This window comes from Psittacula echo, assembly GCF_963264785.1.
Source record: "Psittacula echo genome assembly, chromosome: 6".
Taxonomy (NCBI): Eukaryota; Metazoa; Chordata; class Aves; order Psittaciformes; family Psittacidae; genus Psittacula; species Psittacula echo.
Window position 1 is genome coordinate 77,877,478 of NC_137743.1, and position 144,179 is coordinate 78,021,656.

Genomic DNA, 144,179 nt, shown 5'->3' on the forward strand with positions numbered 1-144,179 from the left:
AAACCATAGGGGCTGTCCAAGTGAAGAGGATTCTGATGCTACTGGTACTTTAACTGGGGAAGTAAACATGGCTTATTTCCAGAGCTAGTACTGGCAGCAGCCTGTCCCAGCAGGATGCCTTCTTGTGCCAAGGCTACTACCTCTAGAAAATGGTATCTGTTTTGGTCCTTTTCATTGTCAAGTCCTCTGTGCTGAGCACTACAGGGAAAAGCCATTATTAATACTCTACTAAGTCCCCTGTGTGTCAACAATTTTCATAATGCTGTTAATGTCCTGATAAACTGTGCTTACTGCTTGTGAGGCTTTTCAGTGCTAAAGACGAAGAAAAAGTTAACACAGCTGAATGAGGTTGGTTTGCTCTTCTGGCCAGGCTTACTGCACATTAGCTTCATTTTGCCTCTCCACATTTGTTTTAAACTCCCCTAACTCTTCAGAACCCTGCCTGACTTTTCACCCTCCGCTTGTGTTGTTCTGTTCTTGGTCTCTGCTCTACTCACATTGTACCTTCCATGTCTTTGCTTCTTCACTCCTGTTTCTCCATCTGACAACTGCAAGTGACTTAGGAGAGGGTTTCCATCCCCAGATGTATTTTTACTGTTGCCTTACCTCGCGCGGGTGCTGATGTCCATTCCAGACCTCTCAGTGGCACAGAAAAGACAAAGGCTGAAGCTGTTTTCAGCTGCTTGAAAGAACTGCTGTCAGCACAGCTGGAGCGATGGTGTAACCATGTAACTAGGAATACAGATAACCCCCATAGAGCTCCACTGTCCTTGGAATACACAGCCATTTACTCATCCAGTAAAAAGCAGAAAGTAATTCCTGGCAAAACAAGGAGGGAGGGATACCTGGCTTCTACGTCCCCTTCTTGAGCCTTCAGTTTGGGACTTAACACACGGGGTGTGTGGGGAGGGAAAGTAAAGAACAGGCAGAAAAATTCAGACTGTCAAGTATCTTTCAACTTACGTATTACACAATCCCAGGCTAGGGAGTAGGTCATGTCCCCCCAGTTCACCCACCTGCAGAGGTCATTTCCTTCTTTTGTTCTTTAAACTATCTCTGTATTCGTCTGTCCTCACCTTACTGTTTTACTTTACTGTCTTCCAAACTGCGGAAAACAAAAGACCATTGATCTGTCACCATCTGATCTTCCAAACCCAAAAGGAGTTGCCAGTGGTGGGAAAGCAGTCAGCTCTCCAGAAGAGCATGCCTGACCAGGATGTATTTGCTTTAAAAGGGACCTCTTTTCTTTGTAACATGCCTGATGATGTAGCATGACTTCAGCGGTGCATGCGTGACCATGGTTTCTCATTGTCCACTGCTGGGCAAGGGAGAAAATCCATTACCTCTAACAGTGCTGAGAGGTGCTGCTGTACCACATTCCAGGAGCTTCTTTGTCTAAAACAGGAGTCAAAGTAGGTGCTTGGAAGCCTTTTGTGTCTCTTCCTACTTTATAATGTTTCAACTTCGCTTCATTTTAAAAGGAAGAGACACTTAGCAGCCTTTTGTGCCATAAATTTATAAATGCATATGCAGAATCTATAGCATGTTTAGCAGAGAGAAGCCCTCTCTAGCGGGTGATCCAAAATACACTTACTGTGAAGTCCACAACAATCAGAACAGCAAGAGAGTTCTGATGAGGAAGGCCTCTAGCAGTAAGATTCACTTCTGAAAACCAAATTCACAGCTAATACCACCATGCTCTGGAAGTGGGGCTTGGCTTTGGGGGGTTCTGGCACTAGCAGAAGGCTGGAAGGATTAGCTGTTGTGAAAATGGAGGAAAGCCTCATTAGCTTTGATGGTTTGGGAGAGCGATGGAAACTCCCCCCAAACAATGATTTTTGTAGACTAAAGATGTATTTTACCTTTGCCTGTGTTGCCACCATGAACATGAAGTACTTAGAATTATTACAGATTAGTCAAAAAAGGCTACTGGAAGAGATGCCTGGTGGGTTTTGCATGTTGTAAAGTACACAGGTTTATTTCAGTGTACTTGGTAGTGAGCTAAGAACTCCCATCCATGTGATCTGAGGCCGGGGGAAGAATCGGATTTGCCCTGGCTCAAACCCAGAGTTTTTCTGGGTTTCCACTTTACTAACAATGATTATCCCTCCATGAGGACATAACACGTATTTATATGCCCAGAGAATACCTCAAGATAATATTTTACCTAAGCAATATGTTAAACATAAAAGCCCCCCAAACCAGGCAGTTACATTTTTCACACACTGTTCCTTTCACTGAGTTATTTAGGGCAATACCAGCTACACCAACACAGAAGAAAAACACCACCAAAAACCCCTCCAACCAACCAAGCAAACCCCAACCCACGTTCCCTGTGGCTGTGAGGTCCATCATTTGCCAGGGATGCGTAAATACTATTCAAAGCAGAGCAGGAAACAACCAGGTACATCCAAGGTAGGTGCAGCAACATGAGAAAGACGATGACTAGTTTAGTGGCTAGCTGATACTGACATTAACAATGCTGTTGCAACATTGGAAGCACTTCCTAAACAAAACCCAACAAAACCAAGTGCTCTTCTTTGACCCCTTTGCCAACAGTGAGTTTCCTTGCGCAGTGCTCCTGTGATACATGGAGATACTACACAGGTTTCCTGAAACACAACTGTTAAGTACTGTCCAGTGTTCAGCCACAAAATCTGGGAACAGAATCTCAATGTCGCTCTATTTCCTTAACTGTTACAAAAGCCTTTCTTCTTTAAGAAAGGATGAGTCACATGTATCTTCTGTTTCATGATGTTTTAAAGTTAGAATTTGGTATTTATTTTGTATGCATGGGGCAGCACACTTGATATCCTGTCTGTACTTCAAAGATTTTTTTAAATTAAAGTATTTTTCAACTTTATCCTTCTCCTCCCTGACGCATTGACTGTCTTCAGAGCAGCAGGACGGACATATGACAGAGAGGAGCCAAGCAAATTGGGTGTGTTTATGTCCTGAGGTTTCTCCCTTGTTGCAGATTCGTTGCATTAGCTGTGGCTGCTCCAAAACAGTGTCCCCTCTACCTCAGACGCATCCCCTGCCATTCCCATTCTCCCATCCTGACACATCCAAACCACCAACAAAGCCAAATTCATCAGGTGACATGGTCTGGCACATATACACTATACATGTGCAAACAAGGAAGCGATCTCTCTCTGCCGGCACTTTTGTACTCGTGCAAGCTGAGCAGTTGAAAGTAAAAGTTTAACTGTCCTACACCCAGGGTAAGAATAAGTTCCACACAAATGTGCCCTTGTTAGGGCAGGTGCAAATGTGTATCATTAATCAGAAACAGAAACTGGAAGTATCTCCATACAAGCTGACACGACCTGTGCTCAGAGCAGCCTCTATCTCAAAACTGCTAGGTAACAAACAAGAATCCATTTCTGACTTTCACTCACCATGTAAAGGTTGTACTTGATGATCTTAAAGGTTGTTTCCAACCTCATTGATTCTACGATTCTGTGTCCTGCATGCTCCATATTAACCTGTTCGTGAAGCACATCACTGCGCATCCCTTACATTCCCCTCACCCCACAGAAGGGAATTTGTGCCTGCAGTCAGATTTTTATCATGAAACACATTTTAACACCGTGGAAGAGCAGGTCCCAGGCTCTAGGTTCACCACGCTCGGGGCACTGCCCTTCACTGAGCCTAGGAAAAAAGGTCATTATCAGTGAATTCTTCCCAGTTCTGGTGATTATGTTCAGTGCTGGCACCATAACGTAAGCAAATGTAAAGAAGGTTCAGATCAATACATTCAAATACATTATGGGTATTTTATATTTCTTACCACGGTTTTTACAGTTTCACAATTATAAAAACCCAGGTGTACATGTCCATTTTGCAACATAGAATGACTATACGATTCCAAAAAGAGCAGGCATTTCAAATACACGATTCTGAAGTGTAAACACAGTGTACAAGCTCTTCAACTCACAACCCGGTGCTATGCAGTAGCAGCTGAGGTAACACCGTACAGCATGAACTCCACAAATGGTTGGTTTGCCTCAAGATGGTTTTCAGCATCCTTCTGTCACCTGTTCAGTCTTGAGCTCTCCTCCGAGTTATACAAACATACAATAAATACATTTCTGATTTTAAAGGACACTTAGACAAGTCATGAGGATTTACGTGAGTACAGTACATTTAAGTTCAAGTGCAAAAAAAGTAACTAGTGGTTAGTCATCAATATTTCTTTTTATTGTCTATGGTGTTGGTCCCAGGCACCACCAGAACATGGGTTACTCCAAAAGCACAGCTAAAGCACAGCTACGGGACGCCCCTTCAGTAAAAGCAGGTAAAACTGCACATCTCCTTTGCTGCTTAGCTGCTGCCATCTTCCTCTCCCCTAACCCTGTGACCCTGTTGGTCTGCCTCAGGATCACTGCACAGTCCCACAGCAAACGTCTTCCCCACAGAAGGCCTGACACATCACAGACAACTGGTCTCAAGGAGGGCTGACCAATACTCACTCGGTCCCCTAGAAGCCGAGTGCTCAGAATCTCCCAGGAACAAGCTGTTAATACAAGCAAATGGGCCAAACTACTGTCCTGACCAAACCCCCAGGCTCCTCCCTCCCTAAGCCCAAGGATTCCCCTCCAGCAGCAATTTTCACTATGCACTAAGTGAGCCTGCTGCAGTTAATATTGAAAAGCGTAATAAAACATAATCCAAAGTCATCCAGTGTCTTCACAATGGGCAAAGTCATTTCCTAAACGTACTGCAATTTAAGTACGTTTGCGCCCTCCTGAGAATCTCTCACTCTATTTGATTTCTGCATCAACAACTTTGCCCCATAATCCTAACTGTTAAGATTTGCAAGTAATTCCTCCTTATCCCCCACCTTCCCTAGGCACTTAAAGCTTACTCTTTTCTTAATAAATAACCACAGTAACTACACTGCATTAAATAAACCGTTGTATAGGTGATGAAATAAAAAACCCAAGAAGAAAGCGTGTCCATTGAAACCCTTGATCAATCTCAGGTTGTGCAATCTTGACCAAAGATTTTTGTCTTGACACAACATCAAACAAAGAATCACCCAAACACACACAGCCAATGCCCAACTGAAGGGCTGCAAGCGCAGAGGTTAACTTCTTCAGAAGCCTTCCTCCAGCTCTTTTGTTTCACTAAAAACCCAGTTCAAAAATCTTTGCTTTGCAGAACTAAACCTTTATCTCAAACAAGATAACATTAGATTCAAAAACATTCTTTGAGTATGTGTGTGTTTTACTTAATCCACCACAGTAACAAGAAGATACACTTCCTAAAGCTACTCTGTTTCTGAGAAATCTTTACAGAGACAGTTTCATGCTGTTCCTATATTTATTGGGTATCTTTTAATAGACTATGCAGGGAAACTCAAGTTTCAATCCTAAAACGTCTTCTCTCATTTTATCTTGGGAACAAACTCAAAGAAGAAAATTATCCAATCACGTCAGACACTCTGTGCCTCAACAAGTGAGGAGTGAACTCCCTTTTTTTACGTAGCACTTGACTCAGCTTTAGCAAAGCAGCCAAGAATTCTTCCTACTGTTAGATCCGGCCACATCACTTCCCTCAAGAATTCCGAACTTTGGCTTCCCTGCCCGTGTTGCTCTGTGTAGTCATATGAATATTCTTTATATAGTTAAAAGCTTGCACTGCGTCACATTATGATCATTAGGATGAAAGAAGTCCTACTTTTGAGCTCCTACTCCAGCATTTCCCAGGTGAGAAGCAGAATTCCATGCACTGGATTTGATAAGATGAGCGCATCTCAGGGACCTGCAGCAGCAGGCTGAGCATCATGATCTGACACAATGCGGTTGCCATCTACTTGGGAATCTGATGTTGCTGTAGGTGTTGGTGCTGAACAATTGCTGGACTGCCCAGAATCTGTCGGATTTTGGGGTTGTCTTGCTGAGCTGGCTGATGAACCACTGCAATTCTCATTGATTTTCTACAGAGAGGGGAAAGGATTGCATGCAAAAAGTTAAGTATAAACACTCACAACACTATCCCCAGTGGTACACCCCAGATGCATTCAGGCACTTCTCGAAATTTACAAAGCACTTACTTTCAATGCCAGCAACAGAACAAATCAAACTTAAAGCAGCAAAGCAAAAGCAGTACATTTAAATCCAGATGAATGACACTAATAGCAAGCAGACAGTAGCTTACCTTCCATCTCTTTTCCTAACTGCACTTTCCCAAGAAGCATGCAAAAAACAAACTTGTTGTGTTTCAAGGGAAAAAGTACACAATTAACTGGACTTCAAAGTGTTCAGACAAGATCATTCTTTTGACCAAGCAATTCTATAAATTGTTTTTCATGCTCCTTACATATATAAATGCTCTTACTACTCAATAGTTTGTTCCCTAATCCTTCCCCTTGCCCCAAGATATTCCTCAGACTTTCTGAATGGCAGAACTTCTGCAATACTGTCGCACGATTCCAGCCAGCCTACTCAACTGGCCTTGCTAAGGAACATGAAAGCACATTTAAATACTGGCTACATTTCCTAGGGCTGAAATAGCAAACCTTAACACCAATACATTCCACTTTGAAGATACCACACTATGACTGCTTCGCATTGAAGAATAGAGAATATGGCAAGTATGTCTCTTTGCTTGAAGGAGTATAAGCAAGCAGTAGCAAAATCAAACCAAAGTCTTACTAAGAAGGAATACTTTTTGTCACCAATTCCATTTTCTGTGTACTGACCCTCCTTCCAAATGATCTGTTTTAGTTTTAAGGAGGCTATTTAAAAACTTCTCTCAGAGAGCCGGGCAGTGATTTTCTAGTTTCAGTCTTTTACCACCAGCTTAAAATAAATGGCTGAGCAAAAAAAGCTTGAAGTGTTTTGGGGCACGTTTGTCCTTTGGGAGCACTGAAACAGGGATGAGAGATTTTGGAAAATAGAGACGATGAAGGAAATAATACAGTGGTGTGCACGGAATTTTGGCACATCAACAAGAACTACTTTTTTATCAGCACTGTATTTTTACAGGAAGGAAAGAATAATGAAGAGATTACATTCCACAGGGAACAGGCACAAAAGCCTTTCTTGCCTCTCCACAATTCTCAATGAAGCAGCTGGGTGGTGAACAGCAGTGCTGGACTAGTCCCTCTCAGACACCACACAACTGCAAAACCAGTCTTTTCTTGCCCTGTCCATGGCATAAGGTCTGTGTGACTGATCTTTTCTGATTTAAAAGGGGACAGCTTATACTAAGCAAGACCTTGAGGGTATTTACCAATGAGAAACAGAGCGGTTTGTCTGGACAAATTACTTTGATGTCAGAGATCCTGTGATATCTTCAGTGTCACTATAAAAAGAGATGCTCTTGGACTCAGTGAAGATCAAAAAAACCCCAAACAAACCCCCATCAACCTAAAGCAGACGTGCCTGCAGTATATTTTCAGGAATAAAGACAAGTAAGAAAGGCAGGAGATCGCTGACCGCATGACATTCCTACACACTCTGCTCTGCTGATTCACACTCATCTCCCAAATTACCCATTTCTAAAGACAGCAGTTGTGGAAAAAGCATTTCTGTGTTTACGCCTACCGGGTGCATAAGAAGGAATCTCACCCACTCCTTCCAGACAGGTAAACAGTGGTTTTAATGTTAACCATGCTGTTCTAAAACCTGCATTGACACCGCTGCATAAGCGGCTCCCTTCTGAAAGGCATGTCCAAAGCATTAGAAGATAGCTCAAGATTCAAGCCCATCCAACCATTGATGAAGCTATTAAAAGGTATCTTGGAGAGAGACCGGACAGAAGGGAAATGATGTAAAGTAAGCAGCAGCAATGGCTCTTATCTGGTGTAACTCTAGATAAGACGAGAGACGATTTTTATTTGAACAGAAGGTTTGTATCCCATCAGTAGTTGTCTGTAACACCTATTGCTGCAACCATGTAGATGTTTGACAGCATCACCCAAGGAAGCGAAAGGAAATAAAAACTCCTTTTACACTGTTAAGCAGCTGTGTATCTTCATGTTCAGTTACCACCTGGTACATTTTGAAACATGTATGACCTGCACATTCCAACTAATACCAAACCAGATATAAACTTAAAGGGAATTCAAGTATATCCAAGCCTGTAAACCAGAGTCTCTTCCTACGTCTCTCCCTCTCCTTCCAATTTTAGGAAAACAATACTTGCAAAAATAGTTACTCCTGCTGTACTAGACATGGAGAACAGCTCCATTTCATGCAATATTTCAACTACCATGTCAGAACACCAAAGTTATCACAAGCTGACAGGGAACACCTGCCAGGTCCTAACAGATTTACACAGCTGTAAAGGTTTCAAGCATCTAACAAATGCATAAGAACTTCTTGTACATTAGAAGATTACCTGCAAAGGCTGATTCTCGGGAGTTGGATGGGTTTTGGATAGTTTAACCATCTCTTTGATCTGGTAGACAGCATAAGCTAAGGTGACCCAAGGAGAAGAGCTGATGCCCCAGGCAGGCTTGTTCACATCCTCTTGATCTTCTTGGTGTTTAGTTTTCTTTACAGGAAGTCTGGGCTCAGTCCGAGGCATGATATCTTCTGACTGCTGCTGTACAAGGTCAATAGTTGCTATGGGAACAGGACTGGAAGGCACTGGGATCCTTTCCGCCAGCATTGTCTTTTCTGAAGTTTAAACCAAAATAATCACTGGAAAAGCCAACGAGCTTAAAAAAAAACCCACCCCAGAACAGTGAAGCAGACAAAGAACATTAAGTATTTCTGGCTTTCACAGACCAGTCATCACTGCGCTGAAAGCAGAACACTGGCACAAACAGCCAGGAGCCAGACACACCACAGTCTAGTTAGGGAAATAAGCCATGGATGGTGCCTTACAAGCAAGGCTGTTCTGCAACTGCAACAAGGTATTTTAGGTGTCTGTGCAGACAGGAAGGGCTAATGGGTATGAAGCAGTCCATCTGCTTCCAGGCAGTAGAAATCTGTGTTTTCACGTTACATGGAAGAAGTCATTTTCATGTTACATGCAAACTGGAAATAAGCCTTTTAAACTTGTTTCAAACTCCTTTCTCTGTGTAAAGTCTGCATCTCACAACTCACTCGCCCTCTAGGCAACTAAATACCGGCCTCAAACAGGAACCATTTAGAGAAGGCACATGGCCTGCATCATCAGAACAGCCCTTTCGGATTTCAACACTTCTAAACCTGCTCATTTGACTTAAGTTGTTGTACATCTTCACCACTTCTTTTTTTACTTGAGAAACAAACCATCCCTCCATAGTCACTGTGGAGTTAAGCAGTTAGTGAGAAAAAAATAAGGTTAGTGACACACGGGAGGAGATGAAATATCTGTAGCAGAGTTTCAGGCAAAGGCAGAAATCTTCCCAGCAGATCTTTACATCTAAAGTCTTCTGATAATCTGAAACAGTTTTCACAACTGTCTTGAAATGGCATCCACAAAAAACTGTCATGGCCCAACACAATGTGCCTTACAACCTTGAAAAGCCAGAGGATTTATATATGAAAAGTAATCAAACGTTGTTAGAAACTGTTAAGATATTTGAAGTAAAAGCTCTATGTTCTCTGTGAGTCTGTAAATAACACTGCAAATTTTGAGAAAATATTTTTTCCTGAGTAGAAGTATTTTTGCAATTAAAAAGAACTTTTTTTTTTTTTTCAAAAGTATAAAATTGTATTTTGTTTACAGACTTTTAGCACTGGATATTTTAAGCAATGACTGGATGCTTTCTAGTACTGAAGAAATGAAGAGGCTAATCCTGCACACACTTGAGCACATGCTTAGTCTTACTCATCCAACTGGTCTGGTTGAAAGCAATCTGATTAGTGCCATGCTTAAAATGAAGATACACACTGTTAAGATGGGTAGTGCATATTAAATGAAAATCAAAGACTGAAACAAACTAAATACAATAAGGCCACTAAGAATATGTGTAATTAACCAAAAGTTGATGGGAAACTGAAGCAGCAAATATCCTTTATACCCTTCCATTTTTTGGTGTTATCATTTGAACAGAGGAGAAGAAAATTCTAGCAAAATAGGTATTTGAACACCTTATTACAGACAACTTGACAACTAGTCAAGGACAATTCATTTAATAGTCCAGCTAAAGAAAACTCACTTTCATTTTCATTTCATATTCAAAGCTCATATTACAAAGTAACATTTGGGTAAAAAGCTCAAAAATTCATGACTTTGCAGAATTTGCTACAGTTTTACTGTAATTATTAGATTCATGCTAAATTCTTAACTTTGCATCAACTATTTCATTTTCTGGTTAGCCTTTATATCAATAAAGATGGAGATGAAAAAGTTCAAGTTCCACCTGAGGGCAGATTTCTCGGATGCTGTAACAGAACTCAGGAAGCTATAAAAGTGTGTGTCCTCCGAAGCCATCTCTACAGTTTCCGGCAGAGGCTGTGGCTTGGACTGGTAGAATATGACAGCATGCAGTGGCAAGGGTGACCATAAAGAACTGATGCAACTGACATGACTCGCTGTATGTTCAGACTAACCCAAGGGATTCCCAGAACTAAGAGGACATACGGGTGGTAAAATATGTTATACTTTCCTCCTACTGACATCCAAAAACTCAGTGCTGCCCTTCTTACAGCAGCAGCACACCCCTTCAATTTCTGTCATTGCTCAGGAAAAGCCTTCCCACTTGAAAACAAACTGTTCTGTCAAAATCTGAGTAAAGACATCAAACATACAGAACTAAAACTGCAGGGAGAAGCTTCAGAGATACCCTTCTGCACTCGTTCTAATTTTGCAGGGTCTCAGAGACATTAATATTTACCTTCTTCTTCATCAGGAACCAACAGCCACTGGATCAGGGCAAATAGGAGAAGAATCACTAAACAAGCCATCCCTATTCCTCTGAATGTGGCAGCAGGACCTGGAATGAGATTTTTTTTTTAATTTATTTTTTTTCTAAATTGAGAATGTACTTAAGATGAGTCAGTATTATGCACTCCTTGGGTACATACTGTCCCATGTAGGCTCTTATTAGCCTGTTTCATTACATTTTCCTTCCTCCAGCTCTTGAGCAGGCTTTGCAAAGGATTTTTAACCAAGTAATTAGATTCTCATTTGCTCATGGAAAGGCTGCACAGTATCAACCTCTTCTCTCACAAAGGATTCATTAATCTCACTTACGGATCAGGTTGGAGATTTGCTCACACAGTACTAAAAATATCTAGGCATAACATATTTAATCACCCTTTAATGCTCACACGACAAAGCCATAAGCAATCTGGTCTGCATTCAGTGCTGACCTTGCTTTGATCAGGGGCCTGGAGTGGACATCTGAGGTCCCTCCTAGCCTGAGCAGTTCTATGATTCCACAATTTATATGAAATGCATCATTATTCTTTAAAGCACAACAAGACCTTGAGCATAAATAAGTTTAAAGCTGGTAGTTCAGTAAAACTGTAACTTCAATAAATAAAATGAAAGTTTTCAAAGCGATTTTTGCTTACCAAAGTAATTGACCAAAACCCCTCCAACCATAGCCCCGCATCCTCTGCCTAGACCCAAGTGGAGACCTTGCAGGATTCCTTGGGCTGATGTTCTCAGCTCCGGAGGCACTGCCGCACTAAGGTACGAAATACAGGCTGCCCATATAGCTGCATGAGTGACACCTAGAGAGATGAAACATTGTGAGTAAAGGCTCTACAGCGTTCCAACACATCAGAGCAACTGCACTCATCAGCTGGAGCACACGTTGGAGAACAACAAAATCCCTTTACTGACAGCTCTCTGTGAAATACAGATCAGCTCTTGGTAACGTGATACTGGCAACCAAACCACAGTGAGACATGACGACTCCTTCTGCAGAGCCTGTCACAATAGCTCTTTCTCCCTCTAAGATGACCTCACTTCTCTTCTTGAGACACAGTCCCTCGGAAGATTAAGTAAAGTGCCTTAGATGTCTCTCTACCAGATTCCCTGTCCCTTTGAGAGCTACCCTGGGTGTTTGAAATACAGTTCTAATTTCATCAACTGCAAACAATTAAGCACTGGTGCCTCTCAACAGATTCCTTACTGCCACCATGAAGGCAGTGCAAGGTCACAAAATCCAAACAGTATCAAAGATATCCATGTCATTCCAGAGGCAAGAATTAATCCCCTCCCGCCCTTCTCACTCCCCCCTAAACCAACCACCCCCAATCAAACTCTTCCTGAACTCAACACCAACACACTCTGCATTTAGCACTGAATGGTCTGGACAAAAAAAGCTCTCCAGCTCCTCAGGGTAGGCCAAAGATGCAGATTTTCACGCCTGCTGTTGAGAGGCAGAGTCAGCATGCCCTTCCTCCCGCGATGACAGCATCCTGCGTAGGAGCTGCCGCACGCTGCTGCCGCCTCCCACTTCACCCACTCCCGCTCTGGGGACCGGCGCAGCCAAGGGCCTTGCTGCTATAAACAACAGCCACAGTTCCAAGACAGCCCCAGCGCTACAGCAGAGGTTTTGGAAGTCTCCTTCTGGCACACATCTTGTAGATTGAGGGTTATAATATTTCTTCCTACTGCAGCAGAAGGATGGCTGATGCCTCATGCCTGGCAGTGGTCAAGGCCAGGCTGGACAGGGCTTGGAGCAACCTGCTCTAGTGGAAGGTGTCCCTGCCCATGGCAGGGTGTTGGAACTGGATGAGCTTTTAGGTCCTTTGCAACCCAAACCATTCTATGATTCCATGATTCTAGGGGGAAATGACCTGTGCACAAATGACCTGCGAATGATCATCATCAGCACACAGAAACAGGCTGCAGATGGAGCCCTCATCTTTGAGCCCCGGCTTGGTGAGGGTTTGTGGAGTGTGGAGGACAGGACAGGAAAAGGCAGGGCTCTGGAGAAGTTGGAAAAGCAAAACAGTTTATTAGCTCATCACACACTGAATAAGCCTGAACTATTTTGCCACCCTCGGATTGAGTGGGAATACTTTTTTCTTATTTGAGGGGTATTAAAAATAGTCATCACAGCTTACCAATGCCTCAGCTCTGCTGCCTCGGTTTAAAGAACATTGGCACCAGTGATGATTCAGTCAACATGTTTCTGTCCTCTACACTTGACTTATTAATGAATAGTTGGACACTCAGTAATTACTTAGCCATTTAGGCTGAAGACTGGTAAGAGCAAGAAAATACAGGATTTTGTAACATACAGACTAGCCTGGATTTTGCTTAGGTGTAAAATGGTAAATAGCACTGACTGGAATGGGTACAGTTCAGATACAGCGATGTTACATGTCCATAAGGCTGTACAGCCCAATTTCATTCCAAAGCTAAATGAGAATTTCTCCAGCTTTCGGTTTGTAAAGGCCACCTTTCACCTTTATACATTGCAGAGGTGGTTTTGGTAATAGTACATCACCTGGGTGAAAAATTAATAGCTTTCATCAGGATCAGAGCATTTTACCTTACCATTTACAGTTTACGGCTTTAAAACTCAGATTTTCCAAGCAAAAAGCTCAGAGTTTTAAAACTCACTGAATATCTACTTTTGTAAAATGCAGACCCATGTATGCACTGAAAATAGCAACCGAGAACTGTCCCAATAACAAAGCAAAGCTAACCTCGTCTAATGTGTTTTTGTTTTAGAAAAGCTATCAATTAATGTAAAACATTCAGCTTTATCAGCTATTAAAGAGTAAGTCCCGTTTTAAAGCCCTGCAAATCAAAAACACATCAGAAATTATTTGAACCATGAAGCACAATACCACTGTATTTGTTTGAAAACAAAAGGCCATAACTTAACCAACAGGTTCTCTGATGTTTTCACCTTTACGAGGCAATGCAGACAGAACATAGTGTTCCCAGTTCTTCTGAAAGCAAATCCATGCCAATTTTTACAACAACTTCTGTAAGAAGTCTGGTCTGGATTACTGCTAACCATGATTCTTTTAAGAAGAAGTTGTGTACAACGTATATATTGTGACATTATTTGCAAAACCACTAACCATCATTTCAACATCTGGACTATCATTCCAACAAATGGAACAACCCCAGTGTTATGCTTAGAATAACAATGTTTAGGAAAGTTAGGATAATTTACATATAAACCAAGAGCTGAAGATTTAGGGAGCTAAATTTATTTCAGCAGAGATATATATCCTCATTACTGCCAGTTAAAGACCCAAGCATTTTGCTCTCTAGATATAACTGTGCTGCTGGAGCATCAATAGGAGTCACTTCGTAGAACAATACTTGTTTTGGAGTTTGCTGGATAACTGCCAAGTGAAACCAGCTAATTTTCACGTTATCAATATAGTTTCGTGATTTACAAAATCCCTGTTATGTAAATTGGTGAGCTAGCATAGCTGTTATGAGAGAATTAGGACCATGCTTTGTAAGCTAACTAGTTGCAAGCTAACTAATGGATCAAAATGTAATCTGTTAATTGCAAAATGAACAAGATTGCCTGTGTGTTTGCAGGCAGATATATAAACATTTTACCATTTCCCTATGAGGATATCTTGACATTTTCAGTTATTAAAGATTCAGCCTAAGCTCTTCTTTTCATACGCTGCACGTGCGAGTCGATGCAGCATACCTATTCAAAACTCTAAATTAAGAAGGAAGGTTAAATCTCCTCATTTACTCCTCTGACAGTGCAATGCATTCCATCTACATGCCAGTTACAGACAGCAATTGTAACACAGCATAGCTCTTATTACAATCAACAGATGCAGTCTGAGGAGTCATCTCCCAGAAATCTCTCCATGCCCTTTAGCACAGCACATGGGGATAGTCCTCATATTGCAGAAATATAATTAAAGGAAAATAAATTCTTTACAAAATTCAGCTGAAACTTAAAACCCCTCCAGCTCACAGAACTGGAATTTACTTGGAATTTGACAGCTTCCTGGGAAAAAGTTGCCTAAAAGAATAACAAGGACTTCACTAAGGGATTTAAAGGTCCTACCAACTTGGTGCAGTCATGTGTCCCACATGGTACCCATGTGTTCTGCACAATCTACTCTTTCATTGCTTTTAAATACTTCTAATCTCTACATATGCAAAGGAGCTACAACTCCTACCTCCCTCTGTCAACAAACTCATTTAACAAAAACAAGAGCTTCCACCTCACCAAATTTCATAAAGGTTATACCTGTTATCCCTACTGACAGGTTCAATGGATATGTGGAGAGAAAAAAGCAGAGCCCAAAGAAATAGGATTTTGGTAACCACTGCAAAACAAATAATGAATTGAGATTAAAATCAGTAAGAGTGAGGAGAAGAAAAGAATAAAGTGGGGAGGGGGAGTCAGCAGTACTTCTAGAAAGATAAAATTCAATCTCCCATTCAGGAAGAAATGAGTGAGATTACTGGAATGTAACAAATCTAGTGGCAGTAATTAGACACACAGTGTACTTACAGACTTCATGGACAAGTAACAAAAGATGATAGAGGAAGGCTGAAAAGTGCACACAACACAACACTTGGGGCTGGGGGGGAGTTCTATGTGTTTGTTTTGGTTTTAACTTTCTCATTTGCTGACTATAAACAACTGCAAATAGCACCAATAACTGAAGCACACATGATTCAGCAGTGGCTAGATACAGTCTGGCAGATAAATCCATGATGAAGTATTATTTTGAAGGTCCTTAGCTTTTTCTTTAAATTACTCAAGATTATACCACGCAAGAAACCCAACCAAAACAGATCCCTCACAGCCTTGCTGTAAAGGCAAACTTACATATTATGCAATTCATATTAAAATTTCAGGAGAACAAAAGCAAGATTGAAAGTGAAACACTTATTTCTCAGTCATGACTATAGGATGCTTCCAGGCACAAACTTCTGTCTGTGTTGTCATGACAGTTTTTTTTCCTGTGATTTGAGCCGGGGTATCTTTAAAACAGAATTCCCTAGAAGGCAATATCCAAAGCTTTGTATTAGTAATTTGTTCCCCCAGATGTTTGAGCAGGCAAGAGTGTAACACATCCACTGAACTCCTTCAGGTTCTTTGCAACATTTTCCTATTTTAACACTTGGTATGAATGATGAAGTATCCATTCACCAGCTTTGGCTTGGGTTTTTTTTAATAACAAAATTCAGAAGCTTGCTGCTGTGGCAGTTTTAATACAATACATTGTTTTTGTTAGCACGGAGGTAAGGAACCAGGACACAAACAGATCTTCTTCTATGCTTAGAGATTTACACAGTGCTCTCCAATGGCATTTTATAGCTCAAGTTAAACTCTACTTTAAAAAGATTTCTGTAAATAGAGTAGAAAATGTTAATGCAAATTCAAATTATGCATACAGAGGAATAAAAATTCTAAGTATAATCTATGGAAAACAGTCTAGGTGGCATTGCAGAAACCCAAACCCCTGGCTTTAACAAAGACAGTGCAATTATTTTTAAAGGCATTGAAAAAATTTTCTGCACTTAAATTAACTATTCTCTTGCAAGCTTACAACGCTAAATACTTCCGTATTCTTCAAATACTGAAGAAACAAAAAGTAAGAGTTTAGATCTTTCCTGGTTTTGAGAAGCGATACCTACTACAAACACACAAAAAATGCTGTAAAATCTAAGTTAGAACAATTTATATTTTAACATCACAAAGAAGGTCTTACAGACTTCTGGGACAACATGACTTGAAAACAGGGCTCAACCTACTTTTCATAGACCACACCTCGGTCCTTTTAATTAAATTAAAGGGTATCTTAAAGAAGCTCTATTAGCACAAAGCTATTGAAGGAAATTCCTCTCTAGCTACTGAAAACAAATAATTCTGGAGTCTAAAGGTATTGATCGAACAATACCGATGAAAAACTACAAAGTATTTTAACGAAGACAGAATGACCCAGAGTCCTTTCAAGAGCCGCGACCTTTTGCGTTTAATGAAGTTCACATTTTCCACCAAACAGGATTCTGCAGTAGGTGTGTACCTGGCTCCTGCTTCTGCCTCTTTGTTTAGTTAAAGGGTGTGCTGGTCTCGCGCAGTTCTGTTTGAATAAACAGAGAACTGTGCACAATCAGATGCAAAGCCACCCTTTTGACGTCAAGTATTTCCCAAGACAAACAGTGATGTTTTATGAACCTGGGTCTTCTGGAGTATTTGTGGTCAACAAAAACAGAGAAATACATGATTTTTACTTTATCACAGTTCACCTGAAAACAAGCTAAATGTAAGAACCTGATCTTATGTTGGAACGGCATTACTGCACTGCCTTACCTTGAAGTACCTCCATTGGGAGAACAGTCCAAGCATTTTCCAGATACGAGATGTAAATGTATCGAGCTGTATTACAGGCAAGACCAATGTAAAGCACTCTGAAGGAAGTAAGAAAAAGAGAAGTCAGGATAGTTTGCACTTTCTTTTTTGTTTTTTTGTTATGTTATAGTTTACTGCTTCAGAAGCTATTTGTCCATGTACAAAACAGTTTGCCAGTCTAAAGCATATGATCAACGCAAAATACAGTCTTTAAATCTTACAACCAAACATAAACTCTCCTCTTGCCCACTCCAAATGTATTCAAACTGAGGCTAAAGTTAAAGAGTCTCTTCAAAATCCTAATGGGGAAAAAAAAAAAGATTAGAAAGAAAAAAATTCAAAGGGACAGCAAATCCACTGAGCCATTAACTACACTGTGTAGTTCTATGCCATGCTCTACACTGGATTATATCTGAGAGAGACCATTTCTAAGCACATTCAACATCCCTTCCAAACAATCTTCTAATCATTCAGGGATTTTCATTCTACCACTTTAATGTAAGCCCGGTGCAGGTTTGTATTAGATGAATTAATTTTACCTCAATTAATATAAGTTTATAGTCCCAGTATCTGCAAACTGCTCAGAACTACTCTAAAAACACATCCCACAGAAGCAATATGGTTTATAACAACATGCCTCAGGATGATCCTGTTGAAAAGCAGCAGATGCTGCATCTCAGAATGAAGAGGAAAAAGAAGCTCTTGTAACAGTTCTTAAACAATGAAGCACAAAGACTATTTGTGCAGTGCATTTCCCACTGCATGTTTAACCTGATTACTTTTCCCTTCTGTTCTCAGATTCAGCTTAGCTTACCTCTAGGATGCTTACTCATCCAGCTATCTTTCTCTTATTTTTAGATGGATCTTAGGAAAGAGAGACAATTCAAAACATGTTTTTGGCTTCAGAAAAGATGCTATTGCTAACTTTAAAGATTCTTTTTTGTTTTTTACAGGGACAAGGATAACTTATTATCCAAACATGGCTTCTTGGTTGACCCCTGGCTTGGCACAAGTGAAAGAAATGTAATTAAGGTGTAAGCATAGACACTGTGAAAGGGCAAGCTTTGTGCTGCCTTTTTATTACTCTGCAAAAGCAGAGCGAGATTTCATTAAGGGGTACATAGCCACTGAAAAATCTAGAGGGAGATGCAATCAAAAAGATGCAGCATCTTGTCAGCATCTGAGGCCTCCAAACATACATGTTGACAGCTACAAAACCAGTACCATAGTTTTCATCATGTCAGTGACACCAAAATCATTCACGGCTATGCATTTCGCAACAACATGGATTTATAGTAGACAATTTGTTTTACTTTCAGCAAGTTGGGTAAGCTTGCAGGAAGCTTCCCCCACCCGAAAACATGCACCAGACCAAGCTGTGTTGCTTCCAGATACATGTGAGGGACATGAATAGCTGGTTTAAGCTGCCTTTAGGCAATGCAAGCTCAAGCATTCACTGAAGAAAACATGGGAAGCCATGAAAAAGTTCATTATACAGTAAAGAGAAAAAACTTGTTCTTCGAGCCACACATCATAAATTTCATCTTTCCCTTTAATTAATGCCTTCTGCTAGTTCCTTTCATAGCCACAACTTGATGTAATTATTTACAGTCACATTTCTGAAGTATATTAGGACGCATTTGCCTCAAAAAGGTAAGCAAACATCCAAGGTCTGCAGGCTCTTTTCTTCATTCCCTTCCTCATATAGATCAGGGTGTTGCACACTCTTGGGGATACAAAAGAACTGCCATACCATATATTTGGTTTTCCCCATCAGCAGCACAGATGTGCCCAGGACTGTTTAGAACCACTTCTTGCCAGCTTAATTTCACTTTTGCCTAGCAAAATCTTCGCCTGCGCCTCAATAAATTTCTTCCCACCTCAGCTATCCCCTGTCACAGCCAGGCCAGAGATGCAAAGAGGACTCCTGCTCCATAGCATCACCACTAACACACTCGGCTACCTGGGCTCTTCTGTTATGTTAAACTTGCAGAATGATTTGGATTCAGTTACAGACGAGCAACTTAGCCAGGTTCTACCTGTAATTTGTTAGAATATATACAGAGTTTTAGGTAATGGCAGTTTGTGAAGATTTCTACAATTACGGTTTTGGAGTGGCACATCACACGAGAGCTTATGTGTAGTTAGAGTTGTTCCAAAAATGTATTTATAATGATCACTTGGCCTCTTTATCAGAACTAAATGGAAAATGCAAACAGACGTTCCTTATGAACCCCATATGCAATATCCACAGAGACACCATATTCAATTTACAGGTTAAACGCTTAAAGCACTGAATCTATGTTAAGGAGAGTAAGCTGTTTACAGGCATTGCTACCAGTCTCTGCTTCCTATAAAAACTCACACGCTGGAATTGTGGTCAGACAAACACGTTCAAGCTTAACCTCAAGCAGGAGGTTATTTTCAGAGAGTAACATCATCTTCCTAAACTCGGTAGCAGTTTTAGGTGTTTCTACAGAGGATACCATTCAACAATGGTGTCTAAATATTAGACAGCTGGTTTTGTACACTTTTCCATTGCAATATCCTCTCAAAGAACTTGTGGCCTTCACCACGCTTTCTGAGGATGTATTTAACTATTTTCTAACGAAACTCTACTCTGTCATCTCTCAGAAGGTGTCTGGAGAAGAGAAGGCAAAAATACCCTTCTAACATCTGCAATACTCCTCCCTTGTACTATGACAGAACAGCTTTAGAGGTGAACCCATCGCTGTCATTACTTCAGATTAATCTAGTGACCTGCTAATATACACTATTAGAAACACTAGCAGCATGTATAACATATACACACATGCCGTGCACATGTGGATGAACAGTAAAGCTAATGAAGCCAGAAATCAGGCATTTTAATCACCTCCTGTTTAGCACGGTCATGTTTAAAATGCTTGGACAATAATTTGAGTATTAGTTAAAAAAAAAAACCTCAGTGAAAATAGAATAGGTTTCAAAACACCGTAAGGGTCTTATATGCCACCCCATACAAAGGTAGAAACAAAGTTTCACAAGGCAAGAAAAGGAAAACTGAACTTCTATCTGACAACAGTGTAAGGCCTTTTTCTTGTAGTTGTACAAAGGACAGTCAATAGCATTTTTTCCTGCTACTGTGACAGCACCTGCAATTCTGGTGCTTATGCCTTTCTGCGGAGAATTGGGACAGGAAGAGAAGATTGAATGATAACATTCAAATAAATAGTACAGAAAGATTGTCTATACCTAGGAGTCTTAACAACCCAGAAAAATGAAATTTTGAGCTATTATAGCTCAAGAAATTATATAAATATAGGAAAAAATATATATGAAGTGCCATTCCCGAATCCTTCTGGCTAAGACGGTCCCAAAGAGGATATATAGTTGGTTCTTATTAATGGAGGAATTAACATCTGTACTAAAAGGCAGCAGACACATATACGGAACTATCAAAGAATATGAGCTATGAACTCCTATACTTTCCTCTTTAAGAAAAGGTTGCCTGCTCTTGAACAAACTATACATTGAACACAGCTCAAAGAGTACAGGAAGGCAGGCAACCAGGAGACACCTCATAAACTGTGATGACTAAATACAAGCAAGCATTAGATAACATTAAAGTATGACTAATGCGCATTTCCCAGGTGTAGGTATAAAGAATCTTGTTTCACTGCAAATAGGAGTTAAGTGTTTAAACAACTTAATCTTGATCCAGTCTTCTCTTCACAGGCTTAACAGTGCAAAGAAGAAGCAAAAAGAATAGGATTTAATCCTGCACATTATCTTTTCTTTTCACTGGCCAATGCTCCTATCTCCTTCTATTTCATCTTGTTCACAAGCCTTTTGGTTTTTCAACAATTCTTTTGGTTTTTGTTCTTTCTCTAGTTGAAGCCTAAGCCTGAATTCTGTACTATAACAATATACACAGAAAAAGCATACCCAAGCTATTTTTAGGTATCGAGATTGTGATCTGTTCTCACCACTCCTCCATCACCATATCCTTCCTCCAGTCTTTGCATGCACGGTGTCACATATACTGATTATTGTCAAATTCAGAGATTAAAAGAGTGACTCAAAGTCAAGGGATACTCCTCAGTTCAGAGGAAGAAAAAAAGCATCTTTTAAGTAAACTCTCAAATTACCATGCTAAGCATCTCAAACATTTTTAGTAGAGGTCAAATGAATCAAAAAATTCATCCCAGTAAAACAAAAAAAGCAAACCTACAGAACAGAAAATGCACAAAAAGAAGAGTGCAGAGAGCTTAAAAATACATCTCAATGACTGTATGATTATAAACAGGGCCTTTGGAAAGGACATGATGCTAACAACACACAGCTCTGTGCTCAGTTGCACAGAGTACCTGAGTAAATATAAAACCACTCCTTTATGACTTCATTAACTCAGATTCCCCCCTGAGCTTTTCTTAAAGAGCAGTGAAGGGGTTTAGAATATGCAAAATTAAGTCATTATGAGTTTAGCAGAAAACAACATACATTAAATAACATGTTGGAAGAAGTCAGTTTCACTTACACAGGGCAAAAACTATGGGAGAAGCCCTGCGCAGCCATCCCCCTTCAGTAGCTGACACAAGCAGCTGCAAGGAACTGAACTGGTAAGCGACACCACCAGGCTGCAACCTCATTCTGCCAACACGCAGAGTCTGATCAACAGGACATGTGCACAGGAGGTGCTCCCCTCACTTCTCCATCTCATCCTCCTCCTCTCAGCATGCAAGCGACACCCTTCCAGGCTACTGTGGGGCAAAGAACTGCCCTACAAGGAGAATCAAAGAATCACAGAATGTTTGGGGTTGGAAAGGACCTTAACGTCATCCAGTTCCAACTGCCCTGCCATGGGCATGGACACCTCACACTAGACTATGTTACGCAAGGCTCTGCCCACCCTGGCCTTGAACACTACCAGGCATGGAGCATGATAAAGCTGGCTAAAGCAGGAGTCTTCCAAAATGCTGCTACTCACAGGTAAAAAACAAAAAGTAAAATTAACAGTATTTGTATGTCAAAACAGACAATCTTTGAGTGGGTGGCAATTCGCAAAGAACTCTAACAGAGCTTTGCATCACTGAACTAGGATGTCTTCTGAACTGTCTGCAAAAGGTTATGGTGCCAGGCACAATGCACGTACTAACGTGAAACTCAAACATAAAGGAAGCTTTTCAGAGCATTTTCAGCTCCTAAACTAACAATAAAAAACTCCATCAGGCAAGCTACGTGGCTGAGCAGGACTTGGAATTTTAAAATAAAAATCAGCTTGAATTTCACTTTGTAACATAACTGAAATTCAGCATCTTTTTATATAGCTCTTTAATGACTGATAGCATCTTACCTGATATGACCAACCAATTCAATCAATTTGTGGCTGAAGAAGTAGGCAGTCAGCTCAGACACATGACTGAGCACAGAACAAACTCCAAAGAGTGTGGTGGTACCATTCAGGTCTTCCAAGTGCCAGTACAGAAAGGTGAACACAAAGCCATATCCAAACCCCATGAACCATGCCACGAAGAGCACTGAGCCGTACTGGATACTACACAGCAGTTTTATTAGGTCCCAAAAACTGAATGACTGTGACTGGGTCATACTGGTAGGAGTGTTATCAGAGGACTCGTTGGAGGCATTTCTGTCCACCTGTGAGATTTCTACCTCTTTTCTCTTACTTTCATCTTGCTTGAAATGCGCATAATGGAATCGAAACTGAGTGGCTACGATCAACGCCATTGTCATCAGAACACCAAAAACGATGAACACTATCCTGTAGTTCTTGTACTCAGGAGCTTTGCATCCTTGACCTTCAATGCTAACTTCTGTATGAGTATAGTCAATGCCAATTCCCACAGAGAGCATGGCTAGCCCCCAGCCCAGAGAACCCCACATACGCTGCAATCCATACCGGTCCCTGTGTTTGCCAAGGTACTGCAGAGTTACAGTGTCCACAATAGTAACAGAGGAAGCACTGAAAAATTCTCCTATGATGACAACCAGCAGAATGAGTAGAAAGATGGCTTCCACTTCTTGTTGATCATAAACGAGCACAGCTTGGTCAGAAGGCATTGGCTTTGTGGTGACAGCAGCTGGCAGGGTACTCAGAGTCATGTTCCCTGGTGAGACCTGGCTAGTGGTGGTGTTTTTCAAAGTCAGATGGGTACTGTTTTCCAAGACAAACTCCACATCATTGCTCTGTGTAGGTAACAAGAATGTTACTTCAGGATTAGCTGTTCCTGTTGTTTCCAAAGTGACTGGGCTGGAAGTGAGCAGATCTCTCTTCCTACGAGCTTTCGGGGATGCAGTACTGGCTGTGGTTAGCGGAGAAGACATCGAGATGTTTTGCGAAGCTGTTGTGAAAAGGCTGCTTGCATTGGTGGGGTGTGCTGGGGGGAGGCCCCTTGGTATGCATCTTAAGGTGGCTGGTCTAACAAATCCAATCCCTAGGTTAAATAAAACCCAGCACAAAAGCGAAAACAGGAGGACAATCTTCCCTTTCTTGAAGCGATCTGCCACCACTCCCCAGAAGGGAGCACTGCAAAACTCAATAAAGTACCTGATGCCCACCAGAAGTCCACTCTGGCTGGGTGACATACCCAGCTGCTTATAATACACAGGCAGCAAGGGGTAGAGGGAGCCATATGCAGAATAGAAGAAAAAATAGAAGACCTTTGAGATGAGGAGATCATTGTTTATTTTGACACAGTGCTTTTCTAACCAATCTAGCTCCTCATCCGGGACAGTGGTTGTCTCCGTTGAAGGGGACTCGTTATGGGGTGGCAAATCTTGATCCTTGGAAATGCCATTGAAAGGATCAGCAAGCACATACTTTCTCTTCTGTTCCTCTTCATCGTCGGTCAAAATGGCAACCTTATCATCAGCTGCCATGGTTTACCACAAGCATCCAGTATCTGTATATTCTCTCAAGGAAGTAAGGCTACCCTGTGAACAAATGAAACATAACATGGTTAAGGTACCACACAGGAACTGACCTGCAATGGTAGTCATCAAGGACAAAGCCAGCTTCTATTTTATAAGTGACATTCCTGAGCAATAAATGCACCATCAGGGTGTGGAAGGCCATTTGTCTAGACTAGTGGTACGTGATAGCATCAATAAAAATGTGGTTTATGACCAATTCTGTGAAGTTCTCCCAACAGCAGCTTTAATATTGTGCAGTAACACATATTTCACGTTTAGGACAGGGAATGATTTATATATTCAAAGTTACTGTGGCAATTACGTGCTAGAATTTGCAAGACTTTTCTTTCAAGCTGTCTTTTCTCCCCCAAGGCTAACTACTTTATTCCCAGTATTCCCTACTATACCAAAGGATAGCCAAGATTTTGTAATTAAGTAATGCAGCCACATATATATCTGTGTTTTTTAATTATCAAAACAAATTATTATCCAAAGCCTCACGACAGCTTTCAAAAGGTTCATCAACCTCCTCTTGAAACACAATTTCCTAAACACTCCACAACTACAGCAGAAACTGGTAGAAGGCTTAAGCTTCTCGGCTGAATGGGAAGAGAGACAGGAATCAGGATAGGGCTTTAAGGTTAAAACAAGGAACTCTCAAAATTAGGGTAACAACCTCAAAGGCATTGAAGACTTAGGAGCAATGAAACTAAAGGACAAAGTACAGATCCTATAATGACCTCTTCAAGCCCAAATCTAAAATTGAAGAAAGGTGGATTGGGAGGTAACTGCACTGTAGCTGCCCACATTTCTCCTTTGCAGAAAACTGTAAGACTGGACAAGCAACAATTAAAAATACATTCACCACTACATAGCCTTTGATTTGTCCAACCAGCTCTCTCATTTAAAAACAACAAACTAATAAGGTAAGCTCGCTAACAGCAGCTTTCCTTTCAAGGAATAAAAAAAGAAAAGCTCTGCCAGCAGACTACCAGCTTAACATCATTCTATTAGGCAACTACTTCTGCTATATTAGTATGTGTAAATTTTAACCTAGGATTAGCTCATGTTCATTATGAGAAAGTTGAACATCTCGTCTATTTTTGGTATTGTTATCCCTTTGTGGTTTGGATTAGTGTTCGTATCACACAGGAACTTTTCCAAGGATCAAGGAGAAGAGCATTTTATTCCAAAAGAACCTGAAATTTCTCCAAGAGCATTCGAGTTATGATCAGGAATACCTCCTCCAGGAATTTCAAGTATATTTTTGCTGGTCTGCACTTTAGTTTCATGAGAAACACTCCAATGAAATTGCAGTCTTTCAAAACTCAACCATAAGCACAGTATCATCCCCTTAAAATTAGTCATGCATTGATACAGTCAGTGCTTTTAAATTAATTAACTATTATTCAGAATTAATTTAAATACTGACAATGGATTTGCAAACCAATGCAAGGCTATTAAAAGAAAAGAGACCCTAATGTTGGCAAGCATGTCAATTTAACTGTTTCTTACTGATCCAACACATACCAGCTGATATAACCAACCACGGATACTTCTGAAAGCAACAGTCCATTAAAATAATCAAAACCTTACAAGGTTCAGCGATAGGCAAGTCTAAAAATACCGCCATTAAAATCCCAAACACTCATGAGGTTTGTGTTCTTCACTTCTAAATGTAATTTCAATGGGATACTACCTACGAGGATCTCTGGTTTCACTTAGGGAGAAAAGGTTGCATAAAAATCTTAGAACCTTATTCATGTATTCAAGGTCAGAAGTTAAAACAATGCCAGCACACACAGAAAATGCTTTTTTCTCCAGTTCCTTCAGAGACAATCCAATTAAAAAAAGTATTTCAAGTATCAAAAGATTAGTCCTAATGAAGTTGTTAGCACAGTTCAATGTGAAACCACATTTTCTTGCTCTTACCTGCTACCATCAAAAGCCACATGAACCAAAACCCAGCAGCCGTCTAGTTAGCTCTAGCAATTTTTGATTCAGGCAGCCATTTCCACCTGACAGCTGGAAGGACTCTGGGGTTTTTTGCTCATATATTTGCTCATTTTCCGCTTCTATATCCATAAAACAAGTCCTTCTAACGAGTAAATTAGATCAGTTATCATCTGTGCTTTTATTTTCTTTATGCCTTGCCTGCTTTCACAACAGATTCCAGAACTTGTGCAGGGCCCCACTTATGTCAAGAGGATGTAACTGTGGTTTCGGTGCTGTTCTGTGTCCTACCAAAACCAGTATATGCTCATCTGTTTGCAGAACTTGCTTAGTAGCTGTATCGGAGCTTTACAGCATTTAATCATGAATAATAAATTTCCTCTCCTGTCCCCACGATGTGACAAGACAGAACTCATATTTTAACCACCTGCTTATTAGGCCAACTTCTTTGTAACTTAACTTACCCTGATTTAAACAACACAGCCGTGTTCTTTATCCCTGTATATGAGCTCCAAATCATCTGATTCCATATAAATTATACTGAACACTTTTAGAAGCAAATAGTACTCAATCTTTTTAAATTCTATTGCTTTTTTTTCATTGTAATGGGGCTTCAATTTTGCACATTGTATGAATAAGGGGTGTGTTAAAAACTGTTATATTGCCCATAACTGTTATATTGCCCATTTAAACACTTCAGCTGCTGCATCTTCTTCCTCCCTCTCCCCCAACGTATATCTGCCCCAGCATCTGTCTTCTTCTAATCTGTTGTGTGCAAGGTTTAATCCAAAAGATCTATCCTAGTATTTTGACTAGAACATCTTGGGTTAGAATACTATGAAAAGTCTATTTCACAAGAATTTCAGTAAATATTTTCCTACTCTGAGAGTGTTTCATTGAATATTATTAATAACACAGAATATACTCTTCAGAAATGTAACAGCATCAAGACTAGTAGAAGCCATATGGCATTCTTTAATGTTTTGATCACTAGTTTCTTTAGGAGTCAGGCTTTTGAAAGTGATTTTATTTAGCAACTTTTTAAAGACTAAAAATAAATGACTGAAAATGAGAAAAGCAAACTACTGGTATTGTTACTGAAAAATCCACAGAAAAGTAATCTACAGGGCTTTCCTTATACTGACAAAAACCCCTATGCCATTCAGGGACTGAACATTTAGCAAATCAAACCAGAAGGAAAACCAATGTCCTTTTAAATGAGACTAGTTATCTACTGGTTATTTTAACCACAGCCTTCCAATACTGTATCTTCACTTTGCAAAACCCTTCTCCAATCCACAAGACAACAGGAGGATAGAAAACAGCACTACCAGCAAGTTTAAAATGAACAAGAGAGTATAAGCAAGGAAGAAAGGTTTAGACAGTAAACAGAATGAATTTCAGTGTGAAGATAGATTTTAACTCATTGAGGCAGAATGAAGCATGAAGTTTTGGAGAGGCCTGTTGATTGTCATCAGTTCAGCCAGGACAAGTGAGACCAGAGAGGCTGCAGAGTGGTCACATCACTCTGAAAAATAGGAGTAACAGTTTTGAAGCTATCATGCCTAAACTAGACAAGTGCACACATACAACAAAGCCCTAAGAAGGAACTTCTGCAAAGATGCTGAGAAAGCCCCTCAAAGGGCAAGAGAAGAGGCGTAGCAAGCGGACAGCGCAGCAGTTACACATCACAGGAAAGCACCTTGCTTCTCCAGCAGACAAGCAAGCTTTTGTCCTCCCACAGGTTTACGTTTCCAAACCAGTAACAGAACTCACAACACAGAACCGAGTCCTTGTTCCCACACCATCGCATCACCCCTGACATGGCTACAGTGGAAAAAGTCTTCATTACAACCTGAACTGCTCACTTTCCCCAAGCCTACGACTCTACCGGCCCAGGAGCACAAGCCCCTTTGCTCAGAGCTGCCCAGGAAGCTTGTGGCCAACCTGGCTTTTTCAGGTCGAGGATTAATTTTGCAACATCACTCATCCTCTGAGCAGCTCATGCACAAGTGCATGCACTTCTCACATATAGAGAATATACTCTTCAACCACGAGACTATTTATCCTTCAGGCTGTGCACAGATATGCAAATATTAGAATCCATTATTTTTCCTGATACCAATTGCTGCCACTTGGTTTACATCTTACCTCCAGCAAGTCAAAATACACTTTCAAACCCTTACATCAACACATCTTTTGTCCAACCATCTTCTGCTAACAGTTACAGCAACTTTCCTGCAGACTTGTACCTTTGAGCAACTATTTGACAAACAGAGGAAAAATCATTTGTCCCAAGGAATTCAATGATGACAATGCAATGGTTATTTTAACAAGGCTCTTACACAGGTAGGTGAAAGAGGCAAGTACAGGTACTGCTACATATAGTTAAAGATCTTCTTGGCATTCTTGGCTTTTTAATTTCTTAAACTGATCCTCATTTACTCTGGCTCTCCTAGGAATTAAGAGGATTTCAAGCTCAGAAAGGATAAAAGGCTAATCTGTTCAAGACAAGCTGATGTTATGAGAAGTTAACTATAAAACGGAAGAAAATTATAATAAGGAAAATATAGGAACTAAACCTCAGCTCTCCCCTTGGAGCCACTCTTCCCAAAACCTGGGGAAAAAACCAAAACATCTCAGAACACCTGCTTTGCACCACATCTCAGGAGAGAAAATAAAGCTAATCAACAGATCAGAGTGTGTTAGCAAATCCCTAAACCTCTCAGGGAAAACATTACAGCATTAAAACTTCACTTGCAGACAAGCAGAAAGCTAGATTTGTGGGGAAGGAACACTGCTGTTTTTAAACAAAGTTTAACTCGGCATAAATGTTCCATTCATGAGGCTTTGAGAACTGAAGTACAATTAAGAGTCACAAAGCAGAGCCTCAAAATCAGGCGTTGGATATATAATGAATGTAAAAAAACCCAAACCAACCAACCAAACAAAAAACCCCCACAAAAACCAAAACCCAGGACAGTTAATCAGAAGACAGTGCGACTGATCAAAAGTAGCTAAACACATCAAATCCCTAGCAAAATCTCTGTAGATTTGTATTTATACAGTCTCAGAAAACATACTCTAAGAATAGAATTTCAAACCAGGAATCATTAATTAATCTCTGAAACATGCACCTGTAAAAACAGAGCAGACTCAGCTTGCTGTTTGCACTGTGTGCGTAAACCAATGCCACCCAACATGGCATCACAACTTATTTTTCCCTCTCAGACCTTCACAGACTAGCAAAGCTGATGTTGTAGCCAACACAAGAGGTTTTCATGCGAAGAGTTTTAAATCTGCTCATAGGAAACATGTTTCTTGAACAACCCTTTCTTCTAAAGGCGCTAATTATTGTTTGATTCAGAATAGGTCTGTGCTAGAGAAGCAGAATTAAAAACTCTCCATCTTCTAAAGCAAGCTCACTTCATTCATCCCCCAGCTGGTGCAACTGCCACATATTGCTCATGCACAGTATCTCCTCCTCAGCCCCCCTTGTCTCATTGATCCAAACTACAAAACCTTTGGATCAAAGACTTTCTGCTACAGGATCTGTGCAGCATCTCTCAGAATTAAGCCCTGCATCCAGCAAGTCTGCAAGGCATCGCTGTAACAAACATGAATAATAGACCATGTTTTCCTTTTCCAAGGAAGTTTCACCCCTAAGGAGCAGCCCAGCGCTGTCACCTGCATCCATGCCAAAAAGGAGGAGAATTTTATGCAAACAACTTGCTTCATGACAGAGGAGTACATAGGCTTAATTTACTCTTGCATAACGTTCCCAAACCTCTCCCATGTAGGTCAACCTCCAGGCAGAGCCCTTAGAACAGCTCTTCCCTGCCAAGCCATATGACCAATTCACACAGGCTGACCCACCTGCACCCACATCACAGTCCCCTGCTCTCTAAAGGCAAGCAGTCCTCCTGTGAGGCCCCTGCACTGACACCTTGCTCTGAATTTATAAAATCAGGAATAAATCACACTTAGTGAACTAACTCAGTGCTGGGAAATATATTTCTTTCAAGTCTGAAGTGAAATACTAGTGCTGTAACATTAAACACCACAATTAGGGCTTCCATGAAGTGAAACCACCTCGTTCTAAACCACTTAACTCTTAAAATGGCTTTATTTTGTGTTGCTGACGTGCACTCACTTAATGTGTTGGTCGATAGGCTTTTCTACTTAATTCTATTTGCATATAAAACCCCACATACTTTGACACATTTAGTCAACTAGATTGAGAAACGACAGTATGTCTGAGGAATGTCAAGATCAAGTTTATAATAGGTTTAATGCACTTTATGATAGGCCTGAAGCTGCTAAGTTGATACAACAGCGCTTAGCATTAACATTAAAGATGACAAGAACACTATCGGATCCTCATCTGTTAGAGAAAAACCATTAAACTCACATCTTAGGACTCCTGCTTTCCAATTAGGTTTTCTATTAAATATGTGCAAGTTAAGGTGTCCTAGCAGACTCTATTCCTTATTCAGCTTGGTTTTAGTCAGCACTACACTCTAATTTTTTAGCCCGTTTTTAATTTACCAAAGACATACCTACACCACCAAGGTTTACACTTCATTAGTGACAGCAAACAAGTGTGCCTTCAACTACAGGCCAGAAAAACACCCCGGGGTCAGGCCCGCAGGGCTCCAGAAGCAAAGCTGCTGCCAGCGCTGAGGAGGGAGGCAGGCACCGGCAGCACCACAGCCGGAGCCCGGCTGCAGCAGGAGCAGCGGGGCTGTGCCAGCACTGAGCAAACCCAGCCGTGGGGCAAACCCATGGTGCTGGGGCCGGGCTGCGTCACCCGTCACACTCTCCCGCACTGCTGTATACACTTGGGCCCATGGTGCTGTAACTAAGACTACGATGAACCTTAGGTTGTATTTAAGTTGTGCCCTAGCACCAGCTACCATTAGTGATCAGCCACAGCTTCCTCACTTCATCAGCCCCTCACTTCATCAACTTTTGCTCTCATAGTCTCACTTCACCTGTTTGAACACTTTTGTTGAAATCTGCTTAGGATTTTTACCACATTTATGACTGCTATCATGAGCACTGTCCTTAAAAAGGCAATTGTTTCCTCTTCCTCTATTTCCTAGTGGGTCTCCAGAGAATACAAACAATAAATTTCGGGTTTGTCCACTATTTATAACCAGGGAAACAAATATAAAAAAATAACCAAGCTGGAAAACTAGCATTTTACAATCTTTGTTCTTGCGTATTACTAAATCCAGTGGACAACTAGACCCTGTGTATCTCAGTAATGTAATAAATGTTTGGGCAAGTTTTTACTGAGATACTTCAGTATTATGTTTGTACAGCCACTCTCCCCTAAACTACAAGTTTATCACTCTTCAATGCTGTACTTCTCATTAACACAGCATTTTAAAAGAGCCTGTTGTTAAAACTTTAGAGCTGCTGACCAAACATGGGCTTTAAACTCCATTTAACTTAGGCTCTAACAGGCATCCATAACACCTATAGTACCTCCAGCATCAGTTCCTTAAACAAGCATCTATTCCTATGCTTATTTTAGTAAACAGAGGAGCAACTGACAACCTGCTTACTAAAAAACATCGTACTTTAAGGATTTAAGGGTTCAGAAACAGAGTGACAGCCACACGTAACACTACAGCTGGACATTAGCAGCATGGACAAGCACAGCGACGCCAGCCCACGAGTTCCCATGGGACACAGCCCAGCCCGCGGCCACCTCCGGGGATGGAGGTCGCACAGGAGGGCACGGGACATTCAGCTTCGGATGGCTCAGACACAGGTACGGTGTTAACGCCTCAACCACACCGCTGAGCTCCGATGATGAGGGCCGGCACCCTAACGAGGTCACTGCTTAGCCACAGCTAACGCGGAGGACCTCAACAAGGGCGAAGCAGCGCACACCGACCATCCGGCTCAGCTGAGGAGCAGCTGATCGGCCTCGGCGCGGCGCAGGCAACGAACACCTCGGGAAGGAAGCGCTGAACGCAGCAGCCGTTACGGTGGGAAGGAAAAGGCTGAAGCAAGGGCCCAACGGCAGCATCCTGGGCGGCTGCGGGACAAGGCCCGTCACTCCAGTGGGGAGGAAGCCGAAGCCGGGTCACGGATTAGGAGAGGAACGGCCTCACCGGCCCGGTGGCGGCCCGGCTCCCACCGGCAGCGCTGAGATGCGCCACAGCCGGCCCGCCAGCCGCCTCGCCCGCCGGCAGCCCCGTGGCGCGGCGCAGCGCGGCCCGCAGCGACCCCCGGGTCGGTACCCGCCGGCCCGCGGCCAGGCCCGCCCGCTGCCAGCGCCCCGAGGAGCGCGGCCAGGGAAAGCGGCGGCCGCCGGGCTACTGCGGGCCTGGCTGCCGGCCCAGCCCCCTGCGCACCGCCGAGCCCCGCTGACTCACCTCGCCCGGGGGCGGCTCCGGGGGGGCGCGCAGCCGAGAGCATCGCAGCCCCCTCCCGCCGCCGCCTCCTGCCGCCGCGGCTGCTGGGGGCGGTGCTTCCGCGCACCCTCCACCGCCCGCCCCCCCCCCGGCCGGGCCCCGCCGCGCCGCCGCTGAGGGGAGGAATGAAGCGGACGCCGGCCCGCCCGGTGATGCCGCCGCCGCGGGGCCCGGCCAGCGCCCCAAGGGCGGACAGGGCTCCGAGCAGGACGGGATGGCTGTCGGTTTACTTACGTGCTCTGCTGAGGCTGCCAATGGAAGGTCTGCACCTCCGCTGGGCCATGGGCTGGGCGTCGGGCTTAAGAATAGCGTCTGGGCAGCGTTCGTGGACCCTAAACAACCAAATAACTCAACAGTCATAGTGCTTCCTGCTCCTCTTAAGTTCCAAACACGTATTGCAGCACAAGGAATTAAATTATTACCTGTAGTGCCTGCCACAGCCACTCGCATCATCCCTTCAGTATCACCATTTCTGGCATTATATAGGAATTAAATTGCGTAAATGCTTAACAACATAAACTTACCCACCTTCCCCCCCAAAACCCCCGCAGTAATTATTGAGGCAGAAAAACGAAGGCAGGGAGAATAACTTCCTGAGCAACAACTGAGCCGTGTTGCACTATCTAAAGGTCAGCCGTGTTAAGCTAAGAGAGGGTAGTAATCAAGGAAGAAAGTGAAAGGCCGGCCTAGGATGTGGGGTGTTTATCAGCCCTGAACTGACCCGGAGGCACTGGAGTTGTCTGAGGACTAAGCTCAAGCGCTGGGGTGAGGGTGCTCTGTACACAGGAGCTCACACTGAGCTGCAGTCCAAGCGGAGTCAGTAACACAAGCAGCCTCCATGGGCTGTCCCTCTCTGCAGCACACATGGGCTATTTCTGCCCAGGACACTGACATTAACTGGGCATCACAGGACAAACACATTCTTGCTTACATGTTCTGCCATGTACCTCCCTTTTCTGAGGGAGGATCCTTCATTCTTCAAGGGGAAAAAAAAAAAAAAAAAGGCATTATTTTGCCCTAGGGAAGAAATTAAGAATAAACTACAAGTTTGCATAATTGAGGACAGAGAAGAATGGAGGCACCATGGGTGTTTGACCCATTTAATTTGAGTCCTCACAGAAATGGAAGAGACACCAGTGCATGTGGAAGGCAGTGCTCTCTTAAGGTCATTCCCCTGCCATGCTAAGGTACTAATGCAGTGTGATCTGTATATCTGGATATGAAGGCCATTGAGGTCACTGTCATTCCCTACAGTAAAGGCTGCTCCTGGAGGCGGTAGGAGACAAAAGAGATGGGGGATGACCTGGGGTGGGAGAAGGCTTGTTTATCATCTGTCTCTGGAAGGATTTTCAACACTCTTCATCTTTGAGAATCTCCCCTGTGAGTAGTTAACCACAGAGAGAAACCATGTCTGAGGAGACCAGGAGTGCAAGCCTCTGGTCATCTTGCTGAATTCAGAGATGGAAAACTACCAGCTCATATAGTGGGGGGTTAATTACAAAATATCACTGTAATAAACCAGATGTCAGCTCCACATGAAATGATTTAATCTGGATGGAGACTTTCTGGCAAATGACTACAAATGCTTTTAGAGAGAACATCTATTTCAAATCATTTCCAGTCACTGTTTGTGAACTGAAAAGAGAAAGCTGATCTTTGTAGTCACAGACTACATTTACTGGAGCCATAAAAGCAGTCTTTCTCTGAACTCTGGTAACTCAACATTGCCCACCACACGCACACACTAAGAATGTGACCATGTTCTGCAGCTTTGCTTGTATTTCCTTTTCTTGGAGCTGTGTTTTTGAGAAGCTACACTCTGATCATCCACCTTCCTTCTACTTGGTTTCATTGGCACCAGGGATATCCCCTAAACAAACAAACAAATAAATGCTTTCTGAATAGAGGAATCAAGGCAAAATGTGTAAAAAAAAATTTCTTTGCAGGCTGTTACATAAGCTGGTATGTGAACAAAGGGGTTGCAGCTGAGGACCAAAATACAGAATATGACTAATACAGAGTAATTTCCAACGTTTTCTTTGCCCAAGGTAAGAAATTGAGAGAAAACTGCAAGTTTGCATAATTGAGGCAGACAGAGAGGAATGGGGGTACAATGGCATGTATAAATATGTATATGTATCTCTTTATCTATATACATAAATGTTTTCTTAGTGAGTTTAAAAGCCAAATCCAGTACCGAGCGAGTTTGCTGACATGGCTCAGCCTGGGGTCCATGGCTTGCAATCAGTGTGAGGTAACCTTTGCAAAAAGCCTCTTTCAGTGAGGCTCTGTGTGAAGACATGGATTACAGCCTGTTCGACTTGCTCAGAGACTTCTTTCCATGTTCTTTTAGCTATGAAAATGAGGATTAGCAAAAATGGAGAAACTGTTGCACTGCACACAAACTGTCCAAATGTATCCTTATCACAAAGGGTTACACATTTGTAGCCAAAGCAGCGTTCAGAGAAAGGAAATGTACCCTACTTAAAGTACAAAGTTTTCTAGTAAAGCAGTTGCTAGTGTAAAACATTACAGAAAATAAAAATCTCAGTCAGGTGTAAAATCAATTTAAATTTAATTAAAAGATCTCTTCTTTTCAAAAGGCCTCTGAATCACAGTTAATGTGATACATCAATGTGATATACTGAACAACAATCTCAATTACAGTGACACTAATAAATATGTACCCAACCACTGCATATTAGAATATTCAGAAATAATACTTTATAAAATAACTAGAATTCACACATATACACTCCAAATAATGAACTCTGTACTACAAACCCACACTGGGTTAAACTTGCCCATGAAATGGAAAGAATGCCTGTGGATTTCTGTGGGCTTTTGGTTCAATGCATATGTCACTTTATAAAGATTTCAATTTATGTGTCCTACATCACTTCACCATCTATCATGGTGAGAATACTTGTAAAAAGGAGTTACAAATGTCTCACTACTTAAAAAAGAAACAAACAAAATTAATTACTAAAAGAAAGCCCCAAATAAACTGAAAAATTAAAGCAAAGCAATTATCTTTGAAAAGCACATAAAATTACACATTAATAAAATTAAAATAAACAAACCTGCACATTTCTAACCATGGTAGATTTTGCTTGAAAAGACTCAGTGGAAAATAAATACAGCATAACACACAAACTTCCATGGAAAAACATCTGGTATGTTATATGCATGAGATATGCATCTTGTGCTTCTGGTATTTTCCAGTAATGATAGAGATGAAGTATCTGAGCCCCATCTTATGGCAATGGTTTCTAGAGGCTTAAATTTTAGTGTACAGAAAACCTAACTGGTTTCTTTCATAAGCTAGAACTGTACTTTGAAATCAAGAATTTCTGGTTGGCACAAAATATTCTGCTGTCCTTCAGCAGCTTTTAACTCTGAGCTCTAAAAAAACCCACTTACATCAGCCAGATTAGAAAGATAAGTTGAAGGTGAGATTTGTGCTGGTAGGACTTGCACTAGAGTACAATGAAAACATCAGAAAAGCTTTCATTACCTTCAGACCTTTAATATATTTTGCATAGCATGAACTAAACTACTTTTTTAGTCAATCCTTTGCTAGGAGAGGTACTGCATTAAGGCAACTACAGTATTTGTTTCTTTCTTTAAGAAGTTCTGCATAACACAGTTCGTACTTATCCCATTGTAAATCTGGGAAGAAGTCAAGTCTTCTTCTTGTTCCTCAAGCCATGAAGAATAACGTGGCTTTTCCCTGCTGTTTCAGACACTAAACTATATTACCAGTAAGAGAAAAACTCCAACAGAGGAACTGAGAAATAGTCACCCAGTGAATCAGCAAATCATACCCAGCTGCAAGCAATGTTAATGGTAACCAAGGACAAAATATTCACAACCAGTAAGACAACAAGCTACCATTGCAGTGGTCTGTCTGGTTTGGCAGGGAAGCAGAGGATTCTCTTCCTCTGATTTTTAATCTAATACTTTCAGAAGGATTACATTCATTAGCAAAGAGAAGGCAAAGCAATGCTCAAACCCAAATACTAGTTACAGAAACTGCATTTACTTTGATTGTGTTTACTGTATGTATGCATACATTTTCCTACAGGTTAGGTCCTTCCCCGCCGCCCAAGTTAGATTTATGTTTGCATAGTATCTGCTTATACAACCTTTCCTCACCCCAAGAACCTTTGAACCTACTAGCAGGTATCAAATTTGGTGTGTGGTGACAGTCTCACAAATATTAAATTCCTACAAGGTTGTGTGAACATCAGAGACTGCAAAGAAAAGGAATGCAAGACAGTGCCCTCCACAGGAGGAAAGCGCAAGGCATGAGCTCCACAGCGGGCTTCCATTTGTCCAGTGAATCACTGGCCGTGATTCACTGAACTGTGTGAGCCGCAGTTCAGTTTCCCTGAGGTGTCCCTGCCCAGGGCAGGGGGGTTGGAACTAGGTGGTCTTAAGGTTCTTTCCAACCCTAACTATTCTGTGGTTCAATGAAGAACTGGGGGTCAGGTGAGGGAACTGAAGGGAAAAGAGACAGCCAATGCTTTTAAAGTGGTGGAGACAAGGAAACAGATCCTAGAAGTGTAATACCCATAGGATATCAAACTTCAATAGTTTTGCTGTCCACACAGCCAATTGTTTCCATTGGGCTGCTGCTAACATTGGTGCCATCAAATATATGCAAAATCAAGATGACTTTGATCCTGTCATAAGCTTCACTGCTACAGAAAGTGCAGAGCTCCACTGACTCTGTAGTCCAGGGAGGAGCTAGAGACAATTTATGCAACGTAGCTACTGAACCTGCAATGAATTCTGCTTTGGCCTGTCTTCATGGAGGAAGAGAAGCTTAAACTGGCCACAGCTTTGAAATAGATCTGCTTAGACCTTCTGTTATAGTGGGGTCCCAGAAAAGACCAAACTTAAACAATGAACACAGACTTTATTCTAAATAAACACTAGAAAACTTAAGTTTAAAAAATGCAAAATTACTAGGACAAGTAGAATAGTTAAAAACATGACATACATCTACCTCCTCTGCCCATGATGTCTTGGCAGGATGGGTCCTTACTTCCACACTTGGCCTCAATAACACAAGTACATGCCTTCTCCATTGCATTGAGTGTACTAGCTATTGAGCCTAACATGTTTTTAGTAACTGCGGGTATATGACCGAGGGATGGCAAACTGACCAGTTTTCTCTGATCCCTAGGAAGTTCCTTCTATTCCTTCTGAAAGCAAGGGGTTGAGCAAATACTGGCAGTGAAGCAAGAAATTATTTTCTATTATTGTCATTTACATCCACACATACACACACACACACACACACACAAAAAACCCAAACAAAACCAAACAACAAACCAACATGGATATAGGGAGAGATATCTCTGTTTTCCTAATTATTAGTCAGTGACTTGAGGTCAATGGGAATTTGAGTTCTCAACTTTTGACTAAATTAAGTTTAATGAGAATAGCTTTTAAAGGAAATACAATACCACTGCACAGCAAAATATTCCCTGACCAAAGCAAATTTCAGTTGAGGGTCAGTAGTCTACATAGTGAAAGATTATTCAAGAAAATGACTGCTAATTTTACAGAGCATTATAGATTCTTCTACTTGAATGCAAGGACTAGCTCTCACTATTTATATGGCTAAAGTGATAGCTCAAAGCAGTTTTTAACTGAACTGGTTTTTCTGAATCAGATACAAGTCTAGCCATATCATCTTGTCTTCCTGATTAAATTCAGGTCTTCTACAAAGCAGCTTTGCAAACCTAAACCAAAACTAAACTCGGTATTTTTATTTAGTACATGCAAATGTGATTTTTGATGAAAACAATGAGCAACTTACTTATGCCCTTCTCAAATTCTCAAGATAATATTCCTCCCTGCAAAGAACAAAGGATCTTAGTACTTAAGTGTCAGTAGGAGGATTGCCATAGACTTCAGTTGCACTGAGATTCTGATAAAAACTGAGAGTGAAATAAATAGAAACTTTTTAGACAAACAGAAGCACTCATCTGTTTAAAATGTGTTTAGGACAGGCAAACTATGTTGTCAGTCATGCCACAGAATAGTAACAGCAGCTTAACGTTCTCTGGTAATATTAGTGAACAAAGTGATGTTTCTATTTTTGTATTCAGATTTCTGGCAGGAAATAAAAATTATTAGTAACACATAAGAAATGTTTTAGATGTTTTCTTTTTAGGACTATCAGTGCAATGTGAGATACAGACTTCATGTAATGGTACAAATTGTTTCAGAAATATTGTACACAGCTCTTCACCTGTTTCTTACAATATCCCAATCATCACAGTGTATTTAATTTAGGACTTAGCGTACTGTAGAATTCTCAGTGGAAAGCTTCAGAACATCTGTTTATTTCAGAGTTTGAAGTTGAGGATAAAAAAAAGACAAACAAAATCTCATATTTTGAGTAGATATTAATAGTTCCACACTTACCGCGCTCACTAATAAATTCATTGGATTCCTCCCCAGCAGTGTTTCTTTTCCAAACCTGGAAACTAAATTGTTGACAGTGAAAAAAACCAACAACATATGTTTAGTTTTCAACAGAATGTTAATTTAGGTTTTAAGAACCTGATTCTGCAGTGTGTATTGGCCTGAACTTGTATTAAAGCCAGTGACAGTCAGAGACATACTTCAAGCAAAGATCAAGTTTTGCACTAGTGGCATGACATTGTATCTGGCAAAGTTTGAGCAAGGATATCTTATGTCAAGCAAGTTGCCATGATATAGCTACTGTGAAACCCAGCCTCGTTTCAGGAAGCAGCTTCTCTTCGAAACAGAAACATCCTAGAGAAACGCTGTCCCTTCCATTTAATGTCTTATTTTACCCACAGTCACCAAATCATCTTTCTCAACAGTCACTCCAACAGAATTAGATAGTGGGAAGATAATCAACCTCAGCTATACATATATGGCTGCAGAAATACTCCTAGGAATCAGGTTTCAGTGCAGGATAACTACTTGTTCTTCCAAAGTCTGTCTGGAAGTGTCAGTGGGATCTAAATGACCTCAAACAGAAACAAAGGGGTATTAGACTGTTCCCCAGTTTTGATTTTTTCACTGCCCTGTTGGACAAGGTTTCAACCAAATGCTAAGGTGTGTGGCTAAAGTTAAGACATTTTGAGGCAAAGTGGAAAAATGGAGCAAACTTGAATGCTACCAATTCAGAGTACTTGAGTACTGGCAGAAAAATTCCAGTGTACAAGTTATACATTCTGATTTAGTGGCTCTACAGATTATGAAAGAGTAATTGCCTCTTGTGTTTTAGCTTCACATAAGGAACTGTGAAGAAACTGCAAGGTGTTGCCTTCTCATGCCATTGAACTTTTAAATTCCCAGAGATGGGACTGGACATCATTCTTTGCTTGGCACTGTGACCAGAAGTGCCACCAGATTCCACCTGGCTTCACAAGGAGCCTTCACAAGTTCCTCTGCTGAGGTTAATAAAGCATTTCAAACGGAGTCCTTCCACTCTTGGAGACACCTGAAATCTCAATCCACAGCTAAATTTTTCAGCTAACCTTTTACAATATTTCCATTCTCTTTGTCTCTTGCAGAATGTGATCTATTTATAACCGCTCAGCTATTTCTGAACCTCAAGCAGACAGAAAATTGATGCGTCATTATAAGGATATGCCTTTGAAATGGTTGAGTGGGAAAAGAAAAATACAGGAAGGTGACAAAAGCAGAAAAATTAGTCTTTGTCTATGTAACAGGATTAACATTTCTTACCTTTTTTCTATGGCATTCCTCATAACTTCCTAAATCAGCACATCAACTATGAATTCTCAGTACCTCTGCTTTTTAAAGTCATTTACTAATTCCTTTTCTTCTTTCCCCTCTCTTCCTTCTGTTCTATTAATAGTTGAGAAAAGGTCTGTTGCCTGCAGGGCTGGACAATTTTATCTGCTTTTAGGAGGTACAACTCAGCTCTCTGAGGATTTCTTACATCGCTGCAGTGTGCTGTTAACTGTTTATTACCAGAAGGTTCAAAACTGTCAAAGTACTTATGTGTAGGGGGAAGAAAGATTGTAAGTGCAAAACCAATTGCAAAGAAAGAAAGAATTCTATTTTAGCATAATATATGCATTTTTTTCACACAGAGAGAAATTCAGTCATGGATCCCATCTGAATTACAGGAACAAATCAGTATGGTCTCATTTCATTTCAAAAAGACTATATTAGAGCTGGAAAAGGTTCAAAGAAGAATGCTCAAAAGTTTGGAATGACCTGGAACAGCTGAGTAGTTTAACATTCACCAGTCAGGAAAAGAGGCAACTTAGCAGGAATATAGCAGATTTACAAAGTTATGAATTGGAGAAAGCGGATTCATTTGCTGTTTATTCTCATACATGGATTAAGAAACATCAAATGAGGTTAGTAGGAAACATGTCCAAAGCTCGCAAGGATACTGTAAATGATAAAAATTCATCAAGTTCCAGGGGAGGCTGGACAAACACATGGAAAAGAAAGCCCCAGATTACAGAACGTAAGCCATGTTCACCCTGGTCTTACTCTTGCCCATACAGCCCCTCAGGGCCATTTCTGGGAGACTGTGTCCTGGGCTAGACAGTCATTCAGTCTGACTCAGCATGGTTATTTTTATGTCTTTTTTCCAAAGAGCTGTAATCTTCTGGGGAACAACTAAAAGAGATTAGAATAACAATAATTCAATAGTTCTCAAACATCTTGTACCACAGTTTATTTTCCCTTCATTTTTCAAAATGTTGTGCATTCTTTTACTTGTTTCAAGTAAACACTATATTTGGTTTTGCAGATCACCTGTGGACCACTGGTGGTTCCATGAACTCTCGAGTTCCTTTGGCCACCATGTAATAAGTACTGCTAACCCTCATGCTTTGCCTCAAAGAAGAGCTTATAGATCTTCTGAGTTAGGAAAGCATTTCTCCCATTCATATAGAGCCATTCTAATGTACTTAAAACAGTAGCATTTCCTACCAGTGCAGGTCCATCAGTATATGAGTAACAAAAGGAGAAGCCAGAGCAAGTGCAGCTGGCTCCTTCTTGACATTAGTCACATCTAAGTTAGAAAAGCTGTAGTCAGATGTTCCTTGTGTCTTCCATAGCCTTAGCCACTGATATCAGTAGCAGCAGGAAGTGTTATGGGAAGCCTGAGGTCTCAGTTTCTTTTTTCTCTGTAGCTTACATGCTGAATAACATTGGTACAAAGAGAGCAAATGCCATCAGCTCTGAACTGTAGATGTTTTGTTATCCAGGTTGTAGTAGAACAAAAAAGCTGAACTGTTACCCTAAACACTGGAGGACAATTGTGAATCAGCCCTCCTGATGCCTAAAACCCCTTCAGACAGCACTCTCCTAGGTAAGACTTGTAGTGTTGAACCTGCTCCAGGAAACTGAGTTATTTATAATTTCCACTGACAAAGATGAAAATGTGTAAGGACATAAAGGTACAAGACACATAGGTTGCCTGTCTACCTTGTATGTCTCCCTTACATTCTAAATTAAGAATTTAAGCATCAAATACCAATCCAAATGTAATACTGGGGAAGAATTTTAAAGACCTTAAATGGCAATATATTTTTAATTTTGATCCAACTGCACCAAATAGTAAGTCAATGCAGTATCACTAAAATAGAATGCAGTAACTGGTTTACAAAACCTGTCTTATCTTACCTACCGTTAGATGTATTATCTAATCAAAACTGGTAAACCTTTGGACTCTGAGCTGGGTGCAGGTGATCTCCTTCCAACAACGGTGGCTGAACAAATATAAATGGTTTATACACAAAAGGCTTAAAAGGAGGAAACGGGTATTGGAAGGTTGGCTGCTAATTAACTTGGGCCTATCTGGGAAATGGAGACAGAAAGTGAACTACACCACAGTTATAACACCAGAGCCGAACTTTCGTTTAGCTATTGACTGAGCTGAAGCACTTTAAAACATGGCTGAGCTATAGCGTTTTTATGAGATAGGTAAATACTGCCCTCATTCTACATGCTAGATAGGTGTGAAAGATTAACAGGGACCTGCAAACAGTTCCCCTTCCTGGATAGGAGAGGTAAAGGTTATACAGCATGACTCACCAAAACCTTTGGCAAAAAAGTTTCCAGGTATTTAAGACAGAGTGCCATCTTCTAGGGAGGATGTTTTCCTTCACCTTCTAGAAATAACTCCACATATGCCTGAGAGATCTGTTTCTGGTCATTACTATGCAGTGACAAATTCACAATCCGTTGGTGCAGTCATTTTGTAGTGAGTAATTATGTTACCTACAAGCATTACAACTGCTTATTGTGGATAACTAAGAAAAGCAAATGAATTACTGTGAAAGAGAGTGCCAACTGCTTGTGCAAATACCCTACAATTTCCTGAAATTGCACACTGGAGGACATGACAGAATTTTGGGCTTTTTTCTTCTGTAAATACTAGGCTTTGTCTTTTTTCTTTTTTTTTTTTTTTTTATAAAAATGATATTTTAAATAAAAAAAAAAAAAAAGAAAAGTGAAGGTGAGAAATTCTCAGATAGGTGGGAATTTCCTCAGAAGAAAAGATAAGTTAAATTCTCCTGAGGAGAGTGACTGAGTGAGTGCATTTTAATACAGGTTTGTTTGTCCCGTGCTAAAAAAATGTCCTCATTGCCTTCTGCAGAGCTGGGTAACAGCTGATAGATGGCAACATTACAGGCTTGCATGTGAAGCAGTGGTCAGATTATTTGTTTAGGAAGAAGAAGCATGCATCCCTTATAACATACATAGAAGACCTTATTTAGAAATCTATTTATAACAGTTTACAGAACAGCTTTTCTTTCTTAAAGAAGCAAAATATATATATTCCATGTATTGATTTGTAAAGCAACACGGAAATTTAAACACGTGGTATCTGAATCTTCTTTCTCGGGATCCCATAATCCTGGATCATTGTGCTATATGGCATTTTCTGGTAGATGCAGTGCAAACATATAGATAAGCTATATTTATGCTTTAGCTCAATAATAGGAGCTATCTTTAGTGCAATGACAAGATGCCATTTGTTATCACTAGTGTATAGCATCTGATACTTTCAACTATGAAGCTAATATTGATACCACAATGAGATGGTAAAGGTTACTTTACAGAAGTGAAAACTAAAGCAAAACAGTAAAAAACCTACTTCTTTCTTAATTCTGCTTCTTCTGACTAGTTAAAATATGTTGAAAATGGTATGTTGCTATTGTAATTAGGATGACAGAGCAAAATGCAGCTGGTCCCTTACTAGGAAGTAACTGATTGATGGTGAACGTTCCAAAAGGCTCACAAAAGCTACAGTGATATTAGCGATGGCACAGGAGGAAGAATGCACAGATCAGATGTGTTGCATGATTCTCCTGTTCAGCCAGGGTGGGATGGGAGGGGACAATTGTCATAAACATTTCAGATGGAAAATGAATTTTTCTTTTTTGTTTGTTTTTCTTTCTTATTTTTTTTAACAAAGTCTCTTCTTTCTCACAAAATTGTTTAATTTTAGCATAAAGCAAAAGACGTTGCTTCTTGTTGCTGACCAGAGCTTTCTCTTCTTTAATTTTGGGGGTTTTTTAGGCTACAAATGTCAATAAAATCACTTTTCATAGTATCTTAAATTTATGAAATAATGTCCCAGGCTAATTCTGCATGATGCTACATCTCCTAGGCAGAAGCAGAGCTTTCAATTCAAGCAACAGATTTGTGTGCTTTAATATCTTGGCAGGTCCCAGATTGAAACCCTGCTGTTAACTCCTGCAGTTAACCATACAATAAAGCACCTTCTCACTCCCAGAGCCTGAAGAAGTGCTCTTAGCAACAGTTTTATAAGGTAGTGCCTGCATTTTTCTTGGCAGACAGAGGTGTGTCAAAGTATGACTAAATCACACTGAGTTGCATGTTATTTCTGAAATAATTATATATTCCCATATACTGCTCTTGGCAGCGTGAACTTCCATTCCAGCCTGCTATGGCAGAGACAGAGGGAGAGCAAGAGAGAAGGAGGGACTGTCGACGTCTGGACAGGAGAACCAGTGGCATCATGAGATCCACAGGGCAGATGAAGATTGAACGTACAGAGAGGAACCAATGATACTACAGACCATGCATTTCCTTGTGAGCAACTTAGATATATATTGTGCCTTGCCGTGGCTGGCACTGCTTTTCTTCACCAAGCAGTGTATATATATCCCTGGGGCAGTATATCCACTGAATGAGGGTTCCAGGTACCAAGTACTCCATCCCTGTCACTTCCATTGTTTGTTTATGATCCAGGATGACCATATTTCTTAAAAAAAAACAACCCAACCACCCAAAAAACCCCAAACACTTTCCCTTCTAGCTTGCTGTACATCCTTTCCACCAGGTTAATCCTTGTACACAGAGCTTGTCAATTGACTTTCATTGAAGCATTTGCCTTACAATTACCTCATATTGGAGAGTGGCAATTTATACTTACAAGCAGAGTATATCTGCAACAATGAATGACATATACTTATTTTTTAATAGCTTGAAGGCCTCTATTTATTCTGCTGACCTTTCCCCCCCTCTCCCATTTTTAAGTTTTCTAATCTGCTATTCTGTCCTATGCATCATTCATGGCATTAAATATCTTTGCCTAGGCAATGTTCTTTAAAGGCATTATTTTATGAACAATTTTAGCTGTACTCTAGAATTAAATAAAATAGAAAGAAATTTGGAAAAATATTCTTAATATTGACTTTTAAAATCAAAGGTACATCTTTTCAAGTGAAAATGAATACCTGTGTGAATTGTCAGATGAGTAATGTGGAAAGGCTTGAATACACACACATCCATTTAATAAGATACTGTCACGCTGTCAGCCAAACTGCCCTGCTGCAGAGACTCGTTTGAATTTAGAGCAACAAACTCTTAAAATAAACATCTGAGGTGTTCTCTCTAGTTATCACATCCCTGAACTGTCAGAAATCTACTAATTAGCATCAAATGCTTTTGTGCTTAATTCACTATGATTCTGACTGAAACAAGATGAGGTAACTAAGCATTCACTACAACCCCTGAGAAGGAATGGCTCGGTACCAGATGGTTCAACACCAAACCGCGTGACATTGCAGCTGAACAACAGATAAAACAGGGAGGCCATAGGAATCTTACATACAGGACTGAGCTCCTAAAATAGATTTGTAATGATTCTAAATGTTTGGGGGTTTGTTTGGTTTTGTTTTGTTTTTTACTGCCTCTTCAATAATATCATTCCACCACAATAGATCATACGAGGAAAATTTCAGGTTAACAGTAGTTGGCAAGATAAGCATATAATCTGCATTTAAAATATAATGTACATTCATTGATACAAAAGATATGAAAAGCACTACCTTTAAAGTTAACTGAACCAATGCTAAATGTGAGATAGAATTACAAGTGGGCCAATAGTGTATCAGAATGCTACTGACAAAGGAGTTACTGCAACATCTCAAAGTAAATCAGTCAAGTGACAGGAACTTCCTATTTAGAATATTGTTCCTTGCCAGGGTGGGTATGCGATTCCAGTAGATTATAATAACAAGTACCATAAGATTCAGTGGAGGGTCATATGCATATATATGTAAAATATTAATCACCATTCAGAAATAAGACACTTAAAACATCAGGATAGTTCCATTAAGGGTACATCTCCATTGAAACTGCTCTAGCTCTTGCTAGCATAAGTCCATCAGCTAATCTTTCTGTTGTGTCACATGCAAATGTGTTAATTAGGCTTATTTATAACTTCCTTTGTTTCTGAGCTGATCATAAGGAATTATGGCTACATTTTTATTCCAACTCTAGGGTAAAATCTCCAGAGCTTCAGGAGATAGGCTGGCAGGGGGGAGGCACTGAAGGCAGTGAGCCCAGTTCCCTACTGCATTGTACCTGTGCAGTCTCGGTCTGTGAAATGGGTCTGGCAAACTGCTATGTCCTAACTGGAAAGTAAATTGCCTTGTGCCAGGACTTCACACCCAGTGTGTAACTCATTTTCCATGAAAAAAGTTGCTTCACAGGGCTAAAATCATTCAAGTATCAGGTTTGAGGTTTCTGCTCACTAGGAGAAAGTTACATGTCCTATGCAGTACTTTTTAAAAGATCTCCTGTACTTTTAAGAGTCAAATTTCATTAATTGGCTATTATTGCATCTCTTTGAATCATTCACATCCTGATACACGATTCTGCATCAGTAATATATATAAAGTCTGATGGATGGTGATAAATAGTGACATGTATGGGTAGAGCTGTTCTGTACCCTTGGTTCTTGGAGTCTATCAGAGATTTCTTAAGAAATAGGAGTATCACTTTGCACTCTATACCACTTGTCTTACAAGTTCTGTTTTCCTGTACTAGTTTCACTGCTATTTTCATGTAATACAAGCAAAGCACCTCAAATAACATCCTGTTAACATAAATAAGCTTGAATTTAATTTCTTATAGAAGCACAAATTTAGAATAAATCTCGAATTAACTGATATTCTGGGATAGTGCTATTTCAAGAAGTCCAACAGGGATGGTATTTTGAAATAGAGAGCCACACTGTGTGAAAACCACATGCCTTTTTCTCTTCCTACATAGAGGCAGCTCTGACTCTCACAAAATCAAGCTCATACATCATGACACAACAGGATGCAATACAAATACCATTTGCTAAGCAGACTCCTAAAGTCTTGTAGGCAAGTATCCCTGAGCAAAGAGTGCTGGCTGCACTGTAGCATCACTTGCACTGCCAGGGAAAAAGGAACTCAGTTTCATTCCTTCCAGACCTGGGAAACTCAGCCTCAAGAACTAATTTATATACCCAAAGAGACCTTCAGCAGTAACATATCATTGGGGATCTTTTTTTTTTTAGTCCTCTAAAGGTTAACTGTCCTATGAACAGAAAATGCACTTTCCTCTGGCCCCATTCCCCCTCCACACACACACTCCCTACTGCTATTTCCACCCACGCTACAGCTCTTTTTAACTGTGTTTAAAAAGCTGAGAGAAAAATGTGCTGCTGCTGCTGCTGCCGCCGCTCCTCCTCCTCCTCAGGTGGGCGGGTTGGTAGCTGGTCAGTTTTCCGCAGCATTTCTCATTGCTAGATGTGTGGGAGGCCGGGAGCAGGAAGGGAAGGAAGCAGTCCTCTTAGGAAGGGAGGCATATCAAAGCAAGTGGGAAGCAAACAGCCCCTTCCCACCTGCACATGTGCAATTATATGCAAATGAAAAACATAACAGATCTGGAAGCAGAGCTTTCCAAGATGTGGTCCTAAAAGGTATCAAACAACTTGGGTCTCAACGCCAAGCTCAGGGGTGACCAGATCTCTTGGCAGACAGCATTTTTCACCCACGAAGAAGCACAGACCCGTGGGGAGGGAAGGGGGAAGGGAGGAGGGCGTTCCTTACAGTTCTGGCTTTGTACGTAGGTGGAGGGTGGTTCGAGGAGAGGAGTGACAGATTGCTCGTGGCAGCAGGGAAGAAAGATGTAGGAGGGTGTCTGCCCAGGGTCCCGTCTAGCCCAGGGGATACTGGCAGGGTGTATGCAGCATGAGTGCTATGTCTAAGCTGGGAGGGGAGGAACCCGCTGGTGGATGGACCTTGCCTGGGGGCTCTCTCCCGGCCCCATCAACACGACAGAGTCTGCTGGTGCCCTGCGAGGCCAAGAGAAAATGGAAGCTACTTCACCCACAATTTCATGATGAATTTGCTTTCATATTTTTCCAAACACTTCCAGTTCCTCACTGATAAGATGCAAATTAAGTGGTTAGGGGGGTGAAGGCGAGGGGGCGGAAAGATGTTTGTTTGGATTATTTTTACCCTCTCACACACTTTTTTGTGCCAGGAGGAATTCACTACTGCATGCCATTAGCTGTGCCCTCATCCCAAATCTATGACTTCAGAGGTTATATGGATGCATTATCTGAAAAGTCTCTGACTAAAAGCCCTGGGAAAGGCACTCTGTTCCCATGAGATTACTCACATAACAGCCAAAAGCAGATATTTGCTTCTCCATATTACATATGTGTGTTACAGGCCTTCCCTGGGCTGGGCTGGTTTTAGAGGGCGGAGAAGCAGATTGTTTTTCACTTACGTCTAATTTACTATCAGTGACATCAAGGGAAGACTTCACTGCAGACCTGAGCCTTTAGTACTTAGGTGCCCATGCTGGCATAAAGATATTTGAACCTGTATCATGTGGAGATGTTTCAAAGTGTTGTCAACTGAAACTGGGCTGAGAAAAAACAATTTGAGGATTGCTTGTCAGCACAGCAATAACCAGTTAGCAAGGATGAACTGGAAATTTTCCTATTCTTTACTGTTCTTTACTGTGAGGGTAGTAAGCATGGGTAAAGCCCTTCCCAAATCTTCATTCGCGAAGTCAAGCCATGATGGTGAGGTACTGGAACACATTGCCTAAAGAAGTGGTAAATGCTCCATCCCTAGCAGTGTTCAAGGCCAGGTTGGACAGAGCTTGGGTTGACATGGTCTAGTGTGAGGCATCCCTGCACATGGCAGGGGGTTTGGAACTAGATGATCTTAAGGCCCTTTCCAACCCAAGCATTCTATGATTCTATTCTGTTCCTCAAGCCGTCACAGACTCATTTTTCCTTACCTTCATACACAGTAAGGATGGACTTAACTACCCACACATACAGAAATTAGATGCCAGCTGTTAAGCCAGCAGACAAAAAGATTAAATTTACAGCAAGCCTCAATGCAGAAGCACGGGACATGAGGAAGCACTTGTACTGTGTATTATCTGGTCTTCGTGAACTACACTGGTAGCTCTCAGAGGCAAGTAAGCGAGAGGTACAAATTAATGATTCATTAGGGGTTTATAGGTGGCATAGAGCTGAGCTGCTCTTGGAATCCTCCTTAGGAACAAGAACTCCTGCATCCTTAAGTTATACGTTTTTCTGGAAAAGAAATAAAAAACTCCCAGAAACAAAACCCCAAAACATCTGCTCAACTCTGAAGTCCTCCTACAGTCTGCAGTTTGTTTTCGCTTTCCAAACCTGCTGAACACAGTGCCAGGAAATTTCTCCACAGAGAGGAATTACAACCTGCCTATCCTTCTGGCTACTGCACTTACACTCCTTGAGTTACTGGTTTGATTATTAGGGGTGCTGCACACCCCAGTGTATGCAGCCTCCTGCATCCCTTTCTGCTAATAGTACTATCATCTATAAATTCACAGGTTAAAGGTCATCTCATTCCACTTATGTGACTCCACTGTTTTCACTCTTTTTACTAATTCTACTTATAGAAGTATTTTATTTACTTTTCAGAAAACATTTTCACTTTGATATTGCACTCTGAAAAAAAAAAAAAAAAAAAAAAAAAGGTGTTCAGGAGGACCATTAAAACCCAGGATGGTATTAGAGTTACTTTTTGGACTGGCTTGCAGTCACTAAATGGCTGCCTGTAAGAAAATTGCAACTTGGTAACACCTACCACCTCTCTACCTGAAAAAATCCTATAGATAAATTCAAGCCATCACCAGCATGTTTTAATATGCAGGACACTAGGCTCAAGGAAGATGGCTCTTCTGGCACCACCCCTTCTTCTTGAAAGCAATTTAAAGAAAGAAGAAGAAAAAGAATTTAAAGAAAATGTTAAGTTTAAACTCAGTGTCAGAACCATAGAAAGAAATCAGCAGCTGTCACAATGCCTGCTGATACTTCATTGTTTACAAATGAGTAGGCCCCACTCTTACTCTGAATCAGACATGCAGCTGGAAGACAAGAAAGAAAGGGTCTTTATATTTATACTGAAACCATGGGGGGAATAGATTTAAATCAGCATAAGTAAAAGATGAATCAGATCATTGACTTCTATTTTGGATTCTAGAAACAGACATAGTATGTAATCATGTCCTGATCACAGCCTTGCCCATGTGCAGGTGGAATTTATTAAGAGATTTACAGGGTTTCAAGCAGCCTCCACCTGCTCGTAACCAAGGTTAGCTTACACATGCTGATTTCTTCATTTCCACACCACCACCACCAAAAGATTAGCTGACAAAAAGGCTCTGTTCATATTTGTCTGTGAAATATACAGACTTTCAGACACAGGATACGAAGAAGTACAAAAATGTTATCTCTTTATCAAACTCCTCCTAATTTGCCTACACCTGGATAAGAGATGCAGTTATCCTCAAAAATAGTTTACAAAATAAAAATCTAAGTAAGGGTTCAGATTTTGCAGCTATGGCAATTTGGTGTCATTTAGAATGGTTTAGATTTAATTGCATGGTACTTGCTGTAAAACAGCATATAAGGCTGTATATACATGCTCAAGATGACAGTAGAAGGCTGCATCTTTGATGATCATATAATATGTAGGGAAAAGTTCGCATAGTCTGGATTGTCTAATGAATTCTGCGCTCAATTAATTTGCAGTAGGCAGTCTCCCAATGCCTGCAAAAGCACTCCATGTCCTGTTCTGTTATTCTTTGTTCAGTGAACACGGCTGAAGACTGAGACTGCATAATACAGACATGTTCTGTGCCTGTTTAGCTTAAGATTTTTACAACCAAATTTAATATAACCCAAGAGTTACTGCGGCGGAAATGCCAATACAGATGACGCTGCTATAAGCAGGGTCTGAATTAGTTCTTGAAATGAAGAGCAAGGTTGCCCTCTGGGGACTTCACTAGAAGTGCTTCCCAGAGCTGGGAGTTTTTTCATTCCAGCAAAATAATTTTACTGCAAGGGTTTTATTTTTAAAAAATACAAACTGGACAGCCAGTGCTAAAAGCTTGCTACATCGAGTGACGACGAAGCTACGGTTCGACTTAATGCACTGTATTGTCATTTACTCCATGGTTCACCATTTTTCAGTATCAATCTCGTGCTGGCCATGTGTCAGCCTAAAAAAGTAACCCATGGAATGGTCTTAGTTACTGAAATAAAAGTGAATTTAGTTACCCTGGCGTGATGGTCATATATTCTCAGGTGCCTTAATCTTCTATTAAAATGAAAAAGGCAAAAAAGCCATTTTCCTGGTTGCAATTTCTGAGTCTGTTTGGGCTGAACACATGTTGAGTTTGAACTCACAGCTGTCTGCGGCTACTGTTGGGGCAGTAAATCATGCCAGCTACCTAATTTACCTTCCAGGATAACCAGGTGTTGGTGGGATGTTACATCAGAGCAGCTCCTTAACCCCAGCTCACAAATCTGTGTGTCAGTCACTAAGAGGCAGCACAGGTGTGGCTGCAATTGTAAGGGGTAAAAGGAGAGAGCTGGAGATCAGACATTAAGAAATCAGTTTTGCTGTTCGAAACGACACATCTCCAAAATGCAAGGTTCAGTCTACAAAGCTCGGCTCTGAAGGTAATTTAGCAATGCCGGCTTTCTCCACTTTAGGCAGCTACCACCACGGTTTACGTTACGCTTGCTTCACCGACTGGAGAAACAGCCTCACCTCATGTCCTCATACCTCCTGGGTTAATCCAGGACACGGAGCAGCACCCCTTCAGCCCAGATCCTATCGAGGTAAGGGAAAACCTCTCACAGAACTACCGAGCAAGGGACCTGCTTACAAACTCCATGCCGCCGCCCGGCTGTCCTTTGCCAGGCGCTACATTGAGTGGAAGAGGGCTGTTGATGTACGGGGTTGGACAGAAGGGGCCCTGAAGTGGGCGGCCATCCTTCAGAACCACCCGCTTACCCGAAGCGGCGTGAGGAGAACGGAGACCGGCCCCGCGCATGCGTCCTACCTCGCTCCCGGCGGATCGCGTCGGTTACCTGATGACGACGATCGATCTCGCCGGTTGTGGCCATGGCGGCCCGGGTGCTGAGGCCTCTGACCAGGTAACGGGGAGGTGTTTGTGGCTGCACTGAGGAGCGATGAAGCGGCTCCCGCGCCCCCCTTTCTCCCCGCCGATGAGAGATGTAAATGGCGCCGGGCCGGCCGCGCCCGCAGCTTGCGGCGGGAGGCGGTGGCCTGGGAAGGCCTCTAATGCCGGGGGTTGAAACCCTCTGAACTAGGATAAAGGATAATTTAGACCCAAATTAACTTTCCCATTCTAAAATGAATATGTAGTTTAGGATGCCGGAACGTGAGAATGTAAAATGTTAATTGGCCGTGTTTTGCACTCTTAAGTAGCTGTAAGATAGTTTGTGAATGCTGATGCAAGCCAGGTGTCTGAAGCCCAGTGAATGATGCTGTTAACTGTCCTACTTAACAGGATACACTGACAATTAACACAGCCTCATCAGTTAAATTGAGAAACATGGTCACAAAATGTCCCAGCATTGGTATTTCCTGTCAGCAACAGAAGCATGAGTTCAAGCTGTTCATAAACCCTACTTATATGTATGTACACACAAGGACATGAGGGCAAGTTTCTTGGAATGGCCAAGTCTTTGACAAGACTATTAAAAAAAGAAAAATTAGTATTTAAACACCCAGGAAAAGGCCGTAAATCTTTAAAAACCACAGACTGCTAAGTAGCAATCATATCTCCTAAGCTCCTTGTCTTACTTTTTACAGGTTCCCCTAACTTGAAATTGAACACATCAAAAACAGTAGTTGACATTGGTATCTGCCATCTATTTGCTAGTAAGCAAAGAAGTTTCCAACTGTTTTTAATTTCAAAATTGTAGGCTAATTTACTTGATTTTCAAAAGGAGAATGTAAAACAACTTTGCATTCAGATATTTTTCTGACAAAGCCTTGCTTAAATCAGCAGTTATGTATTTGGGATTGAGTAGCTGGTTTATGGTTTTAGCTATCTTTTTAATATTTCTTTCAGGCCAAAACCATTCAACAGACTGCAAATAATACTACAACATTTGGTAAGAACAGCATCTTGTGTTACTGAGCTGGAGGTTTTTAAGACTTTTAATTCCCCGAAACAGACATGCAGCTTGTGTCTTTTCACAGTGGTTCTGAATGCCATCGGTTATTGCTAGACATAAGGCTGCTCACGTCTTTGAGCACTTTGTTACAAGTTTCTGTTACCCTGTAAATTAAAACTTAATTATTTTGGCCTTGCCTACTTTTATAGCTATTTTCTTTGTTAGCCTCTGTATACTCCTTAAATAGAATTCAACTGTGAGTTTGAAATCAATTGTGAAAATAGTTCAGTGATTTGTTCTCTACTGTTAAAAGTTACTTACAGACAAAGCAATGCGTACATTTGGGTTTCCAGTGTCAAAGTGTCAGTAGGGACACATAGAACTATCGTTGTTATAATTGTTGCAGGTATTTTCAGAATGCCAGTTGTAAGGAACCATGGTTTTGTGTTTTATTGTGGCAGTTTTGGTAGTGTGTTTTTGAACGAATTCAATTGTCAGTGTGTAGCTCAAAAACTTGTCTAAGGTTTATTATTCTCAAGGACTTAGGCATAAGGTGTTTTTGAAAAAACTGGTCAGGAATTGCAGATAAGACTTGAAGCACAGTGGGAAAGCCTTAGTGTACATTTCCAAAATGCATGCTTTATGATCTTAAATGTTACGAGAATATTTCCATAAACACTCTTTATGGATGTTACTCAAGGTATCTAACTGATGACATTTGGTTTATTTATTTGCATGTACAGAAGATTTCTAAGCAAACAGATTCAACAGCTGAAGTCTTGTTCGAAAAGAAAGGAGGTGCAGGAATAATAACTTTGAATAGACCCAAGGCTCTCAATGCAATAAATTTTTCAATGATCCGACAAATTTATCCACAAATAAAGGTTAGTAGCTGCATTTCTACCCATCCACTATACATATGTATCCAAAACCAATTTTAAAATTCAGTCTGACACTTCTTAGTGTACTAATTTAAAGAATGAAAGTCTGTGTGAATGCATTGGCCAATTAGCCATTTATAGTAGGGGAAAGAACAGACGGTTTTAAATAAGTTAGAAAGAGAAGACACGTCAAAGAAACAAGCTGTCAGACAAAGTTAAATTTAGCATCTGGATAGGTAGAGACACCCATATTAAAAGTAGAACTGAATTAAAAGCAAGAAGGGCTCATGGTTTATATATAGCTTTTGGCAACACTCAGCTGGTCAGTCAGCATGCATGAATTCCGGCATGTACAGTTGTGTTGCCTTTTGGTTGGGTGCATGTTTTGTGGGGAGGCTGCACCTCTGAAATAAAAGATACAAGCCATTTGAAAGCAAGGTGCTGTCAGTGTTATTCCTTTAGGAAGAACTTTACGGATTTACAGGCACTTTTTACAAGCTCGTGAAGGAATGTGAAATTTTAAGCATGCAAATAGTCCTTTTTAATTTAATGATACTATTTATGATACACACAAAGTCAGACTTACTAGATGCCAGTACTTGTTGGATAGTTACCTGCCTTTTGGGATTTTGGTAGACAGATATATTGCAAGTTTATGTATTCTTTGAAGAACACTTACAGACATACTTAATCTGTAGTGCTGAGTACTGGGTTTTATTTGAAGCACACCCTTAAAAGGTGGCATAATTTTAAGTACACTTGCTGGTATACAGAAGTGTACTGTCTTTTTTGTCTGGGTACTTACTTGGATAAGGGATATATAAGCATAGTTTAAAGGGCAGGGGGAGGGAAAACCTGTAGATGACATCTTTTTCTCAATATGGTTGCACCACTGCTGAAGTCTTGTGCCACTGTATTTAATTCAGGAAAAAAAACCAAGCAAACAACAACATGGTCATTGTACCTAGCAAAACATCTGTGCACAAATTGATTTATTTCAGAAAAAAATTCCTGATGAGCATTGATCACAGTAGTTTTGACAAAATCCATCAATAATTTAATCCCTGTTTTCCTTGCCATGCATTTTAGATTTACACAACTTTCATGATTTGGCCTGAGATGTTGTTATTATATCTTCCGTGTTCCTACCTTTATGCCCCAGCATTGTGTTCCAATTGGGATTTATGCTGGACCCTGTTTTAGGGAGTGCTGCCTTTCTTCAAGTTGGGATCTCTACACAGGCATTTTCTGAAATACATGCGGCAACTCTGCTAATCTCTGATGTCAAATAGGAACAGGAGTGGCTGAAAGATGTGTAGCTCTCAGTGTAAGGCAAACTATTTCAAGTATAGTTTGATTTGCTTTTTGAGAAAGTAAAGTAAGTATTTACAGCATACAGAGAAAGCATTTTTTTGCGCACTTGAATCTTACATGGAAACATTTACTTCTTTTTAGACCTGGGAGAAAGATCCCGAAACTTTTCTAATAATTATAAAGGGAACTGGAGGAAAAGCTTTTTGTGCTGGGGGTGACATCAAAGGTAAGGAGTAGAGTCACTTGAACATTTAACTCTTTATTTACTGGTTTATTTACTGTGACTTGGGTAAGCACAGCCTTGCTACACAAAAGTAAGAGAGATTATTCTTATGATGCCTTGATGCACAGATGCTATTTCAGTTACTTGTCAGGAGACAGCTGTCAGAACATTGTATAAAAGAGTAAAAATTGCACTTTTATGAATAACTAGTAATAGCAGTCAGTCATTCGTGGGAAAAGAGAGTCCTTGTCTCTACCTTTTTCTTCCCAGATTTTCATTACTGGCAGCTTCTTTACGAGAAATTTGAAGAGTCCTAATAAGTAACTTTTACTATAAGATAATTTGTGTCTGATGTTTGAGTTGGCTGTATAAAGAGCTGACAATGGTTATCAGTGTATCTGTGATTATTTTGTAACTAAGAACTGTAGGAAACCTCCAGACTGTGAAAATTAGCAGTTGTTTTAAATTTTAGGTGAACAAGCAGCACAGGTTATTATCAAATTATGTCCTGCTCTCATTAGCTTCTCAGTTTTAGTATTCAGAGTTTTTGGTATAATCAGTTTTAAGTAAGCGTTCTATATATTGATATGAAATACCACAAACAAGACTACCATACATTAGGAGGGGTTCCATGGCGTAGAAGATGAACTGCATGCTCACATGTTTGTGACAGTCTCCAGCATAATAAAATTGACTCATATTTGAAACTTTGAATTCATATTTAAGATTGAGCAGGTTTTCTCAACTAAAAGCAGGATTAAGTTGCGGTTTGATTGCAGTTGGAAGAAATTGTTTTCATGCAATATTAATTCTTATTTGCATTTTCCTTTAAACTTACAGTTATCTTTAGAATTTTTATTTCTCTTAAGCCATCAGAGATGCAGGAAAAGCTGGAAATAAGATGACACAAGATTTCTTCAGAGAAGAATATACCCTGAACAATGCCGTTGGTATGTTTAATAGCAAATTCTGAAGCAGTACAGTTTTCAGAGTCGTGGCTTTGAATGTAAATTCGCTTTCTCTGTTTGCTAATCTAAAAAACCCGAAGATAACATAATAGAAGTAGTTTTATGTTAGTTTTTTTTTTTTAATACCACTGGTGTAACTTATCTCATTTGTACATCATGCATGCAGAATTTGTTTCTTTTGTTTAAGCTACTGTAATAGCTTATTGCATCCTATTGTTCTGGATAGTTATAATTCAGCTACAGATTAATTATGTCGTAGATGCAGACAGTGCAGTTCTGCACTAAGTACCATTGATCTACTTCAAAGAAGACTTGAGATAAAAATAGATGCATGGAAAATCATTAGTATTCAGTCAGAAGGCAGAAGAGCAAATTATGTTAAAGCTTTCCATTTAAATAAACCGCATAAATTAAGCTAGGAGTTAAAACGCCTTAGTTTATTGCAAAGAACCTAGGAGTATGTGGTCTTAAAATAACTACCAGCAAAGACACTGAGTAAAGATGTTTTCAGTTACCGTGCATGGAAAGATTCAGAAGTCCACTCTGAATAAAACCGCTGTCTAATATTAGTGTTTTCAGGTCAGACTTAAAAGTTCAGTCAGATTCATCAGTTCAGCTGATGTCACAGGACAATTGTCTTGAAAAAAATGAACAATTTTTTTGTTTCTTTACATTTCTTACAGGCACTTGCAAGAAGCCGTATGTGGCACTTATCGATGGCATTACAATGGGAGGGGTAAGTTAAGCACCTTGGTGTGGTATCTGACATCATTTGTTTTAAAGTAATGTAATATGCTGTGCTCAAGTTAAATGAAGCACACACATGGCATTTCAAACATTGCAATTCAAGAATAAGGATTGTAATGTGAACCTTTGTCTCTTGCTTGTTAGGGCAGCTTGCTGCTCTTCTAGTGCTTCTGCTGTTCTTTCATACCCAGCGCAACTGCTTCTCTGAGGATCTGGCAGTTGTGTTAAGAGCAGAATCCTGTCACTGTAGGAAATGCCCCTTGCAAAGGTTTTCAGAATACTGAAGTGTGAGTTTGTAGATCATACAAGAACTGAGTTTTCCACTCAAAATGTATTAAGAAATTGAACTATATAAATATACAATTAAAGGACAACTCCATGAAAACTTGTAAAAATTACAGTCTAAGCTGTACTTGAACAGACATTTGTGAGATCTGTATTTTTGCAACAAATTATCTGAAAATGCATCTACTTTCTCACCTTTGTAGTACTCCTAAAACATGAATTACAAGATCCTGATTCTCCCTTACCCCTTCCAAGGCCATACCATATTACTAAAGCAACATGGAAAGACTCCATCATATTGCTAGTTCTACTCAGTGTTAATAATTGCTTCAGCAATTCGTGGCTCTGAACACTATGAGTAGGTAGTTAAGAGACCAGTACTGTACTTTCCTACATGCTGAAATGCTATTCTCTTCAGCTTGACATCTGCTGGATACATTTGCACTGTAGCAGGGAGTTGAAGATAATAATCTTAAGTTATTTTGAACAGTGAGTTTGACAAGAAAAGTCTGCCTGCCATATTGTCGCTTAAATTTATATTCTTGCACATCAGTATGATATGGGTGTATAATCTGTTTAAGTTTGTCGAAGACAGGATGATGTAACACTACATGATCCATCACTGGTCGTGACTCCTCCCTCTTCAACTTCTCTTGCACATTTCTTTTTGTGTATTTTGGCTGTGGTCTTTCCAGCTGGTGATCTAAACATGCTATTCCTCTTTTCCCCTTTGCTGCTCTGCTACCAAGCCTCAGATCTCAGGCCTCTAGAACAGCTCATGGTTGTACTGTTATCTTGTTCTGCTTCCTGTGTGGGAATGCTCTGTCCTACTGTAATTATTTATCAGAACTGCATCCATACAAAGGAGTTATTCTGTTTATGGTATGATTAGATGCTCTGTTTTAAATCACTCAGATGTTTGGTTCTATGTTTTTAACACAATAAGTTCATATTTCATCCCTTTCATATGCCCAAGATCTGGCTATCTTAGTCCCTACAAGTGAGTGGGAGCTAGAAACATTTGTCACTTATGAACTACAGTAAATGCCTTTAAAACAAATTTACATCGAAACCGTTAGCTTTAGAAGCAAGTGATTTTAGCTTGGCCTTAAGATTCAAGGGACAGCTCTTAAAAACTGCGATTTTCACTATAGTCAATGAACGAAAAGACAAACAGGTCAATCTCAAACTTGCTCAAAAAAGCAGCACTGTAGATGGAGTGCCCTATCGTTCTAGTTTAAAATAAACTGAAAATCAGAATGTGTTAGAAACTCAGTTATTATGTGCTTAGGTAGTAAAAGTTGCTACTGATGCACAGATACCACAGATTTGTGATGGTAAAACTTGGCATTGTATCAAAGTAAACTAGTTCCACTTCAGCATTGTTGGCCAGAAGCTGGTAGATGGCTTTCTTGAGAGCGTAAGTATCCAACAGATGGGGCTGTGGAGCTTGATTTCTGCACTTCTTATCTATGCTCCTGTAGTTCATCAAAAATTGATATTCAGTATAAATGTATCTTTTAATTTTTTTTGTACTTAGAACAGTAGGTTCAGGTAACAAGTATGTTTGATGAAGCAAAGGTGACTGCATTTTACTAAGCAACAGTGAAACAAGTTATAGATACCACATTTATTGCTAAAGGGCATATACAGTGGAAGGGAACACTGGGCGTGTACTCTCATGATGCTGAAAACTGTCAGATTATGATAGTTATCAGATGCTGAAAATCTATTCAGATTATTTTAGTAGACTTCTATCTGTACACTTTTATTTCCTTGAAATGAAATACCTGAACAGTAGACAAAAAAATGCAGAGTATTTAAACAGTTGTTTGTTTGGTGGTTTTTTTAATATTATTGTTTCTAACTGAGGTCCTAAGTTTGGGTTTCTTGGTTGTAAAAAACCTCCAATCTTTTCCTGACTTCAATGAACAAAAGTGTGCTGTGTAACTTCAGTGTAACTCTGTGGTTTTAAATAGGGCGTTGGCACAAAATACATTACTGTGTCATTGCTCTTTCTAACAGACTAAAAGGCTTAATAACAATGTATTTTATACCTGTTTCAGAGCTAAATAAAGTACACTAGACAGATTTGATTGGTGGTTTTAATTTTACATAAAGCCTACTTAAATCTCTGGCACATTGCCAAAGCAGAAGTACATATATCCAGGAGCAAAGGCCACTGCTTTTAGTTTCGGGAGGAATCTGCAGCAGAGTCTACAAAGTACCCTCCTCCTTAGTATCATATTTAGAGCATGCATAATTTAGAAACTTCCTGAGCTAGACTGTATTTCAGAACCATGGTGCTAAATAACTATCAGTAGTCACACTCGCCTCTCTATTCATACGGCACTTTCTGACATAAAGTCGGTTTGGTCTTCAGAAAGGCCTGTGGCAATAGGCTTCACAGTTCAATTTTGTGATTTGTGAAAAGCAGTTTGCTGCTGTTTCAGGCCTATTGTCTGATATTACTGAATGCTTATGTGTTTAGTTATTAATAAGGCCAAAATAGGCCCTCAAGTATTTGTTTTTCTACTGATGAGTAAAGACTGTTGCTCAAACACGGGATTTTTTTGCTTTGGAAATCATATACAGTATTTACTCCTTTAGTCTGACCTCTTGCATGATGTATTTGCTAAGTTTATTTTAGCAAGTTAAGAGATCTGTAAAGGCTATACCTTTATGTTACACTTCCTCCTTTAACAATTAATGCTTTGAGTTTTAGGATGAGAAAACATCTTCTGAGGCTAATAGATTTTAACTTATATGGCAATGTGCAACATTTTCAGTATAGAAATGAAGTTAGAGTTAACCAGCTCTTTTAAATCCTTTGCAAAGCCCTGTGTTTGGAGTTATTCTGAGAATTTTATTTTCTAATCTTGATTTAGGGAGGGTAGTAGGAAGCTGGAACTTTAATGTAGCTAACAATTTAAAGAGATATTGCCATCTCCAATTCCCTCATATTCTAGGGCCCAGTTTTCAAGAGCAATAGCAGTATACAGGGCTGACTTTTATTCTCTCCTCAGTAGGGAAGGACCTCAGGTGTATTGGAGCATGAGAAGACAACCTATCAATTGTGTTTGGGTTCATGAGTAGTTTTCCATTCACTTTGTCAACACATCTAGCAGTAGAAGTTTTTCTAAGCAAGATATTTTATGTAAACTGAGAGTCTACATCTAAGTTACTTACGTGGAGCATCTTTAAGGTTCTGTTAGAGAGTAAAATTTTTTAAGGAACTGTTTGTGTTAGTCACTCAGGTAGTAATGTTGAGTATGTTAAGTTTTAGACTACACAGAAGTATAGATCTGAGAGGAGCCTCGGGATTGTTCTTTTGCGCTTGAGGTAGTGTTAAATATAGCTAGATGATTACTTAGCAGATTTTCACCTAAAGTGTTCAGAAGTCTCCGACAGCAAGAGTTCTGGTTTTTGCTCATGTCCTACCCAAGTGCTTAGTTATTCTTTTAAGGTTCCCTAGTGTGTAATTTAAGTCTTTAGCATGTGTAATCAATATATTCCTGTCTTAGTCACAGCTCTCTAAGAACATTTTGAGATACTTGCATTCCTTGCTTCTAGCCAGCTCTCTTTAATAGGGATAAAGATAGTTACTCAGCCTTTTCTATAGATTAAATCTTCTTACAGTCCTCTGGAATCTTTCCAATTTTTGTACTTTACAGTTCATTACCAGAGACCAGACAATATTTCAGCTGGAGGGTTCATCAGCACCAAGTAGAGCAGAATAATTATTCTCCACATATTGCAGAGATATTCTGTCACAAATAGCTAAATAGCAACTTCTCAAAGCATCAGATGCTAGGAGGCCACCACTTCTAGTTATTCTTAAAGCTATTACTCTTACCTCTTTCCTTCTTGCGTAACATTCCATGGCAGTACCTTTCTTTACCACTAAACTTTTACCAAGTTTTAAATCTTCTTCCGTGAACAGAACTTGTTTGTCAAAGCGTCAGTCTTGTGGAGCTACCTTTTCCTCAAAGACAAAAAAAGAATAGTACTAATTTTCTCCCTAAGAAGCCTGAGTGCCACTTCAGCTGGCATTGCCTTTGACAGCTCCACCTCATCGGTCTGACTAGGCTTCCCAAGTATATTGAATCTACGCTGTGCGGGTTTACTTCAGCCCTTTGGTGCCTGCCAGCCTCATACCTTCAGTAGTTCTTTTTTCGATGGCATTGCATCAGTTTGTGTATTAAGTTCATGGTTACTGTAAACCCCTGAAAAATGTCAGGCATTTGTTCCATAGAAAACATACTTGTAATCTCTGCATTTTATTTTGCTAAGTGTAGTTATTTTTATTTCATTGGCTTCTATGTGGTCTCTGAAGTGAGATGGTTTTAAATTCTGATTCAAAGTGTTTGCCCTCCCAAAAAGTAATCTGTAAATTCTAGAAAACTTTGGTTTCATTATCCAAGCAGATAATGAAAATATCAAATATGACTTCATTAATGATTGGCTTCTGTATGACCTCAGCTAGGGTGCCGTCTCAGTTTGATTGTAGACTGCTGGTAACTCTTAATGTACTTTCAGGTGATTGTGCCCTCCATTTCATAGCGATATCATCTAGGCTGTGTTCCCCTAGTTTGTTTGAGAGGTAACTATGCTGTGTATGGGAAAGCATCGGAAGTGTTGGAGTTCAAAATACGAAGATTTTCAGACTGCTGCTTACTGCGTGACAATCTCATTTTAATCAAGGGGTTATGTAGGAGTTCCAGAGAACAGGTGCAGCCAAAGCCCTTAACCTATTCTATGGTTTGGAAATACTACTGTGCAGCTAAATGTGCTTCCCTTCTGGACTACAGATTCAAAACTACTGTGTATTTTTATGTTGCAGTAGAAGAGTGGACTGAGTACCTAATAATCGGCTTTACTTCTTCGTGTTAGTGCCACTTCATTTTCAGCAAAAGATTCCAGAGCCTGACATTGTTAGAGGAATCCAGCTTTCCTGTAAATCAGACCTGATCTGTAATCTTTAAGGCAGAAATTTGCTTAGTTGAAGTTTGCATCTTTGTAACTATTCAGTGTTGCATCGTGTAAGGTCCATTTGTCTTAGAAAGCATTTAATAAGTAATTGTCTTGCAGGGAAGGGTGACATTTTAACCTTCTTCAGGAAAAAGTAGAACACTTCTCTGTTTTAAACTTCTACTCTGCTTTAATCAATAAAGACTTGTCTAAATTTGAATTAACAATTTTTAGAGGGAATTTCCAGTGGTTTACTTCATTTTAGCCAGGCATATTTGTAAAATTTTACCTCGCAACATTCTGAAAAGGTTTTATAATTATAAAAGTTTGTTAAGTAATGCTTTATATACTCCTGATGCTGACTCTTTATAATAATGTTCTGACACCTGAGGGGAAAGGCTTGACAGAGATGGGTAATTTTTCATGGTAGCAAAGTTACTTAGTAGGTGAAAGTAAATGCCTGATATGCAAAATAATGCACTGACTGCAAGTGCTGGTGAAATCAAGTAGCAGTTTTTAAAAATAGCTTAAAAAAAATTAGTCTCCTGTGCTCTTGTGTGTGTTTATAGATGTTTGCTGCCAAAAAAATGCATATTGGCATGTCACAGTAGCAATTGGCCTACTTCCCATGGTTGCCCTGTATGGGAGAAAACATATTTGCTTGCTTAGCTGCTTGAGGTTCTTGCATTGAATAAATAGCTGAAAGCTGTGGAGGAGTTTGCCCCAAATGTATCATATATAGTTGTCTTTTTCTCAGGACTTGGTATTTCTAATAGAAATCATTCTCAGTCACAGAAATCAGAAGATTTATGTGAAAAGAAGGCCAGTTCCTAAAATAAAGGAATTTCTCATAAGGAGAGGTGAAGTCAATTTTCAGGAGTATTTTTAGAAGTATTTTTACACTTTGTAATGCCTGCATGTAGTTTAAGCTGGAACTTTTTTTTTCCTAATGCTTAATAGAAAAAACATCCAAAGTTTTCCAATTCAATAGTCAAGATATCAGCTGCATCTTGCACTTTTCTAAACTACTTGAAATGTTATCTGGAGGGGAAGACATTGAGTCAGTATCTTGTTATACTTAATATACTGGTTATTTACTACCATGTCTGTATGTTACCTTACGTAACACTGCCTGCGTATGAGTGCTCTGACACATCTGGGCCTCATTCATCAAAGAAAACAAGGGTTTGGATGTACAGTACAGGTTCAACAGCGTTTACTGAGACTGGAAATGTAATTTACAGTGAACAGCTGAATTAATGTTTTCTTGAACAATGTTGTTAGGCACTTGCTACAGGTACCATGGGGATTCTACCAATATAGTTACTTACACTTTAGGAGGATTTGGTCAACAGTTCTCATTACAGTAATATTTCTTATGAAGTAAATCTGTAATGATGTACGTCATAAGCAACTTGTATGTTATGCATTTAAGTCAACAGAATTCCAGTACACAAAGGAGCTGGAGCAGAGCAATAGCTGTCCTTATCCTGTCCCATTTTTTTCCAGGTTGTGTGGCCATAACTCTTCAGGAATGTTCCTTTCACTCCAAACATATATATAAAATTTCTGGCATGCATCTGCAAGTAACATTTTTTTCCTTGTTTCTTCACAAATATGTTTACAAAAGTAAACATCAATGTTGAAATTAAGATATGTATTTGTAAAATGGAGTTGTTTTCAGATTGCCTGATGTTCTGTAGTCAGGACCAGAGCAGCATCAGAAAAAACCCAAACTTTCTTACTGCTGTATATAAAAAACACAATTGAAATTTCTTACTCCCAGGCTTCACGAGTTAACCTCTGGGTTACACAGATTAACTACCGGGCAGATGCAGAAGGTGGGAGGAGGAAAGGGAGAGCTATAGACCACAGAATCTCAAAGATTCAGTGGTCTATAGCTTGAATATGCCCACTACCAAATCCTGTTCCTAGTGAAGTAAAAGTGAGAGAGAAGGCTCTGCCTTCACTCTGCCATTTGTGGGTACAGACATCTATGCAGACAGTCTTTCCTTCTGAGCAAGTTGCCTGGTATTGCTGTCTATTTTTTCTTTCAAACTAGTGAAACAAATCACCGTGTAAATAACACCTGACTTACTTATATACATATATATGTATATACATACAGTGTGCTTTGGGTGCAGCATATTAAAGTTCATGAAAAATTATTTTACATAGCACAGTGCTTCTATACTGTAGTGGATATTATTACCCCTTTAAGGCTTTTTTTTACAGCTAGGAAACTGAAACTTGTCAGAGCTTCTTGGGATTTCTCCTCATTCTTCTTTTTCTTCCTTTTTACAGATATGTCATGCCTCTTGTCAATTACCATGTGCTGAAACTTGAACATCCTTGGTTTTGTTTTAATTTATGCTCTACAATCTGCCCTGAAGTAAAAGTAATTGTCATATTAAACCTAGATAAGCTGCTTTCCAGTTCTCGCTCTTCCTCTCCCCCTCCCTCTGGAAACTCATGCGTGTGTATCACACAGAAGCTTGTGGCTTGTTGTGTTGCCAGTTCTTCAAAGTGGAAGGCAGCTTTTACTGTAAAGTAGAATACAGAGTTTGCAAGTAGTTATTTGTTGTACTTTGAAACAAATCTTTGTGAGATTGACTTGAGTGCCTCTTAGCTTCTGTAATATAGGATATTGAAAACAGTGCTGAGGCGGTACTAAGGCAGGATTCGCTCTTTGCTGACACAACTGTATATTTACCATCTGGCACATTGGTCTGCCTCCTAAGCTGCTGTGTGTGATCCTAGGGACAAATGGTGCACTTGATTTTGTAGCTAATCGGACTATAATATCAGCAGCTCTTGACATCAGCAAAAAATAACTACTGAATGTTTGACTGGCCTGTGATGTTATTCCCCAAAGGGCTTATCATAAAGTGCAGTCTCAAAAACAAGTATTTTAAATTACGGCTCAGTATTGGTGCAGTAAGTAAAACCACTCTCTCCTCCCTCTCCCAGCTCTACAATGACAGAGTTTAATGTACACTATGAAAAGGAATGGATGCCACTATTTTACACCAAGAAAAGAAAGGCAGAATTCCTGAATATACATTGTACAGATACTGGTATTATGCAATCATACTGCATTTAACATTTTAGAATTACAGAATGTTTGCATTCCTGTTCAATGTAATGACATGTACATCGTATCATAGAGCAAACACCACTCGTCTACTCCAAGACTGACGCTGAAGCTTTAAGCTGTACTTTTCTAGATAATTATTACTATTTTTTTCCCTGAAACCTCTCTATGTTTAAAGGAGTTTTTATTTGTGGCTTCATGGAAAGCTTTCCTACCTCTGCTGTTGACAGTCGTTGCGGAGGTTTTTGCATGCTTCTGCACAGATTTGTTCTTTCCATTTAACACCAGACTCTTTCTTGCTAGAAGTTCTACTATTTTTCTCTATTTCTAGGCCTTCGTGTAGATGCCTAGTCTTGTACTGAGAGTTCTCTCATTATGTCACTTCCCTTCTCTTTATAATAGATCAAGAAAAAGGTTCTGAAGAGAATTATCTTTGCTTGCTTTTCAATCATTTCGTATTTCTATTTTTTTCTCATTTCCAGAAGAATTTGAATTCTTACTTTCTTCTTGAGTTAGCCTTAATGTCTTATACTTTGTAAGCACTTTTTCCTGAGAAACTGAACGTCATTACAAAATCCCCTTAATTCTCTCCTGTCATCCCCAAAAAACCTGTGCCCCTGTTTAAAAAAAGTTCTGTTGCATGGGCCTGTTTAAGAACAAGAAGTGTTTCTGTAATTTTAAGATAAAACTTAGTTATCTAGTTATGCATTGATGCAAGTTGCTGAAACAGGTTCCCTCCCACATCTCTGCCCTCCCTGCAGACATCAAGATGTGGTGAGTTGGATGTACAAATTTCTTGCAGTAGCTACACTTCTAGGTGATACAGAAGACCAAAGGGAATGAGCTTGTCTTCCAGGATTTTATAAGTAATAAAAAAAGCCCATAGTATCTTTTTCTGAACGTACATGGCCAGTATAGGGAAAGACTGGAGAACAGCATTGAGGGAAAAAGAATTCTGTCAAATTTAACACTAGAAAAAGTTTCACTTGCTAGTAATTAATACTTTTGTTGTAGACTGTCAGAGCTAAGCCTTATTGCGTCTTCTCTTTCTGTTGCAGCAGAAGTCTTGTGTTCATAAAAAGTTCTGCTTCCTCCAACATGAGTGTTTTCTAACAGACATATCTGACTTGATGCCAGGAAGTTTTGTAGGCTTACTAAATGTAAGTCTTATAAAATAATACATAGTAGTGAGAAAGAATCAAGGAAAACAATTTTAATTCTGGAAATAAGTTATTCCTGAAAATTCTGAAGGAATTCTTTGTAGAAGTTACTGTGTTTGTATCATGGTTGTGGAGATGTAGTGTCTGTACACCAGACTGGACCATGAGACCACACTGTTCAACCTGCTGCTTTTTGTCTTGGAGGAGCCAACGTACTTGGCCAGGGAGGATATGAAACTGCAGGCACTCAATTCCTGCTGTGGAACCATGGGTTTAAATGCCACCACAGCATCTGTATGGGCTACCACATGGGATTGCACACTAGTATGGGTGCTCACCAGCAGAAGACTGGATCAGGCCTTGCAGATTACGCAGGGGAAAAAACATGGCTATTGCAGCTAACCAGCCTAATAAAAACAATTTGAAACCATTTGGAAGCTTTTGCTGGTAGCAGAAAAATCAAAAGAGGGCTTTTAAAAATTCAGTCTAAATTCTGTGGATAAAGGACACTTTTAACAGCATGGGTGCACAGAATGGCCTATGTGGTTTTTTTCCGCCAAGTTTCACTGTAAGAAGAACCTGACCTAAATTATTACTGTTAATGTAGTTGAATCAAATTTGTTTAAATAATTAGAGGTCTGAGTAACACAACTGAAACATCAGATATCATTACAGATAATCCATCTCCATTCAAATGGTTGTGCCTCTATTTCTGTAGGAATTTGGACTGAGAATCTCTAATACATAATCAGTATGTGTAAATTAATATATAAATTAATGTTACATTAATATTTTATGTTTTAAATACAACACTAAACGATAGAAGAGTTTACAAAAAAACTGGTATTAGTGATATTTTTAAAATACTTGTATAAAGTTGATTTATATGTCATCAGCCAAAGAAAGTGATGTTCCTGGTCCAGACTGATCTGTTGTGCTGCATTGCTTTAGTTCACTAAGTCATCTTGTCTGTTAGTATCTACAGATAAAAATGGGTTATACTCTTTGGAGTAGTCCATAACATTGATGATGAACAGAGATTGATTTTGATTCAGTTTAAGCCTTGCTACATCTGGATGCAGGTGGTAATGCTCTTACATCAGTGATTTTTTGACTTAACATAGCTATAAGCTCCTCCTGCTTCCTGGATCAGTTCCACTCACTTTGCCAACTAATGCTTTTGAAAACATTTTTGCTGCACCTTAGTTATTTCTGCATATATGTATTCAGGTGTATTTGTTGTGTTATGCTCAGTTCATTTGTTGATTGATTTGTTGATTTCTTTTGTGGCACTGGCCCTACCAGGAACTGTATTTTACTGCAGTTCAAAATGAATGTTAGCATTGAATGTGAACTGTTACATTCAGTGTTTTCAATTCAAGCAGGGTTTTCACGATGTTAATATTAGTATTGTCATAAAGTTGTTTGCTTTCATGGCTAAAAATTCTTTATCAGCCTAGTGAAGATGATACAAACAACATTCTGGAAGGCCTTTTCTGTTTGTATTTCTTTTATTCTGTTACTTATTCTTTCTTAGGCAGTGCTTCCTTTGCAGTCTGAGTTAGATTATTTAGTAAATAGACAAGTGTTATTTATGGTTTTGCTGTGACACAGATCTGCTTTTCTGTATGTGAACAGAAGTTTACATATGTCATTCAGAAAGGGCTTATTTATTCTGCTCTGTTGTGGTGGCCCTTAATTTCTTAAGTTCTTTAGACATAATATACTGATATACATAATATACTGGCATAATATAGTCTGATATACTAGTATGGATCATTCTCAATTTAAGATAATGGTGCCTTCTGGCTATGACTTAAGACGACTTCTAAGATTTATATTAGCTGTGTTCCGTTTTTCCATCTAAGAGTAATTTGCACCTTGTTTTTCATTAGAAAAATACTTTTCATAAGGTTCTGTATTCATCATAAGAAAAAAAATGGAAATCAATGATAAATCTTCTATATGCAGTCACATAATGACTTTTGAAATACAGCATTGAGTAGGAAATAGTGTACAGGAAGTAAAATTCACATACTCTGTTTTTTTCAGAAGCTTGTTGAGGAATTCAGACCAAACTGCCTGTAATATGTTCCTCCTTGAGGACATCTAGCAGTCAAGTTGTAATACACTGCTTTTAAGATTAGTATCCATGTAGTAATAAATCTGTAATTGTAACCAAATGCCTTCCTAGACAATCTATCTCCAGTAATATATTGTCAGACCACCATTTCTGCTCTTACCTGGTTTTGATTAATTCTTACATAAACCCTACAAAAAGATTATTTAAATTGATTGCTTGTTAATTTCTCAACTCCTTAACTTTTACACACATTAAGTATCCTTTACAAAATTTAAACATTCAGCTACCAGTGGAAAATAGTGTCATGCCAGTATTAAGATAAACTGTCTGGTTTAAAAAACAAACCTTGATACACCATAGGAATCAATTATTTGGTAAAGTCTGAAGGAAGACATTAGTTTTAGTACATATTTTAAAATCACGAAAGGCAGAACACTGACAGTGCAGGATATAGCGTATTTTAATAAAGACATTACAGCATCAAAACTTGTATGTGTAAATATGGGGAGTATTTGGTGAAGTGAACACAGCAGGTATTTGGATAGTGTGCCAAGGGCCTCCTTAGGTGGGACTCTATCTGGGTAAGATTCCATTTAAATTAAAGAAGACCATAAAATTACATAATCCAGAAGTGGAGAAGGCATTTAGACTTCTGACTGGAAGAGTTTGTTCTTTACATGGGATACTATTAAACTGATAAGCATCTGTCCTTTGTATTAGATGGTGAAGGCTAAACACATACAGGTTAAAAAAAAAACATTTGGGAAGTTGCAAATAAACATATGAAAGCATATGATCACCAGTTTAATAAATTACTGGGGTTTGTATCATATTTCTCACCTAATTTTATCTTAATGTAGAATTATTTAGAAATGATCTTCAAAGAAATAAGGACATATTTATACCATTTTCTATATAGTGGGTAAGAAGAAAAATAAAGTTTTAGTCTTTTAAACATACATCTGAAATTATGGCCTTATCTGAACTATAAAACTGAAAGTTATCCAGAAAACATATCCAATTAGGGCTTACACACTTGAAAAAGTGAAATCTGATTTAATTACTTCTCTCAAAAGAAAATTACATTTTTCAGCATTTTCTTATTAAAACTCTACCATTATTTTTATCACTGTAAAATGAACAATCTTGGAAGAGAAGTATTCTTCATGGAGTTCACACTTTACTCTTTGTTGCTTAATACTCAAGCTGAAAATTTGAGTCTTTATACAAACTTCCAATCATCTAGAAAATAGCCAGGAAAAATGCTTTACGATAGATAATATTTGTATTCTTAGTTAAGGGATTAGAAAAAACTAAAGCATTGGAAAGAGCAAAATGGGTATTTTTTAATTGTGTTATCTTTATAACAAGGTCATCATTATTGCTGAACATGCATAAATATAACAGCAGGCTTTACCAAATGCAGTGAAAATATGCTGTTATGCTATGAAAAAAAGAGTTGGAAATGATGAAGTCACATTCCCATTTCATTTAAGAGTTCTAGAGCTGTTTTAGGAGTGAATGTAGCTTTACATTTGCAAGAGAACTGAAAACAGGGCCCTTGCCTTTGCCTCTGCTCAGATGATACCTACAGCATCTCACCAGTCCTCAAGTGAAAGGGCTGAAGGACAGATAAGTGATGAGCCACAGGTTGTACCCTTTGCAAATAAGATTGCAATTTTTTTTCTCAAATCCCATTTGCCTCCTTGAAATAGCAGCACTTCATGTGTGTAGATTTGGCTTAGTTGGTGGATATAAAATCAAGTATGATAAACATTTATCTTAAGTGCCCATTTCTCAGAATATTAGACTGGAATCTTAAAAACTTCATACATCTGTATTAAAACCCTTGACTGGCAGATATTCTTTTTACAGAAAAAACTTGCAGATGTTTTCAAATTTAGTCGTGTATTACCCTGACGGAGGCAGTGACAATTTCTTGCTGGGCAGAATCGTAAGAGAGGCCAGGGAAGAATGCATGAGACTGGTGTGAGGAAATGGATACAATTTTTATTGAGATAACTTCTCAAAATTTTAATGTAAAACCACCCAAAGATCTCTTTAGATAAGCAGGAAGATGTTCTATTCTCTCCTGAAAAGCCTATCAAATCTATAATGCTGGTCCAAACAAGTATCACCCAGTTAATTCCACTGGTTTTGTTAGAAAGTATGAAACACTAGGAAGACTACCACCCTTAGTTGGATAAAATGACATTTTTCTAGTATCTAAGCAATTACAAATGCTACTTAATCTAATACACCTTTATTAGACACTGACTTCACAAATGATATTTAACATGTCTTAGTTATAATACTAAATTGGATGGATAGAAGGACTAAGCAAAGGGAAATTTAATGGTGAGGAAAGAAAGTAAGCTGGAATAGTGGAAAGGAAGAGAGAGAAAATATTTGTATGAAGAAACTTTTTGAGAAATACTCAGTAGAGGGTTTTGTCTCCAAGTAGGATATGAACAACATTTCCGTGCACGCGTATCATATAGATAAACTTTTGAGAAGTGAGACTCCTTTGTGCTTGTGCTTAGTAACCCAAATTCTTTTGGATTATTTCAAATATTATTACTAAATAATAGAAATTTCATCAGATAACCATTTTTCTTTAAATTGGCAGTTTGCCTCTTGAACATTTATCTAAATCAAGTTAAGTTTGTGTGAACTGAAAATATATATTTTTTATTGGGCCTTGCTGCTGCTCACTGTCTAGTCAGAAAATATGTGATAGATAACACCAGGAGCTCTTCTGGTCTTGAAGGAAATGTCTCATCAGGAAGGACTGCTAGAGAAAAGGGCTAAACGCTAGCTGTTGGATACTAGACCTATTTCTGCTTCGGAGAAAAAAAGGCCCCAGGTTAAATAAGTGAGTTTCTAACCCCATACTTTGAATTGTGATGGTGAAGGCTTTTGCTGCTTAAAATATTTCTGTATTGCTAGAGTAGGTAATTATTGCATTATAAGAATAGTTAATTATTATTTCTCTTTAAAATATTGTAATTAAAACTTTGTGCAATTCAGATATATTCCAAAAGTATTGGGTGGGTTTTGTTGGTGGTTTGAAGTATGTGCAAAAATTACAGATGGGGTAATGTTTGAAAAGGGTGATGACAATTTTTTAAAGCATAGAATGCTATTTCAGCCAAAGCATAAAGGTAATCTGATGCTTTATTAGCATTTGAACCGTAAAAGGCCTTTTAATATTTTGTTGAGATGTGTGTGGTGAATCAAATATTTGATTGTAGAGCAAAGCAAGAGGTGTGCTACATGGTATTACGGTTATGATTATTTTTACTGATCATTTTATAACTCTGTCCTTTGCTTGCGCTCCATGCATAGGGAGTTGGCATTTCAGTCCACGGACGTTTCCGAGTTGCTACAGAAAGGACAGTTTTTGCAATGCCAGAAACAGCAATAGGTAAGTATTTTAACTGATTATGACATGCTAACGTGTTTAAAGTTTTGCTGTTTGAATAAGGATGAGATGTCTTTGACTGAAAACAGTTGGGGTAATGAAAGAATTTTAAAAAGGAATTGGAGGTGACCATGTATGGAAAGTATTTTCTATTAAATTAGTAGCAACTTATCTATGTTCTGGCAAGCTGATCTTGAGGCTCTTAAACCTGGGGTTTACTGTCTAGACAACGTGAAGACTGTCAGGATATAGTCTGTAAAAAATGGAAGTAGATCTGAGGAGCTAAGTCTTTGCTACAGGTGTAGGCAGATGAAGTCTGAAGATCCCAGTGCAAGCATGTCAGCTCTACATTTGGAATTCAGTGTGAGTCAAACTCACTGTACTACAAGCTGATCTGCAATGTTAATGAGACAGATTTTGAAATTCTAGCTTTTCTTGTAGATTATTAATGTAAGTCCATTACAGTTGCATACAGATTGCGTCTAGGCGAGATTGCAGTGTCATCTGTTTTAATAGCAACCTGTACTTTGTGTTTTCTAATGTTTGATCCTACAGCTTCTTTGTCAGCTGAGATGTACAAAATAAAATGTGTCTGAGAGCTGTATGAAGGTGGTGGTATGGCTCAAGAAATGTCAGTCAGATTACAGTGAAATTATTGTGAAAGCATTCACATTTTCCTTCAAGACAATCCTGGCACCATCAGGGTATCCACATTGAACTATTACAGTCTGGCATATATACTCCATTAATGCTTTCATCAATGTTGAAGTCCCTTCTCCCTGCTTATCAACAATGTTTATGAAGAGTTCTCAAAGCCTGTAACCTATCCTGCATTCCTCTGCAAAAGTTTTAGTTTCTGTGTTTTTTCCAAAGCAAGGCAGCTGAAGAATGATTACAATTGTTGTTACCTTTATGTCCTCAAGCAGGAGAATGAGAATAGTCTGAAATACGTGGCCCTGTTCAAAAAATTTTTGAGTGTAGAATTACCTGGTGGTTATACGGCTTAAATGGTGCCAGACATGGTGATGCTATTAGGTTTAGCCTTAGTTTCATCTCAAAGAATTAATTGTAAGAAGTAGTGATCATTATATCAGGACTAGGTTGTAATATTCTGCTTTTGTTGAGAGTATTTTAAGTACAGTAATGTCATTACAGCTAACGTTAAAATGCATGCTTAGCTGATAGGATTTTTGTAGTGTGCCCTGTTAGTAATGCTTAAAAGGTCTAGCATTTTTCATATTTTTAAAGGGAGTCTTACATATTACCTAATGTTTATTGCTATCCAGCCTGTATGAAACATTTCACAAGACATATTCTGAAGTTCTTAAGATATAGAGCTGTGTCAAGTCAAAACGTAATAACCGCCCAAATATAAGCAAGCTTACTATCATTTTAACTCCTGCAAAAAATAGTAGAGCAGTTCCTGCTAGCTGTAATTTCTCTGATCAGATAGATTTGGGATGAGAAAAATAAGAACTGTTGAAGCCCTTCAAATATTTTTCTCTGCTGAAGGACAACATAGTAAACTAAATAGCTCCAGCACTAATACAACATGGATTTGCTAAACTCCTCAAGTTCATAATCAGTTGTTGTATGGTAAAACCATTTGAAGGAAACAATGCAGGTTTATTTGTTTTTTAAACTAAACAGAGAGGTTCTTTGGCATATGAAATTATTCTAATAATAAAAGGTACCTCCTTTGCTTTCTTTTTCAAAGGTAAAGATGTGAGTAGTGTTATATTAAAAAAATATTTACATACATTTCTTGTGTTGACAAGGGCTTACTTTAAAACAGACCATGAAGACATGTAAGGGAAAAGCTTAAAACTTGCTTAGGAAAGAAAGTAATTAAAAGCCTTTTAGAATCAGTTAGAAATAAAACCACTGAAAGCTGTTTGGGTTTAAAGGCTTAGCTGTTTTGATCTCTGTGGTGTATGTTTCAAGTGTCTAGCTGCCTAGATATTGTATTAATTGATTTTTTTCATATGCTCACTTGTTTCAGTAGGCATTACACCTTTTCTGTGAAATGAAAACAAAGCATTCATTCAGCTGCTACATTTTCACACAATTGCTCTGCATTTATACGCCACCATAAATAAAAGGATATAGATAGATGTGCCACTTTGCAAATAGAAACAAAAGGCAACTCTAGGTTGGAGGATTTTGACATAGATAAGATAAAGCACTGGAAAGCAGCCTAGATGTAGGAGGGTGTGGAAAAAACACTGGTGAAGAGAATAGAAGATGAAAGTATACATTGTAGGAGATAGGCTTTAAAGTGATGTTATAATAATAGTGGACACTTTCTTGTAGATCCTTCTTAAGATTTTAGCTTTCTATGAGTTATTTACTAATAAATCTCTAACCATCTCTGGAAGATAAAGTAGGAATGTAGGAGCTCTACCTTTATCTTCTACTTGGCAACTGCAGAGTTTCACATTTGGTATTACAGTTATATCTGTTTCAGAGTACAGACTGCAAGTCAGCATTACAGGCATAGGCTTTTAGCCTCGTCAGCCCAGCACACATTCAGTTCTTCTCTTATTTAAGTAGGGATTTGAGAAATGATTGGTAAATGTTATCAAAAGGGAAAAAAAAAATCAAGTATATGGAATATGTTATGAAAAACCCAGTAGCAAGCAGAAATGTATGGGAAGCATTGAGAGAATTGAGAGGAATATGTAGAACAGGCACAAGAGAAGTAAAATTTTAAGAAGAAAGGTGTACAGGGACCTTGAAAAGGATACAGTAGCTTCTGTAGGGAACTATGTGTATACGTATGTATACGTAGGGAACTTCTGTAGGGAACTATGTGTATACAGCTAAGTAAATGTAAAGTGTATTAATTACACCTTCACTAATTCTGCTTGTAAATTCCTTAATAATTAAAAGAAACTTTCATTCAGTTTAGTTTTATTTGCCTCTAAAGCAACTTAATGTAATCAGCTTAAGTTGCTGTAGAGCTTATTTAAAACTAATTTCCCTGTGTATAGCCATGTAGGAGGGCCCTATAGATCCCAGTAGGAAGGTGGCTTTTCCTCTGGAAACTTACTGGAGCATGGGGAGAATAGTACTTCAGCATCAGTATTTTAGTTGCAGTAAAGAGGAAAAGGCTGTTGCAGTCCTGATGAATGGGGAGAATAATGTAATTGCCTTTTTATTTTGGAGGGCATTTAAAAGTTTGGTTTTGAAATGAGGATCATTTTTTTTCAGTAGTAGGATATCCAAGGGGAGACAGATGAATAGAAACATAAAACCAAATTACAGTCTTGGCATCAGTATTCTGGATATGGTGCCTCAAACTGAGGCAGTAAAATGTGGGGTAGACTATTCGGAAAGTTAGTACAGATGGAGAATATAGGTGATGAATTAGGATTTTAGGGCTTTTAAAGGACAAGACATTCAGCATTTTAGAACAGCTGTATGTCTCAGTAGCCTGTGGTATGAGGAATAAACCAGTTAATGGCAGCACACTTATCAGCGGGAACAGGAACAGAATACTACAACTAATAGGAAGCGGCTCCTAAAAACAGCTTTGTGGTGTATTAGAGGCAGCAGAACTAAGGGAGGACAAAGAAGGAACCAGAGGAGGAGCTGAGAGATGGGTGAGGATCTAAGGCAGTGATAAACTTTAAAGAGAAGCTGTCTGAAAGAAACCTCTGCTTGTTTCCATCCAAGGGGGAGGAGTATTCAGGGACCACTAATTTCCCACATCTGAAAATACTTGTCATAGGGTCTTTCTGTAGTACATACATTGACTTTTTTCTTTTGTGACAGAAAGCAGTTAACTTGTGAGTGAAAATTTGCCTCAGAACCCCATTTAAAGTTCTTATGTACATCTTAATCTTCTCAGTTAATATCTCTGCTTTGGCAAGTGTTTTCCGAGTTTCTTATTGATCACTTGTATTCTTTTTCATTTATGTCTCGTTTATTCTCCCACAGTGAAAACCACATCACCACACTTAATTTCTTCAAAAGACTTTCAGTTTCATGAATGCACTATTGGTGATTATTTCCAAGTAGTAACTGGACACTGCTTCTTTCCATTTCAATTTCTGATATTGATACAGCTAAGCTTAAGTTTCCCTAAGTTTGTTAAAATTTACAGGAAGTGGTTGACTTCATTTTATAGGCTATTATTGTAGATAATAGTATAAGGTAGATATTGACAGAGTGATGATTTGAAATATTTAAACTTTGATAAAAGTTATATTTTTCAATTACAACTTTTAAAAGTCTTTTAAATTTTATTCACAGCTTTAAATGGCTAAGGTTACCCTATTACGTAGATTTAAAAAGTACGAATTTCAGTCACTAAGTTTTATAATTTTTTAAAATTGTGAGTTAGTCATAGTCCTGACAAAGAGCCATGTTCTCATGCCTCCACCCTGAAGGCACCATGGCAATATTGTTGATCTCTTAATGAATTCTCAGCCCCCAAAATTGTTCAAATTCAGCTGTGCAAGCGGCACTTTATCATTGTTTGACACTTGTCTTGTAATAAAAGATTTCAGAGAGAAAGCTGCATCATGTTTGAGTTTGCACAAATTAGTTCATAATTCTTCTGGTTTTTGCTGAGAGCAACCTCGGTTGTTCAAGCATTTGAAAATGGCTCAAAAATTGTTGGCAAATAGAATTAACAGTATTGTTTGGTATACGTTTGTAAATTATGTGCCAGTGGAGAGGATACAGTTTCGAAAGTGTTCAAGAGTTTGCTTGCAGAAAGGGTTTTGATGGCAGAGAAATGTCAGACCAAGTCCAGGGGAAACGGGTGAGAAAGCTGTGCCTAAGTCAGAGAGATGAAAATGAGACAAGAAGAAATATCTACTAAGTTACATGCATGATTGAACGAGATCTTCTCCCTTCACATTTTTGTTTTGTTTATTACAGGCCTTTTTCCTGATGTAGGTGGAGGATATTTCTTGCCAAGACTATCAGGAAAGATTGGCTACTACCTTGCACTAACAGGATTCCGGCTGAAAGGAAGAGATGTACTGAAAGCTGGCATTGCTACACATTTTGTTGAATCTGAGAAGGTAAGTTGCTAACCAGTGCTAGCAAGGGTGCAGCCTACAGCCGTAATGACAAGTCTGAATTGTGTAGCACACCAATATACTTTTACCTACTTGAGCATATGCAGAAGTGCAATTATATTAGCTGGGCATGAACTGTGAACGGGGATCATAAGATACTCTCAATCTGTCATTATAACACTTGCCAGCTAGTGACAGCTTTGCTTGGAAGAGGGAGCAAATGTTGCTGTCTTCATGATTCTTCTGTTGAAGGGCATGATTTACTGGCATGATTTACTGAGCATAACTGAGTGTGCTTGGAAATTGTACAATTTAGACAACAGTGCCTGAAAGTAGAGATTATTTATACAACCACAAAGTTTTTAATCTAGGTAACACCTATTATGTCGTCATAATTAGTCTCCTTAACAGATATCCTATTTGTTCTTACAGTGGTTGTAACAAATTACAGAAATCAGTATATTTGATAGTTGGAGTCATAATGTAATTTGCAAGGACATAAGTGAAGGAGAAACAATGACTTGCTTTCCTTCTCTGTGTAAACTCTCATAGCTGTCATTGTGCAGCTGGCTAGATACTATTTTGAGTACAGCATGGTTGCCAAGTTCCTGCCCTTCCCTCTCAGACTGTTGTAGGCTGGCTTTACCTGCTACAGCTGCAGCACTGCATTGGGACTCTGCTTTGGAAGCAGAGTTCTTTGTTGATCACAGCAGATATCATTAAATCAGTATGGTTCAACACTGAAAAGTGAAATCTGGCTGCTTGTATTGTTTAGTCGGTACTTCTTTGAGATGTCTGTTGAATTTGGGGGGGGTTGAAGGTGTGTTTATGTCCATATATACTATATAATACTATTACCAAAGCACTAATACTCTAAGTAGTGCATTTTAGTTTACTTATTTTTAATTAAATCTTCTTTTTAATAGCTACCTGCCTTAGAGAAAGACCTGATAGCTCTGAAATCTCCTTCAACAGAAAATATTGCAGACTTACTGAACTCTTACCACATGAAGGTAAATCTGATCAGTTACCAAAAATCAAGTAGAATTGTTAAATATATGTAAACAGGAATTCTTTTTTATCTGAGATCATTTGTTTTATGGTTAAAAAATGAGTTTACAAACTCTTTGCACTATAAAATACCAATTTGTAGCCCTAACGCCAACAGTGGTCAAAATTGAAATTTGGAAGTCCTTCTTCACTTTTTATTCATTTTGGATACCTCTCAAATTCCTACTGTGATCATTTCACTCTCTTTCTATGAGTGTAAGGAAGTTTCCAGCCAGGAGCGTGATGATGCAGAAAATGTATTGCTGCTTCATTTCCACCCCCCCTCCTTTATCCTTACATTTCTAGCATCCTGTGCAGAAGGCACAATAGATAGACACTAGCAGACTGGGAGTTGTTCACAATAGCAAGTGCAGTCTAGGGAGTTGGCCTAAAATTCAGGGATTCTGCAAACACAAATGACAGGAGTGGAACTACTGGCCTAATCCAAAGGCTGCAGAAGTTATAATGCCAGTTATTAAATACTACAGTGCTCGTTTGGAAGTGGTGTTATATTTTCATCCCAGAAACTTTCTTTTTATAAACCTGAAAAAATGATTTTCTAGCTTGATGCAGTTGACAAATTTTAGCATTATTTTGATGCAGACCATCTGCAGTCCAGATTTGAAGCCTGAATTTAAAGACTCAAGTTGTTCCTTTAGTTTCTCAAATATTTTATATGTTTGTAAACTTGAGATAATGGAAAGACTGAATAAGTGCAGGAGTTATCAATAGGACAAGTATTACAAGAGTGCAGACATATTGTAGGGAAAGCATCTGAAGTCTTAAAGCAATATTTCCAATGGGAGAAAGATCCTGTTTTCCCAGTGAACAAACCCATAGTTCTCTGTTTGATTTTGCAAGTGAATGTAGCTGTACTGATAATACATAATTAGTGTTTTTATAAGGCCCATGTAATGATGGGCATGAAAAGGGTTTCGCTTTACAATAAGTTTATTCAGTGGCTATTTAGTTAATTTAGTTGAGATGTGTGATTTTTGAATTTTATTTCAAAGGAAACAAAACTTCTGGAATCAAATCAGGATTCCATGTATTCAGTCAAACTGAGTATTACTCACTAGTTGTTTAGCTCTGAAGTGAGCGATGTCTACTCTTGTTATTTCTGTTTTGGCATTACTAAGTTACTATGCTAAGATTAATTAGAAAAATAAATGGGATAATCAGTACTACTATGGGTATTAGCTTATTTTGACAAAATAGAAAGCTGTGAAATAAGAGTGATTATATGTTACCGTATACTACTTTACAAAATGACACTGAATGGAAAAGGAAGCAGTGTATTTTTAGTTATCAGAGCTGAAGTGACAGGGAACCTTTCTCAGTTTCAGATGCTGTTAGTGAAAAAATCTGCTTATGTCCTAAATCCCTTAATGCCAAAAGATATGAAACATTTGACAACCTTCCCACATAAGGCCAACAGATCTATTACACTCTATTTGCCTAACTAAAATTTTGTAGAACTACAGCGAAAAGACAAGGAAGAGAAATGCAGGTTGTGTTGTTTTGCTTGTGGTGGTTTTATTTGGTTGTTTTTTTAAAATACATACATGCATGCTTGTATATTTTTAATAATAATATTTAAAAACCCTCAGTTTTTTAGTAGGTGTTTCTACACTAGCTTTCTTAGTGTATTTGATAGAAACATATTAATAGAATAAACTTGTGTTCGAGATAACCACCCAAATAGGCATATATAGCAGCTCAGACCAAGCACTGCATTGTGATGACATCTTTAACATTTACAAGATAAGCAATAAGTTCATTTATACACACTGTGAAATTGTAATTCATTAAAAATGTCAGTGTTATGAATATTAAATGTTCATTTATTATGATATATTCGTAACACAAGTGATTGAAATTTTTCAGTACTGATAAGCTTTTTGGTCTCAAATAACCAAGTAAAATATGTATTTGCTTTTTCAATAGAGCAAAGCTGATCAAGAAAAGGATTTTGTACTTGATGAACATATGGAGAAGATTAACAGGTATTCAGCAATCTTTGTTCTTTTTCACCTTTTGAATAGAGAGCATGAAGTTAAATTCACTAACAGCATCAGTGTTCCACAGATAAGGTGATAAAAATGGCATTCAAGTTAGTAATTTAAAATTTTTTGTCTTTAGAGATCTTTATCTGAATCTCATAAAATATTTCACTCAGCAGTATACTAAATACTCAAGCATATTTGCCTGATTCATACACCATTATATTAAGCAACTGCCCTGATGCACTTTAAAAGGAACATTTTTCTATAGAAATTGGATGGGCATTTAGGAGAATAATTGTTTGGTTGGACAGGGAATTATATGTAGTACATTCATACCCATTGGTATAAGGTCATTTCTATGACTATTTGGAACTTCTGTGTTCTCAGAAAGGGAAGGAGAAATGTGGCATAAGAAGCAGCTAAAACTCTTGAAGTATGGCAGCATAGAGACAAAATATGTTGACACCAAACATGATGTGTTACAGAAATACAGATAAGACTGATGGCAGTAACTGAAGTTTGTAAGTAGGGCTTATTGAAATGCTACAGGTTTGTAAAGGAAGAGTTAAGTAAAACTGAACAGCAGGGAACCCATTGCTAAGAAAAGCCAAGTAAGCTTGTTAGTCTCTGTTCCTAAGTTTTGTGTTACTAGTACTTCACTGGGAAAAGGAAGGTCGAAGCAGTTCATTCATTAACTTTTTCTTTCAGTCTTTTTTCAGGAAATAGCATGGAAGAAATTGTTAAAAATTTAAAGCAGGATGGTTCTCCTTTTGCCATTAAGCAGCTAGAGGTAACATCTATGCTATTTTTGTTAGAGGTTTTAAGTGTGGTTCTGTACTGGTTTTTTCCACAGGGCTGACTTTAGTCACCTTACTAACATAACTAATAGTACATAACATCTATAGGCCATTGGACTGAGATTCTCAGGTTCTCACATGTAGTCCTGTGGGCCTGTCAGTAGTTCTACTCAGACAAGAATATTCCTCTGTAGAATGTGAATACCATCATATGTTGCATAAAATTGTCATCTAGTAAAAAACCCAAACTCACTCCCTTTCCTTTTCCCCTTCCCACGATCAGGGAGCTATTGGTGACTAAGGTTCCTTTTATAGCTTCTCATTTTATTGCCAAGGTTTGGAATAAATCAGTGCCGGAACAGTGTTGTTCTTTTTCTTCCATTCCAGATGTCTCATTTTAGTAAACAGCAAGCAATTTATCACAAAGGTTTTTTTGATCTTTTTAATGCATTTCTGAGTGTTCTAGTCACTACTTAGTCTGCAGTAATACTACACACTTAATACACACTTCAGCCTCAAAAATCAAGAAGCAGCTTTTATTCATTTATAAGTAATGTTCATATTTTCTCTTTTTCCTTTGAGGTATCCGTATTCAACTGCCTTGCAAAAGTTTTGCTTGGAACTACTCAAATATTACTTACAATTGGATAGAACACAAGCATTTCTCTAGCAAAGGCTTTGTCTTAATTTTAGTTCCAGCTCACAGAAGAAATCCTACTCTTGTAATAAAACAACACCCATCATCTTTGGACTTTCATTTGAGCAGTGTAATATAATTTTATAGTGTAATGTGATTGACATTAAGCATCCTGTCCCAAGATTAGTTGAAGATAACTTTTCCTAAGTTAATTTCATAGAATTTTGTGGCACTTCAAAATATAATCAGACCTAGAGGAATATAGCCTTTAAAAGGTGTTTTGTTCAAAATACAATTTCTATTACAAAACATGCAAGGAGTCTGAAAACACTTTGTTACTGAAATGTGTTAACTAGCTAGTTTGTTCTGCCACATTTGCTCTGACTGGCTTGACTCATTCCCTTATCTGCAGCCCTGTAACTCAGATCTCCCTTGTTAAAAAGATGGCTTTGTTCCTGGTTGTTTAGAAGTGTATATTTGTTTCATATTTTTAATCTAGAACTTAAAACTATGTCACCTACTTCAAGGGTATGATTATGCATTTTTTTTTACTTTAAACAAACAAACAAAAAACCTCTTTTGTTGCTTCTTGGTTTATTTCATGTCTTTAATAGTACTTTATGGCAGCTTTTTTCTTTCATATGATTCAAAAATGAATGACTGTCCTTGGAGTTCCTGAACAATTGTCTGTTGCCTGTTCTGTTCAAGAGATGAGACTGTTAATAAGAATTGGTTCTGTCTATACATAAATTTGGGGAGGGAGACCCTAAACCCCACATTTTCTATCAGGTTCAAGGCTTATTTGTGTGAACAAGTACGTTAAGTTTCAGACAAGTTTCTAACAGCAAACATTCTGTGCTAAGCAGTAGGATTAAGTAAGCTTGTAGGATCAGATAACTTAATTTCTTCTGTGAAAGATCCACAAAGCCAGAGAAGGAAAAGGCATTTGTGGGTGAAAAAAAGTTAAAAAGGGATTAAAGTATAAATCTGGCTTTCTCCAGGAAGTGTTTGCCAGTTAAACTGGAGATTGTGTTTTACTAGGGAGGCAGAACTGTAATTAAACTTAATTGTAGCTGGAGGAAGAATAGTAGCTTGCACTCTGGCACTTGAGCATTTTACACCTGCAAACAGAGCACTGTCACATTGCTCAGAGGAGCACAGTTCAAAGAACTGGTTAGAGCAGGGAACACAGCAAAACCATGACAGTCTGAGATTATCAGACATTATCTATGGTAGCAGTTTGCTGACTTGTGTGAAGCAAGTAGTTTTCCTCATTAGGAGTAACACAGTACCAAGAATATTTCCACAGATAGTAGTTTCCTTTATGTCACTTTAGGAAACCAAGATTTCACGTTAGTGTCTGGGTACAGGAGCAACAGCACATTCACGTAATAAATACATAGGCTGCAAAAGATTCAATAACAGCAATGTGTATGCTTATTTTCTTTATTTCCATGTATACTTCTTATGATATATATTAGTAAGCTTATGGAATAAGCCCTAATTGAAAGTCTGATACCCTAATTTGAAGGTACACCTTGGTACAGCCACACCTTGGATGTACAGATACCTTTTAGAGTTAACAAAATGGAACTGCTAGTTCTAATATAATCCAAGGATGCTGTGGGCTGTTCTGTCTCTGGTATCCTGTTCTGTTTGATCTACAATACTCTGCTTTTTACTTTCAGAACATGTCTGCTTGGCAGGCCTTCATATATCTGATACGTGGTTTGCATTAATAGAAGATTGTAAAGATGTTAAAATTCTACTTGAGAGTGGCTTCATGACTTAAATCACATTTCAAACCCAGTTACAAATAGGTAGAAAGCTGGAATACTGACATGTTTTAAAAATTGTTTACTTTCTAGCATTATTTTGGTTTTAGGCTTTATATGAGCCAAAAAGCTTTGATCTGAGTGACAGAAGTATCACTTCTAATTGGATGAAGTAAGCATGTGGGGTCAAAACCTGAAAAGTGTCAGTTGTTTAACTTGTTTTTACATTATGCTTTCTGAGAACTTTTTTGGCAGGTCAGTACACTTTCTGAGCACTGATATTTCATGAGTTTATAGCCTAATTGTTACTGAATGAATTCCAGCATAGTGTGCAGTACTGAAAATTGCAAGGTACCTTGTCCAGATCTGCCAGTTAGGTTGGGATGCAGACACTAGCTCCTGAAATTTTAAGTGGGGATGAAGCAGTGGGTGACAGAGATTACAGGTATGAAGCAGGATGGTATCTTTGTAGCATTGAACTCAAGTAAAGAAGGATTCTGAAACTCTTAACAGACAGTAAGTGTGATATATCTGTCTTTAAGCAGCTTTCCTGTGGTACTTTGGGTAGACTCTCATATTATGTCAAAACTCATCCAGAGCCATTGGTCATTGTTCAGACAAATGGTTTGTTATCTCAGAAAGTGATGGGTGTCTTCATCTATTGCAAGGAAAGTGATACACTGAACCTCTGGCAGGGCTTTGTTGTGCTGATTGTTCTTTAAGTTAAAGAAAGCTTTCCTCAAGAGCCCTCAGCAGCTCAAATCAGAAGCTTTAATGGGCCTTGGAGACAAAGGATGCAGCCACTATTCCAGCTGTTAATTCTTGTAAGGGACTCCATTGAGTCAGTGCCACTTACCTTCTGATAGTATCTTACTGGAATTCAGGTGTATTGCAAATTCAGCTTGGAGCTTTCAGGATCATTATGTTGAAATCAGTATGGTCTCAAAATACTGGAATAGATGTCAAATACTTCTACAAAGACTTATTGCATTTTAGTACTCCCTACTTTAGCCTATCCTATCTCCTTTCAGGCTTGTTCCCTAGCACCAATTCACGGAGAATTTATTTATAGATACACTGGTGACTCATTTTTCTGCAATTACACCTACCCATTTTCTTCCCTTGTTCTTCTTCCTTCAGCTTGATTTATGGCAATGCCTCCTCCACCTTCAACCTCAGTGATACGCCAAGATAAGGCAGCTGCTGGATGCACTAGGTGTGCATTTCATATCTTCTCCATTTTAATGCTTTCTAACCAGAAAGAACTCACCATTATAATTTCACCTATGGAACAATCTGGTTGCACTGTGCATACCATTTCACCTGGTCCGAGTAAAAACTTTCTAATCTAGATGATAGAATGTGAAATTCAAAGCAGAAAAGGTCCAGTTCAAAGGTAAAGCCAGAAAGTGTATTACAGGACATAAGGGGTCTGGTTAAGAGTTGTTATCCATATGAGACCTGCAGGGTGATGTAATTAGAGGTGTAGCTGATTTCTTTGTCTGCTGAAAGGCAGCTCATTGTTAGAGAGCTTTTCCAGAACTCGGGAAATGTTTACAGTTTGAGCCAGCATTCCTTCTTTCTAAACCAGATTCACTCTTAAGCACAGTGGTCAACACACAAGTAACAGAACAACAGAACCAGTGCTTTTAAGGTACACAATTGCACAGCCTCCTGCTTGTATAGCAATTGCGTGTTTTCCAGCTTAACCAGGCAAAATGGGTCATTGCTGTATCAGCTGGTGTCTGGAAAGGGATGAAGAGTAATTGGGAGCCAGAAAAAATGTTAATGTTGATGTCTGGAAACCTGCCATTTCAGTCTCTGGGTAAGGACTCTAATGTCTGCAATGAAAATTAAGGAAAGAGGCAAATTTTACCATCTGCCACTTTTCAGTGGGGGTAAAAATGCCCTAATTTGTAGGATATGTCTATTGTACTGTGAATAATAGAGAGCTTGTAGTTGGATTTACAGGGAAAGAGTCTTGTTTGAAGTAAGAAAACAAAGATGGACAACAGTAAGATATAGCTATTTTCCCCCACGAGCCTGAAAGCTTTAAAGCTCATTTCTGTTTTCTTAACCAGGTTTTTGTCTTTCTCCCCACCTCCCCCTACTGTTTATTGGCATGCTGTTAACTGAAGGATAGTCATGAAAGCCAGAGTTACAGCATTTGTTTGTGTGCCTTAAACAGATCCTGTCTGTGGCATAATATTTATAGCCTGTAACTGTCGGAAGAAGGAAAGCAAGACCTCCAGGCTTCCTATCAGAAGAGCAATGTAGGACTAAATTACTGCAGCATCTGTTGATCCCAGACAAAAAGCTTAGATAAATATGCATTTATGTTTAATTTCTTTTAATATTTTTCTTTGACAGTTTTCTTCATACGTTGTCTAGTCTCTGCAGATGATCCTAAAGCAACCACTTTAAGTTTGTTGCTAATCTTGCTACTATTACCTTACTACCCTGTTGTACCAAATAAAACTTAAATTCTGTGCAATATCAGCTACAACTTCAGTAACTTGTAAGAGCACTTAAGACTATATGTATATGATATTAGAAAACGGAGTAACATTGCTTGTCACACACCTTCACTTCTCAAAAAAAATCTGTTTGGAAATGGCTTTCAAGCTGCATAAGATTCCCAGGCTACTAGTAGTAATTTGATCATAAATGATGTGATCTTAGGAGTTCTAGGCTTTCCACAAGTGGTGACAAACATCCCAGGGATCTTGCCAATAAAAGTTTATGCAAGTAAGCTGTTTTAGTTTGACAGCATGGTGGGAGGGAGCAGGAGGAATAAGTATAAAATAAGTGAGCTCAGTGCCATAATTTACTTCACATAGTTTAAAATGCAACAAAGACTTGCAAATGTGTCTGAATTGAAGAGAATAAGAGTAATTGTTGTTGTCTTCCCCAGACTATTAACAAGATGTCACCTACATCCTTAAAGCTGACTCTCAGGCAGCTCAGAGAAGGTGCTTCCATGAGCTTACAGGATGTATTCACGATGGAATACAGACTGAGCCAAGCGTGCATGGTAAGCAAGCAGCTGAGCCCCTTGTCTCTTTTCAGCAATGGAGGGGTAGCACATTTATCAGAGACTAAGTTAAATACAGATTACATCAAGGACTCACAATTTATAGGTTTTAATTCTCAATGTCTTTTGCATATTTGTTAGGCTGTTCCTTTTTTCCAGTTACATCTCTTTATATGAAGCTTGAAGGAGACTACATTAATGGGAATGGTAGAGGGCTTTTGTAAAGAAAACTATGGTAATGCTGTAATACAGGAAGTTTTGCATTTGGACTGTAATCTTAAACCCTTGGTGTTCTCAAAGAGATTTCCTATTTAAATTACTTAGTCCTTAGTTCCCATTAGCAGGATGGGAATAGTTGTATATCACTGCCTTTCAGGAGTGCTGTGATAAGTCTATTAAAGAAAACAGGAGATTTTAGTACTATTTGTAGTAAGGCCTGAGTACTTGTGTAACATACAAGGAAATGATCCTTTCAGTAGAACATAGTTGCTAAATGAATTATCTGAACAAACTCCTCATAAAGCTTCCCCATGGCACCTTTATTACTAGTTTCGTGACATTTTAAGGTAAGATTTTTATGTATTTGATTATTTGTGATAATGTAAATACTTGAAAAAAAGGGAAAATATATCCATTTCTGATATGGTATAATGTCTGCCAGTGTCCTTGCCATAGCTTTCCTGTTGCTTCATTGCTAGCGAAGTATCCTTACGGATTTAAATGTTACATTTACCTTTATAAAAAAATCCTGGATGTTTCCAGGGTTCTATTTAACTGCAAAGTGTTCCAGTTGTGCAGAATACCTCACAATCCCTGATGACTGTCCTCTCTCTGATGAATTTCTGATCCTACATGCCTCAGTCCCCATCATGCAGAACTCTTTAGAAAAATCTGACATGTAACAGAGAGAAGGCTGCATTGCATAGAAGTTGACTGATAATCGGAGTTCAACAGACTGATTTTGAGTGTTGTGGCTGCATTTAAGGAGGACGTCATAGAGCTCTAATAAGTAAGGAGCAAGTAGGATGATATGAGAACAGTTATAAATGAGATTTAACTGAATCTTGAGAGCTTGCGTTTCAAGCAGAGGTGGGATAGGGAAAGATATGCTAAATAGAATCTGTCATGTTACAGCTTTTTTTCCTTTTAATCTTTCAGAGAGGCCCTGACTTCTATGAAGGGGTTCGAGCAGGTAAGCACGCACACCAGAAGCATTTCTCAAACTTAATAATATGCAAACTCGCTGTTGTGTTGCTTCTGTGGAGGTTAAGAAAAGTGCATCCAGCAACAGCCCAGAGAAAACTTCAGAGCTTGCTCCAGTTTTTACTTACTGGACTCCTGCATGGCCAAAAACTTATTATTTTTTCCAAAGTATAGCAGCCATGTTTCCTTTGTATAATCTCAGTTTCCTAATGTTATTTATTCACCTGCTAATGCAGCACCATGAAAAGGTTTCACCAGTTCCTTCAGAAACGTCAAATATATTTAATGCTAGCAGTAGTGAGTAGCTATGGGTATCATTTGTGTGTCCAGATTTAGTGTTGCCACATAGCTGGTTCAACCTGCTATAAGATGGTGTAAGACTTGAAGAACATGGAAATTTGTTAGAACAGAGGCTACTCCCATGTTCACAGTGTATCTATATAGAGGTGTCTTACTATCAAAATATATATATGTGAACTTTTAATATTTCAGCATTGTAAAGCATCGGTCAAGGTAGGTAATGGTACAAGTAGAGCAGTGGCTCAGGAAGTTCATCTAGGGGACAGACTTAGATTTTGTCCTTGATTCCACTGCTGATTCACTGTGCAGTTTGTCAAACCCAATGTCACATCTGTTAGAAACTATCGTAATTATTTATGTACTGTACAGCAGGAGGTGAAACAATACACAAATACTTCCTTTTCCTAGGAGCTTACAGTACAAGACGTTTGGATGACTAACACTTTGGGGTTGAGGGAATCTGACTTTGAATTCAAACTCAAGTATATATTATTACCTCCTCATTTTTTAATATCTGTCTTGATAAAGTAGTTTAAAATACACTTGAGTAATAGATATCAGTTTGAGTGTTCACTATTAGTAATACTGTATTAAAGCCTACGGTGAGAGATGCAAAATTTGTCTGTAGAGCATGGAAAAGGTTTCTGATTTTAATCTTTAGCTCTTACTGGCAGAGAATGCTTTGAAGAATTTACCCCATTGTGTGGTAAATTCTGTTGAATTCTGTTCTTATCAAATACTTCTGAGAAGTACATGGTTTTCATTGTCTTGATAATGGGGGCAAGGATATTTTACAAAGATTATTCCTAGGATATATTCTAAATCACTATATAAGCTTTTGAAGTGACAAACTCAAAGTCTGAGAGTCAGATGAACACCAAGCCAAATTCTCACTTGTAATGCCTAAGGTCGTTAAACCATATGGTGATGAAGTAGAGGACAAAAGCAAATCACTTGTCAGTATGTCCAGTAAGTTACACAAACTGCTCATAAAGAAAGAAACTGCAAGAACAGCAGTTGGGAAAGATTCTCTTTTACACAGAATGATGTAGCAAAGGCTCAACTATATCAGGAATTAAAAACCAACCCACCAACATACTGAACATAATTTTTAATAGGAAGTAAGATTATTAAGACTTTACTGGATCAACCAGTGAAAAAAAAGAAAATCAGAAATAAAATACTAGCTTTTTATTAATTAAAGCATTACATTCCAGGCATTTAAGAGCCAGCTTTTGACCCTGTCCACAGAGGATCTAGCACAAAGTAAAGTTAAAATATAATAATCAGATTTTAGTTTTCAGAGGTTGTTTTTCAGCAGCCAGAGGTCAGGTTCTAATAACAGCTTTTATTTGCTTCAAACTGTAATTTTAATAGGCATGCTAAGGAAATAGTGTGTTGAAAAGCTTTTTAAACCTGTTTTGACCTGAGGTCAGAATTTCGTTTTTCTTTCATCCAGTTTTCTTTCAGCCAGACTGAAAATAGGCTGGCAAGCAGTATTCCTCTCTGATATTTGTGATTTGGGCTACTAAAGAAAAGCCAAACCTTCTAAAGCATAAACTATACAGATCGTATTTCAGCAACATTTTTCCGTATAATGGTAAATGCGGTCTTTGAACACTTTAGGTATCAATTTTCACCTTGATTTATAGGATAATACGTAAATTAAGAAATGCATAGCTCTGCATACTTTCTAAGAATGTTGCTTTTCTATTCTTACTGCATAAGCAAAGCAGTCTTTTTTAGTGTCAGTGCTCAAACACATCCAGGTGGACTACAATCTCAGCAGCCTGAGGGGACAAAAATCTGCTAAATTAGCCTAACTATTTGTGCAGGAATGTACAGTTCAAATGGAATTGTAAGGCCTTCTACATATTGCTGATCCTGCAAAGATGTTATTTCTGCATGGCTTCTGCCCTCTCCTGCAGTGCTAGCAGCTGGCAGCTGTGAGCCTAACCCTGGACGCACAAACCCCCTGCAGTCAGTGAATAGGTAGAGAGATTACATTGCAACTAACAGAATTTCAGGTGCTTAGAAATATCAGTGTTGTGACTGTGCTTATCCTGCCTTAGAAGTCTTCAGAATTTTGGTTCTGTTCATGTAGTGATCGATCTCAGCTGGAGAAACACAGAATATATAGATGTTAATACAGAAAGGAAGTATTTTCAAGACACTAGTAGAAAACCAATATTTTAACTCATATAATATTAAAAACTTCATTGGAGAGAACATAATAAGCATTCACTTACCCACCAAACTGGCCACAGATCCAAACAGAAAGGTTAACTTAATTACACAGTAATGCTATAGAATGAAGAATTATCAGCAATTCCTACTGTATTTCAGAGTTGAAGCTGTAGCACATGGACTTTTATTTTCTTTTCCTTCTAAAGCATCTCTAGTCAATATTGACTTTTGTGGATGACTATTAAGATTATTTTGGCCAGATTGTAAACTTCAACCAAAGTTGAATAAAATTATTAGATAAGTCATACTCCAGTGGAATAAATATACTTGATTCAGGACAGTTACATGTTTTGACCCTAACCAATCAGTGGCTTCACATCACAGTGTTTAACTTGTAAGATCGTAACTTTTCACCAAGTTATCCAAGCGAGTGACCTAGTAAAATCACTCTTTTACAGCACATATTTTTTAAAGAATTGCCCACATGGATTCTACTCCCTGTAGAAGTACAGCTTTGATCTATATAGGGGTTTTCTTTTAAAAATCAGTTTTTATTTGTATCCAAGGAGTCCTTAGTCCTCTGTTTGCAGTTAAATGGATACAGGGCTCTGATTCTCCTTTCACTTTGGAGGTGCATGATAAAGGGTTGTGATGCCTGTTTGTCTTCAGCTATATTCAGAAATATTAATTAATGCAGCTGTTATTTGAATGGTAGTTATTTTCTAGGCACTTTCCAAGTGTTGGTTATAGATGGAAAGGTTAAAAAGACATTTTGAAATCACTTGGGTTTTTTACCACAAACAGCCATAATGCCTGTCTTCCGATATGACACAATCTTTAGGTAGGCATTCCTTCCACTAAACTTAAAATCCAACTCCTTTGTACACTTCACATCCTAGATGGTTTTAGTTTAGTTACCAAGCACAAAATCTGTTTAGAAAGATATGACAACTTGCCAAAACCACCGGCTGTTATTCAAAATATGGAGGCTCTGTAAGTATCTTCTGTCTGCATACCTTTAGAGCCATCCTACTCTTCATCAGAAAAATCAGCCAACCAGACAGACCCACCTGTTCTCAGCACATTGAGTATTGAGCGGTGTTTCCTGCCCATCCTTCCTTGTATGCTGTGGGTGGTGTTGGTCAGGAGGTCTCCCAGGACACACACAGCCCCATCTACAAATCAGTTGCTGATACCACACATCTGAAGGGAATGTGTGTTGAGGAGGGATGTTGGGTGCATCCTAGAAAGCCATAGTTGCTATAGCTGTTGATTTTAAATTATAAAAAAATCACATTCTTGAATATCACCTCTATGGGTTTTCTTGGAGCCAGAAAGGTGCTTGGAAGGATGCTCTGGAATTCCATTCATACTGACAGTTTTTATACACAAATTCTCTCTTGTCTTACCACTGTTTACTAATGCAGCTGTTCTTGCTGACATGCCTTCAACATTTCCGCAGTACAAGGAATGCGTTTTGTATTTTCTTGCTATACATGAAATTCATTCACTGATAATTTTGTCTTCAGTAATGTACCAGTACACAGGTGAAGTACACATACTAAGCTTATACAAATATCCATAGTTAAATTTACATAGGTCTGCAGTATCTGTCGGTATGTACATATAAATATTCTTGTATTTGCCCACAAAGATACTCTGCTTTACTCTTTCCTCATTAGTTATTTTTCATTATTAGTTTATATGATGTGTTTAAATTAGCTTTAGGCATTAGACACCTCCTTTGAGTCATCTCCTATATTCTACAATCAGATGTGAAAGCCCTTTTCCAAAAGGAGAATCATGCATACTGTTTCCACTTTCACATGAAAAAGCCTAGGTCAGGCAGGAGTAGTAGGTCTAACAGAAAGCACTAATTTGAGGTCTATTCTGTCAAAGCTTGGGCTACTTCTGAAGTTACCCACTGTTCCTTGTATCATCAGGCAACTCCCGGATACGTTTCCAGGCAGATCACAACTCAAGACTTTTTATTAAGTAGAAATATGTATATTACAAAAAAATCTGTCTTCTCGAGAACATACTGATTTTTCTTCCGTATGTATTCACTGTACTTATTTATCTGGATGCAATCTAAAGTCATCTTAATTAGAGAAAGCTTACAAGTAACTTTTGTGGTTTTGTATTCCACCTGACAGTGCTGATTGACAGGGACCAATCCCCCAGATGGAAGCCAGCTGCTCTAGAAGAAGTCAGTGATGAGTTTGTGGACGATTGTTTTAAGCCATTGGGAAGCAACGATCTCAAGCTATAAAGATCAAGCCTATTGACTTAACATCTGCTTAAATCCATGATACAAAAATTAATAGTATTGTGATAAAGTTTGGTAAGACCCAGGTAGCCTGAGATTCGTAAGTAATTTTTTGCTTTCAAGAACATTTTCTTTTGTTACGCTGCCATAATGGCAAATAACCTCTGGTTAATAAAGGGAAAAGGCAAATTGTTATTTTTACTGCTTTATGCAACAATTAAAATTTAATTTTTTACATCAACTCTTAGTTTAGGAGGAACCTTTGGGGGACAGAGCAGACTTAAGGGATGACCCTAATAAGCCAGAAGTTAGGAGAAATTTGTGTTCTTGGCTCCGTCACTGATCTGTTAAGTTTGGGTTGTGCCCCAGCTTATTATTTATACGATGAAAATAAAATATATGTAAAGCTTTAAAACAGAGCTACAAAGGAAAATGCAGGACACGACAAATCCATGGTATTAAGTAGCCTTTTAAATAAAGGGTCAGACTGACACATTATTAGTCTGAGAGAAATGGTTCTGTTGATATAATATTTGGTCAGTATTCAGTTTTGCTATGTGATGTAGACATTGTTTCAAATGTCATAATATTGTCAGAGCCTAGAGCACACTTCTGTTTGTTGTAAGAAAGACCTTTAAAAAAAGCTATTAAGTTGAACTGCACAGTTAGTTTTTCATGATTTAAAAAATAGCTAGTTGTTCCTGGTCTTACAGGGGTGAAGAAATAACTGTCTCAGACCTTCCTCTGAACACCAAGCATTGATGTTAGTGATTGTTGAATGATTTTAGTGGTAGAGGTCAGCCCAGCCCTAATACTGCAGGCCGGAGTTTATACCACTAGTCTGGGTTCCCATTTGCTTGTGCCCATGAACATCCCATCTGCTGGGTGGAAAACCTGTGAAAAGTAAAGGGAATGTAGGAATATGTACTGAAGATCACGAATAGGGGAAAATGTGAAATATCTGCTGTACATGGATTGTATACATTTTTTAAGACAACATATCCTAATGAATGTATTTGTTGGGATCAAAATTTAAATATACATCAAAAAACAGATTAAGGTTGTTGTGTGTGCATTAAAGGTTGCTTGGTTCTGATACTAATACTTGGTTGCATGGCATAATCAGAGCTCCTTGATGAAAGTATAATCTTTTGGGGGGGTAATATTACTTTTTCCATAGTGTTTGCAGCAGCACATAACTATTAGTCTTTCTTCAACATTAAGACTGCATGGTTAATCAAATCTTGTATCAGCATCTTTTCCTACTTGTTTCTACAGTTATAGGCAGGTCACAAAACCAAATTTTGGCTTCTATGAAGGTGAACCACTGAGACTAAAGGGAGAAAACTTCTGTCCCTGTAACAATAACAGAAAAATTCTGTCAGTAATCAGCACTGGAGAATCAAAAAGTCAGAGCTCCAGCACTACTATTACAGAGTTTTCAACATTGGGCAGAGTTTATTATTGACAGTATGGGTCTACAATGGCTTAAGGCTCCTTCCCTCCTAGAAGCTGTTGCTTGCAAACAAAGCCCAGGAAATTCAGGCATCAGGGTGAACTACTAAAGTGACTTTCAAAGAACTAGAGGTGAGCAAAATGGAGAGCAAAATCATGAAAAAATGGCACCTTGATTTGTCACTAGATAAAACTGTCCAAATTTCACCTGCAAGTTAATCTTACCATGTATGTATTGGTTATGAGACAGTCCTTGACTTAGTTTCAAAAGTAGTTAAGAGATTTCATTAATACTTTTAGGATAATTCTGAAAATAAGACTTGAATTTCTACCTCATTCTGATCTGTAAGAAATTTAAATCTTCCCTGCTTATTTTTTGAAATTTTTGTATGCTTTAGATTCTTAAATAGTCATAGAATCCTAGAATCATAGAATAGTTAGGGTTGGAAAGGACCTTAAGATCATCCAGTTCCAAGCCCCCTGCCATGGGCAGGGACACCTCACACTAAACCATGCCACCCAAGGCTCTGTCCAACCTGGCCTTGAACACCACCAGGGATGGAGCATTCACAACCTCCCTGGGCAACCCATTCCAGTGCCTCACCACCCTCACAGTAAAGAATTTCTTCCTTAGATCCAATCTAAACTTCTCCTGTTTCAGTTTGAACCCGTTACCCCTTGTCCTGTCACTACAGTCCCTGATGAAGAGTCCCTCCCCAGCATCCCTATAAGCCCCCCTTCAGATACTGGAAGGCTGCTATGAGGTCTCCACGCAGCCTTCTCTTCTCCAGGCTGAACAGCCCCAACTTTCTCAGCCTGTCTCCATACAGGAGGTGCTCCAGTCCCCTGATCATCCTCGTGGCCTCCTCTGGACTTGTTCCAACAGTTCCATGTCCTTTTGATGTTGAGGACACCAGAACTGCACACAATGCTCCAAGTGAGGTCTCACGAGAGCAGAGCAGAGGGGCAGGATCATCTCCCTCGACCTGCTGGTCACGCTCCTCTTGATGCAGCCCAGGATACGGTTGCTTTCTGGGCTGCGAGCGCACACTGCAGCCGGCTCATGTTCATTTTCTCATCGACCAACACCCCCAAGTCCTTCTCTGCAGGGCTGCTCTGAATCTCTTCTCTGCCCAACCTGTAGCTGTGCCTGGGATTGCTCCAACCCAGGTGTAGGCCCTTGCACTTGGCATGGTTAAACTTCATCAGGTTGGCATCAGCCCACCTCACAAGTGTGTCGAGGTCCCTCTGGATGCCATTCCTTCCCTCCAGCGTATCAACTGAACCACACAGCTTGGTGTCATCAGCACACCGATCCCTGAGGGATACCTGGTCTGTAATTCCCCAGGTCATCCCTTCTTGAAAATGGGGGTTATGTTTCCCTTTTTCCAGTCGTTGGGAACGACTGCCATGATTTTTCAAATCATGCTAAGCCAGTGGCTCAGCAACTTCATTCGCCAGCTCCTTCAGGACCCGTGGATGGATTTCATCAGGTCCCATGGACTTGTGCACGTTCAGGTTTTTAAGATGGTCTCAAACCAGATCCCCTCCTACAGCGGGCCTAAGGTCTTCATTCTCACAGTCCCTGTGTCCGCCTTCCAAGACTTGGGTGGTGCAGTCAGAGCCTTTGCCAGTGAAGAACGAGGCAAAGAAGTCATTCAGAACCTCAGCCTTCTCCAAATCCCTGGTAGCCAGTTCTCCCGATATCTTCCGGAGGGGGCCTACGTTGTCCCTAGTCTGTCTTTTACTCGATACGTACCTATAGAATCCCTTCCTGTTACCCTTAACATCCCTAGCCAAGTTCAATTCTAACTGGGCCTTCGCTTTCCTAACCTGGTCCCTACCTTCCTGGACAACATCCCTGTATTCTTCCCAGGCTGCCTGTCCTTGCTTCCACCTTTTATAAGCCTCTTTTTTCCTTTGAATTTTCCTCAGCAGCTCCTTATCCATCCAAGGAGGTGGTTATTTTTATTTTAAATTGGTTCATTCCATTATTTTTGTGCAAAAGGAGCAATCTTCAGCAACTATTTAATGAAAAACATGGTAATTTTCAGGGAGTAGGGATTGTGCCCTCTCTGACTGAAAAGGACTTAAGATGCTTTAGCAAGAGTACTTCTGAATCAATAAACTTTGACTTGCATGGTCAGTTGCTTCCAAAATTTATGTGAACAGAAATTATCCCAAACTCACGGTAGCAAGATCCTGTCCAGTCTGTGTATTTCTATAAAATAAAAGTCATACAAACAGATTGTAAGTTCAATTTTATTTGGTCCACAAGAAAATATTTTCCACAAAAGATATTGTAAAAAATAGATTGTACTGTGTTTTATTTGGGACTACTGGTGTGTCTTACTCCAGAAATGTCAATTTTATGAAGTTGTGCTGTAGTTAATATGTTTTGAATTATTATTAGAATATCAAGTCAGTCACATGGTATCCACTCAGACTACATTTATGTTTCCTGGAGAAAATATAAAGCAAGTGTATTTTTAACTCCTAAATAGAAGTAAATGGTTTTGTGGAGTATGCCAGTCCCATACTGGAGTGCCTTTATAACACAAAATCAAGTCAAAGAATCAGTGGCAACTTAGCTGGAAAGCCACTACAAGTGGCACAGTTTAGAGTAATCTAATAAGAGATGTAATTTTATTTAGGTAAAGCCATCTTGATTTTTATTATACATTAGTATTGTGCCTATTAGAAACACAGCGTAATTCTGGAAAGAAGTCTCCTTCAATTCCTCACCAGACTGTAGTATTGAACAGCTTTTGTTTATGTTTTTATTTTATTAAGGGTAAGTGCATTATTTATTAAGGACAGTGTCTTGTAAAAGAGATTATTTTCCTGGTGAGAAGTTGTCTCCCTGTTGTTTCTAAGCTTGTTTGCCTTCCATTTGCTCCATGCTTTCCCTGAAGTTCCAGTGTCCTAGAAAGCATCACAAAGCAGCTGGAATTGCACTTCAGGCCATATTGAAGCTGCTGTAATCTTCCAGCATTAATGAGAGAAGGCAAGCTTTGTGGTTGCAGGTAGGTAACTGGTTGGACAGTGGGTGATCCAGTTACTATCGTGTTATGATGACTTTCTGAGGAAGCAGCAAAGGTGTCCCACACAGCAAGTACTCCAAATGGAATCACACTGTGAAGTATGTTTAATTATACCTAGGTGACTTTCTCCTTTGGGGGAATTTTGAGTATTTATCCATATGGATGCCACGATATAACTTCAGACTATTACATCTTATAATTCTGCCTGCTGTTGGACCATGCAGTGGCAGCCTGACAATGGAGAAGCTGCTTTCAAAAGCACATCTGATATTCTGACACCCAGAAGAGTGTCAGATGCTAAGGTTAGATGCAGAGAAAGGATTTGAGACATTGCAACACCAAACTCCCCCTGACAGCCACCAAGGTTACTTGTACAAGGGTCAAGACAGATCTACCTAAATGCAGTCTTAAAGTGAGTGCAGTTTTCTATCTATCTGCTAGTCACCTATCTGGCAAATAATGTCTCTGGAGCTTTTGGGGGGGGTTCTTTTTTCCCCCTTGTTTTTGTGGGTTTTTTTGGGGGGATGTTTGTCTTTTGTTTGATTTGGGGTGTCTTTGCTATTTTTTCTTTAATTACTGTCTTTGACAGTGTTAATATCTTTGAGTAAAGACTAATGTTACAGAAAGGTTTCGCTTTTTTGTAATAAAGCTTTATTTTAGCTATAATGTGAATAGGAATCTTTTTTAATACTGTGGTTAAGCAATATCAAATTAATGTATGTGCTGATCTGGTCATACTAGTATATAGCATGGACGTTTCTTTAGACTGAGCAAATGCAGGGTATGGTCTAATGTTTTACATGCTTTAGAACTTCAAGGTACATCACTGTAGGCAGTAGAATTTAAATGGGCCTTGGTCCCACTTTACATATGGCTTCACAGATTCATTACTTCAAAGAAGAAAACAATGCAACATAAGCAGATTTTGTCCCCCTTCTTTTCAGCAAAAGCCTGAGAAGAGTCTTAATAGCAGAGTCTAGTCTGGTCACTGTGAATTAATACAGTCTTGTGCTGTGTTACAAAGAACCATTTTTCACCCTTTACTCTTGATAAAACCACCTTCCCATACAGGTGGATTTAAGGTAATTAAGTTTGTGTGGCCGAGTTTTCAAAACAGCTCAATTCATAGCTTATTCTCAGACTTAAGGCAGGCTGCAAATAACAACTTACATGGTCCTCTTTCTGCTTGCTTCCCGCTGCTTGAAAAATCATGCTTTATATAATTTACTAGAACTATGTGTATGTTTTAAAAATAGTAACAGTGTTTGCCAGTATGGAAAGCATTTTTCTGTATAACAAAAACATAAAATGGAAAACAGTTTGATCTAGGAAAAAACCCAAACCTATGTCTTTTAAACTGGCCGTAACAGAAAAAAAACCAAACTGGTGCTAAACCCCAAGCTTTTACAAGGCATTCACTTTGTATAAAATGTCAGCAAAACTGTAGCTTTAAGATGACAGTGATTAACGCCTCCCTTTCTTCATATCTCAAATGCTAGTTACAAGTACTGTAGTTCAGGCTGCAAGTCCTGGAGAATCAGGGTGCGGTGTGTGGAGGCAGGCTACATAAAATTGGTAAAGAACTGAGCCCCTTAAGCTTTGGGCCTAAGGCTTATTTACAAATTCAGTGCATCGCTCAGGCTTTGGGTTTCTGTAGCTTGTATTTGCATCACCATATGCAGTTTTACCACCGGGTCAGGATGAGCCTACAGAAGCTGAAGGAAGGTACTGTGCCAAGGGCATTACCTTTGTGTGAAATTTTAGTGTAAATCAGCCATAGGTCCCATGAAACATACAGTCCTAAAATACTGTCACACTGTTGAAGGTTCTTTTCACTAGTTTGCATCAGTAGTTTTTGCACACCTATGTGGGTTGCAGTAAAAAACTAAAACCAATCCCCCCCTAAAAAACAGCACCCGAACATAAAAACAAAACCAAACCAAAAATCGAAACAGCTTTGGTCTGAACACAGTGATCAGATGTCATTAAACTACCTTACTGTAGGATTTTAGAGAATAGCCTTCATGCCATTTACAGAAGCCAGAGCATCTGTTAATTATAATGCACTGTTTGTCAACACAGTCATGTTCCTCACGGTTTCACTTAAGAACAGAAGTTGATTAGTACCATAATCCATATGGGTCCCTGAATACTGCTGGGGTTTATAAAATGCTTCTCATCACTTTCATTATTTTCTGGTTTACAGATTTAGCCAGGTCAAAGAATCAAGGTAAAATTTATGACAGCAGTTACTTTTGCTACATGCAGACCTTGGTTTCACTTCAGCAAAACGCGGACAAATTTACCAAGCATGGAGAGTTCCCCTCTTTTCACCTACAACCAGGCCACTGATTTTTTTTGCAGTACACAAAAATAATCCACACTTTGTTGTTAAGCATCTCTGGGGCCTTTGAGGCAGTGCTTGTACAGTTGCAGGGCAGCCCCATTCCTCTCATCCTTTTAACACTATTTCTGATCACATTTGACACGTACAAAGACAGAACATACTCAACATACGGCTGACGACAAATGACACTTGCTTAATAGATTGTACTGTAATCCAATTAATTCCTTAGCAATATAGATGAAAAGGCAATTTTTTTTTGGCCTCTTCTTGCAAACACATTCATATAGTGGCATTATGCTCAAATCACAGCTGATTTTACTTTATTTGCACTAGTACCAAATACAAACTGCTTCACAGACAGGACACTCACGGTGAGGATAGACCTTGCCAGTCAGGGCTCAGGGCACATCACTTTCAATATAAGGGATGTCGCTATATTTGCTTTCAGTCACTGCCCACTGTTTTACCGCCTGATCAAGGATCTCACGGGAGAGACGGTGTGCATAGTCTAGCACTATAGTGCTTGATGGACCTTTCTCATCCACCTTCACTGCTATCAGGGATGATTTCTCTCCAGTGCATCCTTCATTACCTTCCCTGATCTGTTCATCCTGGATAGCATTTGAACCTTGAAAGGCAGCCTTGGATTTGATGCATCCCATGGTACATTTGAAAATGCAGCTGCAAAATTCAGTTCAACAGCATGTTTTGATAACCTGGAAAAGGTGCCCTTGTTCAGTGCACAGTGTTGCTGCTTCTTGTCTGTGGTTCCAGTTGTTTTCAAAGAGCAGAATGTCTTCTTTTGTGCTGCTTTACTTCTGAAGAAATCTGTCAAAACAGTGTTTCATATAAGCACAATAAATAGCCTACCATTTGCAGTGAGCTCAGAGGAAAGATAATTTCAGTACAGATGCTTGTAGAAGCAACTTTAATAAATGTTTGCATGGTGTGTGAAAAGTGTTTTTATCAGTAACATACATCTACTAGAAATAGGCAAAGCTTGACCTGAATTCAAACTGCCTCTGCATGCAGTTCCCAGTACATGATGTAAGCCATCTAGGAATGCAAAGGTCTTGGGGAGAACAGTAAGAATAATCATTTCTTTCCAACTGACAATGCAGTGCTCTTTTCCTGACTCTGTCAACAAATACTGTTTAACTGCAGTGACTGCTGCTGGTAAAGAAAATAAAACCCCCAAAACACCCAAAGAGGCACCACACAACCACCACCGCATCTTGTGTCATGGCTGTTGTATGCCCTTTGGGCAGGAGTGACACTAATTCCCAGTGTCATTCTGCTGTTGCTCAAGGAGGCTTGAACACACATTCATGAGAAACAAGAGCTGTTTTTCTTTCTTTTCCCTTGAGAGGTCAGGGAAAGCAGCAGCACACTGCTGTGTTCCAGGCAGCTCTTACAGAGCTGGAGCACCATTCTTGCTAAAGCAGGACAGCTCCACATCTAGAGGAGGGAGAGTGGTGAATTCAACACCACCTGACAGGGTCCTTTTGTCAGACTCCTCAAGAATCACAACTGTTCGGCCCCGAATTCTGGTGTGTGGTTTTTTGTTTATTAGCCTTCAAGGCTGTTTCTCAAGCTACTTTCTCAGTACAGACAAAGCAGAATCTCATGATACTCCTGACTTTGCCTGGCATGAGCTTACCCACTTATCGGAGTTAACAGACTGCCAGCCAAAATAAAGACTGTGCACAGAAACCAACTGTTCCTACAGCTTCACCCGATGACGTTGTACTAAGGTCAGCCAAAGTTACAGATTTTTTTGTAAATAGCCTTTGAAAACATAATCATGACAAAGATGTTAAGCCTTATGTATTTGCTTTATACACTGGGGGAAACAGGGACTCCAATCCAGTAACCTGATCACAGGGAAATATTTGCAGAGGAAATCAATCCCATTTGCAGGCAAACAGTGCTTCACAGGTAGGACGGGACTTCCCCACCCTAGCAGCTGACTCATGAGGACCAGGTTCATGGTGACAAGCTTCCCTGAAAACATCATTACCTGTTTAGGAAACAGTTTGTAGGACTCAAGTGCCAGTACCTGGAAGTGGTGGTTGGTGTTTCTGGCAGAAAGAGCTGAAGGGCTTCTGAAACTACAAAGTACATACAGATGTTTTCATACCTTCAGCTTTGTGTCAGAACATTGCAGCATTTTGGAGAAGTGTTTATATATCCCTCTAATAAAATCTAGTAAGTTTCTTTTCTGGAGCATGTGCCAGTGTATTTCAGAGCAGGCAGCAGAGTGAACAAGCCTGTAACATAAACCCTGCTCTGAGCATTTGTAGTTTTACCCAACATAGAGGAGAACTAAGCTATCAGACAGACTTTTATTGTAATAAATTGTTATTAAATGAGTAAAAGGCTGGATTTCCTTTCACCACACAAGAAACTATACTGATCCCTGTAGAGGTTTATTAAAAAACCCTATGAGCTTCATACCCATGTCTATTAACTGACGAAACTTAAAACGCTTTCAGAACATGCTTATAGACCAGAGGCCAAGGACATGTCTGAAAGCAATTCAGACATCTGAATAATTCAGACCTTTCTAATAGTAGTATCTTGTGCATGTCTAATTTCAATATTTATCATTAATAAAATATTAATAAAAATAATTTCCACTGGCTTTTCTGAACGAATACGTAGCTCAAAGTATCTGACGTGGCAAAGAATCACTAACAGCATCTATAACCCAGCATAGCTAATACCTGAACACTGCAGTCTTTACCCAGCCAAGGTAATACACAAGCTTTGTGGGAGGTACACAGCGTATCTGTGTACCTCCCTCTCACTATACTACTGGTAGCATTAGAAGTTTTTGATTCGGTATCATTTCCTCCTTAGGCTAAGCCAGAACTGTAAATACCATAAATTAAACTTCATATTCCCCAACCATAAAACTGTGGCTCTATGCCACAGTTGATAAACCGAAGTATTTTACTAGATTTTCATCCCTGATATTTTATTAAATGACTATTCAGATTTGAATTTTCTAATCTAAGTTTGGACCCATATTCTTTTAGATGTTACTCTTTGTGTGTGTGTGTGTGTTTCTAAAAGGAGGTGTGTTAAATGGCAGCCAGTTTTACTTAGTATTTTGCCATTGGTTTAAGATGTTTCCATCCTAAAACTAGAGATTTCCTTTCCTGTTTCGTGAGGGGACACCAGCAGATGACTTAGTGTCTAGCAGAAAGGAGGGAATAGGATAAACATCTCCTAAAGCAGGTAGGAAGAAAATGATCTTCAGCATCTTCAGCTGCAGGATTTACCTCTGTTCCCACCTTCTTACCTCTGCCTTTTCATCTGGGCTAAATCAAATGTCTCTGTGACTGCCCTGCACGTTGGAAGGGGCAGGCTATAATGCTTCTGGATAGCAAGACATCCAAGACAACTAAATTGTTCCAAATCGATTACTAGTTGAGCTTAAAAGCAAAGTTATTGACCCTATTTTAAATTCTCGACTGTTGCTCATTTCATTATTTATGGAGCGCGGTACTTTCCCAGTCACTGCAGTAAGTTTTATGGTTTGCTCATTCTACTCGTGTTAATAATTATTGGCACATGAATGATCGCAAATGAAGCTGCCCTCAATCTTCTGACTGCTTGCCTGTTTTTCTGACAACCACTGCTTGCACGTACGTGGTATAGTGCTGTTAAAACACTCTCCACCTAACTCATCTCCAGAGTGGTAAGTTCTGATGGGGATTTCAGTATCTCTGGTTTTCCTCACAGTGCTCACCCCCTCGGGGAGCAGCAGGGAGAATACTCATTTGACTCCCAGCACGATGCTTCATTCAGTAACTGCACACAAGTCTGTTTTAATGCCCAGGCTCTGGTCTGTTGCCAGATTTGTCTCAGAAACCACTGCATAGATGGTTCGAGGCTCAGGCCAAAACCTCTCCCTCATGTGACAAGCTGCTGTGCTTCGCTGGAGGCAGAGGTCAGGGAGCTGCAATCTGCTCTGCTACACTGCCAGCCAGGAGTTAAAGCAGCACCATCACAAACCAAGACCAATTTTATAGTAACTGAAATGCTGATTTAATTAATCTGAGTAATACAGGTTCCTAGTTGTGCTCAATTTCAGGGGACACGTGGTCAATATGCTTTTAAATAAATACCTCATTTAACTTCTATACTATAAACACTGTGTATTATGAGTCCTGAAAACAATCGATTCCCCTCCATACCCCTGGAATTGGAAGTTCAGGTGTTGTTTCACCTATGATGTTATTTACTACACACATGCCCTGTACTAATACAAGGAGAGAGAAAACATTGAGGGAGTCATACCACATAGCTGAACTCACCTTGCATGAGAGGGCTAAGCAGTCTCTTTGCTAAGCCTGGCTAGGTGTTTCCTGCCAAGTTCATTTCTAAATACTAAAGGAAACAAAACAATGGTAAAAGGATGCCTGCAATTCACTATTATACACTATAAATTACAGAAAAAAAGCATTAATAGCATAACTGCAGTTTCATTTAGACAAATAAGACTTTTTAAGCTATTAAAATCATCAGCAAGAAATAATTACAAAAGGATAAATGCAAGCTATCCAAAAATAAGTTTCACCAGCCTCTCTGGAATACATCTTCATATGATGAAGACAGGCATTGAGAGCAAGAGTTCTGCTGTTATACAACATCTCTAGCTACCACAGGCAAGTAAGTTCCTGCTACCATTTAAATAGCTTCATGCATAAGACCTTTGGAAAAAAAAAAAAATCTCCTTGAAGTTCAATGCTATACGGCAAGGAACTGCTTTCTGTAACACTTTCTGCTACAGCTGTCATTGCATTAACAAATAAGTCATACTTTTCACAATAGCTTAGTGCAGCTGTGTCCAACTGAACACAGTGAGCAGCTTCAGCTGCGACAGAGCCAGGCTCCTCAGTTTCCAAACCTTTACGTTCAAATATGACTCTCTGTAACCCTCCTCCAGCCAGGGAGGCTTTTAGTTTTTATCTCAGTGTCCACAAGAGAAGCTCAGTGTGCTACTTACCAAAACCACATCTGCTTCTAACAAGTTGTCCCGCTTGCCCTCAGCACAGCACAGACAGCTTCACAAGTGGGACTCTGCAAAGGGAACCAATAAATGAAAGTTAGCACTGGTGGATGTGTCAAAGTTATGTATTATCACAAGGTTAGATGAAATCCGTAGCGCCGGCCTTGCAGAGGTCTGCCTGCTTGCTCACCCACAGGATTTGACTTTGACAAAGGTGATGATACAGCACTTCAGAAATTAGATTGAATGGTAGGCTGCAACAATTTATATACAGCTCCTAATCCCAGCGTACAGGGGGCCACTGCTTGTTGGGCAAGTGCCTCCCATCCTCTTTGCAGGATGCCAACCTCCATCCTCCACAAGTCCAGTTAAGGACAGTTTCAGTGTGGATAACAGAAAGGGTCATATGCCAGCATGTGGAGTGCCCCATCTTTTGCCGAAGCTTAAAAGTTCCTGTTTTCCCTTCTCCCTCTCAGAGCTTCTGCTCTGGAGAAGAAAGACCTGGACCTTTATCATCCAAGTGCATAGGGAGAGTTTTCAGATAATCATAGCGCTGTCATTAGCATGGAAACAATAAACGTTACTCTTTGTAACAAAAACATTCAAACTTGAGGCAAGTGACGCAGCTGAGGTATCAGCAGAGGTAAACCAAGGGGCATTCAGGCATCCAGACCTCTGAACTGCATCTAACTGCATTAAATACTTACATCCTCCATGCAATAATGGAGAGAAACAGAAACCCGGAACATCCTACATCTGCCTTTCCTCTCCCTAACAAGGTGTTCAGGAGGATACATGATATTATGCCTCTGGGTGCTGTGCAGTTTCAAACAGAGCACCAGCACATAGATGGTAGAGGAATGAATCATTCCCTTAGTGCACAGCATCGCCTCTGTCGCTCAGGTCTCGGAGGCTCCTGTGCACAACAGCCCAGGCAGGGGCTCTCAGAGCAGTCCAACCCACCACTTCTAACGTCTGCCTCTCCTTCACATCCAGGTTTCTCCAGATCCTACAGAGGCAGCACACTGCAGTAACATTTATTACAAAGACTCCTTCTCATCACAGGGAAAGGAGGTTTTAAAAAGCTGGAGTTATTTTAAGACAAGCATGATTCCCAAGATCCAGCTACCTCAGGCAATCACTGATTTACCTAAATACCCTGAAACAACTTGGGCAACAAAGAGCAAAAATGGAGCCCTCATTCCTCGCAGAGCCATCCTCTCCCTCGTGTTGCTTACTGCCAGCAAGAGATAAGAGCTACGGATTGGAAAGGGCTGGATGCAGGAACCGCAACCAACTGCTGTGCAGGATTAGCGTGTCAGTGTGAGTCTTCTGGCTATCTGACTCAGGGCACATGCTGGAATTTTAAGGGTCCCTCCACCCCCCATGGCCAGAATTGATAAAACTTTTGCAGGCTTCGAAGCCAGTTTATTGTAACTGAATGGGGGAACAGCACCACTTTTTGGAACCAGGCATGACCTCTGGCTTACTTTAATTGAAAAGGGTTTTCGGTAAGATGACAGCTGTTCATCAGATTGTTTAGGTTGAAAAAGGCCTTTAAGATCATCAAGTCCAACCGCCAACCCAGCACTGCCAAGTCCCCCACTAAACCATGTCTAAGTGCCACATCTACATGTCTTTTAAGTACTTCCAGGGATGGGGACTCCACCACCACCCTGGGCAGCCCGTTCCAATGCTTGACATCCCTTTTGGTGAAGAAACTGTTCCTAATATCCAGTCTAAACACCCCCGGTGCTGTTTGAGGCTGTTTCCTTTTGTCCTGTCACTTTTTACTTGGATGAGGAGTCAGATATCCCCCTTCCTATGAGATTCTGTCTCAGTCAGAACACCGAGTTACTTAATGGAGGCAATTTCCACGTCAAATTTCAACTCTCAACCACTTCAGCAGTGCAGTTAAGGAACATGAACATCTTAAAGAAAATTAGAGGGAAAAACAGGAGAGAGGAAAATGTTTCTTCGCCTCAATTCATGATTTACGCGCACAGTGGGAGCGGGGGAATCAGGTTTTTTTGCTGCCAATCCGTATACCTGTGTTGATGTGAGTTTTTAGGCTAACATGCTCTGGATACCTAAAGCTGCTGGATCTAAAACCAGTACTGACTTAGAAATAAACAAGCAAACAAAACACTGACCTATAGCAAAAACCAACCAAGCCCCATACGCACACACAACAGACGTGACCACAGAAGTAAGGAACAAACTCAAGTGCTTTCGTTACTGCTCTAGCAATCTTACCCATGCTTTTGGAAGTAGCAAGCAAGGCTGAAGTACAGCTGGGAGCCTTCAGGCAGAAATACCAACAGTTCAGAAAACAGCCGTGCCAGTCGGTACAGTCCTCAGCAGCCACACGGGTGGTTTTCACCCAGGAAAAACCAGTCTTGTTAAAGCAAAGAGCATTGTGTGCTTGGTACCTGCCTGACTTCATGAAAGTAAAGCTGTATCCAGCCAGCCTTTCCTGAAATCCTTCCTCCCTCCAGTACAGGGCTTTATTTACCAGAACCACATGCAGCAGGGAGCAGCCTGAAGGCAAGAGGATGCTGAAAGCTTCTTACCAGTTCTGTGCTCATAACCAAGCACCTGCACATGCTACTGTTTCCACCAAATCTGGACAGAAATACAGACAACACATTAATTCTACTTGATTTTTCAGTGCCTGGTGGTTTTTCCCCCCCAGTGTCTCACAATACAAGTGAGCAGACATTCATCAGCACAGACTCTCTGCCAGACCACAGACAAGGGAGAAAATCAGCTTAACCTACCCTTGTACAAACAAGAGTGGGATGCCTTCTGTTGATTAAAGCCTGTTTTCTATATGAGTAAGAGTGGACCGATGGCTTTCCTTAGGAAGTGAGGCCTCTGAGCAAGACTGTAGAAGAAAGCGCATGAGGAAGATGCAGAACTTCCCAGAAAGTCCATCTGCAGGAAGTTTAGCTAAGATTTAAGGAACCGAACTACAGAAATTACAGAGGAACGCCTCGGTTCAGAGGGAGGAAAAGCTAATGTCATAGAGGAGACCTGAAACTCTCTTAAGAACCCAAATACAAAATAATGCTTGAAACTGGTGAGTGCACAAAAACAAAACATAAGAAATGGGTATCAAGTTTCTAACGTAGATGGTACAGCTGTTTCCCTGCCCTGAGGAACATACGGGTTCAACACATTGTTCAGCAAACCCTACAGATGTTGCAGTTATCAGCCCACCCCCCATAGGGATTACATGCAAATCTATAGCCTGAAGACCCCTAAAAACATCTTCCTCACAGGAGGGGAAAACACAGTGTGTATCACCAAAGGGTGTCAGAGACACTGGCCAAGTCAGACTGCTCTAAGGCATGGCACTGGCTCCAAACAGAGCAACCTGTGGTTTATTACAATGTGACACCCTTTTGGACAAACTAGAGCAGAAACTGGTATTTTCCTACATACACCACAAAGCTCCCATCCCAACAAGCCAATCGTGGCATGACAGCCTACCTATTAACGACCCACCTTCAGGAGCACATTAAAACATCAAGCTACCTACACTCCTGCTAACGCTTAGGATCTAGGCTTGTTTGTAAAGGTGCATTACTGTCCTTCGCAGGTCCAGCTGGAGACAGACTGCTGCAGACAGCGGGCAGGGATGCACAGATCTTCACAAGCAAGAAAGTCCCTCCTGCCATTATCCCTGGCTGCTGCCCAGCCTGGGGATCCTGCCAGCGGGAACTGATGAGCAGCAGCAGGTAGAACACTGGATCAGTATCTCAGTCTGACAGAGCCATGTTTTATTGTAGTATCTTGTAGTCACAAGATTCAACTAGGAGCATATGGAGCTGCAGACCGCCAGGTATGAATGAGGTGCGTTGTTTTGCTTTGTGACGCCCTCACAAAGGCAAGGTCCCACTAGATTAGCAAAAGTGAAAGCCAGAGGAAGGAGATGGCCGGGATCTGCCCACCAGGATAGAGTAGTACAAGAAAGGCAGCGCACAACCCCATTCTGCTCTTTAATCTCCCTATGCAGAAGCCAAATGTAAAACTGGGACTCAGGAATGCAACAGAAGACCTGCTTGTCCACATCTCACATAAGAACACATAGGAAAACACAGCCTCATGTTTTAAAATCACAGCTATGTTACTAATGAGCGGCAGAAATCAGCCGAGGACAAAGCGAGGAGTTAACAGCCAGATGCCCCAGCTGTACAAAAGCTGCCCAGAATTGCAATAAATAACTATGTCAGCCTTAAATATCACTGTCTCACAGCTCTCCCCAAGTATTTTCCTTGAATTTCATTGCTCCCAATGCGCCAGCTTCTACTTCTAAGGGAGCTGCTGCCTCTGGGCCCAAGCAGCAGGGTGGCCAGCAGCCAGGCGAGGCAGTGGTACCGCAGAGCCCAGCAGCACGGCCGGCTCTGCCCCAGGATCCTGCCCATGGAACCACCTTGTCCCCTGAGACACGAGCATCGCGAGGCTCCGCACAGCCCCCTGTGCTACTCGTACAAACCAAAGGGATTTTAGAGAAGCAATTCTCAGCAGAACATAATGTTATGAAGAAAAACTAATCTGTATGCACTCGGAGGTCAAAAATGCCACTTTGTTAAGACTACAGTACAAATCCCTGTATTTTTCCTTTTTAATTACTGTATTTAGAAACACGATTTGAAGTCCTACTTCCTGAACCATGAGAAAGAATAAGACGTTTCTAAATGTTCTACAATTTTTGCCATGGCCGACCTTATGCTACTAAATCTATATTTTATGATGTACGAGATGAAGGTAACCTGCCCCATCCAGGTTTGGGCCGAAGCTTGGAAAAGGTACTCATGGCACAGCAGGGGCAGACAAGAAACCCTCACACCACCCCAGCCACTTAAGAGAGGAGCAGCCAGGCCATTTACTGTCCCGCTCAGCAATGCCCTGCATGGCTGTATGTAGCACCACCTCTTCCCAGGCAACCCCAAAGGGGTGCACCTCTGCCCTGCCCAGTTCGGAGGACTTTGCTGCTAGCAACCTCATTGTGACAATGGGAGGAGTAAGGTGTTACCACCGCCTGTCCTGCAAACCCCACCTCTAGCCTAGCTCTTCCTCCTTTCCTCCACATGCTGAAGGCCAGTCCCGCCCATGGCCACAGCTCGCCCCATGGGTCACCACACACTGTGATGGTTGTGAAGGGACACAGCCCATCCCTCCCATCAACCAGCACCGGGCTACCCCAGCCCTGGCAGGACCTGAGCAAGGCGAGACGATGAGACGCGAGAAAAGCCTGTCTGACATACCAGCACAGCGGGGATGGCTGAAGTGCCACGAGCATGTTGTAAACGTGGTCCCACCAGCACGCCTCTGTCCATCGAGCAGCCAGGCAGGAGAGGGCTGCTCCGTCCTCGCCGCTGCCCGCAGGATCAGGCCCTCGTCCCACCAACGCTGCGTCCTCCCGATTCCTGTTCGCAAACGACAAAGACGCAGAGCCTCCATGAAGTCATTCCCACACCACTTTCGGAACACCACCGGTAAGCGCCCGCGGCTCCGGGCCGGCCCCGACCGGCCTCCGCCCCACACCTCCGGGGCTCCGCCACCGAGCCCCCGCCGCCCCGCTCCCCCCCGGCCCGGTTCGGTCCAGCTCGGCCCCGCATCGCTCGCACAGGTAGGGCCGAGGAGCGGCCCCTGCCCGCCCGCAGCGCCACTCACGCCGCTCCGCTCCGCACCGCTCCGCCGGGCGCCCTCCGCCCTCCCCGCGGCACCGACGGCGCTGGTGCTGCCGGCGGGGCGGGGCGGGGCGGAGCGGGGAAGGGAGGTGCCACCGCCCCGCCGTGCCCTTCAGCAGCGCCGCGGCCCCGACCCGCCCGCCGGGCAGCACCGCCCCGCACCGTGCCCCCCCCCCACCCGTTCGCGGGACGCGGCGGTCCCCATCGGGGGCCGACACAGGGCGGGGATGGGGCCCGAGAGTTACAAGGGGGGGGGGGAAAGGGGGGAAGAAAAACACACGCGCGGCCAGGAAAAACGCCGCTCGTCAGCTTGTCGTGCTGCGAAATGGGGGGAGCGCCGGTAAAGGACGGAGTTACCGTGCCACATAGCTCATCACATGCTCAGCTCAGGCCCTGGGTGAACGCGAACGCGCCGCGGAGCGGTGCGTGTTGCAGCCCCGGTGAATGCTGAAGTGAAGCGAACCGTGAGGCCCGGGTGATGCTCCTGTGCTCTGCTGTCAGGCAGCATCAAGCCATGTACAACTGCAGACAAATATCACTCTACAGAAGCCACCTGAAAAATGCCCCCACCCCAAAAGGCAGCTCCTGAATGAAGGGGCTGAGCAGTGCCTCGGAGCAGGCAGCACTTGCTGTGAGTGCAGATGTTGACCTGTGGCTAAGCCTTCCTATGCACTTAGGCAGCAGTTTCATTGCCAAGTAGGTTTCTAATGTATTCCAGTTAGGTGTTGGCCAGCCAAGGAATTTATCGCAGCGTTATCAAAGCCAAAGAAAACACCATACAGGTAATATTAGCCAAGAAAAACGCTATTGTACATGTAGTGCTGGGTCACAGGGAGGCCGGGAGAGCCGTGGGCTGGAGAGGCACAAACACCCCCGTGTCCCTCTGGGTTTTAGGGGCAGGTTTGAGAAGCTTGACCCAAAGCCCAGGCAAAGGTGGTGGCACTTTACCCTTTGATTTCAAGGAGCTTTGACTTGGGACCCGCTGATGTGGGTAGATACTGGTCAGATATTTTTACTGCTGTTTTAGGTTGCCTCTGGGTGGCTGGAGGAGCAGATCAAATAAAATCATAGCGCCGAGGATTAAAAGACAGAGTGCTGGAAAGGCATCATTGCCTTGCATTAACACAGCGGTATTATTATGATAGTGATTTTTAAGCTATACACAGTTTTTAAATGAGAATTTGATAACGGAATTATGAATATTGTAGCAGTTTATGGTTACCGTGCTCTTTTTTTTTTAGCTTCTGTTCTATTTATCCTGGTTTTTAACACAAGGCTCCACTTTTAACTTCAGCTTTAAGTGAGTTCCCATTGTTCCCACTGAGTTCCCATCAGTTCCTGCTGAGCAACTCTGAGATACGGAGCAGACGTTTCACAAGCTGCCTGCCCCTGCATGGCACAGGCTGCAAGTACATCCCTAGCACCCGATTTGATCACTTTGTTACATCCCAACAGATAATAACCCTGTGGCACTGTGCCCTGCTCGCCTCCAGTGTCACAACCTCACAACAGACTGTTCAATCTGAGCAGCATCACTTCAGTGTAAAGCAGGGGGGAGGAACTGGGAGGTAAGGAGAGGGAGATGTGTGTGATGGGAATTTCGAGCCAGTATTTATTTCTGGGTGCCAAAACATATTTAATATTTTATTAGGTGTGGAGTATGCAAGACAGCTTATTATGTTTGGCTCAGCAAAGCAGTCAGTCCTTTTGCATACAGCGCATCCGTCTGAAATGACTGCCACCAGGCGCGGACCACGTGCTCGATGAAATATTTAACTCATAAAGCATTTCAGCGTGAAGGGCTGGGGCCAGACACAGGTGCTGTGATGCTGAAAACCACAATGCCCAAATCGGAGGTATCCCAGCCCCAGCACGGAGGCCTCAGAGGTGCAGTCAGTCAGAGAGCCAGGACAAAGCCTGAGCTATGCATGTGCTGGTTTAGGGGGACACGGGCACCAAAGCCTTTCTGGGACTCAGTTTCCCAGCTTGTGCTACCCTCCCTCCCTCCATAAGAAATCATTCTGAACAAAGTTTGATGGTTTTGTTAGCTGTTTTTCATAGTTATTTACTTATTAGAGCTTGCTAAATCTTTCTATAATACAGTCCAAACTCTCTAAATGCTTGGCATGCCCCATTCTATGTGCTCATGTTCATCCCAGTGGGGCACAACTGCTTGGATGTTCCCCAGAGCAATACAAGCACTTTCTGATGATAAGGTGCATGCAGTGGGAGGAGAATGGTGCAGACTGAACCCTGGAAGCTGCTGAATACTGCTAGTACCGGCACTGCTGGCATGGTAATTGACTGCTAAACTAGATGACAACAATGCTGAGGTTTCAGAGGAGCTTTGGTAGGAAATTGCTAACCTACTACTTTTGGTTAAAAAGTAGTAGGGCTTTTTTTTACTTTTTAATTTTAGTAAATTTACTGTTTACTTTACTTTTTAATTTTACTTTGGTGTGAAATTTGTCGCCTACCAACCTCTGTACCAGGTGCCAAACTTTCAAAGAGCTTGTCCCAGGGTAACAATAAATGAAATCTGGTTTCTTCCTCCCTCCTATGCAATTTCACAGTTTTTGTCCTCATCGTTCCACCTGCTGCCCTTCATGGCTTCTCCTCATCTGCAAACCCTTCCCCTTCAAGCCTTCAACTCCTCCTCTATGCCCCATAAACCCACAATATCCTACACCCGTTTCTGTGCTATTAATCTCTTCTTCTGCTTGGTAATTTCTCAGCTCCCTCTGTTTCACCTGTGCCAATTTACAACAGCCCCAGATTTCTTCCACATCTTCTGACCAACGCTATGTGGTTGGCCAGGTGGGCAAGAAGCAGCATGTGTTTTGACTAGGTGCTGCCTGGATGGCCAGTCCCTAAGTCCTGCGTATAGACAAATGCTGCATCAGATTCTCCCTGCCATTCTTTCAGAAAGCAGAGAAAAAAATAACTCTTTTTTTCCAAGCAGTGCTTAAGTTAAGAACCCGTTGACATGGGATGTGCTATTCAAAACTCCACGGAGAAGAACTGGATCTGTCCAAATCCAACAGCCAGCTGAGTCCCTAGTCATTAGTTGAGGCTGAACCACTTCATTCTTGCTCTGTTTCTCAATGCATTTTAACATCCATGCATACACCTATATTAAGGAGGGCTTTATGGAGACACGTGTTTCTAACGCAGTTGAAGAGTTAAAGAATGGAAGCTATTACAAGTATTCTCTGCCCCAGTAGCTTCCCCCCAGCAGGCCCATGGTCATGTGGTGACTTTACAAAATCCATTGCTACATGCAGAAATCCACTAACTGTATGGGTTGGAAAATGTGACGCAGTCTGAAAAGGATCAATATAGAGTGTGAAGAGCTAAATGCCTCCTAATGATCTTGACTAAAATCTCCTAATAATCCAAAAGCCTTGGAAGTTTTGCTCAACATGCTCTGACCGCCTTGCAATAAGGTGCTTTGGTGGAGGTTCAAAATCAAAACCACGATGCAAAGAAGGTCATCTTCACTGCAACAAACAGCTTTATAGACTAAATAACTGCCTTTTAAATAAGTGGTCTGTTTTCAAAAACTTCTTGATGGCAAAAATGTTCTTTTCCTCAGCTATGGGTTTTTCTCTTTTCTCCCTAATTCTTGTTTCATTGCGTACTGCTCTCGTATTCTGCACACAACTGAGATTTACCAAAGCCTTTCCTCAGAGCTCATAATTTCTTAACGTACTTCCTTAATGTTTGCAACCAGGTTGATTAAAAGTAAGGACAAGTATGATTAGAGTATGTCCAAGCATACACCATAGAAATCACTCTATGCTGCCCTAGTTTGAAACTCTGTTACTACCAAAAGTGCATGACAGTGGTGATTGCACGTTTGCTCCAAACCTTAGGGCACAACACTGATTTCTAGATCACACTTATTTTTGGAACATCCCACCCTCCTGCTCTCAAAAAAGGGTTTGATAGTTTTAACTTTGAGTTTAGTATATGAATGTAGACCCTATATCCACTTTCTTGTCTGAAGAGATCCTGAGTATTTAAAATACAGTGTTCAACCCATTGGTATTAACTTGATCTTGTTTTGCTACTTGGATGTGCTTATATTGCTATAGCTCGAAGGAGAAAACCAACATGAACCATCAGCGTATACGCTGAACTTCATACATATTAATGAATCCCCACACCATGTAAGAATAGGTAGGTGACTGTTATCATCAGTCTTCATCATGAAATGCAACTGCCATATCTGGGGACAGACCTCCTTTTCCCCAAAAACGGGTGAAATAGCCCATTTAGCACAGAACTTGAAGCAGGTGCTCAGTTTTGCTCATGTACTTACACTTCAGCGTTGTGCTGCAGTATTTCAGTGGACAGGGGCTGAGTTGCAGTAATTCATTTCAGCCAGTCACCAATGCCTGGGAAGACATTTGAACTACTTTAGCCACCATATTTGCAAACTTTTCTGTCAAGAAACAACATTAGAACTTGTCTAGATGCTTACAAATGTGCTAAAAAGATAATTATGACAATATGTTATACTATAAAAAGGTGCTCTGCCCAAATATAACGAGATCTAAGGTGTGGGTCTTATTCTTTTCTCCCATAGAACAAACATACTTACAGTAATAAAAAAAGAAGAAATCAGAAAAGGGGTTAGAAAATAAATTGGACATCTCTATACAGCACAAATGTTTGGCTACCTGAATGTAATAGCTGTTAGGTGCTGTTGTTTCAATGCGTGTTAGCCATTAATCCAAAATTTAATAGAAAGGTTGTAGTGGAAGTCTGCTTGGACAATTTTAGGAATCTTTAAAACAAAAGTTGATTCACAAAATGGGTCTTGATTGTTTGATAAAACCCATAATATCTTCAAGAACTTACATCACACTGCATCACATTGAAATACTGTTAAAAGAAGACCATTAAGAAAATAGGTTGGGGCTTGTAGAACAGACAAGACAAAGTTTACAAGAAAGCACCGAGGCAGAGCAAGCCCATGAAAGCTTTTGTCCTCTGTTTTCTGCAAGGTAGGGCCTGACATGCTTTCCTTATTTCTGCTTTTGAGTCAGAAACCTGACACCTGTTTGTAATGAATCTCCTCTTGTCCGTTCTCTATCATTCCTGTACCTCTCCCATTTATCAAGAAACACTAGTAAGACAAAGTAAATATTAAACACTGAAAACCATAGCTGTCTAGCACAGCTTATAGCTCTTGTGGCACTGTTACAGTGCAAAAAGACGCTTCCGTCATAGCCTACCAATAGTGAGGTAAAAACAGGACTAAGGATATAGAGGAAATAAACTTTAGGACTGAAGGAGAACACCGTATAGAACATTATATCTGTAAGAGAAAGAATGGGGTTACTCAGCATTTAGATACACCAGATACAAGTGTGCCCTTCCTTTCAAAAAATTGAGATGCTTTTGTAATGTAAAGCCTTGTTTTATAAGCACCATATACTCTACATATGTAACTGGAATTAAAAATGGTTTTAGGCTAAACAAACTACTGACAATTTCAGGCATTTGCAAGTATGTGGTGACTGATATGAAGTAGTTTCACCATACTAGATTCTCTTGGGTTTCTCTAAAGCTTGAAGATTATAATATTACCAAACCCTAATGCTTTCCTAATGCGCTTGGGGCTTTTCAGATTGTGTGTCCTACAGTGGGGAGCACTGCTGACTCCCTGGGACTCTCTAAATTACCCCCACTCGCCAAGGGCACTGTGGTCGATGTTTTTGAGTAAACACAAAGCAAAGACACCTGCGGGATTCAGGAGACAAGAAATCTCACAAATAAAACTAAAATCGAGTGTTAATTCTCATTAAAGAGAACAGTTTTCCAGAGTAGTGGAATTTTGTGCAGTGGAGGAGGTTGAGCATTTCAACTAACCAAGATTCACTGGCAGCAAGTCCTACCTTGGGCTCTAATAGAGGAGTCCTGCTGATAGAAGAGTCAACCGTGTTCCTCAGACACTGACCTCAAGTCTATGGCTCATATTGGTGCCACGGCAGTGGCTAGTGGTCTTTTAAGAAACCTTGCTAAATGATAGCTCCTTCTATGGTGTATACAGGAACCAAGCACTAAATCACCAAAGCAGCACTGCACATCCATCATGAAGGAAAACAGAAACACCAGCAATGAAAACTTCCCAGGAGCTTTGGGGAAAGAGGCAGCTACACCTTTTGCTTCAGTCTACATATGAAACTGGAGATCGTATTTTGCAGCAGGTTAGCAGTGAGTCTGTACATAAGTTGCCTATGAGAAGCAATAGGGACATGTGGCTTCAGCCACTCCACTGCCCAGCAACAGCGTGGGTGCAGTCTGCATACAGCCTGTGCAGCCAGACCCTTACCTCTTTGTGAACAGAGACCATGCTTATCCCATGAGCAGTACTGGAAAACATAAGCCAGGCAAATACCAAATATTATTTACATTTGTGCTAATAAGGCAGAGGTGAATACAGAGATGAAACACCACCCAGAGAAATATATTCTTTATTCATATGCAAGTCCTCTTTATTTTGTTATCAATAGCTGGCAGCACTAAAACATGAAGCATGGGAGGACACGCAAAGCACAGCCCTGAAAACTCCAGGCAGCAGCACAGCCAGGGGATTAACCAAACATGGAGCATTAGAATATTGCAAAGAGGATCAAAAGGGATTTGTGACTCAAAAGCCACCCACCAGAATTACAGTCAGCTGAGAAGCCAGACAGGCAGAAAGTGGGTAAATCTTTTAAGTTTAGATCTCTCCTAGAATTATCTCAAACTCTGGGGTGTTCACTGCAATACATCACATGGGGCTTCCCCGCGACATGAGGCTGCAAACAACGCCATCTTCTTTCCACACTGAAAGTTATAGCTTTGTGATTGCCAAATATTATCTGGAGAAACAGCAAAAATCGCACTGAATATGGTCACTGGCACACCAAAACCTAACGGCCCTGAGGATAGCAACAAAGCAGCTGCTGTACCAAAACTGCCATACAAAGGGAAATAATACAGAGAAATAAGAGCAATATAAGGACCCAATCATCCTGCAAGAGTCCCTTTTCCAAAATAAGTCACTCTCAGGGTTCCCAATCCAAAAACACACTAAAATAAAATATTAAAGAAGAAATTGCTTCCAAGGAGAAATTAAAACACTCCTTGCTGTAGACAAAGCCATGGGTCCGCAGAGCAGTGGCATGCTGAGAGCTTGCTCTTCCCAGTCTTGTGTACTTACGTGGAGAAGTCTCGTGTTTCAGAGGAATGTTGTACCCACATCTGTACCTTCATATTTGCACACCAAGATCAACATCATTACGAGCAACAACTGAAGAAGGTTAACAAAGACAAAACAAGGCTTTGTATTTGCCTTTGGTCTAGCAGGGATGCAGTGAACTTTCTCCACAGTGGCCTAAGGTGTTTGGATTTGTGGCTAGGATGGTGTTGATAACTCACCAGTATTTTGGCTACTGCCAAGCACTGCTTGCACAGCATCAAGGCTTTCTGTCTTTCCCAATCTGTCCCCACAGGGGATAGGTTTGGAGGGACACTGACCTGAGCTGGCCAAAGGGATATCCTATACCCCATGATGTGTTCAGCAATACAAGTTTCGGGAAAGGAGGAGTGTTTATGGTGTTGGTCTTCCTAAGTAATCATTGGTTGTGCATGCTGAAGGCCTGCTTCCTAGGAAGCTGCTAAACATCTGCCTGATGATAGGGAGTAGCTTTGCTTGCACACCTAGCTTTGGCTTCACCTGGTAAACTTTCATCTCCCATCCGTGAGTCTTCTCACCTTCCTTCTGCTTTCTCCAGAGCCAACAGGAGAGGGGAGGGGTGTTTGCCTGTTGACCAGGAGTCAACCCACCACATTATTTCATTCCAGCTTTGTTCAGTCAGCCTGCCCCTAAGAACTAACATGTTCCCTGAAACACACTGTCCATGTGCTTTACGGACAAGGATAAAGATGCTGAATGGGTATGAAATAGAGATTTTTAACTAGTACTTGTAGTAACTCCCCAAACCACCTTTGCTAGATCAGTTTCTCAATTCTGCGAAATGAAGCCATGCAGACGAACTTGTGAAAGGGTGGGCTCCTGCTGCCATGAGAGCAGCTGTAAGGTCTCTTGCTATTTTAAGAGCTTGGCCCACTTCTCTTAATTTTCCTTGAGGGCAGGCATGCATTCCCCCGTACTTTCAGGGATATCTTTTATTTCATTTGTTGATCAGCTGCCTGCCGAGCACAGGCAGCCCATGCGGAGCCCACCGAACATTCACCCCGCGGTGCAGTCTAAACTGGTCACTGCACTAATGAAGTGGGCAGAAAAACTGGCTCCTTTTGAGCACAGAGCAAATGGATTTTCAAATAGGAAATGAGCCAGAAGATGCCTTAAAAAGAAGGTGGGGTAGAGATTCCCTCAGAGGCTACATTAGGGCAAAGACAGGGAACTGAAGGATGAGGATGCTGGTAGGGCAAGGATAGGGGACTGAAGGATGCACATCCCTTGGGGAGATTTATGGGTGACTGAATCAGAGCTATTGCTGCTGAAGACTTCCATTTCCCTAAATTGCCTTGCTGGCTGAGATCAAACCCTATGTACGTACACCAACATCCCCTTTTGCAGCACAAATGTCAAACAGATTCCTTTATAAAGACAAAATTACTTAAACTGTCAATGAAATGAGAAGGTAAATTAAAAATTAATTTTCATAAAAGTCTAAGTTACAGGCAAAGAACTGTCATCATGATTACCTCACATAATAAATACTTTGATAACTACAGACATTATCCAATATCCAAATGATCTAATTATCTTATTATTATTAGATAACCTTTCCACTGTATGAAGTTTTCAGTTGCACAATCTCAAAATCAGAACTCTTGAACACAGTGAAATTTATGACAGCGCAGACAGCAAACAGCAAGAGGCAATGCATTTTTTTTAGAGATTATAAATAGAAATATTATCTATTGCCACATAATGGCAAAGAAGAAGGTAAGATGGATTTCATTCATGGCGTACATAGACCCCGATATCCCCAACTTTGCAATTTAATTTCAGGAGGAAAAATTAACTTTTAACATGGTGCAAGTGATTTCGTGCTGTCTGGAGGACACCATGTGCATCACAGGACAATTCTGTTAAAATAAATGTTAGTTATGGATGGTCTGTGTAACAGTTGCTCTACACAGAGAGTCAACAGAGCATGAGTATACCCTTTTAGGATACAGATAGAGATTGGTGTTCTGCTTCCGTGTCTCGGTTTTCCCAATTGCTAATTAATATTATGGCATCCATTCCTACCTTAAATATACCAGTGGAAAGAATACTTTAACTGGAAGACCAAGGTAGACAGCATAAGCTTGCTACACATTTATTTCATTAAAGCAGGGCTTTGAAGAAAAAGTAATTTTGATCGCAGGTAGAGAAGTATTTATGACTGAAAAGACTCAAAATATTTGATCTGCTAATATGCATGATCCTAAACAACCCATTGAATCTGATGATACTGCTAAAATAATTAAGAATTGAGCTGGCTTGCCACTAGCATCTGATTTGAGCTAATAAAGGTTTCGTGGAATAAGCTTTGGGACAAGATAAAGCCAGGATTCAGACCTAGGGTTTAGTGGTCAGTGTTAATTGAGATCTAGTGTTCACCTTTGACAGATTTGAGACACCCGTTGGTTTGGGACTGGCTGCCTTGAGCTGGGGAGAGTCAGATGCTAAAGCAAAAATAAACATCCAGAAGTACACTGTCAAAATGCACTCAGGTGGTACCTAAGCACTGGCCTACAAAATAAGGTTGAGAAAAACAGGATTTAAAGCGCAATCAGGTTTATAGGGGCCTGCCAAAGCCCCCGAGAGCTACAAGACTTATCACTGGAAGTTTAATGGTGGTAGTTCCAATCTCCATCCATTTTCCAATAAGCTTTGGCTTATGAAAGAGCACACTTTTGTTGGTATTAACTGATGCTGTCTGTGTTCTCCGAGCAGAAATGTACATGAGAAAAATGCCATAAAATAGTATATGAGAGTTAAGCCTACCTGGATCAGCCTTTGGCTGTTGAAGAACATCTGTCAAGTAGCATCAGACATCTGTAACATATCAGTTTGGGATGTTGTCCCAAGTTTTGACAAGGAAACATACACACAGACATATGTATATTGGTTTGAACACCAATAATCTACTACGATCCAATAGCTCATAAACCTAAGAGAGGTCTTGAACTGAGTTTTAGCATAAAGTCACACGATTAAGTTTTGATCAAGTAGTTAATATGGGCAAAGTAATATAATCTCTGATAGACAAATGGGTCACAAATAATCCAGGAAAACCATCCTATCTAGGATGGCCTGCCAACAACCCTACAGTTTAATAATGGAACTTTGCTCCTATTAACTTTTCACTCTTTTCCTGGCTCTCCTTTCATCCTCTCACCCCAAAGTCAGAATTCTGGTCTTTGATGTCTGAATTAAACACTATTCATCTCACATAGTTCAAAGTTCAAGAGCCTACTTGTATGCAGCATGGCTTCTTACTAGCTGGAAAAATATAGTCAGATAGAGACTCTGTGATGAGAGGCCAACAACTGGGTGCAATTTCCACAGCAAAACTTGTGTCACTTAGCGATAAAACAAGCCCGCATTTAGTGAACTAAAAGAGTCATTCAGTGGCTTGGCCAAGAGCTCACAAACACACACGGTCTGACAGATTCTTTTCACCAGGCATCAATAGTACACACAGACACACATTTCAAGCCTCAGTTCTTCTGAATCAGAGAGGAGGAATCAGGATGAATAGTTTCAGCCAAACAAGAATATCTGTCATTTTTATCTACCTCATCTATGAACAGCATCACATACTATCAGTAACTAAATAACTGTTTGATGTCTGCAACTTGTACCTCCTGCCGTCTCCTTACCTAGCCACCTGTATGCTTACAGAGATTTTATCAGGGCAGCATCTCAGTATCTTGGAACATCATACATTTTCTTCTCACAACTATGATGCAAGTGGACATTTATATTTGCTTTTTAACAGTGAGGAAATAAGGGATAACAAGGGGGAGCGAGTGGGGAAGTTTGGAAAATGGGTAGGCTTAACATGTGCATGCAGTGAAGGGCTGTGCAGAGAGGTCTGAGCTGGCTCTGAACAAGCTGAGGTAGAGCACTGGGCACATGTAATTGTATTGTGCTGTATGGCTCTGTGTTGCACTGACAACAGGGACGCATCAATTCATTTGCAGCTGGCTCCGGTGCTTTAACTCAACGTTGCTTTGTGGGCTGCAGGCATGCCCAGCAACCAGGCCAGCAGAGAGCTGCTTTTATCCATAGAAAGAATAAGGCTCTATGTAACAATTAGTCCCCTTACAGCTATGAGCATTGGATGGGAAATACTAAACTGATTTGTCCAAGGTCACCCCCAAACAACTTAGAGAACAGAACCAGAGAATTGCCCCTTCAGTTAGTCATAGTCACTCCTTAGAGCAAGAGCTCATACAATGAAGAGATGACTTAATATTTGCATAAGTGAGCGACAGCATTATCAATGATTTCAGTAGAGCCAAGACCCAAGTTTTAAGATTTTGAACTCAAATAACCTTTTTTCATTGCCCAAACCAATCTTTTGAGCTTTGCCAGTCACATTTATCTATGCCATAAGAAAGATTCCAGGCCAGTAATACTTCTGACTGTAAACAACTTACTATCTAATCTAATATTGGCATGATTTTAATTAATAAAGAAGTTTGTAAAATAGTTTTTTTAGGAAATTCTTTTGATGGAATTGATTTAAAATGCTAGATAGAAACCTACTGGAAGTACAAATAACACTGACTGAAAATGGATCTGTTGAATTTACTTCTGAGATTCCCCGCATGCTTACAATGCAAGCTTTCTATTTCAAATGTAGTGACAGCAACAATAAATTAAACTTGTATTGGTGAATGTAGCATATTATTTCATGGATATCACATACACACTGTTATCACATCATACCGTCATGATATTTATTTAATGTTACCATAATTACAACAGTTAGGAAGAGAGTGTTCAACACCTTTTTATTAAGGTGAGGGAAAAATGAGAAACATCTCTTGCTTGGAAGATGCTTGTTTGGAAATAATTTTGAAACACTAACCCTCTCAAGAGAGGCAGCAAAAATATCACTTCTATCATCTTACAAGAGTAGCCTGTGAGCCACGTTAATCATCTTGGACTGAAATTTATAACAACATATGGAAGACTTGCTTCACTATTATTAGAAGTTGGGTTTCATATGAGTTCTTCAACTAATTTAAGTTCACTACTCTTCTGCTTTGAACATTATACCCTAAGTAATAAGTGCTATAACAGGTCATTTGCATTCAGGATATTATTTTTGGACAAGCTCCTGCTTGATGCAAAAGGGTAAAGGCCACTGGGATTTAAAGTCAAGAATTGACTTCTCTTGGGCCTTGATCCACACAGCCTTTGGAAGTCCATATGATCTTTTAATTCACTTTCAAAGGATTTCAATAAAACTGCCTTTGGAAAATTTTGTTGTTAGTGATATTTTGCCAGGTTTTATTAGTATTTACTCATAGCTTTACATTATGTGCTTTTTAGAGAGTGGAATTGCACAGAAGATTTGGTCTCTTCCACCAGTACTGTGACCTTTTTGAATCTTTATTATGCTTCCAATTTAGTATTATTATTTCATCCTCTGAAAGAAGAAAATCACTTCATGCTCTAAAATCTCTGCCTTTGACTCTGACAGTATTACAGGCATGAATAAAGAATTTTGTCAATAAAGTGTTTGCATCTCTTTGAATATTGATACGGCTTATTTGTTCTCACTAGCAGAAAACTACAAGTAAGATTTTGTACTTCTCCCCCACCAGTGGTGTTAGAAACATTTACACAGGCACGTTGATGAGCATCTCACTGCAATAGTATCCATTCCCTGTTCTCATCCCCAAAATCAAGACCCCGAAGACTCAGTGCTACAGCAGTAACGAAAAGACATTTTGGAAGATTCTCAGCCACTTCTTCAAAGTTGTCACTGAGTGTTAGTCAAGTGAATAAAGTCTGTTTATTTAAGCTCTGAAGCTTCTTTTATTCACCCTCTTTAAATATACTTGTGCTACTCCTACACTCATGCATATAGCAGATGGAAAGTAAATTTATTCTAGCTTAGCTCCTGAATGCTGAGCTATGCAGCCAGCAATATCATAGATGATCATGCATACACTGGGTATATACTATACCACTGGGTAGTAGTAAAAATAATGTTAGCTTTTACTTTTACCTTCTAAGGAAAGGTAGATTTCATATAGAAAATAGAATGTGAAAATCAATGATGTGATCCGGCCTCACAGTTGATAAATTTTAGGTTCTTATTCACTGTTAAATTACACTTGAGGGATGTCACTGATAAAAGTATTTAGTATTGTAATTATCACCCCAATAAATTCAAGAGAATTTTTTAAAGTTATTACATGATTTTTAAAAACTTAATAGTACCTTGGTTAGGCAAATTTAACCTGTGAAATTTCTTTTCAGAGGCAAGAAACTTCCATGTCATGGGTAGCCAGAACCACCCAAAAGTGGGATAATTTAGCATTGCTTTTAAGAACCACAGTTCTCATGCGGTTTGACTCTAGCTAAACTGGAAGCACTTTGGGAAAAGCACTTTCAGTCTGCCTTCCAGTCAAACAGGCGTATAGAGCAAATTCAGTCAGGATTACTGAACACACAGTCAGCCAGAAGGAAGAACTGAATTACTTGCAAAGCTCACATGGCTTCATGCTTATTGTACTTTTTTTAAGTTATTATTAAAAGAGAACACCACTGTGAATAGTTCAAAAACTTCAGTTCAGCATGCAGGTGGTTTTTGTAACTTCCAAATACTGGTGTGCAGAATGGGTAAAAATGTAAGACAACTCTAGTTCATCTACAGCTGTATAATCAACGTATTACCGTGTCTGAAATACTGTAGACATTTGCAGAATATTGTTGATTCTCCATGTGAAGAAGGTCAGACTCCTCACGGAATAGCACTAGAGAAAGGAAACAAAAATGGTACAGAGAAAGTGGAGCTGTTTACTATAGAAAAGAAAGAACATGATAAATTACCTAAAGTTGTGCATGGAACAAAGGAGGCAGTTAAGAAATTGCTGTTTTCTATTTCTCATAGAAAAAAAATGTGATAGACCATACATAATGGAAAGGAAGGGAATTCCACAGTGATGAAAAGAGAAATCTCTTTACCTAATACATAATCAGCCCACAGGAGATGCTACCGTTATAAACAGATTCAGAATGCCTAGATTTACTGCAATGTACACTGTCAAGTTTGGAAAGGGGTTTTATCTCATGCTTTGACGCCGAAGCCAGTCCTTGGCAGAGCTGAAAGGGAAGATCTGTGAGGTGGCAGATTATTTTGCAGGCTTAATGGGATTTCTTGAAGGTTATACAATTTCCTAGTGCCCACGATTTTGGTAAAGAAAAGAAATTTTACAGCAGACTTGAAGGACCTGGCTATGTGTCAAATATATGCATGTTATATCTGATTTCACAGCCTTAGCCAAAATTAGTGGACTATTAATTAAACAGCAGAAAACAGAAAAGCACACATTTAACGCAATACAAAGCTTAATGACCATTTCACTAGAAAACAGAAGAAACTGGTGAAAAACAGAGAGACTGGAAACACAAGACAGGGAACAGGGATTCAAGAAGCACAGTTTGTGTTCTCCGTGGCCATGTTTCCCTTTACACCTCTGGATATCGCCATGTGAATGTGATGAAAAAGATATCCATAAATATTAAGGAACTAGTTATTAGTAAGCAGAGAAATATAAATTAACTGCATGTTAATGCTTAGGGTGCTGAATGGCTGAATCAGATCCAAGAATATAACCTGAGATTTAAAAATAATATTTATAGGATATTTACACTGTATCTTTACAAAAGCTTACCAGGCTTGTTTGAACTGGAATGAAAATAACTCGAATTCTTGGGTCCTCACTGATTTTGTCATACAGATTCAAAACCTGCTCTGGAGGCATGCGACTCCGCTAACACAAGAATTGGTCCTGAGCCCCATTAGCTTTCTTATTGATTACTACTTGTTAACCAGATCTGTGTTTTATTGTGGTTTTCTATTTAAACACCTGCTCTTCCTCTCATCATTTGTAGAATGCCAAAAAAGGTTTTCCAGAAAAAACCCCAAACAAGCCTCCAAACCCACATTATTTTATAGTGGCTGCTGCTGCTGCTGCTATAGAAATTTGCAAACAGAGTATCTGGATGCAAACCGTGACTGATATTTCAACTTTGCTGTGGAAGGCAAATTATCCAGTAGTGTAGATAAAGCCAATTCAGTTCTTCAGCCATGTCTCAAAACCAGCCTTCAAAACCAGCTGAAAATGGGGCAGTGTCAGTGGGGGCAAGCTGGCTGCAGGTCCTCACCTTTCCACTGCCTCTGGTACCTGCTTTGTACCAGAAAGAAAATGATGAGGAAAGTGCTCCCAAGGCAAAGGTCAGACATATACCTTGTCCAAAGCAGAAATCTGACCTCCCCCAAATTACAGCTTAAATAACACACTTGAAGCTCTGTCTGTTGCTGGAAATGAGAGGTTTCCTAGCAGAAAGGGTATGTTGGAAAGGTTTACTGAGATTTATATTCTGTGCATGGCAAACACACTCCTTATAGAAGAAAGGTTCATAAAGCTTGATGGAACTACATATCAATGCTGCTTCTCAACGAGCGACTCTACCCCAATGACTGGCTTTAATGCATCAACTTAGAAAAGGGCTATTTTTTAGGAAGCAATACCCTCTCTGTAAATGCTGCAAAGATTCAGAGCATTTTAGGACCCTTCTTCTATATAATCTAACAAAAAAGAACACACATTATACCTAGCTGTATGCAGAAATCACTGACACTGGTGATTTTCTCACTATGTATAAACCATGGATGACACTACTATACTGGAAAACACTTTTTGATTAGATTCTCTCTAGAAGATAAAAATTATATTCTGTGTTATGCAGTGGTAGTTGCTAGTATAGTTGAATATAATAGTTGAATTTGTACTTTCTGCATTGTCCTGTTTCAGTCTGGGATAACACAGCTTGAGGCTATTCAAATAGCTTCTTGAAACACAGCACATCGTAATGTAAAAATAACATCCTTTCAATTATAACATGCTTCAGTGTATGTTCAATATTACTCACAGTAGAGGTTACAAAACTGGCTATCAGCTTTCCTCTTTTTTATTACACTTTAGTAGTGCTGAATGGCTGAAGGAGAAAACTAAATTTAACCCTATATAGTAAAACTCAGATGAGCCGTTAATTGGATTTATGATTAATAGATTAGATTATCAATTTACATTGATATCAGATGACACCAAGCCTTAGCCCAAAGTGTAAGAAGATGTGCTTTCAGTAATTAGCATTTCTAAGTACAATGTTCTTCCTATATGAACGGCAAATATACATTTCATACAATTCCAAATACATGCTGAAGTAAGTAGTTCCTTCTTATTATTTTGATAAACCTCATTTATTGTAAGAAATGTGTACCATTCTTTGTGTAGGAAAATTCTGGAAAGCATTTAGTGACATTATGGTCCTCCTAGCTAATGCCTGATTGACTGATATAAGGGAAGGGCTATACATAAAAGCAATCTCTTTCTTTAAGCCAACCACTGTAGTAAGTATCAATGAGCAACCCTTTGGGCACAGAAGCTGCTCTTTTGGTTGAAAGTCTAATTAAAACATATATATGTGTACATATATATATGCGTGTGTGTGTATATATATGTACACCTCCACCCCTAAAACTACATGCATAGAAACATAATATTTTCAGCACAGTTTAGGATCTAGTGAAGCAATTTCTCTCTACCAAGTTATTACCGGGACTCTGCTTTGACAGAGTTATTGATACAAATCATTAGATACATCAGTCAAACTCTAGAATTAGCAAAGCAGCCAACTGCACAATTCATTACTTATTAATTAATTTTCCTTTATTATAGAGGCTTTGGACAAAATGCTTCTATTTCTTAATGTTGAGCTACTTTGATAATCTGTAGAAAGTATAACAAAGTAATTTGATATAGCCAATTTTACTTCCATTTTGCATTGCATTCCTACTTGTACCATCCATCTCTTTTAATCAATATGTGGTAGGAAGCCTTAAAGCTTTGGCCAAACTCTCACATTTTTAATTGATCACAAGCTTGCCTTTTGTATGCAGCAAGACATTTTTTTTTCCTTACTTGTTAAAACTTCAGAAACAGTCATGAACGACTGATTGAATTTCCTCAATTTGTGTACTCAAAATATCCTGGTACAAAGTTCATATGACAAAAAAAAAAGCTTTGTGTCATTATCACAAAGTCAAATAGCTCTGTATCTATTAATCTGGGTATCCTAGGATTTTCCAAATCTACTAACAGAAAGCCATTCTTTAGCCTTCATTAACAGGAGTGTGCCCATTCCACCTAGCATTATGCTAGTATGCCTCAAAACTAAACTTTGAAGAGACAGCCACTGTAATATTTTAGATCTATTTTATGAATTACATTTTGCAAGCATCCTTTCAATTAGTTGCACAGTCAAGTAAAAAATATGAAATCTTCACATGGTTTCCATGAGTGTAAGGCATGGGCCCATTGATACTGTGAGAGTCAAGCTCTTTGCTACAAGACTATGAAGAGTTAATTACTAAGTGGCTTGATGTATCTGCAGAATGATAGAGGGGGTTTGAAAGTCCATTGCTGAAGGTAAAACAACTCAGTCAATTCATTTGAGTTTTATCCTTGTTTCTCATCAACCTGTTGGCTGATGCTACCAGTTGGCAGGCTGATGGGAGAGAAAAGCTTCCAGGTCCCAAGGAAAAAAAAACAAAACCAACCAAACAAAAGCAAACTTGTAAATTTTTAAAGGACCAGCCTTTAAATTGTGGGGAATTTGAAGTGTCTGCTAAAGGAGCCAGAGACAATTCCCAAGAGGAAAGGGCAGTAAAGCTAATGCTTAGCTGGTACAGGCAGTTTTCCTTCAGTTGATGTTCATATATGATGCTTCATAATGGAGCTCATAGATATAAAACACCTTTCCTACATCAACAGGGAGTGAACAAGAAATAAGGAAAGATATAAAAAAAGAGAGTGAGTGAAAGCTGTGCTGCTGCTTCTCTTGGATGCCCCAACACCACCGAACACGGGTTACATGGAAATCCTCTGAGATGCCTCATTCATTACAAAAGTTATCATTTATATTCTTCTCCTCCAAATAAGAATCAAAATTGTCAAGAAGCTTTACTCAGTCTCTGATGTACTCTTTGTCTTCTAAACCCCTAAAGCAGCTTATATGATTTCTTGTCTCTGCATTATTTTGTACAGGGTTTTCACAGAAACCACCTGGTTCTTTGGGGGTCTCACTTTAATTGAAGCAGCTTGATCAGAAGTTATGGCCTTGTGTGCCTGCTTTTTGACATCATACACTTTTGTTATTAAATGATTTTGAAGGCTGCAGTATGTTATATTTCATCATAAAAAATTTACATTAGCAGCATTTTAAACACCAGGGTTAGTAGCTCTAGGTTGTCAATTAAACAACTCCTTTGCTGATGAATACGCTAGATTCAAAGGCTGTCTTGGATTGACTGCAGAATTGCATATTGCTCTTTGATTTCTTTGACAACATTACCACTGCTTTTCACTCACTTGTAGAGGCTCTTGCCTCAAATTAGCATGTCGAAAACCGGCCACAGATCAGCACGTGGCAGAAAGGAAAGGAGGAGCTGTACCATAATTTAATCTTACTCTTTCTGCTTGCTTGGAGCTACGTCAGGAGGTAACTAAACTGCACACCTTTGGGCAAGAACTGTGAACCATGTATTCCTAAATGAACTTTGCAAGCAGGAAAAATGATTATCCCCTCTATCAGTCCTGAATCACTATGAGGTATAAACTAGCACCTTGTAAAGGAAAAAGTTGATATTACAGCTCTTTACTGCGCTTTTGTTACTGAACATTTCTGACAGAAGATTCATGGGCAAAACCATGTTGTTATGTTTCTCATTGCCTCCCCTTCTCCTGGTATGTATTCTAAACTATCTGCCACAGAGTTTGTGAGATAATCTTCCTTTTTGTTTCAGGTTTAAAGCAGATTCCTAAAGCCATCTAAATAATGTAGCATGACTTAAAAAATTACACTTAGATGGAGTAGTCAATATTTAGAGTATTTGCAAGAAATCTCTTACAACTTCTGGAGCTCTCTTGACTTTTGAAATTTCTTTTGAAAAGACATCATTACAAACTTCCTAGCCTACTACAGCCCTTGGACTATTACCCATTACTGGTCTTCTGTGTAGATGGAGATGAAGGCACAAGGCATAGTCCAGGGGCGATCAAAAGCGACTTCAGTCTCTTGGAATATAAATAAATGGAATTGTTTAATATCTTCAACAATGACACAGACAGTGAGATTGAGTGACACTCTTGGTAAGTTTGCAGATGACACCAAGCTGAGTGATGCAGTTGACACACCTGAGGGAGGGGATACCATCCAGAGGGACCTGGACAAGCTCAAGAAGTGGGCACTCATGAGATTGAAAAAGGCCAAGTGCAGGGTCCTGAACCTGGGTCAGGGCAACCCCCTGTATCAGGCTGTATACAGGCTGGGGCACAAAGGGATTGAGAGCAGCCCTGCTGAGAAGGACTTGGGGTACTGGTGGATAAAAAGCTGAACATGAGCTAGCAAATTGCACTCACAGCCCAGGAGGCCAACTGTATCCTAGGTGGCATCTAAAGGAGTGTGACCAGCAGGTCGAAGGAGGTGATCCTGCCCCTCTACTCTGCTCTCATGAGACCCCACTTGGAGTGCTGTGTACAGCTCTGGGGCTCTCCACATAGGAAAGACATGGACCTGATGGGGTCCAGAGGAGAGCCACAAAGATGCTCTGAGGGCTGAAGCACCTCTGCTTTGGGGACAGGCTGAAGGAATTGGGATTGTTCAGCCTGGAGAAGGCTCCAGGGAGACCTTACTGCAGCCTTTCAGTACTTAATGGGGGCCTACAAGAAAGATGGAGACAAACTTTTCAGCAGGGCCTGCTGCAATAGGTCGAGGGGTAATGGTTTTAGGCTAAAAGAGGGCAGACTTAGACTAGATATAAGGAAGAAATGTTTTACCATAGTAAATAGGGTGGTGAAACACTAGAACAGGTTGCTCAGAGAGGTGGTAGGTGCCCCATCCCTGGAAACATTCAAGGTCAGGTTGGATGGGGCTTTGAGCAAGCTGGTCTAGTTGAAGATGCCCCTGCTCACTGCAGGAATAGATGACACAACCTTTAAAAGCCCCTTCCAACCCAAACTATTTTATGATTCTATGAATTCATTGTCCCAAATGCTAAGAGTTTTAGAAGACTTTAACTTCAAAGCCAGCTCCTCTGTTTACAATAAATAAACAAATAAATAAAGCTGTTCTTACCCCTGTGTATCATGATGTCACTTATAGACAAGCGAGTACGGGGTGATACAGATTGTTCCCATTCAGCTTGTGTCAGTAGCAGCAAAACTACAGAGTGTGGCCAAAGCAAAGGAGGCACACAGGGAGGGCAGCAGAAGGATAGTTTGAGATGAGGAGCCAAATCTGTCCCACACGTAGCCATCTTCTGATGAAAAGATTTAATTAATTCATCCCATTATGGCACTGGCAAAGCTTACGCAGAGTGAAATCACTGCATTTTGTAAAAGTGCATTTTTCTGGTGTTGTCAAGAATTTCTGTTAGCTTTTAATATCATCTCTACATATATATATATATGAAAGAAAAGGAGGAAAATAAAAAAGAGGAGGAAAAAGTAAAATGTTTGAGCTGTGGCCCTCATTTCCCAGCGGATGCCATTCCCGAACAACCCAGCAGAGGACAGGCCACTCATACCAAATCACTGACCTCTGGGGCCGAAAATCCCCTTCAAAGAGTTGTGCATTAGAGAAAACACAAGCATTCTTGTAGCTGGTAATACCGAGCCGAGGTTTTTGGGTATTCCAAGCACTCTGATTGTGCAAATGCAGAAGTGAAACCTCTCCAAGTACGGTAACAGATCCTTAGAGGAATTAAAGTTTTCCCACCAGTGCCGTGGCGGCTGATGCAGCTATCTTAAAAGACATTGAAGATAAATGTCAGGATGAATGTCAGGAATTCTGGGTAAAAACCATAAAAGCTACAACTCTAAAGGGTACAGCGCTTAGAATTAAACAGGTATTCAAAAGAGCTTTTTATAAGATACACAGACACCATAATGAAGGCTGCAGAATAAAGTCCTGAAGACAAAAGAACTCAGAAACTGGCAGCTTTCACTATAATTGCATTCCTCCTTAGATCTTTTTAATAAGTCTAATGGGACCTTATAATAAGTCTAATATTTCCTTGACTTTTTCTAAAGTTCATTTCCATTAGTGTATCTGGCTGGTTCTGGAGCAACATGTACTGGAACATGGAGAGAAAAAAGTGATAGGGCATTGTTGGCCCATTCTACACATACACTTAACATACAGCAGCACAAAAGCTGCAGGCACAAAGGAGATGGCCAGAAAGGCAAGAAAAAGCCAGAAGCCTACATTCAGCAGCATGTCTTGGGTAAGCTAAGAGGTGCATCATGGGCCACAGCACCCATTTGCTATGGGGTATGTTTTTTTGCTATGGGTGCCAGTTTTACTTGTTTCCCCCATTCTATCCTTTGCATGCTCACATATCATGGCTTGTGAGGAAGTCCTTAGCAGGTAGGATACAGTACTATCTCCACTAGCTCCCAAGTCAAGGAAGCCATTGGCCAGACAGTGATGATTTGTCTGGCACTCAAACTGCAATCACAGACCCAAGTACATGCTGGGGGAGACCACTCAAAGTCCCAGATCCCTGAACACTGTAGTTTTCCTAGGAAAACAACAACCCAACTGGAGGGGTTGAGAAGGAGTTGCGCCATACCCCACCCAGATGCCAGTGTACCAGGGCATTCTTACCCTGTGCCATGCATGCTCTTCTCTGTGAAATACACTTTCTTATACCTGGAACTCAAAATTAGTGAAAAAGAAGATGAACTTATTTCTTTTTTGGTAAGTTGAAGGAGCTAAATGCCCATACCATCAAAATAAAGAAATAAAGCTGACTTTCAGTAGCTGATGTAGCAGAATGTTTTGAAGGTTATATATGACTACTTTTGTAGGAGAAAAAAATATATAGCAGGGGGCAAACTGTTTCAGGGCATTTGTTACAGAGCACGAATTCATACCAGTTACAGCTTTCATATTTCAATTCACTTACTACTACAAGTAATACAAGTAAGTTGATAGTAGCTGCAGCTTTAGTTTACATGTGATTGGGATGATGTTTTCGTCAGCTTTTTGTTATTACAAGATTTGTTTCTGGGTGTTTTATAGACATGACCTTATATCTGCTTTGAGGTCAAAGTAATGCATTTATCTTTTGATTCAGGTGGCTAAGAGCAAGCACCTGGTGAGTTAAGACAGCTGGGCTCATAGTTAAGCACTTAAAACACCCCACCTCCACTGCATTTAATTATGTGTCTGAGTTTTTCTGTTCAAATTCAACTGTTCCAACCAAAAATACTTCACAAACATTATCCCCAGCTTACTGCAGCTAAGTGAGAGATGAATCTGGTCCAAAAATACTTTAAAAGGGATTTTCTATCCATTTCGATATGCTATTCTAGAAATTAAGCTTTGTGCTGATGAAAGTGAGAGAAAAGGTGACTCAAAGAGTGACTTCCTCAGCTGCTCAGAAGTAATGTTATATCATCCTTAAAAAACAAACCAGGGAGAGAAGCCAATTCAAGCTGTAGGACTTGACATCAGTGTAAACAGCAATCACAGATTTACAGTGCATTTCACAACACCTGATTTTTTTGTTCCTTTGACCTTCTGAAGTCAGTCAGTTATGGCGACTATTTCATTTAACTTCAACAACAGAAAGTAATACTGAATTTCTGGTCCTGCAGGCTGTAAGGAGGTGTTTGGAAATCTAGCCTACAACAGGATGAAGTTCTCTGATTTCTGGCAGGATTATAACCCATGTCCCTCTCCTTCCTTGCCACGAGAGCAGCTCCTTCATACCCCTGTAACTCTCCCTTTTCTCAGAAATGTCCTGGTTCCTTTCCATGTCTACTTGGTCCACCCCCAGAACAAGCTCAAATCCCATCCTGCTCCCTATGTTTTCTGGGTTGCTGGCCCAGCAAGGGGTGACACACTGTAGATGGTCCAGAGCTATCAGCATGCTGAGTAATGATGAAGAAGCACAAGCTGATTGGCTAATTAGAGCCTGCCAAAAAGGACGGGTAATGGTTGGGCTCTGTTTGCCTTCTCCTCAGGGAGGGCATTAGTAATCTCCTTTTCCTCCACAGTCACTGTTTTTCCATAAACCTCACGGTAACACAGTGTCTTTGAAACCTCTCTAGTGCTCAGATTTGTTGGGGATGGGTTTGCGGTTTTTTTCTTTTTGGGTTTTCCAAAGACTACAAAAGCTCCTGGTGGAAGGGGGGGAAGGAGGGGAGAAGTCAACAGGTAGGCAGATACGTGTCTTTTTCCTTTAGAAAGGAACATTCTTACATTGCTTGATTTTGGGGGCCTGAGCCATGATCTTTGAATAGTTAGGATTGGGAATACTATTCACTATTGGCAGGCATGGCGGGTAGAATGACACAAATCCCAAAGATAATATTAAAATGCCATAAAGTTCAGTAAGATTTGCATTTCATTTTTAACTCTTCTTTAGTTTTGCTGCTGGGTTTTTCTCGGGTTTGGGTTTTTTTAGTTTTTTTTCCCAAATACATTTTTGGAGCAACTTTTACCTTGTAATTTTACCACTTTTCCCACCTCTGTCATCTACTTCTGTAGTCATCGCTTCCCAATCCCACTACAATGAAAGTCAGATAGAGAACCAAATTGTATCTTGTATTATTATTAACAATGAAATTAGATCCTTCAATAGCTCCTGATCAAGTGCAGCTCTTTGAACTCCCTTCCAAATTCTTGCAGGTTCATAGAAAAGAAAAAGCTGGCAACAACAGAAGATGAAGAGAAAGGTATTCCACTAACAGCCTAGAGTTATTCAGGGCACGTGGATATGAAGTACTCTTTATGAGGGAAATGGAATAAAATACTGCTCTTTGTTATGCAGCTGCTGGTGAATTCTGGGGCATTTTTGCCATCCTGGTCAATCAATAGTCCCTATGTCACCACTCCAGCTGCTATTGCTGTCTCCTAACTAGCAAGCAGAGCTATGGTGCTCAGTAGACTCTGTCTGCCGCCACGTGTCGCTTTGGTGGCCAAGACCAAGCTCAGCTCTTGCTCAGAGCTCACAGGGGGTTTTGCCTTACAGAAGATGACTTTGGTCTTGCGCTCATAAACAAATTGGGGGGGGGGGGGGGGGGAAGGCTTTTTTGCAGATTAATGGAACTATTGCAGAAGATAGGAAAACAAACCAAGAAGTTCTGCATGCCCATGGTGAGCCATAGTCAGAGGGTGAAGACCTTGAATGAAGAAGTAGCAGGCCAGGTACCAACATGGCTGCTGAGCACTGGGTGAGCTGCTGCAGGACACATTCAACGAGGAGTCATGGTGCTGGAGGCATTGCTTTGCAGAGAATTTCTCTTGTCCCCTCTCCAACATGAATGGCTTAAAGCCATGGTCTGCCAGAGCATTTAGTTACACTGATATTAATGACTGCATCATCGTTTCCACCTGTTTAAAGATAGATCATTGTTCTCTTTAAAACTGTTGCTGGTGTGAAACCTGGTACCTGTTTCTACCTGGGGGTAGATTCCCTTTCATGCCCAACTTGTTAACTCATTCTGGTTTAAAATAAAAAATGATAAAAAATAGTTTTATTATGACATTCACTGTCATAATAGTATACAAACACCAAAAAAAAACCCGGACCTAAAGCCCCCCAAAATCACGAGCAAGATCAGTGCTTTTCAAAAAGATTCATACTGTGAATCATCCTATGCATCTTCCATAAGAATACATTTCCAGCACTTGAAATGCACTAGAAGTCTGTTTAAAATATGTTACAGGCACAGCAGGCAGTCTCCACTGCAACTCAAATCTAGCCTGACTTCTAGTTCCAGTGAACCATGAGCCAATTTATGTTGCCACATGTGAAAAGTAGCTGCAGCATACTCTTGTATAAAAAGCAAATGCCCAGGAGTAAAACTGCTTGCTTTAAATGCATATTTTGGCTGAAACCAGAACATGAGTGTCTGACCCTAAAGCCATAGGCTTGGAATATGTGAGCGTGATACGTCTATCACTTGCATCAACTTTACACCAGGGTAGAACAATCAATTTTAATTGAGTACTCATGATTTACGTCACTGGTCATGAGCTTAATATTAGGCTCAGTTCTGTGCTATGCAATGAATTTGCATGCCCTGGAGAGGTGATACAAAACAATATGAATGACCAGGCAGAAAGAGACTCTTTGAAAGTATTTTTCCATGTACCAATGTTTTTCTTAAATGCACATGTGCAAAAAAACCCTGTTTACCACATATTTTAGTTGCACTTAGAATGGGAAGAGAAACTCAGTGAGAAACTGACAATTCAGTCCTAAGTTAGATAAGCCAACTTTAGCATATTGTATGAAATTCTAGGATTTCCCTTTGCTGTAACATAGAGATCCCAAATATACAAATATATACAAATGCCAGGGTTTCTGTTTGCTGTAATATACAGCCTGTGCTGACCGGTGACCCCCAGCCCCCCCAACTGTGAGTTCCATAATTCTTGCTAACAGCACATCAAATATGAGCTACATCACTGTAAGATTTTATAAGCCATAACCTGTAAGTATAAAATCACATCTAGATGTATCTCTAATGCAGAAAACGTATCAAAACTGTGATTTAAAAAATATAAGCAGAATACAGACAGCTTGCAAGTGTTTGAGTAGAAAGCAAAAGAACACAGAAAGGTATCACTTAAGTTGGCATAATACAGAGACATTTTAAACAGAAATAGAAGATTACACAGAAAAAGAAAATAGAGATTTAAATGTATATATATATATTTATGAATATATTTTAGTTGTTGAACAACATAAATTAGTACTGTTTGCAGTGCATTTCTAAAGTATTTTTTCCCCTGCCTGCTAACAGCAATCCCTCAGGGGTTTTCATTTAAATAGCACAATCTTTCAAGTCAAAAAGACTGGTCAAAGCCTGAAGCAAGTTTAGAGAGAGGTCTGCCTTGATTCACAGTACAAGTACACGGTTGGTATATATTTAAGAATGACAGTGCTGTCTTTCAGTACTGCTGCCTACAATACTTGGAAATATATCCTTTCAGTATGCAAACACATATCCTCTATGAAGCACCCAGATAAATCAGTTCACCCTTGGCTGTAACTAAATGCTGTCTAGTGACTTGTGATCGACAGGGCTTTACCCTCTGACAGCCAGATTCATTGTTGGGACAGCAACCAATCGTTGGGTTTGACGACATGAGCCTAATCAAAGTTGGAGTATAAAAAGCCCCCTTGGAATATATAAGGTAGACCAGTGTGGCAAGCTGTCTCTCAGATTGCATTTGCTTTCACGGATCTGTTTAGTACTGAAAGGGAAAGGGGGAGGGGAAAGGAAAAAAAAAGGGAAAAGCGCTGCGCTGAATGTGAGATCATGCAAAAGCTAGCAATCTATGTTTATATTTACCTGTTCATGCTGATTTCAGTTGATCCGGTGGCTCTTGATGACGGTAGTCAGCCCACAGAGAACACTGAAAAAGACGGACTGTGCAATGCTTGTACGTGGAGACAGAATACAAAATCCTCCAGAATAGAAGCCATAAAAATTCAAATCCTCAGCAAACTGCGCCTGGAACAAGCTCCTAACATTAGCAGGGATGTTATTAAACAACTTTTACCCAAAGCTCCTCCACTCCAGGAACTGATTGATCAGTATGACGTCCAGAGAGATGACAGTAGTGATGGCTCTTTGGAAGACGATGACTATCATGCCACCACCGAAACGATTATCACAATGCCTACAGAGTGTAAGTAACCCTGCTGCTTTCGCCTCCCACCACTCCTCCGAGAGAGTTCTCTCTCTGCTGTAGAGCCACGCAACTCCTCCTCGGGCTCTCCCAACAGGCTGCTGGCTGAAGTCTGCTAGAGGGAGGGAGGAGAGCATTGTTACTAAAGAATTCGAGCCAGGTTCAGATGACCGTGTTGTGATCCTTTGTTTTACTGTTCTGTTTTCAGCTCCTTGTAACGTGTATGCCCTGTAGCACTTAGGATTTGCCCATTGCCTTAGAGAGCAAAGGGAGATCTGCAGTTTAGTTGACTTCGTTATCCGCAGTACTCAGGGCATTTCCTACCACATATAAAGAACAAGTGCAGCTAACGACATAACTGTGTATTTCTGAGGAAGGTTTCACTGGCCAGCATTTTTAGAAGCAATAGAAATCGGCAGAAATACAGCTTAGAGCACCAGACCTACCTAACTGCAACATAACATGCAAGTGCAAGTAGAGAGTTAAATTCTTGCTTCTTTGCTGATACCATAAACTAGCACCACCCACCTCCGAGTTAAAACTATATATTTAAAGCAAATATGTGTGTAACAGATTTAACTGTTAAAATGTCCGTGCTATAGCAATCAGCTCCAGTAGTCATGCCAAGGAAGAATGAAGGCATTTACTGAATGAGCAGATTCTGAGTTATCTTCTGAGTGCTAAACATCTGCTATGGCTCCTATCAAGTATCTTTTGCATGGCTAATACTGTAGTATCTTATGTTCTTCATCAGCTAAAGTATTTGGCTATGGCAGCTGGTTTTTTAAATAACACGAATATGATGTCGAAAATTAAAAAGATGACAGGACATATATGGCATGTTAGCAGTTACAGATATCATTACAATATGCATACTAGAATAATATCAGCTGCTCTAGCCAGCTGTACTTATCGATGAAGAAGTAACTTTATCTGTAAACTTTTTCAACTCATTAATTAGCATGTACTTAATGGCAGTATATTACTGCAGCCTTATCACAAAGTTGAGGTCTGCCAGCAGTTTTATCCTAGCCTATTATGTCCAAAGCTTTATAACAGTTTTTAACTAAATTGTTATATAATTACAGTGACTGAAGAAAAGTCATTGTGCTTCATTGATCCGAGCTCATTTCCTACTCTTTATAAAAAGCCCTTGAACTATTTTCAATGCACTAAAGAGACAGGTATCTTAAGTGGTGAGATTTATGAATGTTAAAGCCCTGCACCATTTAAGATTAGTATTACCCATTTTATCCTGGCATGGAAAGACATTGCCATGACTAAGTATGACAGCTGCTTCATAGGCTACAGGAAGGAGGAACGCAGCACTGCATGTGACTTTCCTATAACATTAATCGGATGAAAACAAAATGATCCTTAGATTAACACTCTTAATTATTTTTTTCCCCATTCAGAAAAGAAATTAAAGCATTTGCGTAGTTTGCCCATGGCTGCCTCTGATCATATGTGTAGCACACTAAGGGTATTTGGTAAATTAGGAATAGCGATATGATAGCAATTCACGCATATTGAATCAGCTTATGCAAAGTTGCTGTTCTGCATGCTTTATGAAGGTCCTCAGATGATGACTAGCAGAAGTGAGTTGGTAGTAGTCACTGTGAAGTCAAATCGGCTGTGTCCTCTCCCCAAGAAGCTTTTGTTGGGGAAAGAGGCTTTTTTGTAGTTGTGCAGGTCAGCCCACAGCACCGATAGCACTGGTCAGAGCCCCGACCATGCAGAGGACCACAAAGGCCCTCTACAGTGTTTACCTCCTTGTGATTGCCTATCATTTCCAAGTTTCAGCCTGAGCATACCTCCACTCTGCTTAGCCTATGGAGCACAAGGCACCAACTAGAGCTAGAAAATGATTAGCCAAACCTCATTTTAGGCTCTTTACAAAACAATCATAGGTTCCTTGTCACGTAGTACTACTTTTAGGTGATAGCATAACGATTTCATTGACATCCATTAAATTTGCTGCAAAGCATAAACCAGAGAAAATGAATTAAGCTAAATCCACTTTGTCACTGGTACTGTTTATAACATATCATAAGTCTTCCTACATGGAAGAAAAAAATAAAAATGGGGTTTATATATGAATATTTCTTTTTGTTCCCTGTTCAGTAATCTGTTCTTTCCATTCATTTATAGCTGATTTTCTCGTCCAAATGGAGGGAAAACCAAAATGTTGCTTCTTTAAGTTTAGCTCTAAAATACAATATAACAAAGTAGTAAAGGCACAATTGTGGATATACTTGAGACAAGTCCAAAAACCTACAACAGTGTTTGTGCAGATCCTGAGACTTATTAAACCCATGAAAGACGGTACAAGATATACTGGCATTCGATCTTTGAAACTTGACATGAACCCCGGCACTGGTATTTGGCAGAGTATTGATGTGAAGACAGTGTTGCAAAACTGGCTCAAACAGCCGGAATCCAATTTAGGCATCGAAATAAAAGCTTTTGATGAGAATGGACAAGACCTTGCTGTAACTTTCCCAAGACCAGGTGAAGATGGATTGGTAAGTTTCTTAAGAAAAATCCAATTTAAATATCTTGCATTTTACTGAAAAGCATTTAAATTGTGTTTGAAGTATAAAATGGAAGCATTGTTCAGGGAATAGAAGTTCTACATATCCAAATCTTCTGTTCTTTGCTCTCTGATTCTGTCAAAATCAATAGCATTCCTGTGCCTCTGTTTCCCTATTTGAAACTTTGAGTCAAATTGCAGTACTTCAGAGCAATGTTGAGAGGCATTAACTAGAAAATGTTTTGGTACTGGTGGATGGTATGATCAAAGCAACATTACTTTTAAATTTGAGAGCAAAAGCTGCTTAATAAGCAGTTATTTTACATAAAGCTAAAAGAATAGTGGTTAGATTCGTTCATTGATAGGAAAGATGCCTCCGATATTGCTGAGAAAGTGAAGGGGTTTCACCCTACTCTGTACGCATATATTTTCTATTAACAATAGCAATAATTATCTACATTTATGAATGTGAGAACAGATCTTCCTAATGTTAAATTCTATACCTTTCAGTATGTGATAAAGTGCATCGTTACACCTACTAGAAATGTTTGAATAGAGAAATTCTGCTTGATACAATAAGTGAGTTATTATTATAAGAAAGAGCATAAAATCACTATCTGGTTTCTTTTTGTAAGTACAAATTAACAAATTAAACCTGAAACATACCAGTTAAAATAGAGCATTTTCCTTGTTATCTGTTTCTGCAAATCACAACCTGTAAAAATTCCTGAGCTTATCACAACCAAGAAATCCCTCCTTTTGAATAAAAAAGGATATTTTACTTTTACTTCTATGCAGTAGGTCAATCAGTTTGTCATAGAATCATTTTGTTTGGAAAAGACCTCTAAGATCATTGAGTCCAATCGTATTTATTTAGCTGTGTGTAACGTTCAACTTCATAAAGGTATAAAAAGTATAAAGGTATATATGAAAGTATAAGGCAGTTAAAAAGAGCTTAAAGGAAAAACACTGTGATATCTTAATTGTAGATCCAGTATAGGTGTGGATCTCCCATACTTGAAATAGGCAAGCTGGATATCATGATAAGGAACGTCCTCACCACCTCCATCCATTCAAATGATGACCCATGTGGATAACGCATGGTTATCATCATGGATAAACTGATTCAGCAGCAGGGCAGGGATAGATGCATGGCTGATAATGGGAGAGGAAGTTTCTTCTCTTCCCTCTGGCTCCTCTCCAGCAGCTCCCGGTACAGGGACACTCCTCTCACCAAGCCCCTCCCCATATCATTTACCTTTGGGAGGAGCGTATCCAGCAGCTGGACAACTGGTAGCTCTAGAGGTGGGTATCTCGGAAGGACAAAACCACGTAACAAAGTTAGCTGGGCTGCTATTTACTCATAAGGAATGATCTTCCTTCGTGGGGCAGCTCAGTCAGTGCCAAAGCGACGCACAGGACTGAAATCAGTGTGTGGAAGGGAGGAAACTTCGGGAGCTTTCTCAAACTCGTGATTGTGAAGGTTGTGATTTCTTTCTATTCTCAGTTGGTGACCGTGGAAACACACCTTCAGCAGGAGACACGTGGCTCTGAGGTCTGCCAAAAGTACATTCCTGGCCACAGGGCTCTTTCAAGAGTCAAAATATTAGCTGCCCCTCCAAATTCAGGACAGCAAATCCAGCCCTTTGGCACAGGGGAAAGTTGTGAAGTACAAGTAACCTGAACTAGCAGGAGGAACACTTATTTCTACTGCCAATGCAGTAATTCAAACATGACAGCAACTTCTTCCTTTTTGGTCTGGACAAGAAGCCTTCCTCGTATCCAGAAAGCCTGAACTCAGTATTATTTTAAATTGAGGCAATTTCAGAGGGATTCAGAAAAGGGAGACCAGCAACAGTTAGTGCTGTCCTTTAAAACTTTTGGGAGTTCTGTTCTTATTTTGGAGTTCAAAACAAACCCCACATCAAAATAAAACCCCAGCATCCTCCAGAATTTCTGAAACATCCCTGTAGCAGTTAACAAAAACGGTACTAGCACTGAGGTAATGATGATTTCAGGAACAGATACTCAAGAATTAAAGCTCTTTGTAGAGGAACAGAAGGGAAATGCTGGTCCTCAGCGTGAAAAATAGGAGTAATCCTTGAGCAGAGATCAGCCGTAGGAGAGATTTGCAGGAGGACTCAGTTTTGTTTGGAAAAAATGATTTGAAAGTGTTAATTTGATACATCGCTGTCTGAAATACTTACTTGCATGTTTTTAGTGAACTTAGGCATACCTGATCCGTGCTTCTGACTCATTCTCCTCTCCTCACAGAACCCATTTCTAGAGGTCAGAGTTACAGACACACCGAAACGGTCCCGCAGAGATTTTGGCCTTGACTGTGATGAGCACTCGACAGAGTCCCGATGTTGTCGCTACCCGCTGACAGTGGATTTTGAAGCTTTTGGCTGGGACTGGATTATTGCCCCTAAAAGATACAAAGCAAATTACTGCTCCGGAGAATGCGAGTTTGTGTTTTTACAGAAGTACCCGCACACTCACCTCGTGCACCAAGCCAACCCCAGGGGTTCGGCAGGCCCTTGCTGCACACCCACCAAGATGTCCCCCATCAACATGCTGTACTTCAACGGGAAGGAACAAATAATATACGGCAAGATCCCGGCCATGGTTGTAGATCGCTGCGGGTGCTCATGAGGTCGTTGCTAGATCCACCACTTCATATATTGTGGAAGCTACCAAAAGAAAAAGTTATACCCCCTCACCAACCAGTCTTTGAAACTGTGAAGTTACGTACGCAAGGCATTGCCGACATCCTACATACTGTATGATAGGCTCTCGTACAGATTTAGTGCAGCACCAGCTACAGAATGTGAACTAAAGGACGATACAGTTACCTGACCTGGCTGGCTTTGAACCAGTGAAACAGAAAAACTACAATCAAAATCACCGGATTTAACACACAAAGTTCTTACATTGCGAGGGAATCAATATTCAGTCATTCACACGCAAATTTATATGCAGGTTTCAATACGCTTTGGTAATCAAAAGCAAGCTCCTTCTCACCTGAGGACAGAAGGAGAGGGCTTTTAAGTCCATTTCTTCACAGCTTCACTTAATATTGTATTTACAGGAAAATATATACTGGTTACATATACACCACTACACAATACCACCAGAATCATCCTTAAACACTTGAATATATAATGCAGAATTGTGAAATGTATCAGATGAAATTCCACACACATGGACAAATCCTGAAATTAGGGATGGCATAGTGTATTTAGTGTGTTTCCATTCCTTCTTCTCACTAGTATGTTAGTAATCAATGGCAATGGTGCTACGTAAGCAGGCTGAGTAAATAGATAGTTATCTAAGTGAAAGAATTTAGATTAATAATGAATTTGCCCTATCCTCAGGTACACTATTCAACATTCGCAAGAAATAGATATTTTTTAAATGAAAAGGAATAGTTTTTCTAGACGTAGTAAAACAAAAGGCAGCGGAGAAGTCTAACATTCAAATCGCAATCCCACATTATAACCTGCCTTTGCAACATTACCATTTGCACTATGATAAACCAATGCAAATAGTTGGTTGCTACAGATATTGTTTAAAAAAACCACTTTGATATAACTGACTTATGTAATATGTATGCATCAATATTTTGTAAATAAATGTTTATTTTTTAATCACTGTTGGTATATGTTCATCGCAGGAAAAGAATAATTTTAATCTGTACTTTAGTTTAATAAACAAAAGCCAATATTCTCTTCATAATATAATTTCCAGGCTTTTAACACAAATAATATGTAGGAACAATGCAACAAAGTAAACAATATGTTGAGAATTATACTACATTTTATATGTTTTTTACATTGGTATGAGCCATCTGTGATAAATGATGGGTGTTGACATGTTTATAAGGTTCTTTGGGTTACTGTTTTTATGGTCATTTTGATCCACAACTGAATTTCCATACTTTGAATGTTATGTCCATAAATAATGATGATACCACAAAAGATTGCTATTAAAAGCATTTTATTATATTTAAAAGTTTGCAGCAGAGCATTATCTTTATTTGAGCAAACGTACTACATGGATTTCCACACTAATTCTGTACATTTTCCTATGGTAAAAAAAAACTATTACTTGAAATTAAAACCAAAATCTATTTACTATATAGTCCAGTTTATTTCACATGTGAAATGTAACTGATAAAACAGGTGTTTAAGACAACACAATCACTGTTAAAACATCTTCATGTTAGTGTGATACACATTTCTGTTATATTCTACAATTCGGTTTTGAATTCTCCTTTGTGTAAAATCACCCTAAACCTGCAAAAATGC

General features: G+C 39.9%; 5 protein-coding genes across 12 annotated transcripts in view; 3 read left to right on the plus strand and 2 right to left on the minus strand.

Annotated features, from left to right (window-relative positions):
• Positions 1-2,863, plus strand: part of NEMP2 (nuclear envelope integral membrane protein 2) — a 14,503-nt gene extending 11,640 nt beyond the window's left edge. The window contains exon 9 of the mRNA XM_080621809.1: positions 1-2,863. This exon is cut by the window's left edge and continues 387 nt beyond it. The gene's annotated coding sequence lies outside the window, so the exon portion shown is untranslated.
• A 2,401-nt stretch (positions 2,864-5,264) lies between these two features.
• Positions 5,265-32,551, minus strand: MFSD6 (major facilitator superfamily domain containing 6). Its single transcript, XM_080621544.1, has 7 exons — positions 32,467-32,551; positions 22,545-24,142; positions 17,171-17,268; positions 11,466-11,627; positions 10,784-10,882; positions 8,353-8,633; positions 5,265-5,944 (listed from the first exon to the last, which is right to left on the minus strand). The coding sequence occupies exons 2-7, from the start codon at positions 24,086-24,088 to the stop codon at positions 5,762-5,764; spliced, it is 2,367 nt and encodes a 788-aa protein (XP_080477670.1). The 5' UTR covers positions 24,089-24,142; positions 32,467-32,551; the 3' UTR covers positions 5,265-5,761.
• Positions 32,552-52,244: 19,693 nt separating this feature from the next.
• On the plus strand, positions 52,245-93,836 carry HIBCH (3-hydroxyisobutyryl-CoA hydrolase). 3 transcript variants are annotated; one of them, XM_080621103.1, is made up of 14 exons: positions 52,245-52,297; positions 53,242-53,284; positions 54,031-54,171; positions 55,624-55,708; positions 56,575-56,655; positions 57,357-57,409; positions 72,362-72,440; positions 77,328-77,473; positions 78,397-78,483; positions 80,468-80,526; positions 81,235-81,316; positions 86,650-86,769; positions 87,928-87,961; positions 92,616-93,836. In XM_080621103.1, the coding sequence occupies exons 1-14, from the start codon at positions 52,266-52,268 to the stop codon at positions 92,729-92,731; spliced, it is 1,158 nt and encodes a 385-aa protein (XP_080477229.1). In that variant the 5' UTR covers positions 52,245-52,265; the 3' UTR covers positions 92,732-93,836. The 3 variants fall into 3 exon arrangements, with proteins under 3 accessions (XP_080477229.1, XP_080477230.1, XP_080477231.1); XM_080621104.1 differs by having other exon boundaries at positions 77,346-77,473; XM_080621105.1 differs by lacking the exons at positions 87,928-87,961; positions 92,616-93,836 and adding an exon at positions 84,876-84,951 and having other exon boundaries at positions 86,650-86,746.
• A 4,480-nt stretch (positions 93,837-98,316) lies between these two features.
• LOC308222502 (small membrane A-kinase anchor protein) lies at positions 98,317-110,256 on the minus strand. Of its 6 annotated transcripts, none has more exons than XM_080620600.1 (5): positions 110,231-110,256; positions 109,868-110,029; positions 104,592-104,665; positions 103,900-103,972; positions 98,317-100,402 (listed from the first exon to the last, which is right to left on the minus strand). In XM_080620600.1, the coding sequence occupies exon 5, from the start codon at positions 100,234-100,236 to the stop codon at positions 99,973-99,975; it is 264 nt and encodes an 87-aa protein (XP_080476726.1). In that variant the 5' UTR covers positions 100,237-100,402; positions 103,900-103,972; positions 104,592-104,665; positions 109,868-110,029; positions 110,231-110,256; the 3' UTR covers positions 98,317-99,972. The 6 variants fall into 6 exon arrangements, with proteins under 6 accessions (XP_080476726.1, XP_080476728.1, XP_080476727.1 ...); XM_080620602.1 differs by lacking the exon at positions 110,231-110,256 and adding an exon at positions 101,634-101,685 and having other exon boundaries at positions 109,868-110,153; XM_080620601.1 differs by lacking the exon at positions 110,231-110,256 and adding an exon at positions 101,595-101,685 and having other exon boundaries at positions 109,868-110,153.
• Positions 110,257-136,963: 26,707 nt separating this feature from the next.
• On the plus strand, positions 136,964-142,524 carry MSTN (myostatin; the record flags this gene model as incomplete). Its single annotated transcript, XM_080620605.1, has 3 exons — positions 136,964-137,336; positions 139,488-139,861; positions 142,144-142,524. 3 exons carry the CDS (start codon positions 136,964-136,966, stop codon positions 142,522-142,524), a joined length of 1,128 nt encoding a protein of 375 aa, XP_080476731.1.
• Between the last annotated feature and the right edge of the window lie 1,655 nt (positions 142,525-144,179).

Excerpts from the sequence above, each read along its gene's own strand:
- MFSD6 (XM_080621544.1), bottom strand. The coding sequence starts at position 24,088 with ATGGCAGCTGATGATAAGGTTGCCATTTTGACCGACGATGAAGAGGAA. Across the intron at positions 17,269-22,544 it reads GAATTGGTTGGTCATATCAG|AGTGCTTTACATTGGTCTTG; the intron begins GTAAGATGCTAT and ends TACTTCCTTCAG. Across the intron at positions 5,945-8,352 it reads CCGAGAATCAGCCTTTGCAG|AAAATCAATGAGAATTGCAG; the intron begins GTAATCTTCTAA and ends CCCTCTCTGTAG.
- HIBCH (XM_080621103.1), top strand. The coding sequence starts at position 52,266 with ATGGCGGCCCGGGTGCTGAGGCCTCTGACCAG. Across the intron at positions 80,527-81,234 it reads CATATGGAGAAGATTAACAG|TCTTTTTTCAGGAAATAGCA; the intron begins GTATTCAGCAAT and ends TTTTTCTTTCAG. Across the intron at positions 87,962-92,615 it reads CTATGAAGGGGTTCGAGCAG|TGCTGATTGACAGGGACCAA; the intron begins GTAAGCACGCAC and ends TCCACCTGACAG.
- LOC308222502 (XM_080620600.1), bottom strand. The coding sequence starts at position 100,236 with ATGGGATGCATCAAATCCAAGGCTGCCTTTCAAGGTTCAAATGCTATC.